Here is a 134,276-nt window from a genome sequence, read left to right as displayed (position 1 = left end):
TGAGGAGCTTAGGGATAATGGTAGGGTGACAAATGGGAGTGAGGATATGGAGGTAGATATTACCACATCCGAGGTAGAAGCCAAACTCGAACAGCTTAATGGGACTAAATTGGGGGGCCCAGATAATCTTCATCCAAAAATATTAAAGGAACTGGCACGTGAAATTGCAAGCCCGTTAGCAAGAATTTTTAATGAATCTGTAAACTCAGGGGTTGTACCGTATGACTGGAGAATTGCTAACATAGTTCCTATTTTTAAGAAAGGGAAAAAATGTGATCCTGGTAACTACAGGCGTGTTAGTTTGACATCTATAATATGCAAGGTCTTGGAAAAACTTTTGAAGAAGAATGTAGTTAAGGACATTGAGGTCAATGGTAATTGGGACAAAATACAACATGGTTTTACAAAAGGTAGATCCTGCCAAACTGACCTGATCTCCTTTGAGAAGGTAACAGATTTTTTAGACAAAGGAAATGCAGTGGATCTAATTTACCTCGATTTCAGTAAGGCATTTGATACAGTAATTATTAGCTAAATTGGAAAAGTTGGGGATCAATATGAAAATTGAAAGGTGGATAAGGAACTGGTTAAAGGGGAGACTACAACGGGTCATACTGAAAGGTGAACTGTCAGGCTGGAGGGAGGTTAGAGGGGGGAGGGATAGCTCAGTGGTTTGAGCATAGGCCTGCTAAACCCAGCGTTGTGAGTTCAATCCTTGAGGGGGCCACTTGGAGATCTGGGGCAAAATCAGTACTTGGTCCTGCTAGTGAAGGCAGGGGGCTGGACTCAATGACCTTTCAAGGTCCCTTCCAGCTCTAGGAGATGGGATATCTTGATTAATTATTATTACTAGTGGAGTTCCTCAGGGATCAGTTTTGGGACCAATCTTATTCAATCTTTTTATTATTGACCTTGGCACAAAAAGTGGGAATGTGCTAATAAAGTTTGCGGATGACACAAAGCTGAGAGGTATTGCCAATACAGAGAAGGACCGGGATATCATACAGGAAAATCTGGATGACCTTGTAAACTGGAGTAAAAGTAATAGGATGAAATTTAATAGTGAAAAGTGCAAGGTCATGCATTTAGGGATTAATAACAAGAATTTTGGTTATAAGCTGGGAACGCATCAGTTGGAAGTAACAAAGGAGGAGAAGGACCTTGGATTATTGGTTGATCACAGGATGACTATGAGTCGCCAATGTGATATGGCCGTGAAAAAAGCTAATGTGATCTTGGGATGCATCAGGCAAAGTATTTCCAGTAGAGATAAGGAGGTGTTAGTACCATTATACAAGGCATTGGTGAGACCTCATCTGGAATACTGTGTGCAGTTCTAGTCTCCCATGTTTAAGAAGGATGAATTCAAACTGGAACAGGTACAGAGAAGGGCTACTAGGATGATCCGAGGAATGGAAAACCTGTCTTATGAAAGGAGACTCAAAAAGCTCAGCTTGCTTAGCCTAACCAAAAGAAGGCTGAGGGGAGATATGATTGCCCTCTATAAATATATCAGAAGGATAAATACCAGTGTAGGAGCTGGATTTTATAATGTACTATGAGAATTAATGTTTGATTTGATTTCATCCTGTCGGTCACCCTTTTTGAATAGCAGAAAGGAATGACAGACCAGAACATCCTTATGACTAATTATGGTCATCCTTTTGTTTTAGAATAAGTTATAAAGCTACTATGGTTTCCTATATGTATTACAAATTAGGAAGTAAGAGACAGGATTCTCTATTGTGTCTATGTTAAGTAGCTTAGAGGAACATTGAAGGCCTGGGTCTCAATGTAAATTGGCTTGGTTATTGATTGTAAAACTTAGCAAGGTTTAAGTTGCAATGCCCTTTTGCTCAATATAAAATACTACTGTTTGTATTCTCAATCTGTTTGTGTGAATAAGGAATGTATGCATTAAAAAAAGATAAGGTGTAAAGGCCATTGTTATAGCCAGAGTCAAGGAAGAAAAAGTAAAAAAACTTAAAGGACATCAAAGAATCATCAACACGCATCCATAAGGAAGGGCAGATTGACAACCCTGAGGTAAAGGCTGGCACCCCTAAAGACAATTAATTAAATTGGAACAAAGAACAGGATGACCCTCTCGGAGGTGTATTGAAATGTTTACACCAATTAAAAAGTAACCGGTCACAAAGTGACACAGCAGAATCCATAGGCTTCAACAAAGAAAAAATCCTATAAGAACAGGGTGCTTTGCCATAGAATTTTGGGTTCGTCTTGCTACACTCCAGGAGCATCGGATCGCGACCGATAAAACCCCGCTCCCCTCTGTGACCAATCTGGCTGGCCACTAGATTGATCCAGACTCTGAACTGGTAACTATAAACATCACTGCAGGAGAGAGAGAGAGAGAGAGAGAGAGAGAGAGAGAGAGAGAGTGTGTGTGTGTGTGTGTGTGTGTGTGTGTGTGTGTGTGTGTGTGTGTGTGTGTGTGTGTGTGTGTGTGTCTAAAAAGCATATGCTAACTGTGGTATTTTCAATAAACACTGTGTATTTACCTTCCTCTATAAAAATCCCGTGTGCTTTGTATGAGCATAACATTTTTGGTGGAGAATTGCGAAAGGGGAAAGAGTATATGCGCTGTAATTATTGACAATACTGCTAAGTGATCAATCATTCAGGTGTGCACACCCCCGGTCATAGAGATACCGGGCAGTAAAAAGGGAACCAGGTGTGGTTAATATTGTATTCACTGTTGGTATTTTATGAATTGTAAATTTGTTATAATTAAAGGTATACACACCCTTGGTTGTAGCAGGGCTAAGAGACAGTAGAGAGGTTTAACATCCCTCTCTCCACCCCAAACTGCTGGGGGGAAATAATTGGAGGTGGGTATACCCCCGGTCGTAGAAGTGCCGGGCAATAGGGGAAGGATTAGAGTCCTCACTCCGACCCGTCTGTCGGGGAAAACTAGAAAAATAACTATAGGTGCATACACCCTCGGCCGTAGCATGACTGAGCATAAGGGAAAAACTTAGGGTTTCTCACCCTGCCCCTGGGAGGTGTTTTTATTTTTGGTGTATGAACCCTCGGTGGTAGAAGGCCGAGCAATACAGAGGGAAGCTTAGCGTCTCTCCCTCCGGCCCAGAGTGGGTTAAAATCATAAGTCCCGGCACTGGCACAGGCAACAGGGTAAAGAAAGGAATTTGTAAGCCCGGCACTGGCAAGGGCAAACTTAAGATACAAATCTTGTTCTGTTAAACCAAACTCTGAAGAATATAGGAGTTTGGGCAGCGTAGTCTTTTTTGTAAGTAATATTGTAGTAATTTCACAATTAAAAAAAAAAATGTTTAAGGAACGGGACCAGGAAGGGTGGGGGCTAGTTGAAAAGCCCACCCTTCTTGCTAAATTGGTAGTGGAACAAGGCTTGTGCCCATGAAAAGGAACTGTTTATTGAAAAAAGCAGGATCGGGCCCAGACAAGCAGGCAAGCAACAAATACAGAAACTAAAAAATAGGTTGGAAGCCCTAAGGGCAGAGTGGCAAAAAAGAGTAAGTACAGGCATGGGAAATTCAAATGCTGGAACAATACTTGGAATGGTAAAATCTGAGTTAATAAAGGTGTAATTTTGGAAGATAAACAAGTGATTTAAGAAAAAAAAGTAAAAAGTTAACTCTACAGAGGCTGAAAAAAATTATGCTGTTAAACTTTGTAAAAATGGTAAAAAGAAGCATGTTAAAAAAAAAAATTCTTGGTTTCTTTGCAGCCATTCTGAAGGAAAAATGGGCCCTTTTCCCAAAGGAATGTCTGTAAATAATCCAGGTAAAGAAACAATCTAATTAAAATAATTTGACTATGGACAATTTAGTCAAATTTGCTAAAAAAACATAAGGGGGTTCTATTGAAACTTAACTGACCCAAATGTATAAAGGGAATGTAATCTATGTACAGCTATGTAAAAACAGAGCAGTGTAGAAGGAATGTTAAGAAAAAGAAAATGTGTATGTATCTATAAAATATGTGAGGTTCTAAGAACCTAAATCAACATACCTGGTTTGTAAAACTCCTGTTTTGTAGGTTTAAGATAAATTGGTTTGGTTTTGTTTTTAATGCCACTAAAAATCCATTTGACTCTTTAATTCAAAGTTGCAAAACTGATAGACCTTTTTTGCCAGACACAGGTAATCAGTGTTCGTTGGCTTTGGGATTTGGTATTTAACCCTTAAGGGGTAACTTAATTCCTTACAAAATTTAAAATCTTTTAAAATAAAACGAAGTTGTGACTGCAGCAGGGCAGTAAAAATCAAAAGAATAGGAAAAAATTCTGAATTCTTTTTGTTTGGTTGTTTTTTGTAACAAAATAGCAAATAAGAGCTGTAGTAAAAAAAAACAGTGGCCCCTCTGAAGCAACAGCAGGGGTAAGGTGCACAAAACAAAAGCAATGTTAAAAACTCTGAGCCTTGAGATGGCTCTGTGTAATCAGACTGTCACTTTGATAAGGGTACATAAAAACTCTGTAAGAACAAAAGAAACAGTTACACCTTATGTAAAAATTAATATGGCTAATGTTTTAAAAGTTAAAGTATAAAAGAAATGTGCAAATATGTGCAGTGTATATTATAGAGGGGGTAAAAGAAATGCAAACAAAACATGTTTCTTAATTAAAATCCTATTAGGGCTCCAAAGGAGCCACAATAGATTGTGTTTTCTTTTTCAAATCTGTGTGTGTTTTGGAAGCAAGAGTTAAAAGTAATCAAAACTCTGGTAAAAGTTAATTATGTAGTCTCTGAGCTGCTGATGGCTTTGAATCCAAAAGCCAAGCCTGTGTTGATGCAAATTACCTAACTGATAAAGGAAGAAGAAAACTACCAGCACAAAAAAGTTGTAAATAAAAAAAACATACCTGGTCAGCAAACAAATTGTCTAAATAAAAGGCATGGTATAACAAGATACTTTTAATTGAAATAAATGTAATGTTAATAAGTACCCCGTAAAAATATATAGTGTGTATGATTTTTGAAAAAAATCCTTTATGGTAATGATGCTTCTCAGCTATTACCTGTGAACAAACGAAAAGCTTAACACAGCAGGAAAAACATTGTAAACTTGGTCTGCTGTAGAAAAGAAACTAAGGTACACCACCTCATGAATTTAAAGACTGAACAGTGGAATAATTTCCCCATAACTCTTAAAAAATAAAAGCCATTAAAACCTGGCCTGCCTATAAAACAAAAACACAGGAAAATATAAAGGTAATTCCTCTTGTTTTGCCTACAATCAGCAAGGGTATTTGTAAAAGAAAGAAATATTTTAAGCAATAATCAATGCCACCCCAAAAGGGGTAGAAAAATGTTATTTTTGTCTTTCAGAAAATCAGAAAAAGCTGATACCAGCTACAGGACAACCTAATACAGAAACAAATAACAGTAAAAAATCCATACTGCTATAGCTATGGAATGTACTAAAATGCAAATACTTGCTTGGTCCACCTTGGAACACAAAATGTTTTGGGTAATATTAGAAAACACTAAGGTTTTGATGCATCTGTTAAAGCAAATAAAAGATCTTTGTTTAATACTGCATCCATTCATGTTTCAGAGTAGCAGCCGTGTTAGTCTGTATCCGCAAAAAGAAGAACAGGAGTACTTGTGGCACCTTAGAGACTAACAAATTTATTAGAGCATAAGCTTTCGTGGACTACAGCCCACTTCTTCGGATGCATATAGAATGGAACATATATTGAGGAGATATATATACACACATACAGAGAGCATGAAAAGGTGGGAGTTGTCTTACCAACTCTGAGAGGCCAATTAATTAAGAGAAAAAAAACTTTTGAAGTGATAATCAAGCTAGCCCAGTACAGACAGTTTGATAAGAAGTGTGAGAATACTTACAAGGGGAGATAGATTCAATGTTTGTAATGGCTTAGCCATTCCCAGTCCTTATTCAAACCGGAGTTGATTGTGTCTAGTTTGCATATCAATTCTAGCTCAGCAGTCTCTCGTTGGAGTCTGTTTTTGAAGTTTTTCTGTTGTAATATAGCCACCCGCAGGTCTGTCACTGAATGACCAGACAGGTTAAAGTGTTCTCCCACTGGTTTTTGAGTATTTTGATTCCTGATGTCAGATTTGTGTCCATTAATTCTTTTGCGTAGAGACTGTCCGGTTTGGCCAATGTACATGGCAGAGGGGCATTGCTGGCACATGATGGCATATATCACATTGGTAGATGTGCAGGTGAACGAGCCCCTGATGGTATGGCTGATGTGATTAGGTCCTATGATGATGTCACTGGAATAGATATGTGGACAGAGTTGGCTAAATGGCTTGTCTAGTTTTTGTAAAGTCTATCCACGAGGAAGTTTGTGTGGAAGGTTGGTTTCTTATGAGAGTATCCAGTTCTGAGAGCTCATTCTTAATCTTTCCCTGTTTGCTGTATAGGATGCTGATCAGGTGGTTTCGCAGTTTCTTTGAGAGTGTGTGACACAGTCTCTCAGCATAGTCTGTGTGATATGTAGATTGTAATGGATTTTTTACCTTTAGTCCTTTTGGTATGATGTCCATCTGCTTGCATTTGGAAAGGAAGATGATGTCTGTCTGTATCTGTAAAATACTCAAAAACCAGTGGGAGAACACTTTAACCTGTCTGGTCATTCAGTGACAGACCTGCGGGTGGCTATATTACAACAGAAAAACTTCAAAAACAGACTCCAACGAGAAACTGCTGAGCTAGAATTGATATGCAAACTAGACACAATCAACTCCGGTTTGAATAAAGACTGGGAATGGCTGAGCCATTACAAACATTGAATCTATCTCCCCTTGTAAGTATTCTCACACTTGTTATCTAACTGTCTGTACTGAGCTAGCTTGATTATCACTTCAAAAGTTTGTTTTCTCTTAATTAATTGGCCTCTCAGAGGTGGTAAGACAACTCCCACCTGTTTATGCTCTCTGTCTGTGTGTATATATATCTCCTCAATATATGTTCCATTCTATATGCATCCGAAGAAGTGGGCTGTAGTCCACGAAAGCTTATGCTCTAATAAATTTGTTAGTCTCTAAGGTGCCACAAGTCCTCCTGTTCTTCTTTTTGCGGATACAGACTAACACGGCTGCTACTCTGAAACTTATGATTCTATGATTAATCTTTAATTAAAGATAATGTCATGTGATGAAACCTCCAGGAATTTGTCCAACCAAAGATGGTAATCCTATTCGTACACAAAGCTGTAGGTTGAGTTGAAGTCACAGGAAACTTGGTCCACTGTTATTGATTTCTTAATCCCCTACTGTTCCATTTAGTTATTCTTTATAAAATATTTGAACATATAAAGTTCTACATATGTGCTAAATATTATTATTCCTAAGAAATTTATTAGCTCTTCAAAACAAAACTGGAAAACAAAAGCTTCTCAGCTGAGCAGCCCAACAATAACAATTATTTCCAGTCATGGGTACATTCATAGATTCATAGATTCTAGGACTGGAAGGGACCTCGAGAGGTCATCAATACACGTGAATACACAATTTGCATTATTCCTCCATTTTGCCAGCTTGCTCCGTTCTCCAAAGCAAACAGAGTATTAATATTTACAAGAACCCTGTTCTCAAATATAAAGCTGACTATCCAAATATTAAGCCTAAAGACATAATAACAACTGAGTTGGTTGGAGAAACTTCAGCAGAACGATATTCTGTCAGAATATGCAGGTCTGTCTAAATCAAAATGCTTTGTGAAATTGACCTAATTTTGCTGGAATTTCATTTCAGAAGAAACAAACAAGAATAGTTCCAACAATGTTGAAACATTCCATTTTGACATTTTTGTGCATGAAATATTTTGATATTTTGTTTTGAAACAACTTTTCAAAATTTTTATCTTGTATATATAATATTATGTAAAAAAGTCAAACTCAAAATGAAACTTGTTAAAAAAAAACATTTTGTTTGACCCGAAACAAATTTCTTTTCCAGAATTTTCCTTCAGGAAATCTCAAAATTTGGGGTTTTCATTCCAATTCAGAACCAAGCCAGATTTCAAAATCTCAAAATCCATCATGAAATGGAATGTGCATCATCCACAGAGCTTTAGTAACTGTACAGCAGTGTTTCATCAGTTTAGCAATATATCCTGTGCAGTTGACAATTAGCTGTTTTAAGACACTATCAACACAAATATTTAAGGCCAAATTTTCAGCTATACCCTCATCTTTTCCCACTAAAAATATACACATTCATGTTTGCACCTAAAAACGACATACACAAACACAGGTACACATCCAATTTGGTGAACATAAATATTTAGAACATAAATGTATTTTTGTGATCTAAAAATTATGGGTCAGCTTGAGGTCAACTGAACTTGGCCCCACATATTTAAAATCTTGTAAGCACAAGAAATTTGCTTTAATGGGACCACTCAGTGCATAATGCTAAGCATGTACCTAAGTCTCTGTAAAATAGGAAACTTTGATTGTAAGTTCTTTGGAGGAGACTCTTCTTTTGTTAGGTGTGTGTAAAATGCTTGCTACAATGGATCCTCTAAGCACTATTGCAATACAAATAATAATACGATTAACCATTGATCTCTCACTATTATTGTGCATTATAATATGTAATAATGTTTGCTACTCTACATAACAAATAAAAGGCACCAATCCTGTAATTTACAACATGTGGGCGCAACAGTCCACCAACACATTGTAAATTAAAGGATTGGTGCCAAAGTTACTAGTTTGGAGCCATAGCAATCGTACTGGTCGTGTGCTCTAGCATTCTGGGCTAAGCAGATGCTTATCCAAAGTCTTACTAATGTGAGAAACAGCAAGCATTAATAGTTATACAATAGGCATCCAGTGCTGAGACACCACATAACTACTATACATAAACTTGAGGAGAGAGATTAATACTTTATTCCAATCGCCATACAAAAAGACTATTTTTGGGAGGAGGAGAGAGCATGGCTCATTCAGAACTGACAATCATCATAGAATTTGTTCTTGTCCACTGGCCAAGAAACAGAGAAAGAATAATAAAGGATAAAGGTCTCACGCTGCAAAAGCAGAAGTTTTGCAGAAACCTTCTGAAATTAAAAAGGTTCAATGTTTTCATAATCTCTTGCCCTTTTCATCAAGATTTGCATGTCAGTTATTATCACTGTGTCGTATACTCTTGACAAACTGATAGTATTAAAGACCTTAGCTGTTAACACTACAAAATCATTAGCTATGTATTACGCTGTATGTCTATAGATTAATCAGTTATGTAAAATCTCAATAATTTCCCTGGAATCTTTTGGGCCTAGCTACAATACTGAACCATGTTTGCTTCTGGAAGAACAGCCCTGTCTCCATACCAGTCAAAGAATAGGTCATCCATTTATACAGATATATCAATAAGATGTAATACAGCTTTTTTATAAGCATTCATCTCCTAAAATTTCAAGAACAATAATTTTCAAACTAATGCACAAAAGATTTACCAGTATTTCTCCTATTATTTATAGTGAAAATTTTACTTTGAAATGTCCCATACATTTATGGAAAAATATGTGAAATGTAGCATTGCTATGTATGCTAAAGTTCTAGTATTATTTTAACTATTATGTTACACACACACACACACACACCACAAAAAATAAGGCTTCCAGATCACATTCTTAATCTTTTATTCAATTATTATGCCTGAAATCTGCCAGTCAGATGCTGGAGGTGGGGGGGGGGCAGTGTCACTCCCTGTCACGGTGGCAGGGCAACTGTTGCGAGCCCAGGATGCAGCAACAGCTGTCAGTCAGCACCCCTCTGTGGGACCCCTTCCTCAGGGCTGAGAGCTGGGGCAGGGTGGGGGGGCGGGATCCGGCAGCTGTGGCTTGCAAGGGAATGGACCAATCAGATGCAGATGTAGGGGAGGGACCAATCAGGAAGCAGACCGATTGGGGCCAGCTTGTCAGGTCTGCAAAAACTCTGGACTTTGCCTGTTATTTTTAAAATCCCTCCCATACCCCCACCTCCACCCCCTGCCCTGGACAGAGAAAGGTGGCTACAAAAAGAGGCTGTGTCTGGGAAAACCCAGATGTATGATAACCCTATCTGTGACACAAGAATGCCAAGAATCACAGCAATTCAGGTTACTCATAATCCTAAGGACCAGTTACAAGTCAACTGTGTTTTAGTCTCACACCAAAGAGGACAGTGGTAGCCAATCCTATAGTAAATAACATGAAAACGTATTAAATAGGAAAAAGAAATTAAAGAGTTATTTATAAGGTTAAAGCGAGCAGACACACAAATAAATTACCGTCTTAGGGCATGTCTACACTGGCAGAGTTACAGCACCAGCAGTTACAGTGCCGCTCAGAAAGCCATGAAGGGAAACTGCTGTTATGTGTTCACACTTTCAGCTGCCTGTGCAATAGCGTGCTCACACTTCCAGCACTTGCAGCGGTATTCAGAGCGGTGCACTCTGGAGAGCTATCCCACAGAGCATTTCTTCCTCGTCCATAGTTGTGGGAAGACGGACGGGGGTCGCAGGGCATCCTGGGTCCTGTCCCAATGCCCCATGATGCATTGCTTTGCATCCCAGCAATTCCTGTGTGTCCATCCACATTTGGCGCCATCTTTCAACGGTTTGTGTTCTGCACACCCTGCCTCTTTGGGCTACAAGAATGGATCTTGAACTGTTGACCAGTATGCTGCTCACTCTGACCAACACTTCACGAGACATTGATCTCGCCACGCATAGTAGCTACGACACGAGGTTGCTTGTGGCATTCACAGAGGTGTTGACCACAGTGGAACGCTGCTTTTAGGCTCGGGAAACAAGCACTGAGTGGTGGGATCACATAGTGATGCACATCTGGGATGACGAGCAGTGGCTGCAGAACGTTTGGATCAGGAAAGCCACATTCATGGGACTGTGTGTTGAGCTCGCCCCAGCCCTGTGGCACAAGGACACGAGAATGAGAGCTACCCTGCCATTAGAGAAGCACATGGCGATTGCACTGTGGAAGCTGGCTACTCCAGACTGCTACCAATCAGTCACTAACCGTTGGACTCGTGTTGATGGAAGTGTGCAGGGCCATTAATCGCATCCTGTTCCGAAAGACCGTGACTCTGGGCATCATGCGTAACATTGTGGATGGCTTTGCACAAATGGGCATCCCTAACTGCGGAGGGGCGATAGATGGCATGCACATTCCAATTCTAGCACCAGACCACCTAGCCACCGAGTACATTAATCGGAAGGGGTATTTCGCTATGGTTCTCCAGGCACTTTTGGATCACCGTGGACATTTCACAGACATTAATGTAGGCTGATCCAGAAGGTGCATGACACATGCATTTTTTGGAACACTGGCCTGATCAGGAAGCTACAAGCAGGGACTTTCTTCCCGGACCAGAAGATCACCATAGGGGAAGTTAAAATGCCCATTGTGATCCTGGGAGACACCGCCTACCCCTTAATGCCGTCGCTTATGAAGCCATACATGGGGCAACTTGATAGCAGCAAGGAGCAGTTCAACAACAGGCTGTGCATGTGAAGAATGATTGTTGAGTGTGCTTTTGGCCATTTAAAGGCTCTATGGCGTTGCCTCTATGGGAAGCTGGACCTGGCCAATGACAATATTCCTATGCTTACAGCCGCGTGCTGTACGCTCCATAATATTTGTGAAGGGAAGGGTGAAAGCTTCACTCAGGGCTGGACCACAGAGGCTCAGCGCCTGGAGTCTGAGTTTGAACAGCCAGAGACCAGGGCTATTAGAGGGGCACAGTGCAGGGCCATAAGGATCAGGGATGTTTTGAGGCAGCCATTTGATGCTGAAAGCCACTAATATTTGTTGCTATTCTTGGGAGTGTAGTCCTTGTAATGCTAGGAGGTGATTGTGATTGGTGCAGACGATGCAATATGAAGGTTTAACATAATTGTCTGTTGCTTTAAAGGGCTCTGTTTGCTTTCAATTAGTAGAATAAAGATTGCTTTCAAACCCACACAATTCTTTTATTAAAAAACAACAACCGGAGGAGAGAGTCAAACAAAAACAAAAAAAAACAATCAGCAGTGAGGGGGATGGGGGAAGGGAATGTCCCAGGAGGAGGTGGGGTCCCGGGATGGCTAAAGATTTGTGTATGTCCAGGGATCATATCCAATCTTCTCCTTTGGAGTACAATGCAGCAGGTGCTGTACTTCAGCAGGGCCAAACTTCAGAGGGATGGGTGTTGAGTGTAGTGGGAGTCCACAGTGCTGGACTATGAGGGGGAGAAGTGGAATGCCTCAGGTATAGACTGGAGCCAGGAGGTTGATAAGAGTGTGTTGGTGGTGTCGGGGGGCGGGGGGAGGGGATGGGAAAGAGTTTTGGGACAGCAGCTGCAGGGGAGGGCGGGTGTGGAGCTGCTCGGTTTGCAGAGCTAGTATCACCTAGAGCATGTCTGCTTGGCACTCCATAACCTTTAAGAGCCACTCGTGGCTTCATTCTGGTGTGCCGCGTTCTCCTTTCGGTCCCTCTTCTCGCTGTCCTGCCACTTCTTCAATTCCTGTTTCTTGGCGGCGGAGTGCATCATAACATCACGCAGAAAGTCCTCCTTAGTTCTTCTTGGCCGCTTCCTAATTCTGCGCAGCCATTCAGCTGCTGATAAAGAGGGAGGCTGGGCTCCCAAGGTCATTTCTGTGAAGTTTAACACAACCTTTTTTCAGAAGCAGTATGTTTGCAACACAGAGAACAGTGATTCCGTGATTTAAAACACAGCCAGTACTCACACACCTGTCACTAACTGGCAGACCCCAGACAAGCACACATGAGCCACAAGCAAGGCCGGCTCCAGGGTTTTTGCTGCCCCAAGCAGCGCCTCCCCCCCCCCCCCCCCCCAAAAAGCCGCAATCGCGATCTGCGGCGGCAATTCGGTGGGAGGTCCTTCGCTCTGAGCGGGAGTTAGAGGAGTGAGAGTCCCTCCGCCGAATTGCCACCGAATAGCTGGACGTGCCGCCCCTTTCCGGATTGGCTGCCCAAAGCACCTGCTTGCCAAGCTGGTGCCTGGAGCCGGCCCTGGCCACAAGACCACTAAAATGGTGAGTAGCCGCAGGGGCAGGGAAAAATCACTCTTCCCAGACCCTACTGTACACTGGGCACGTGGCTGTTGGGGAGAACCAGCACTGTAGGGGCAGCCTAATAATCATTCCTGTCCCCACACTTTCCCCAGGATGTGATCATTATGGAAGATATCTCGCTGCTGAGGGTGATCAGTGAATCAAGGGAGGGTCTTCTCCAAGACTGCGGCTTCTGCCCTGGCCCCTATGCGGCTCGACCTTGTGTAGGGTTACCATACGTCCGGTTTTTCCCGGACATGTCCGGCTTTTTGGTAATCAAACCCCTGTCGGGGGGAATTGCCAAAAAGCCGAACATGTCTGGGAAAAATACCGGCCGGGCACTTCCTCTCCCGCGGCTGCTCTGCTCCTCCCGACTCTTCGGCTCTGTTTAAGAGCCAAGCTGCCCGAGCCAGCGCTACCAGCTTCAGACAGCCCCCATGCCTCCGGACCCCAGCCGCCGGCCAGGCACTTCCCCTCCCGGGATCCGGGGGGCGCAGGGTCCAGAGGCATGGGGGCCTCCCGAAGCCGGTAGCGGTCGGGCAGCTCGGCTCTTAAACAGAGCCGAAGAGTCAGGGGAGGAGCACAGCAGCCGGAGCCCAGGAGGGGAAGTGCCCGGCAGGGGGCGCAGGGTCCGGAGGCAAGGGGGCTGCCCGAAGCCCGAGCGCTACCGGCTTTACGGTTTGCCGGGCAGCCTCCAGACCCTGTGCCCCCGGCTGGGCGCTTCTCCTCCCGGGCTCCAGCTGCACTGGGGAAGCGCTGGCCGGGGGCGCAGAGTCTGGGGGCTGCCCGGCAAACCGTGAAGCCGGTAGCGCTCTGGCAGCCCTTTTCGTGTGGCTGGGAGAGAGGAGGGGGAGTTAGGGTGGGGACTTTGGGGAAGGGTCGGGGAACGGGCGGAGTTGGGCCGGGGCCGGAGGTGGGAAAGGGGCGGGGCCAGGGCCCGTGGAGTGTCCTCTTTTTTTATTTTTTAAATATGGTAACCCTAACCTTGTGCAGCAATGGTCCCCGCCCCCATGACAGCACAGTGAAGCAGGAAAGTCACCGTTAATGGGGCAAGAAACAAAGCAGCTCTGCCAAAGAACCTGCAGCAGCAGATTCTCCTGGAGATACTGGGCAGTTTCCTGGAGATCTCGGAGGGAGATTTCCATGAAGTGAGGGAATCAATCAACAGCTTGTTCCACTGCTCAGACTAGGTGTGCGGTGGGAGACAAGCCTGCTTTCTGCAACCCTCCTTCCCCCAACAACTCGCTTCAGCGATTCCCAAAATCAAATCCACTTACCAGAGGCCTTCTCTTCTTTTTGCGCTTCGCCAACATCCGACAGCTGGGACTGGCTAACCTCCTCTGGGGTAGAAAAGAGCTCCTGCTGCATGCATCTCTGACCTTTGAGTCATCCTCTGCCTCTGGGTTCCCCTCCCGCTCCACATCCTCGTCCAAGATTTCCTCTTCCTGGCTCGGTCCACTCTCGACTGGCATATGAGCCACTGGAGTATCCACAGCGGTCTTTGCAGTGGAGGTGGGGTCGCCGCCGAGTATTGCGTCCAGCTCTTTGTAGAACCGGCGGGCACAGCACCAGAGCGGCGGTTTGCCTCCCGTGCCTTGTGGTAGGCATTCCGCAGCGCCTTCACTTTGACCCTGCACTGCAGTGTGTCCCCGTCATGGCTCCTTTCTGTCATACATCGTTAAATCTGTCCGTAGATATCATAATTCCTACAGCTGGAGAGCAGCTGGGACTGGACAACCTCCTCTCCCCAAATGCTGATGAGGTCCAGCAATTCAGCATTGCTCCAAGCAGGGACTTGCCTGGTGCATGGAGCAGGCATGGCCACCTGGAAAGATGCGCTGACACCACTGCATGCATTACTGAGCAAACAGGAAGGGGACTTTCAAAATTCCAAAGGAATTTATGGGGTTGGGATGACGGTTGGTCACCTGAGGGCAGGGCAGTAGAGTTCAAACCAATGACCAGAAAGGCAAGAACTGGCATTGTGGGACACCTCCTGGAGGCCAATCACAGCACTGTAATGGACCATGGTGTCTACATTGGCACTGCAGTGCGGTAGCCCCGACGCAGAAAGCTGTACGCCTCTCATTGGGGTGGTTTTTTTAAAGCGTTGCAACTGCACATTTTCTCTGCACTAAGTGGCTTGGCAGTGTGTACACCTCGAGAGTTACAGTGCAGAAAGCTGCTTTACTGCGCAGAAACTTGCCAGTGTAGACAGGGCCGTAGGCTTCAAAAGGTAATATAACTTCTTTAATCAGACAGCTCTATTAAAGCAGCTGGGGACCTCTTGCTTATGCCTAGAAACACCTTGCCTCCCCCCACCCTGAGTCCAAGCAGCATAGAGATCCTTAGTTCCTTTGGTTTCAGGTTTTTATCCCCCTCCTGCCATTCATGTGCTCTCAGCTGACTGTAGGAGTCCACTTGCATGACTCATCTTCAGAGGGAGGAGAGCAGACCAACAATAAGTATCTTAATTCTTTTGTTGATGGTTTCTCAATCCAGATGTAGGGAGTTTCCAGTTGAAAGATCCAGCCATAGCCTGGTATGGATAGGTCTTTTCTTTCAGGGCGGGTGGGTGTGTGTGTAACAATTTCTGTAGAAGAGCAGCTCTTCACACTAATTAATCTCCCTCTCCTGTGTGGCAATTCATACAGTTGCAGAGGCTCACAATACAATCACTCAAATATTACATTACAATATGGAACACAGAAGTTACAAGTAAGATCAATGCATGCAATTCACAAGCATTCAGAGTCTCAACAATAAACACTTTCTTGTAATTCAAATACCTATTTTATCAATATTAACCCACAAGTTAGCCAGACAAACTCCAACTATGTGTCTGTTAGTGTCCAGCTGAGACATGGGGACCTTGGCATGAACTGGCACCTGGTCTGCCAGTGTCACAATTTTGAAGTGCTTTCTCCTCATTTAAATTGTCTCAATCATATCCAGGTTAAGAATGAGCCAGCTACTTTCCAGTTTATTGTCTATTACAGATATTGGGGCAATTGTGTCATGATATTGTCTGCTCCTGATGAGAAAGATATATATGGCTGGCAGGGCCGGTGCAACCATTACGGCAAAGTAGGCGGTTGCCTAGGGCGCCAAGATTTGGGGGTGCCAAAAAGCGGTGCCCCCAATTTTTATTTTTTTTTACAGCATTCCTACGCCCCCTCCCAGAGCGCGCGGTTGCCGCTCCACTTTTCCCGCCCCCCAGACTTGCAGCGCCAATCAGCTGTTTGGCTCCACAAGCCTGGGAGGGGAGGAGGATTAGAGCGGGGGTGGCGTGCTCGGGGAGGAGGCGGAGCAGAGGTGAGCTGGGGTGGGGAGCTACCATACAGCTCCCCGAGGGGGGAGTTGCCGGGGGGGGTGCCTCAGGGCAGAGGGGCGGGAGCTGTCGCGGGGGGGGCACCTCAGGGCGGGGGGGCGGGGAGCTGCCGCAGGTCTGGGGAGGGGGCACGAGGTGGAAGTTTCACCTAGGGCACGAAACTTCCTTGCACCGGCCCTGATGGCTGGACACCATTCATAGCCTATTGGCATTTGAGCTCATGATCTGATAGTTTCCCTTGCTAGTCTGTCTTGGATGTGAATAGCCAAAAAGCTATGTTTAGGCTTGGAAGGATTAGATTTTTAATCAGTAAATGTCAATTTCACTGTACACACACAAACTGATCAAAAATATTTCTATTGATGATCAACATTTACAGCTAAGCAAAGTAAGAAAAATGCTGCTTGAAAACTTAGCGTTTGATTTAAGGCTATTAACGTTGCATATTTTGACATATTATGACTATTTACTTAAATGGTTATAAAGCTTTAACTTTCTGAATCTCAGTATATACTGTAATTAAATAATTAGTCTGACCTCTTTCCATTATTTCCCACACCTGTCAAAATTTAAATTGATAATAAAAAATGCTTAAAACCCATAATTTTTCATAGTGAAAATTTAAATTGATAAAAATTGAAAAAATGCTTTAAAATCATCATCAAATTAACTGTCAAAATTATAAAAAAAATAATAAATGAATTCTGCCAAACCTGCCTACATTCAAGCCTTGTGGGACTCCACATGTAAGAACGTTCAAAGTGAAGAAGCAGCTGCCAGTCAAAGCCTTTGGGATTTGTCAAAAAGGAATAAACAGAATCAGTTTAACTTCATCCATCCCTGCCATATGGCACAGGGATTTGGTGGTGTTAAAAGAGGTTGAAAAGTCTAGCAATGTCACCATGAGATTTTGGTGAAGGGAGGGGTTGCCTTCCCTCCATGGCTTGAGTCATTGCTAGCACATATTCTGCATGGCACAATCTGTAAGAGCATCCAGCATAAGGAAATGATCAATGAGCTTTTCTGACCACTTTGCCATCTGAGATAAAGCTTGCATGCCCTTACCATTTATGAAATGGCTCTTGGATGTTGAGAGAGCTCCTGAAACATTATGGTCAAGTTGCAGCTGGTCCTTTGCTAGTGAACAAGTGTGGAAGAGGTCATCAGGGGTCCTCATGACCCTGTCCCTTGTGCTGGCACAGTTCAAGAATAAGAGGCAGTGTTAGTATTGCCAGATGCTCCAAAAGAGGTATGGGCATGGCCCCAACTTTTTCTACAATGGCTGATGGACTCAAGGGAAGGAGCACACGGTACTCTCAAAAAGTTGTAGGAGCAGCCTATTAGAACACTTTGGTGGAGGGCACAGTGGTGCATAAGAGTTACAGGGCTCCTCTGCATCTGCTATTTACATACTTGCTCACCAAAGAGTCTCATGTAAGGTCTTTATTGTAAGTCTGGGTTGCACTGGTCATTGTAATCTTTGCAAAATGTACATGCAGATAATATGTAAGGAGATTTTATATATATATATATATATAGGAAATTATGTTCTTAAATCCTTGAAGTTAAAGGCACGTCACCCAGCAGTTCCACCAGACAGGAGGAAGGAGACACTTATATATTATGTGTATAGTATGTATCTTAGAGTCGAAGTCTATTTGCATACTGAGTCAAATGCAAATGAAGAGATTGCGGGACTCCATGAGAATAAATTAACAGGAAGAGGAAAGAGGTGACCAGCCAGGACGGGAGGACGACAGTTTATAGGTGAAGAACAAAGAACTGGTCTAATATAGCTAGGGAGGTGCAGAGCAATGCCTTGGCTTCCTTCTTCTGGGGAGACAAGCTGCCAGTGGGCTTGGTTTTATGAAAGGATGGTCTCAGCCATCTTGCTGAAAACATTATGAGATGGCCTTTGTATAAGCAGTATTTTATTAGACAAAAGGGCATCTTGTTAGATAAGTTTAGATTCTAGAGTGCATGTTATGATTTTGTTTTATATGTAACCATTTGTTTCCAGTATTTCTACTTGCTATCACTAGTATCTCTGAACTTTGTTCAATAAACTTATTCTTGTTTTTGCTATAAACAAATCTAAGTGCTGTGTGTTAAGCGGAGCTCTGTCCTTTGGTGTAACTGGTAAGCTGTGGTGTACTGTTCCTTTGGGAACAGAGGATCTGGAAATTCTGAGTATCTAGTGCAACAGGGGCTGGGCACTTTAGGGAGACACTCAGAGAACTCAGGTGTTGGAGTGTGCCAATTGCTTAACTGCAGCGCTGCCTGGGCAGTGTTTGTGTTGCTTCTAGCTGATATAGTCAGGGAGCTGATCCCTGGCATGCAGACAAGGCTTTCTCATGCCAAGGGCAAGTGGTAGTGAGGTGCCTCTCAGTCCTGAGTATCCCTGGAAAGCATTACACACAAACACACATGCGCACACATCCCCCTGCTAGCAAAAATACTCTGCCTGTTCTCAGGAACTACCAGTAGTACAGTGGCTCTTCTACTGTCTTCCCCCCCAAGCAAAGTGGATTTCGGTTGATAGGAGCTTAATGTTGCTTAGGTCCTCCTTTTGTAGCTGTTACGTGTACAAAGTCCTCACTGAAGTCAACAAGAGTTCAATGTGTGTAACAGCTATAGGAACGGGCTCTACTTCCTGTAATATCTTGTATTATTTTTCCAGAATAGCAAACATGTAAGACACATGCTTCACTGCTTCTTGTTACAAGCCTGCAGTTCTTTTTCTTGAGATGATAACCTCTAGAATTGTTACTTATTTAATACAGTTCAAGATTTAAACATTCTTGCAATGAAAATAAATACATACTACTACTACTATCCAGCTGTTATGGCTCTTTTCATTAGTAGATCACAAAGTGCTTTACAAAGGAAGGAAGTATCATTATCCTAATTTTACAGTAAATTTTCAGTTCTTCTGAGAGGGACCTTCTTTGTGTTATAAATAATATACTAACCAGGTGGTTTTGGCTTCTGTGAAGAATTTAGAGGCATGTTTTAAATTAATTACTACAGTTTTCAGTACACAAGCCAGGAGAACATTTGGCCCATTTAAAAAAAAAAAAAATCTGTGTAACTAGCAGGACTCTGGTATGATAATATAGGCACTATACAAATAGAAAATGAATGGGAAGGTGGGAGTGTACTAATGAGAGTAAAGATATGAGGTGGCTAATATAATATGCTGAAGTGTTGACACAAGGATGGTTGTGATCAGATTAAAAAGCTTTGTAATGGAGCATTATGTGGATGAAAGAAGTCTTTTATCATGTTTGTGGAGCTTAATGAGAGAGACTGACACCCTCATCACTTTAGAATTTCAAGTAATCCATATGGATTTAGCAACAGAGGGTCCTGTGGCACCAACACCTATAAGATCTTCACCAAGCATTCTCAAAACTACGATACCCACACAAGGAAATAAAGAAACAAATCAACAGAGCCAGACGTGTACCCAGAAGACTCCTGCTACAAGACAAGAGAAACCAACAGAACTCCACTGGCCATCACCTACAGTCCTCAGCTTAAACCTCTCCAACGCATCATCAGTGATCTACAACCCATCCTGGACAATGATCCCTCACTTTCACAGACCTTGGGAGGCAGGCCAGTCCTCGCCCACAGACAACCTGCCAACCTTAAGCATATTCTCACCAGCAACCACGCATCGCACCATAACAACTCTAACTCAGGAACCAACCCATGCAACAAACCTCGATGCCAACTCTGCCCACATATCTACACCAGCAACACCATCACTGGACCTAACCAGATCAGCTACAACATCACCGGCTCATTCACCTGCACGTCCACCAATGTTATATATGCCATCATATGCCAGCAATGCCCCTCTGCTATGTACATTGGCCAAACTGGACAGTCACTACGCAAGAGGATAAATGGACACAAGTCAGATATCAGGAATGGCAATATACAAAAACCTGTAGGAGAACACTTCAACCTCCCTGGCCACACAATAGCAGATGTTAAGGTAGCCATTTTACAGCAAAAAAACTTCAGGACCAGACTCCAAAGAGAAACTGCTGAGCTTCAGTTCATCTGCAAATTTGACACCATCAGATCAGGATTAAACAAAGACTGTGAATGGCTATCCAACTACAGAAACAGTTTCTCCTCCCTTGGTGTTCACACCTCAACTGCTAGCAGAGCACCTCACCCTCCCTGATTGAACTAACCTCGTTATCTCCACACTGATATATACCTGCCTCTGGAGATTTCCATTACTTGCATCTGAAGAAGTGAGGTTCTGACCCACGAAAGCTTATGCTCCCAGTACTTCTGTTAGTCTCAAAGGTGCCACAGGACCCTCTGTTGCTTTTTACAGATTCAGACTAACACGGCTACCCCTCTGATACTTGACATATGGATTTAGTTTCATCTTGAAATTGCACAGTCTCTTCTAATCTTTTATTGTATTCTGCAATCTGTAGGTACAATTAACGCAGCACTTTTCTGTTTTGTTTTGTTTAGTTTTTTTAAATCAGGAGAGAATCTTGCTCAGATCATCTTTGGAATTTAATGAGACTACAATCAGGACATGAAAAACCTTGAGAACTACTATTAACAGTTGAAACTATCTTGCAGAATAGATAAAAGTTATGCTGTATGGTATGCAGAGTTTGATTGTGGGTTTGTAAGTTGTTTGGTGAGGTTTGAGTGGATCAGGTTTTTGAAAAGCCTGGGAAGCGTGTGTAAAACTGAATGATAGGACATGTAAAAATGTATTGTTGTATATGTGTTCCTAGAGAAGGAAATGGAAGGAGTGAATTAGGGTAGATTTCAATATGAAGAGAGAGTGATATTTTCTTGGGAGTATATGAGATACAGTAGAATCTCAGAGTTACAAACTGACCAGTCAACCGCACACCTCATTTGGAACTGGAAGTACACAATCAGGCAGCAGCAGAGATGACAAAAAACAAACAAACATATACAGTACAGTACTGTGTTGAACGTAAACGATTAAAAAAATAAAGGGAAAGCAGCATTTTTCTTCTGCATAGTAAAGTTTCAAAGCTGTATTAAGTTAATGTTCAGTTGTCAACTTTTGAAAGAACAACCATAACGTTTTGTTCAGCATTACAAACATTTCAGAGTTATGAATAGCCTCCATTCCCGAGGTGTTCATAACTCTGAGGTTCTACTGTAACAGCACAAGGCCTGGTATGCATAGTTCTGTATGCATTTATTTATACATAATTATACTTTTCCTTCAGACTGTCTCACAGAACACCTGCTTTAAAAATTTGCTGTGATCATGCAATGAGTTAAATGGAGGTTTTCTTCACATCTTAATGCAGTAAGAGAGAGGTCATTTGATTCTATATGGTTGTCTCTGCTGGTAAAAAGGACGAAATAATACCAACTGCTCCATTGCAGAGAGCCTGAAAGGGGCATGTATGGAACCTCACAAACTATTATTGCTTGGACAATGGAGAGTTTTTCTTTGCATTTCCCCATCGTAAATGATTATCCAAGGAAAGTGTATGCTGTGGAGGGACAGAAGGACAATTTCTACCTGAAGGCCTATTTACATCAAGGGGAGCAAAGTTAGGCCAATGCTGAGCCCTCTTTACAATCCCATCATACACATGCTGTGCCTTAAGATTGAAGTTTTTTTGAGGCAGGACCTATAAAACACAACAAGCATATTGTCTCAGGGTATGTCTACACTACTAGCGCTACAGCGGCACAACCACTGTAGTGTAGTGTAGACACTACAGTGACAATGTGTTTTTCCATTCTTGTAGTAAATGCACCCCTGCAAGAGGGGATAGCAAGGTCAACGGAAGATTTCTTCCATCACTCTAGCAGCATCTACAGTGGGAGTTCAGTCGATCCAACTACATCACACAGTGGGAGACATTTTTCACAGCCCTGAGTGATGTAGCTAAGTCAACCTGGGTTTTAGGTGTAGACCAGGTCTCAGTAATGTAAAGTATAAATCGTTTAAAAAATATAAAGTACTGCACATTAAGATCAAGATCAGTCCATATTAGGCAATAATGGACAGGGTTTTATCCCAGCAGTGTCTGGGTTCATTCTGGGACTCCTATTTTACAGATGGGGAGCTGAGGCACAGAGAGGCTCAGTCACACATGATGTCCCTGGTGGAGTAGAGAACTGAACCCAGGTCTCTCACATCCCCGTCTCTGGATCAGAGACCGATAATACCTTTCTCAAATTATTGCTCCCCTTGGCTAATTGTATTGAAATAACTTCCCATAACTTTTAACTTTCTTTTTTGCTACAAAACTATTCTAATGTCTTCTGTAGATTTTTGCTTTGGTATTGTTCACTTCCATTTACATCTGTAGTATTCCACTGGCCCATTTCTGCACTCCTTGAACACTGAAATGCCCACTGACGTCAATGAGAGTTTTGGAAGCAAAAGGAATGCCGGATTAGTAAAATGCTACCATCTATATCTAGGGTTATAAAACTTGACAGGAATAGATTAATCTCAGAGTTTATTTGAAGAACCCACACAGAAAAGTTTAAGCACCACCTCATGAAATTTCATTTGATGTCAAATTGTTTGTTTAGCTCTTGGATGCAGTAGTCTCCACCTCCTCTCAAAAATCCCTTTAGCCCCTGTAGAAAATTTATAACACACAGAGATGACAACAAAATACCATCACTCCTACCACAGAGTCTTTGTATTTCTATCATTCTCTAATATCAAGGATTCACTTTTCAGAACCAGAAGGATTTCCATTTGGATTAGAACTTTTTATGATTTGACACTTTACTTTTTTTTTTTTTACCTCTGAAAATCTAAAGAAAGAGATTCTCAACCACAGGTCTGGAATTGTTAAAAAAATACAAAAGGATCTCAAATCACCGTGAACTTTTTTTTTTTAATATATATTTTCAAATATGTCATAAATTAAAGGGCTGGGTAGGAGGTATTTCATATATAACATTTCCTCTTGGAACTAGATTATATTACTTGTAAAACAGGGCAAAAGGATGTTGTGTTTTGAATTCTGATACATTTTGTTAATTACTTCTAATTATTACCTAAATAAGAAATTCAGAACACCAATGTCTAGTGTAAGAAATCATCAAATGCTAAACAGGTTTTCTACAGTTAGTTGAATAAAGAAATGAGCACAGCTTCCTTTTTAAACTTTAACAATATTTCGCTGGCTGACTCTCCTGAGGATGATGGCAATTGGACTGCAAAGTTTACCCAGCCTGGATGGCAAATAGCCCTTTGGGCTATCACTTATTCTTTCGTAGTTACTGCATCAATTATTGGCAATGTGATTGTCAGCTGGATTATTGTAGCACACAAAAGAATGAGGACTGTTACCAATTATTTTATTGTTAATTTGGCTCTTTCTGATCTACTTATAGCTGCTTTCAATACACTTTTCAATTTTATTTATGCCAGCCACAACGTCTGGTATTTTGGCAAGGAGTTCTGCAGGTTTCAGAACTTTTTTCCTATAACTGCAATGTTTGTGAGTATTTATTCTATGACTGCGATTGCTGCTGACAGGTAAAAGATGCAATGGAAAGGTAAATAAAAAAATTAAAGATAAAGGAAGATTATTTTATTGCAAGACTTTGATTATGGAACAGTTTCACAACTGGCCACTTCAGTGGTTTATTAACAAAAAGGATTAATATCTACATATTTACTGAGGGATTGGATGGTTTAGGAGATTGGTAATGGGATATAGACCCTTTCACCTCTAGGTCACTGATCTGACTCAAACCTGGGTTAATGTAATGAATGAAAGTGGCTTGTACAGTATTTCTGAGTTTTGCTTTGTTTTAAATATTAAATATCACAGGAGGTTCCTAAATCTTCATGTAAATATAAATACTTTTTTCACCCCAGAAAGACCCATCATTTGTTTGGAGGTGGAATTTATATGATCTCTTACTGAAAATGTCATAATCCACAATGCTATTTCTGAATCAAGATGCAACTACAAAGAAAAGGCAAAGAAATGTACTTCAGATACAAGACTTACCATCCACAAATGGTTAGGATTTATTATTCAAGAACAAAACTTAGATTATATTCATTGTGATTTTGAATGTCTCTGATAAGTAAGAGGCAATTTAATATTTTCAAAATGCTCCATTAGATTTGCAAAATTTATTTCACAACAGAAGCAACTTGCAAGGTTTGGGTACATTTATGGTCCACATGCTAAATGAGTTAACGTTTTTCTTTACTAGGAAGTAGTCTAAATTCAATTGAAGTTATTTTTCATTGTCTGTAAGAAAGGAAAAGGAGTGAAAGCGGGCTAAACTGACTCCCAAACTCTCCAGTTCCTTCCAGGCCTTCTCCAGACCTATTTGATCTTCTCCATGATCCTTTTTCGATCAATCTTCTCCCCAATCTCCTCCATTCTCCACCAGGCACTAGAAACACCTTTAATCTTTCCCCTCCTACCTTCTCCGAGTCTCCGATCTTCCCCAAGTCATCTCACGGCAGTGACTCAGAATCCACAGTTCAGGAAATATCTGGGTTTCACTGATTCTTCTCAATGGAACTGCGATGTCTGACAGAATTTTTCTGCCTATCAAAGAAGGGCAACATATAAGTCTCCTGCCAACTGTCTCTGTCAGAAACATTGTTTATCTGCAAGGGTAAGACATGCTTCCCTCTGGAATCCTTCCAAAGGCATTAATTTAATTAATCACCAGGAGCTGCTTTTATAGCAGCTTCTGCTGTTAGCAGTCCTGTTCAGAAGTGAGAGTAACTGTTGTGACACACTCAGTCCCTGCCAACCTCGTGATAGAAAAATCAAGTTCAGGATAAACAGATTTGCTTGCATAATATCCTGCAAAATAAGTCAGTATGCCCTTGCAGAACATTAGACATGCAATGTATGCTGAAAATTATACTTGAAAATAGAAACATGTCCTGATTAAGAGTTACCAAATTTTAACACAGAATGGTGCTGTTGATAATTAGCCAGTAGTTAGTACAAATAGAAGTAAATATGATTTAAGAGGGAACAGTATTTTGATTTTAGAATTCAGATACAGGTTGCTTTTCTGGCTTTAAATCAAAGATTTTTGATAACTCTTATGTACATCCTTAGAACTTGTCAAAGAACATTTAAAAAAATCCATTCCACCTCAGCCCATTCTGATCTGTATCTACTTTTACTCCTTAGGGATTCTTGGTAAAAATATCTATAAAGCTAAAACCTTTTTAGTCATATGGTAAGGTTCAAAAACAAAACTTGGCAGCTCTGCCTAACCATGTTTAACTATCCTTTACTTGACCTTAAATAGATCCTGACACTGTCGCCTGGAAACTGAAAGATTCTGTTTCCGTTTATTGTTATATGTTAATGTCTGCTCAAGCTCAGTTGTCTCGCCTCAATGAAACACACTAATTTAAAACAGTTCATCCTAAAGTAGCAAGCTAAAAGTGGCATGTCTAAAAGTCATTTACCGTACTTTTAGTCATTACTATGGGGGAAGACGCCAGTCATTTTGCCTTTGTCACAATGATTAGCATTGAGCTGTTTCTTTCTTGCCAGCCAAAGGATCTGCTAATATTTCCAGCTGCACTGTATATTATAATACCTGTAGAACCTGCACAGTATCGCTAATGCAGACAAGCTACACGTAGGCCTCCAGGCAGAGGTGTATGAGTAGCTGGAGATTCAAATTCCAGATAACAAGCCCCTCCAGGCTCCCTTGGAAAAGTTCATAAGCACATAATGTTCATACTATAGTTTGTGCCATTGATCCAGTTGTTTTGTCTGAGTAGGGAGGAAGTCACATCGAGTGGGGCATGATGGAAGCCTGTAGGGAGTGAGGGAAGAGAAAGAGAAGGGAAGCTCAGGGACATAGCAAGGAGGGAGGGAGAAGAAATCTCTGGATTTGGATGAGTGTCCAAACTTGTTGGTGCTTATCTAAAACCATCATCTCACTAGTCTGCTCTGCATTGCTGTAATACCTTCCTTAGCTCCAACACTTGGTTCAATTTCAATTCCTCATTGACAGCTCAGTCAGTGCCATAATTGACAGTTATATTTCAGAGTTGCTTTTCATCATGAGAAATGGAATAGAACACAGATAGATTCATAAACTTCTGTAAGAAAACACTTAGGGGATTGTTTACTGTTTGACTCTTTCCTGGCCAGGTTTTAGCAAAGTATAACTTAATATACTGTAGACTAAAGAAACAAAGTATCACAGGAATTGTACATTTCTTCTCGCTAAATAAGGCTCTGACAGATATGCAATACTTATGGTGCTTGTGTTCATGTATTCTTTATCATGTCTATATTATATGAAGACCTGGACAGAATTCTCTTCAATAGCCACAGTCTTCCTTTGCTATGAAAACAAGGAAGTAATTGGAGTTTTCCACTGTAGCTGGACTTTGAAACAACCATGATAAAGAATAAGGCAGATATGAATAATTGATTATATAGTCTCTAGGATACAACTGCATTTTTTACACAGAGAAGTTAAAAACAAGGCATTGCTCTTCCGAGTAATTTTACAGTCAGCTAGATACCAGACCTGATTGTTCTGAACAGGTGTGGGAGAAAAGGATACAACTGCATTTTTTACACAAAGAAGTTAAAAACAAGGCATTGCTCTTCCAAGTAATTTTACAGTCAGCTAGATACCAGACATGATTGTTCTGAACAGGTGTGGGAGAAAAGGATCAACACTATACCACTTAAACTGCTAACACAAGTGATAGAGTGGTTACAGAAAGAGGAGGAGGGTGACACAAGGAGTTTCCAATGCTAAAATCAACAATTCAGATCCATGGCAAATGACTTGCAAGACCACGACCTGCGGTTGAGAAGAAAATAAGAGGCTTTGGTGGAGACCCTGCTTTAATTTAACCTTCCCCTGATAGCGGGAAATAGATTCCATGCAACAAAGCAGTATGTAACTCAAAGCTTTAATAGGAATAATATATATACACATCTGCTACTGAAAATATGAATGCAATTCATGCTACCAAGATTCAGACTGAATACATATCACAGTTTCAGTACTTTTTTCTGGCTTCAGTGAGAGACAGCTGCAACGATGTAGCAAATCATTCTTGTGGACTGAGCTGGCTTTGCAATTATTCAGCTGGGCCTAACATCAGTTCCACAACAGCAGCACATTCAGCTGTCTTCGTTATTTAAGGTGGACTGTGTTCATTCATGTACAATAGTTTGTGTTAGTCTTTGCAGAAAGTTTCATTTATCTTAGTTCATTCAAGCTTTCCAAATTAGTAAATTATAACATACAGTGAGGAAGCAGTAATTAAGATTAGAAGGAAGAAGGATCACTACAAACCTATTATGCATGTACTCTTACACAAAAGGATTGCTCTCTCTCTATGAATGTTATTGTACTAACTAAGACCCTGTTGATACAAGGTATAAGAAGTTTCACACACAATAGTGCATTCCCTTGGGATAAACTAGCAGTGACTTGTTATAAAATGTTTTAATTTTTCCTTCCAGTGGAAGATACTAAACCAAACCAAACCAAAACTAACAAACAAAAAAATCCTGCACCAATTGAAATATGTAGTTTTGGTTATTTATTGATAAATGATTTGGGATATTTTTGCCCTCATTATAATTTTTGACTAGTTTATTGGTACAACAATAAAAATGATGTTACCCCATTTTTCTCCTAGGTACATGGCTATAATTTATCCCTTTTAGCCCAAACTTTCTGCTGTGAGCACCAAAGTAATGAAAGGAATAATATGGTTGGTGGCTTTTGGACTTGCCTTCCCACAGTGCTTTTATGCTGAGATCATGATTGATAATGGAATGACTAAATGTATTGTTGCCTGGCCCGATGATGTTGACGGAAGCATCAGCTCACGTAAGAACTCCTCAATTGTATAAAATAGAAATGAGAACTCTATGCAGCATCACCTGAAAGTTTACTTAACATTTTTCTAATTTCAGTACCCTTGGTTACAAGAGCTATAAACAATGAGGAAGTAATATCCTTCTGACTCCATGAGGCGAAGGGGAGGACAACTGTAACCTTAAGTACCCCTTGTTAGCCAGAAATAAAACAGCATTGCAACCTAGGAGAAGGTTATTCATCTCCTTGATCAGAGAATTTGTGCTGTAACCCAGCTGATGTTGCAGAGGGAGACAATCAAGGGGATGGAAATGGGGGTTATATTGTGTGAATGTGATAAGAGAAAACTGAATGTAAAGTCTGATAAATAGACAATAAATCTTGGTTCCAGTGAATTCCCTGCACCCCCTACTTCAGGCAGGAAGAACCCAAGCATTTTTATAATCTGAGGACCATATAATTAGCTAAACATGTAACCTACTTTGATGTAGCAAATAAGTACATAATGTCATCATTCTGAGAAGACACACATACGTAGCCTTTTGTGGTTAATGCCAGAAGCATGTGGCAAAGGCTTCATGCATAATCCTCCTTTTACAGAGTTTATCTGAAAATGACATCTGCTGTAACTGAGTAAATCAGTTGTTCCCTCCCCATAAATGGTGGTTGCTTAAAATAATCATACCAAGCATAACATTTATATTTTCCTTACATGAGATGAAACTTGTTGGATAACTTTCAGAGTAGCAGCCGTGTTAGTCTGTATCCGCAAAAAGAAGAACAGGAGGACTTGTGGCACCTTAGAGACTAACAAATTTATTAGAGCATAAGCTTTCGTGGACTACAGCCCACTTCTTCGGATGCATATAGAATGGAACATATATTGAGGAGATATATATACACACATACAGAGAGCATAAACAGGTGGGAGTTGTCTTACCACCTCTGAGAGGCCAATTAATTAAGAGAAAAAAAACTTTTGAAGTGATAATCAAGCTAGCCTAGTACAGACAGACAGTTAGATAACAAGTGTGAGAATACTTACAAGGGGAGACAGATTCAATGTCTGTAATGGCTCAGCCATTCCCAGTCCTTATTTAAACCGGAGTTGATTGTGTCTAGTTTGCATATCAAACTGCTGAGCTAGAATTGATATGCAAACTAGACACAATCAACTCCGGTTTAAATAAGGACTGGGAATGGCTGAGCCATTACAGACATTGAATCTGTCTCCCCTTGTAAGTATTCTCACACTTGTTATCTAACTGTCTGTCTGTACTAGGCTAGCTTGATTATCACTTCAAAAGTTTTTTTTCTCTTAATTAATTGGCCTCTCAGAGGTGGTAAGACAACTCCCACCTGTTTATGCTCTCTGTATGTGTGTATATATATCTCCTCAATATATGTTCCATTCTATATGCATCCGAAGAAGTGGGCTGTAGTCCACGAAAGCTTATGCTCTAATAAATTTGTTAGTCTCTAAGGTGCCACAAGTCCTCCTGTTCTTCTTTTTGTTGGATAACATTAGTGTTCTCATATACAATTGAAGCAGATGCTATTGGTTTTGGTAGTAGCGACAGCTGGTAGCCTGCTTTGACAGTTGGTTTAAGTATTTATTTTTGTGTTTATAAATCAAAAAACAATATATATAATAATCTAAGTTTGAATGCCATTCACTTATCAAAACTTTACAAAGAAATATTCCTGGTTATCTTTCTTAAAAATCCAGCCACACTTGCTTCCAATACATTGAAATTTGAAGTACTTAATCCAACAAAATTCCCATTGACTTCAACAGGAGTTTGCAGGATTAAGAACCTCAGAATTCAGCCCAGTGTCCTTGTGTACTGGAAGATACTTTATGATTTTATAGCATTTTGATTTTATATCTTCCATAATTTGTGGCTAACTTTTTTATAGCCACAAATGCTATAAATCCCTCTGTCATGACCCAAGTAAGGCAGTGAACCCTGAACAAGATGACATGAAATCTAAGTCACTGTTAAAAAGATAAATAATGTTGTCCTTAAAAAGAGCCAAGACTTAAGATCACTAGAACATGAAAGAAATGCATTTTTACAGTTTGTGGAAGTTCCTTCCATCTGCATTGAGGCTTTAAAGTGAAATTCTGTTCTCAGATGCAGGTGCACAGCTCCCATTGAAATTAATGGAAACCATGCAGACACATCCACGGCAAGTATTTGACACTTGGACAAAAGCTCTTTGAGACACACATTAAATGTGAAGATGTATCTGTTTTTCTTTTTCAGGTATCAAATCATAGTGATTGCCTTGATTTACCTGCTGCCTTTAATAGTGATATTTGTCGCATATAGCATTATAGGAATTACCCTTTGGAGTAGTACAGTCCCCGGAGACCACACTAATAGGATCTATTATCACCGTCAAGTTACTGCCAAAAAAAGGTTAGAAGTGAAACTTAATAATTATCTTTTATCTTGCCAGTGGTTCTGACATATTAAGGATGTATGAAAAAGTGGCAAACTATTTTAGAAGGAGGGTGTGACGTTCCCCTCTGGTGTTATCTGCTAGGTCACTCCAATCCTTGACTCTGGGAGCCAGCCTTACCCTGCTCTGCTGTGAGAAGCCCCACTCCTGGGCTGTTCACGCACAGCCTCTGGCATGTAAGCTGCTCCTTGGATTTGCAACTGAATGACACTAGCCAATATCTTTGGTCCCAGACACAACCCTAGGAACCTCTGTTTTGCAGTGTCCAGTTATGCCTGCTGGATGCTGCAAACTTATATGAGCTCGTCAATTTAACAAAGAAAATAATATGTACCAGGCTTGTTATCCCAAAGGGAGTTTCTGACATGTTTCAAACCAAACGCACTGCTCCAGGTAGAATAAACAAACAGTTTTATTAACTATAAAGATAGATTTTAAGTGATTATAAGTCAAAACATAAGTCAAATTTGGTCAAATGAAATAAAAGCAAAATGTATTCTAAGCTGATCTTGATTGTAATGTCCTTACAAACTTAGATGCTTCTCACCACAGGCTGGCTGGTTGCTCTTCAGCCAGGCTCTCCCCTTTGATCAGCGCTTCAGTCGCTTGGTGTGGTGTCTGTAGATGTAGGTGGAAGAGAGAGGAAGAGCATGGCAAATGTCTCTACCTTTTATCATGTCCTTTCTTCCCTCTTGGCTTTGCCCCTCCCACCCTTCAGAGTCAGGTGAGCATTACCTCATCGCAGTCCCAAACTGACCAAAGGAAGGGGGGGTGACTCCCTCCAGAGTCTAACAGATCCTTTTGTTGCTGCCTAGGCCAGCATCCTTTGTTCCTGTGAGGCTGGGCTGGGTTTGTCCCATACCTGCCCTGATAAGGTGTGAACTGCCCCTCTGCTCCTGGAGAGTTTTTGCCTGCACTTGCTTTAAGCCATGAGGGTACATTTTCAGCCTCAGAACCATATACATGAAATTATAACCTATACAATTACTATAACATTACTGTAACAATTACTATAACAACCATGCTCAGTGCATCATGAACCTTCCGAAGACACCCAACATGACAAACTTTTCATTGGATACCACACGATCATTTTATAAAGATGAACATGGGGGTGTAGGGTGTTCCCCCGAGATACAGAGTGTCACAGAGGGGGTGAGGTGCTCTTTTCACAGACCTCCTAACGAGTGTGAAATGCAATAATTTGTCATAAGACAGTCTCTACAAGAGAGAACTTCCAATCAGGAGAATGTACTGATTTGCCCAAGGCTACATTGAGTGGAGGAGGTAGCGTCCAATGGATTCATGCTTCAAGGAATAGATCTATGCATGCTGCAGACAGGAAGAAATTTCTCTTCCCATTATACACCACCACCAGTTCAACTGATGGTCTCATTACCTACCTTTCCCTAATAATTCCAGTTTGACTGTAAACAATTCCGATGGAGCAGGCTACCTTCATATGCTAAAATGTATTAATGCAAAGAAACATATAAAATCTACAGTCACTATATGCCCTTGCACTTTCTGCGCTCAGAACGCCTATCAGCATCAATAGTGTAGGAGTTCTTCTCATTGATCTAAGGCATAATAAGGCCCCTAATATATGATAAATATATGCACTGACTTAATAATTCAGGAGGAAGAACAGTATTGTTTTAAATCAGTTAAACATGAAACTTCAGATAATTGCACAGAGACAATGAAGTAAAATATTCCTTTTATTTTTCTAGTTTGTGAGAACCATAGTCATTGTTGTGATAACTTTTGCTGTCTGTTGGTTACCTTATCACCTCTACTTCATCCTGGGGAGCTTCAGGGAAGAGATCTATCAGCAAAAGTATATTCAGCAAGTATATCTTGCAGTCTTTCTGCTTGCTATGAGTTCTACGATGTACAATCCAGTTATTTACTGCTACCTTAACCAAAGGTTAGTAGCAAAAAAAAAAAATATATCCCACCATCCTATAGACAACTGGCTAAATTCTCTAGCTGTGAATGGGAGGAATTCTATTGAACTCAATGGAGCTGTGCCCATTTAGACCCAGAGAGAATTTAGTCTGTTGTTCTCTGAACACGCTTTGCATGTTACTAGCCATTTTAAATCAGCTTTAAAACGTTTTGCCCTCGGGAAAGTTCAGCAAGTTACTATGTGATCAGAACTTGCATCCACTTCTGTGGTGCAGGATCATTCCATAATAGAGTAACAAAAGGCATTTGTATTATCTGCCTCTTGTTTGCCTACCTGATGCAGTAACACCTGACATTGGTGTGTCTAGCTATGGGCTGCCTACAGCATAAATCACAAACAATTAATTCTATAACAAAGCTCTTCACGTTTAAAATTAATTATTAGTTTCTTCTGACTAGCAAAAAAAGAAACCAGGCAAGGGCACAGAAGCAATAGTCATCCTGATTGCTTATTCAGGTATTCACGTAAGCAGGCTTGCAAAATAAAGACCTAATGAATTAATAACAACTCTTCTTTATTCAAAGCAGCTCCTCTAATGTACGGTCTCTAACTGGAATTTTCTTAATACAGCTCACGGTCATTTAGCATTTATTAAGAGTGACTATATTAAACACACAACGGACCTACATGAACATCCCATCTGTAAACGTCAGAATGAAAAACTAGCTAACAAGTACAATCTTGCCACAGCCCAAACTTGTTGGGGTTTTTAGGGGCTTCTGTGTCGGGTGGAGCACTCACTTTTACGCTCTGATAGTGCATTGCGTAAAATAGAAAGAGACCTCATCACTGCCTCATACTGCTTTGTCCATCTGAGCAGTGAAAGTGTCTCTCTCTTTTTATGCATTCAGTCCCCCAACTGCCAAATTCTTCCCTCAGACAAGTGCACAGGGCTCTCATTGACTTCAATGGAAGCCTTTCATATCCCCATGCTCATTCAAGGGTGGAACACACCCCATCTCCCTCTCTCTTTGCAGTTAGCATGATCATTGTAGCATTTAATTTCTTTTTTGTATTTGTGCACGTTTGCAGGTTTCGTTCTGGCTTCAGATTAGCTTTCCAATGGTGCCCATGTATAAAAGCAATGGAGGGAGACAAACAAACTTATTTACCCATCAACTTCACAGCTGATCTGCAACCAGACAGCCAAACAAAGCTAATTGAAAAACAGACACACTGAAATGAGAAACAGAAGACATCATTAACCTGCATGCATTTAACACTTGGATTTTTATTTTGATGCTCTGGAATATTGTTCAAAATATAGTCTCTAAAAGATAGTGTCGGTGATTTTTGAAGCCTGGGATCGATTCTTAATTGATTATTTTGTACCATGCTGTGCCAGGTGCCATCAACATTGAAAATAGGATAAGAGTAGTCGGTATTTATCGGTTTCAGAGGTGGACTTTTTCAGCCAACCCTTTCCTCCTCCTTCCCACCAAAAAATGCAGGTTTGAGTCAATCAAAACATATCAGAAATTTATGTGGCTTTTGTCAAATTGTTTGAGCTGAAACGAACAAAAAAATATGTTGGAAATGTCTAAATAGGTTGTTTCAGCAATAGTGAAACAGAGGGGATTTAGGCATCATTCACAAAATGGAGATGATGGCAGGGGCAATGGTACCCTTATACTCACTAGTTAGGGCACTCACCTGGGATGTGGGAGATCCCACATTTGAATCCCAGCTCTAGAGAAGGGATTTCAACCCAGGTCTCTCCCACCAACATGTGAGTAGCTACCAGGCTATACAATCATTCTCTTGTGTTCTCTCACTCTCTCTCTCTCTGGTTAGTCAAGTATTTCATACAAAGTGGGCAACCAATTGCCTGGTGTTTAGCTGGGAGAAAGCAAACCTGGGTTCAAGTCCCTGTTCCAGAGTAGGGATTCAAACCTGGTTCCCTAGGTAAGTGCCCTAGCCACCTCTTCCTCTCTTTTGTGAATCTAGCCTCTCGCTTTCTTTGCCTTTATCCAAATAAAATAAATAAATGGTTAAAATGTCTGAAATCAAAACGAAAATTTCATTTTGTGTCAAACAAAACATCTCCTTTGCCCCAAAACAATTTTTCTGACTTTTTCCATTCACCAAAAAATTCTAAAAAAATTCAGTCTTGGTTTGACCCAAACTGAATTTGTTTTTTATATTTTTAAACTCCCAGTGTTACTGAAAAATCCATTATTCACACAACTCTACTTGCACCATGATACAGTGTCTGTAAGCTGTACAGGCACGTATTTTCCAAATACCATCATCAACTTAAGAATTTATATCAGCCCATCCCAGGATTGAAAATCATAATAGGAAGAATTCAATTTAAAAAAAATGAAAAAAATAAATTGGGTTAACAAAAGGGTTAAATAAAAAAATCCTGATGGAAATGTCCTTCCTTCTTCTATTCTTTAAGAAACTTTTCTATGGAAAAGAACCAACCTACAGCTATCGGTCCCAGTTCCACAATCAGATCCATTCAGCGGGACCCTCACTCACACAGATCAGGAGTACACCCACACAGATGAGATTGCAGGATTGGGCCATAGGAGATATTTATAACTAAAACAAATTATAAACCATAAATTAGAGCTTGACCCAAGCTGCAAAGTTTAGCTTTGAACTTTTCCAGAGATCTGGGGTGTTTGGGCTTTTGTTCTGATATGGCCTTATAGTTTATCAATAAAAATTGGGAAGCCATTCCTTAAAGAATCTTTATTCGTGGAATTCTTATTTATAAGAAGTAGGACCAAAATCTCAGCATCATTTCTTTATAAACTTATCTCAGAAATTAAACCTTTAATAGACATTATTGCACAAGCAAAACATAAGTTACCAACATGGACATTAACACCCATGTTAACAGAATAAAATACTTGAGCCTCTGAGATCCTCTATAGATCTAAAAGCATTTTGCAAATGAAAATATAATTATCCCCAATTTACAGGTGAAGACATGGTGGCACAAGAAGGTTCTACCCACGGGCACACAGCAGGTTCAGTGGCAATGCTGGATACAGATCACAGATCTCCTAACCCCCTCTGTCCAGTGCCCTGTGTATTGGCCATGCTGTCTCCCATGCAAATGTCATATGGGCTTGTGCAGTACTTGTGCACTGAAGGAAGCAGATGAAGCTTGAGTGACATTGGCTGTTATCTTTCAGTTTAATACTTCTCAGGAGCACAATAGTTCTGTCGGAGGCCTTCACAACTAGAGGAAGAAACCTCTCTAAGCAGAATCTGTACAGTTAGATCATCTCCCTCCTTACTAGCAGTTATTTCAAATGTATTTCATCTGATTCATTGGCTGATAATTGCTTGTTAGTCTGATTAACAACATTTAGTAGGGATGGTATGTTCCCAGCCCATGCCTCAAGCTAACACAGACATGCAAATGCAACCACTGCTAGAAGCTAGGTTTAATATAAATGAATAGACCATGCAGAGAACTGTTTTAATCCTTCGAACCCAGCATGGCACTGTGACAGACTGACAGTTTTCTACAGTATCCTGAATGAACTTTATTAGGTTAAACCTTATTGAATTAGGGTTCATACCTTGGGAGTCCATTGAATTAAAAATACAATTGTGTATGTACTATTGTGGCATTGTATGTACATGCTCTAGTAGGAGGGGGAAACTAACCAGAGAAATTACATTTTGGCCCTTTAAAGCCAGCCCCCTGGAGAGATTTGCACATACACCTCTACCCCAATATAACGCGACCCAATATAACATGAATTCGGATATAACGCAGTAAAGCAGTGCTCGGGGGGGGGGGGGGGGGGGCTGTGCACTCCTGCGGATCAAAGCAAGTTTGATATAACACGGTTTCACTTATAACGCAGTAAGATTTTTTGACTCCCGAGGACAGCGTTATATCGGGGTAGAGGTGTACTAGTTTCAACTTGATTCTCCGGCGTCCAACAGACAGAGAAAGGATTTTTGGACGAATAGCCTGGTTTTAAACAGGCTAACAAGCTTTTTCCTGATCTACCCAATGGACAGCACCCCTATCCACAGAGATCCCCAATCCTTAGGGAAGGCGTGGCATGACTTGGCCAACTGAGGCCCCATTAGACTGTGTGCTTCTTCTGACCCCAAGCTGTAATGAACTTGGAACCACAAGGACACCCCTTGCGTGGGGAGTTGAAGGTCTGCTGCTGCCAGCGTCCGTGTTAGGGTTGGGGTGATCTCTGGTAAGCTTATTAGCATGTGTGTAGGTTCTTTTACTGTTTTTAACGTTTTCTCTAATCTTTTTACCTTAAGAATAAAGTAGGCTTGCATAGGAAGTGCTGTGTGGTAACTTGTAACTGTAGCAATTACACCTGTTAACTGTCTCTGAAGAGAAAGCAAGCAGTTCTATCTGTCTTTGCTGGGAATAACACAGTGAAGGCAGGGACCTGTGGGGCCTGGAAATATGCCAGTCAGAAGAGAGACGTGTATCTCTACCCAAGAAAGGCACAGCTGCAGGAGCAGGAAGCCTGAGAGTGGGTGCCCATGCTGGACCACTGAGGGGAAATGCATGTGTGGTTGCCCTGAATTGGCACAGCCACTTTGATCATCCAAGCTCCCTGACTGCCTAACTCATTTACTCCCACCCTTACACCCATCTCAGCTCCCTTCCCATGTTAGTTATCCACACCATTTCTCCTCCCCCATATTAAAAATAAAAGCAAGGGTGAATAGGGGAATGATGCTGTGTTAACAGTTTGAGAAATTAAGCACAATAAATTGAAGACATACAAACATGGTGAGTGACTGATAAGGGTTTAGAATAGACGCACCTTCTCCATCATAAGCAGAGTGTTCTATAATATTAAAGAGCCTTACCGTGACTGTAGATGGAACACCTGGTGAGACTTAGCTCCTTCTTTTCTATTACACCCTCCATTTTGTCAGTCATTTGGAAATATTCCACCTTTGCTCTAAGAGCTTGGTAGCTATGAAGTGTTGGCCTGGATGGGGATTAGAGGACTAGCACCTCCCCTTCCTCCTCTGCTCAATTGGAGCAATGGGAAGAGAGAAAGGAGGAGAAAGAAAGAAAACTTCAAGGCTTAGTGCAACTGAAAATATGAAGATATATTTCCTGAGGCCCCTATAAGCAGTGGAAATAGGACACATACCTAGCTGGAGTCCCTGAATGTGTGGGGAGCAAAGAAAAGATTTCTGATGTACTGCCAGGTCCCCAACATTCACAGTGACAAAAGGTGACATCAGAGATGCTCGCTTGCAAGCAGTGTTTGAAGAACAGTTTGAAAACAAGGTAGTTCCAGGAGGAGGGTTGAAAATCCACACCCACAAACAGTAGGCTAGTGAAATACTTAGACTTCACTATACATTTCTTCAGACACTACATTAATCTGTAGTTTGATTGCCTGTTTATAAAAGTCAATATATGCAACTGTCTTGAATAATGTTCAGATTTTCAGTTACTTGTCCAATCACCATTTTAGAAATTTGGTGAAATATCAAACATTTGAACAAATGACTAAATGTTTCAATCATTTAATCAAAAAACTAGTTTGAGAGTGAATGTTATACAGATATATATTGTTTATATTTATATAGACACACCCAGTTACATGCATGATATTTTTGGGGTGTTTGTTTCGGTTTGCTTATATTATGTGCAATGAATGGATGGATGTTAACTTTGGGAAATAAAAAATAAGAAAGGGGAAAAGCAATCTCATTTGCTATTTTAATTTGTGTTACCTCCAAGTTTTACCAATCCCTTCATTCGGCAAAAACAGAATTACTAAGGCCTCATCCAAAACCCATTTGAGTCAATGGGATTTCTTTCTATTGACTTTAGTGGGCTATAATCAGGCCCATGAATGAATAAAGAGTAATAAAGCCATGTTTGTAAATAAAATTGAAAGAGTAGACAGGGACAATTTTCCTTCCCAGTTTTGTTTTAGGCAGGGGAATGGATGGTACCTCTTCAATATCTGCCTAATAATCCCATTTATGCACCCTGTAGAAAATTCTGCTCAAAATTACACTGGTGTGACCCCATAGTTCTGTGGGTTCCCATCACTGTAACTGCAGTTTGGCACTGTCTCTTTCATCTTTCAAAGGTTCAGCTTTGTTTTTAAAGATTTCAAAAAATTACCAAAAGCTGTTCCTAGTCCTGACACTAGTCAACTATTCCTTGACTGTACAGCTTGATTTTTCCAGAGACAGCATTTCTCATCCACATGTGGCAGTCAGGGCTATTTCTGGTGGCACTAATTCCCAGAAGACTGTAGCACATGATGGGTAACTGCAGTCAGGAACAGGGTTTTTAAACAGTACAGTACCATTCAGATGTTTAATCTGGACATTATTTAGCTGGTTTTGGGGGGCATGCAAGGGTTTACCATTATTTTAAGAAAATGAATGGGAGTTAGAAAAAGAAACCTCCTATAGTGATGCTACTAAATATAGTACAACAGATAAAAAAATGAAAGCTCATTTTCTCTTACACACACACACACCTTGATAAGCAGTCTCTGAAAGAAACTGAAATGAAGACAGCTTTGTTTAATAAGAACCACCATGATTCCTTCTGCTACAGGAAATAAAAGCACTTCAGGAGAGATTCTCTGCTAAAGAAATTTGTCAAGTGTTCCTAGTCACTATAAGCCTGAGTTACACATCATTATGGGTCTATCCCTAGATGATGCAAAAAGGTGCTTTTTTCAACTAAGTTAGATTAACACTACTGGAAAGCCCCATTAACACCCTATAACCCCTTTACAATTGTGTTATAGTTGTCCATTCCTCAGCTACAATATGACCCAGCTAATTTAACTGTAATGATGTTAAAGTGTCTACACGGATGTTAAGGACAGCTTAACCTGAATTGATAAAAGCAACTAAACAGAGAGCACTAGTTCACTTACTGTGTCTGCCAACCATTTCAGATTCCAAGGCCAGAAGGGACCATTGCAATCCAAAATAATTCCTAGAATGTATCTTTTAGAAAAACATCCAATCTTGATTTTAAAATGGTCAGCGATGGAGAATCCACCATGACCTGTGTCCATTCTTCCAGAAAGCTAGTTCATCTTCCATCTCTTCTTGACATATAACCAGATTGTTTGAACTTTGGTGACTACCTTGAGTTTTCCTCCCACTAAACAGCTCTACAATACCCTAGTAAGGAACTGAAGGGTTGCTGTATTGAGGGAGTGGGATATAGATTACCCTTCTGGGCATCAGGTTGTTCTTTTTCTTGAAGGGTTGGGATAGCATGTTGCAGAGCTAGCATCACCATCCTTCCTTGAACTGTATGGCTATGAAGGTTGCAACTATTTTCTGATGGATCAGATCACTGATGTTTTTTGTTAGCCTGTTTCTGGTTCATATTCGGAGAATGTCTTCTAAAACTGAAGAAATCATCGCTAAATTTCTATGCAGGAATCAGAATATGATCTCTGATAAGATCTGTCATGTCACTGATGCAGTGGTTGAAAGTGGAGACTCTTTCCCCATCGTTCAGTCGGCACAGCAAAAGACAGTGGAGTGGAAGGCAGGTTGCATTATTTATAGCAATTCATGAGGTAACAAGAAGATGGCTCTCCATAATAATAAATAAAATCCTTCATAATATATAGATATAGAAATGATTAAATATTAAACTGCAGTTAAAATATCCAGTTACTGAGAACTGCCATCTACAGTTATTTTTGTTTTTAAATACCAAAAAAAGGAGTCCCTTGTATTCATTAAGGAAAAATTGTCTGAAGAATCTCATCATTCCAACAAAAAGAAGAAACAAAAAGCACAAAATAGTTTCAGAAATTAGGAAACTCTTTATTTTTACCTTCTGCTAATTTAAAATGAACAAAAATTGCTTGTTTTAAAACATTAAAATGCCGATGAGACCGTTGTAAGAGAAACACTAAAGGACCCTCAAATCAGCATGAGCAGATGACAGCATAACATGGGTATGTAAATGACACTTTTCCCATGAAATAAGGTTTATATGATCATTTTTAAATAACAAACATCTTACAAAGTAAGGATCATAGTTTTATTCTTCAAGCCACAAACCTTTAAATAATGCACTGTAAGACATCTCAATTACTGCTTGGTCAACATGGAATTTAAGACATTTTTAAAAATACAATCAAGACTTGCACTTCACTCTTAACACACTTCTTATGGGTAAGAAGCAGTTTAGAGATTAAAGTCCTGCATACATCTATCTTCTGCTTAGAAAAGAACTAGGGCTTCTCATCTCACATCAACTATCCTCCATGACAGCGAAAGTTCCACTGTTATAAACACAAAGCCACCTCCATGCTTATTGTCATCTCCTTTTTATTTATTATATATTATGAAGATTGGCCCAACCAAACATCCACATATCCAAGCACCTCCAAATTTAGTGGGAAGAGGTTTCACAATCTAAACTTTGAATAGCAGCAAAATTCAAATCTGGATCAGTCTCTCTATACTGAACCAAATTCTCAGATTCAAACAAATTCAAATTTACTAGTGCTCAAAAGTCAGATCCAAATTTTATGGCTCAAGCCATCTCCAAAAGATTGCTGACATCATAAATAAGATTCATGCAATTAAAATGATAGAAAATGTAACTTACACTAACAAGCAAACAAAAACCTTGTTCAGCATAGCAAGCTTCTCACTTTATTTTGTCTATCATTTTGGATTATAGATGCATATCTGGGTCTTGGCAGGCTGACAGCAGAGATTATGAGTTGTAGTTTCAACTAGAGGCACAATTGGCACACCTGCGAGAGCACAACATTTGTGCACACAAACTGACATTTCAAAATACAAATCGGGTAACTGCATATGCAAACCAGTGGATATGTGTAGTTACCCGACATATGTGGGTGTACAAATGTCAGATGGTGCACACAAACAAACAAGGCGGTTGTGGACTCCATAAGAGTATGTGCAGCTTTGCAGAGGTGCATCTATCATATTCTGGACTGAACAGCTGGCCAAATGTATTTCTAAGCAGGTTTGCTTTAGTACAATAGGCCAAGTCATTGTCATGCCTGTGGACTCCTCCTTAGTAATAGAGTACATAGGAATATAAAACCCCCTGACATTGCTGCGATTAGGTTTTATACCTTTATAAAACAGAAGAGCTTTGCAAAGTACCAAGCCATCATCCAACAGAGCCTCTTCCAGAAAGAATCACGGGACACCAGTTAACACACATCAAAAAAAGTTTAATATTTTCACAAATATCACTTAACACTAGTATAACTATTACTAGTGTGCAAAGTAAAAAGACTTTCTACCTTTGCAAAACCAGTTAGGCATGCAATTCTTCAGGTAGACACACACACACTTAAAGCTGCAAGTACTGTTTGTGACTCACATGTTACCTTACAACATTCAATCACAGTGCATCATAATGCATACTGAAATGTTATCAATAACTAGGGCAATCCAAATCTTGGGAGTGACACAAGAAGAGGGAAGAGTAAGCTGCATATCCAGATTTTCTGCAGGAAAAAACCATGCAGAGACCTCAATTCATTTCTGGTAGAAAAGGAGGAATTAACTACAAAGGATGCTCCTTTTTTTGCAGGAAAAAAAGTGTGACATGCAAAAGTTATTTAATGTAGACTGGCTTAACTTGCTTCTTGGTTTAAAAAAAATAGATGTGCTAAATACTTACACTGACAGAATCGATTCAACATAGGAAGGGATACTCAGTATGTATATCATCTTTGTCGTTGTTGTTTTAGTCCATGGAATAACTGGGCCTGGCATTGTTTTTGTGGTTTATGTTTTACGCACCTGGGTCCTTAACGTCCAAACCAAAGTCAGACCCTGGTATTTCCTTAGGATCATTAACTTTAGCTGGGTGTTTGTGTTTTGAGAAGGTGTTTAAACATTAAAACTTCTTTGAAGTGCAAAAAAAAAAAAACACCTCTAAGTAAGAGGGGGAATTTAACACTTCTGTATGATACTGTTTCAGTCTGTTTAGCTACAGACTCAGCAAAACAGCAGTGTGCTGATTTATTTAGTTAAAAAAAGGATAGAAAACTTTTACAAGAAATCTTAGACTCTGAAAAATACAGCAAAATCTGCTAAAGACCACAGATTTCCCATGTCCAGAGATTTGGATTACCCCAATCAATCACTTGATTTTACTAGTAAAGATTTTCCTCTTTAAACAATACATATTGTAGTTGGTAACACAACACTATTCACGGAAGCAATGGGAAATGCCAGTGATACCAGATTTGTGGGACAGAGCCATTTACTTTTACTGTAATAAAACATGAACTGAGGAAGCAAATAAGTCATATTCTAAGTCCCACTATAGAGTTACATGAGCACCCAGTGCTGACACACTGTAATATTTCCAGAGTCATTTTAAGTGAAACAACATTAGACAGAAATGCAGGAGGGAATTATTACTTCTGCTTCTATAAGCATAAACACCTTGATTTTATGTTCAGCATAACAGTGGTGCATTTAACATGGACGTAGTATCTGCTGGAGAGAATACATTTCATACAAACTAACAGTAGCTCTCATTAATGTATATCGTTTGGCTGTAATTTTATCTCAAAGAATAACTTATTTTGAAAGCTGCATAAATAATAAACTGATTTTCATGACCTAGAGATGGGGAATGTATGTACCAACCAGGTGGAAAAGAAACATGCAGATTGGGGGTCCAGAGATGGGTGATATTATCAACAGCACACACTCTATTTTGTATCCTATTTTTTATGTCATTAGTTGTATTTTTCAATAAAGCAGTGAATTCTGGTCTTCTACCAGTTCAGACTACAGAGTCGCAGCTTTATAAGAAAGTGCTCGAAAGGCAGAATTAAAGCCAGTGTTCTGGAGTTTAGTTTTGCTCAGCATCACGCAGTCTACATCCCACAGCAGTAATGAGAGCTGCTCCTTTCCCACTGCCATCTTCCGAAAGGAGGAATGTCACATTGCATTTTGGTGCGAGATCCTTTACTGTTTGGTGCATGATCCTTGAAAAGCTACAAAACAAACAGATAGGGATGTAAGTGTAATCCAGCAGCATCGCTACAGGATTCTGCCATGAGGAACATAGTCCCAACAAAATTCTGAACACTGGCTAGGCACATAAAGAGAGATGAAGAACATTGCTGGAGAGTGCAGATGATTGGGAGACAATATAACAATGGTTGTTATGAAAGGAAAAAGCTGTTTAAATGATAACTATTTAGTTCTACCCCTTAGCTGTAGGCGCATGGTTGCCTGAACCTATGCTACCTCTGCCCTTCCCTCCTACCATCATTAATGCGAGACAGACTCAGGAGTTTATCCTATCTCTCCACACACTCACTGGCTCTGGGAAGTCTATGGGGAAGCTCCCTTAAGCCCCACAGCTGATGAAGAGTTGTCTTTACCACCTGGGCTGCTTGCTCCTGCCTCCCACCACTGCTGCTACGAGGTAACTGTACCAAATGCACCCCTGCAGTCACACCCTACACACGACTATAATAAGCTTTGTACAAAATATGCCTTGTGAGGTATTATTTGAAAACTTATAACTCACTGGTCATTAATATCATGATGAAATATGTGTAGTAACATTATGTGCAAAGTTATAAACAGAAGCCGAAATTAGGTCTGAAATGTGTTTACCAGACAAGTCTGAGTAAACCAGTCTCTCAAAAAGAGAAAGAACAAGCTGACATCTCTAGCCAGGTGTCATCCAAGTTGATGAGCAATCACCTATCAAGTGGCCATTTTTTGGCAAGGAGGGGAGTTCAGGAACAAATGGATCCGCATGAAACCTCTTACCACAATACTCCATGACTTCAACCTCACAGCGGGAATGAGCTTTATCTAGGGGTAACCCTTGGAAAAATGCATTTCAAAGGAGGACTGGACTATAAAAGGGGGAGGAGGGGGACACCCCAAGGTATCTCTCCCTATCCATCTCTCTCTCTTTCACCTAAGGCGACAAAACAAACAGCCACTGGACTTTGGGAGCAGGTCCTGGCCTGAGAGTTTTGTCAGCAACGTTACTGGAAATATGTGGTATTAGACTTCACCTTGAAACCAAGTCTAGTTTGTTAAGTTTTAGTCCTAGGAAGAGTGTTCTCTATTTCTTTGGTAAGCATTTCTGAATTTAATGCCTTACACTTGTACTACCTTAAAATCTCTCTCTTTGTAGTTAAATAAACTTATTTTATTCTTTAATCAAAACGAATCCACTGTTGTGACCTGTGTGGGTAACTCCATTTAGGGAGACAAACTGTTGTATATGGATCCCCTTAGAGAGGCAATGAACCGAATATGTCTGGACTGTCGAGGAGAGGGCTGGACAGTGCAGAACACACATTTTGGGGGAAAACCCGGACTGGGAGTATGTTCGGGTCACCCTGCAAGTGGTAACCAAGGCTGGTGGAAGCCAGAGTGTGACTGATGTGTGGCTGGCAGGCTGCAGCTATACACACTCAGGGTGTTACCTGCATGCTGGAAGGCTGTTTGTGGACAGCTCAGTTGGGAGCTACAAAGCACTGTGAGGCACCCAAGTTTGCAGGGCAGGGGTGACAGCCGCTCATTGGTCTGGACTGCACCCCGGAATGTCACAGTAATCCTAGGAGCTCTCCTCTCTGATGTCACAGCAGGGAGTGGGGTGATGGAAGCAGGGGATTTGGGAAACCCATAAATGTATATATATATTTTCAAAAGTATACAAGTTATGGGAAATATATGACCTAGACCAGGGGTAGGCAACCTCTGGCACGCGTGCCAAAGGCGGCACGGGAGCTGATTTTCAATGGCACTCACACTGCCCGGGTCCTGGCCACCGGTCCGGGGGGCTCTGCATTTTAATTTAATTTTAAATGAAGCTTCTTAAAATTTTTTAAAACCTTATTTACTTTACATACAACAATAGTTTAGTTATATATTACAGACTCATAGAGAGAGACCTTCTAAAAACGTTAAAATGTATTCCTGGCACGCGAAACCTTAAATTAGAGTGAATAAATGAAGACTCGGCACACCACTTTTGAAAGGTTGCCAATCCCTGACCTAGACCCTAAACTACATGTTTACACAAAACATGGGTTGAGAATCACTAGCATTTTACTAATTTATTATCTACCCCCACTATTAGATACTTCACATGATAATCTGTCAGGCCCACATTTGACTGTCGAGGTATACTGAATCTACTGGTTCCTCACAGCCCTGCAAAAGTCATGACATTTTCCAACACAATTTATCTTTCACAAATCCACAGTGACTTACACACTGTATTATCTCTAAACCATTTCCTAATATATACATTAGACTTGCAATGTGCAATGTTTAGCTTCTTTTAAATAGTGGAACTATATTTACCATTTTCCAGTCACCTGGAATATTCTCAATATCAAATGATTACTTAAAAGGCTCTTTGGAGCAGGGACCGTCTCTTCATTCCATGTGTGTGGACAATGCCTAGCACAATGGTGTTCCAAACCCTGACTGGGGCATCTAGACACAACTGCAACACCATTATTAACTTAGCAGCAGTTAATGGTTGAGCTTTGATAGCTTATGCCATATCTTTCATGGAAGTAACCTGATTAGTATTCCTTTATTTTTGCCTACCACTGTTTCATTAATGTCAGTCTCTACAGTTCTTCCTCACTACTACACACAAACACCCTCCAAAGTTGCAATATCAAACTCTGATGCAAAGAAACCATTTAATTCTTCTGTCATTTCTTTTTCAGGAAGCAATAATTCTTTGCTTTTCTCCCCTATTTAATGGCCCTATTGCTCTCGCCTGTATTTCTGACCTCCAACTTATTTAATGAGTTTCATTACTTTTTATTTGGCATTGTAGCGGGGTGGTTACCTGCTCCTGCCCTGAGGGGTTTAAAGACAGCCCTGAGCGAGGGCTGTAGGAAGGGAAAAAGCTGCTAGGCTGATTGGGGAAGTAGCCGCAGCTGGGCCACGCCCCAATCAGGCCTCAGCTGGGCCTATATAAGAGGCTGGGAGCCAGGAGTGTAACAGTCTCTCTCTGTTTGTAGAGGGAGATGGGCCAGGGTGAGGGAGCTAGAGACAGGGTACCTGAGTGGAGCAGGGCTGGAGAAAGACAGAGGAGCCGGGGAGCTCCAGCCTGGAAAGCCCCAGGCTGCGGCCTACCAAAAGGCAAATAGGTACTGGGGGTTGCAGAGGGCAGCCCAGGGGTAGGCAAAGGCAGCAGGTCCAAACCCAACCTTGCCGATGACGAGTGGCTTATACTGCAGTCTGCCCCAGGGAGCGGGGGCTAGTTGGTGACTGGCAGTGGCCTTATTCTGAGGCGAGGTGGCGATAGTGGGTGGGGGTTCCCCGGGGAGGGGAGACCCAAAGAGAAAGGGGTTACTGCCAAGGGGCAGCCCCCCAGATAAAGGGGCACCAGGTCCTGGGAGGGACACGGGGGCCAAGAGGCAGTGGGACACCGGCCTGCAGAGGGCGCTCCGGAGCTGGGATGAGCTAATTCCCATGGATGACCAGCAGGAGGCACTGCAGAGGTGAGTCTGTACCCTTACAGGCATACTACTGCTAACTATTTGTGCTTTATTATTCCTTTTACAGTCTCTTATTCCCCTTATAAAGCTCCAACCATAATTGTTTTTCAAGCTCTGTTTTTGCTTGCTATTAATTTAAATGACTATTCTTCCCCTAACAGAGACCAGTATCTGACACTTCAGAGAAAGGCCAAACCTACAGCAATGTAGCACTCATTACAAACAAATGCAGAAAAAAATAATACTTACTGTGGATGTAGTTTATACAGCGTCCCATCTACACCAACTGTTATATCCAGGTGGTCTAATCCTCTGTTCTCTCTTATTTTATCTACAACAGCAGCCATTCCAGCTCCACAGACCTGAGCTCCTCTTCTCGATACTGCTCCACAAACCATCTTTACAATTATACTGTCATCACAGGTACCGTTCAAGCCCAGCTGCTGGAGGATTGTTCGTACCTGAAGCAATGCTAACCTGTCACTGAAAAGAAAGGAGAACAAGATGTTTGACCAGGTCACTGAATGAAGCCTTTAACAATATTCAGTATTTATACCACAATTAATACCTAATAAATTCTCACAACCCCTCTGTGAGGCACAGTGAGCTTAGGAGCCCATGAATGCCAACGGGCAGAGGGCACACCATACCATGACTTACATTAGGCCTGACACACTCATTGCCCCAACACACTATTGTCATAATCTGTATCTAAAAGATGTTGGGGAAAGTATCATATGCAAACTGGTGACACATTGGTCCCAAAACCACTGTGTGATGTATGTATGGGGTGAGTACAATGAGTTATAAATGTAGGATAAAACTATGTCCTTAAAATGTGTTTGACAGGAAGCCCATAAATCCCAGCCTGCCCTAAACAAAGGAACATGTATTTACTTGTCTGACCCGCTTGATCGCAGAGGACAATGAAAAGAACATTTACATGTAAGGTAAACAAAGCCACCAAACTCGAAAGTGGGGGAGATGACAATAGGAGATAGAGTCCATACACCCAGGAAGCCTTCCTGGCTCTTGAAACAGAGACAAGGAACTTTGGGGTAATATAAGGGGGGGGGGGGAATATTTGAATAATCCATCACCTGAGAGAACAAAGAAGCCAGTGCTTTGTATCTATAAAAGCTAGATCCTCCTGTTAAAACAGGTCTGAGAATGCTGGCAGTTTGGAGTGAGCAGGAAACTACATAAGGCAGCGATATTTCTTGCTAGAATTAAGTGTTATTTTTGTTTTGTTTATAACCCTTTGCTATCTTTTGCTCTTACTTGAAATCACTTAAATCCATGTTCTTTGTTAATAAACTTATTCTCAGTTTTACTACAAGCTATCTCAGTGTGTGTATAAACCCAGCTCGGCTAACAAGCTGTTGTGTATACTGGCTCTTCAGAGGCTGCAAACTTTGTGTTATCTTTGTGAGCACCCAGTAAGAGGGACAGGACACTGCAGGGGAGACAGTTTTGGGGAGACTCAGGACCAGAAGAATTGTTGGTGTCACTCTGCAAAGAGTAACTGGGCCAGTGGAAGCCAGGATGAGACCACTGTGTTATGGGCATGCTGCTGGTGTCAAGGCTCTGAATCATAGCTGCATTAATACAGAGGTACCCACGGTTACAGAGCAGGCGATGACAGAGCCTCTTATTGGTCTGGGTGAACCTCCAAATCATCATAGGCACATCTAGCAAATATTTGCTGTTGGAGCCAGGTTAGGACTCACGAGAGTGTCTCACAATCTTGAGCTCATTTCTCCACCCTATGCTGCTGCATTCAAGCATCAATCATCATATAAAGAGTCACGGCAAACACTGAAACATGTTCTATTTAGAAGTAATATTGGTTCAACAGACTGGATTTTTTTTGCATGTCTCTTCCCTCATCATTTGTTCTAAAGGATATTTCCATGAGAAAAGTATTTATAAGTCTCTATTATATTAGGCATTTCCTTGAAACATCAAATGGCCTTTAAATTACTTTACAATATACTATCTTGGTACTAACAGTACAATACAAATAATCAATGAGTAGCTATTGCTAGTATAGCTTAATAATTATCTCTCTACTACTACATACTACTGTATGTATTCAATAAGAACAAGGAAATTGTTTGTTTTTGTTTTTAAACATACAAACAATAAAATGAAACAGCAAAAACATCTTTGATTACTATCACTATGACTCAGGCTATGTCTACACTAGAGAGCTTCCAGCGGCAGCTGTACCGAAGCTGTTGTACCACTGTAAGATCTCTCGTGTAGCCATACTATGCCGACTAGAGAGCACTCCCATCAACATAGTAACAGCATCTCCTACGAGCAGCAATAGCTATATCAGCGAGAGAAGTTCTCCTGGGCCGACGTAGCGCTGTGCACACTACCATTTATGCTGGCGTAACTTACATCGCTCAGGACGGTGTTTTTTTCACACCCCTGAGCAACATATGTTTTGCCGACATAAGAGGTAGTTGGAAATACTCCTATGAACTGAGAAGACATTCTAAAGAATTCTTCTTGCAGCCTTGATAGGCCTTCAGTACAGATAAAAACATAATATTTTCCCTTGTATTTACAGAAGTATTTGAGCACAAAATCATTTTTCTGTTTCCTGATTTGTGATCCCATTATTTCCCTACGTAAGTCATATAGTTCTAAGTGAACTTCTCATTTCATTATTGTGCTCTATAAATAGTTTTGCTAATCTGGCATGAATCTTTCTTTTCCTTCCGGGTTATCATATGCACATTCAGTTGGAGAGGTAAAACTACTGTATGACACTTAAAAAGGAAAATGTTGCATTTTATAAATGTTAGAATTCCTAAATTGCTAGAGGATCTTACTTTCAGAAAAGGTAAAAAGCCAAAACACATGATTAAGCTTTAAACATATGTTATAAGGGCAAGTTAAACAGTTTAAAATTCTGTGAGCTGAGGCAATTAGCCTGAATCTCACTAGAGTACAAAAAAGGAAAATAGTAACATCTACCTTACATAAATATACACAAAAGATATATGTCAAATATGTAAGGCTATCCATGACCACTGACATTTGTGCCATTTAACAGTTACCAATGTGTATAAGTTTTGACATCAAAGAATCTGAGAGCTACACAATTTAGGCTTTGATCCTGCAAATACTTGCCTAGGGGTCAATTTTACTCATGCAAGATGGGATACTGAATTCAGTAAGGCTACTCAAATAAAATGAAACACACACGTGAATGTTTGCAAAAGCAGGGCCTTACAGTTTACAAACCAGTGTGTGCTTCAATAAGAATTGAATGCCAAGCAGTTGCTCAGATTTAGTTAATGAGGACACGTGTTGTATAATCTATATCAGTTTAATTCTAGAAAAATTCCATCTGCTGATATTCATCGCTCTTTAATGAAGATCATGGTACAGGTACCTTCCAATGACAAGCAGAGTTGAACTGCACTCCTAGATGTTTCCTCCCCTCAAACACCAGTATTAAATTAAACATGCACTATTTCAACTGGAGCAATTCTACCGGGCGTCAATCTTACCTCTCAATCTGTGAAAGGAACTTGGTTTCAAAGATACCTCTGGTCTTCAGCGACTCTGAAATCTGACCTCTAAACAGGAATCCCCTTTTAGTGAAGTCAATCAGAATATTGCGAACGATTTCTCCCAGGTACATTCCACTAATCATTTTCTCATACCTGGAATTAAAGACAATGGTACAGTTCAGAAGGAATATTATTTATAAATAATCCAGCTTGTTTACATGGATATGCCAAACAGTAGTGAAGAGTTTGGTCACGGTCTCATAACTGGAGTCTTAGAACATTAAATGGAGCTGCCTCGGTGTTGGTAGGTTACACAGACAATGTGCGTTTGGAGCTGAGTTTCAGTCCCTGGAGCTTGACCTTTTTTCATAGAGGAGTTCTACAAAGAGCAGAAACTACTGGGTAACACACTGAAAAAAGTAAGTGCGTGAACAGTGGTAAAAGTAATATTACGTGTTCATAAGTATTTCCTGGAGTATAGCTTACTTACCATTACTTATTGGTTTCATTTTGGATGAATTCATCAGTACAGAGAGTAGGGCTATTTATATTGTATCATTGAAGATTTTATTTCAATGTCTTGCTGCACTTAATCTGTTGCACGTGTCCAGATGTAGAAGCAACAGTAAATGTGCCAAAATGCATAACAAATCATTGAGTTAAAAGAAACCCAACACATCTTGATCCAAACATTGCATGTTGGGACTTGCAATTTCTCAAGGACATGCCTCTATTCTAGAGATTATGGAAAATGCAATGTGTTCCATTTATCTTTGCCTCCTTAGAATTCCAACCAAGTTGCTAAGATCATGCTCAACTGGGCAGAGTTTGAGCATCTCTGTCCTAAACTAGCTCTTTAATTATATCTTAGCTGTTTACAATAAACAGTTGTGACAGACCTTGAAAAGGAATAACTGAATTCTCTGAGGAAACTTTTGTATTAAATTTGATCCCCCTTTCTTTGGATATACACGCAGCCAGAGCAGTATTTAATTTATCCTCATTCTTCACATGGGTGTTGTGAAGTGTAATTAGGTGTACTCAAATCATGTTAGGTTCTTGAGATGAAAGGTGTTATACAAACTCAAATACTGTATACTATTGGAATCTATGCTTACCAACCCTCTTTGCCCAGCTCCTGTAACTAGCTGTCAATTTTGCCCCCGACGTGAGTACGACAATTCCTGTTAGCTCTCCTAGCTATTGTTGAATTGCTAACATGATTCTCAAACGTTTAATGTATTTGACAATTACTAATGTTAGAATTTTGCTAATTCACACTTTGTTCATATACAAACACAGAAGTCAGTGGTCAATTCCCATTTCTCAGCAGTAATACAGTAACAGAGACAATGGAGTACTGAGGTCCCATATTAATAAACTTTTCTTTTAAAATGCAGGGGATCTGATATACATCTCTCGATTTGTAACATCATTTTTATTGCTATCAGGTGCTCAGTGACGGACATTGATAAAATTTCTAAATGAACATTTACTGGTTTAGGATGAAGTATTATTTTAATAATTAAAACTAAACATAGGAACACAGGACATAGCACTGGATGGGACCTCCTGGAAGGCCACTCCCATGCTATCTCATCATATAATCCCATTCATAAATTTATCAAGCTCTGCCCCAAAATTAGTTATGTTATTTGCCCACACTAGTCCTATTGGGAGGCTGTTCCAGAACCTCATTCTACTCATAGTTAGAAACCATCTTCAAATTTCCAGTCTACATTTGTTCATGGCCAATTTATACCCATTTGTTTTTGTGCCAACATTGGTCTTTAACTTAAATAGCTCTTCTCCCTCCTTGGTGTTTACCCCCTACCCCTTGTTTATTTATAGAGAGCAATCACATCCTCTCTCTCAGCCTTTGTTGTACTTGGCTAAACAAGCCAACCTCTTACAGGGTAAGTCTACACAGCAAACAAAGGTGTGATGGGGTGTGAGTACACTCACGCTACCTTTACTCCAGCTATTATCAGTAACAACAGCAGTGAAGCCATGGCAGCACAGGCCTCAGCATGGGTTAGCTACCACAGCACCAGTGCACTGGGGACCCTGGGTATGTACTCCGGTTGCTAGCCCATGCAGAAGCCTGTGCCACCAAGTCTTCACTATGATTGTTTCCCATGCTAGCTAGCTTAGCATTGGTATATTTACTTGTGCTACAATCACACTTTCATTTGCTTTGTAAACATACTGCCCAGTCTCCTCTTGTAGAATACTCTCCATTCCCATGATCATCCTAGCAGCCCTTCTTTGCAGCTGTTCTAGTCTGAATTTATCTTTCTTTAACATGGGTGACCAGAATTATACACAGTACTCCAGGCTCCACATCTGTTAATTCACTGCAAGGTACATTTCGCTTTTTTTTTTGTTTAATCAATAATTCACTACATTACAATGTCTTTCGCAGTCCTTTGTGCAAATCTGAGATTTTACTGGCTCCTCTATCCAACCTAGGTACAAAGTAACATTTCACATTGGAAGGGGGCCGTATAGTCCAATTAGGTCCATGAACAGTCTTGTATCCTATAAATGGCCTCTCTCCTAAGTGCCTAACTCTCTCTGAATTATATACTCCTTTGGAAGTTCATTCCATGCTCACTTTGCTGTCATTGCAAAAAAGCGTCTCCCAGCTTCCTCAGTGCCTGATCCTTTATGGACTTCAAATTGTACCCTCACATTTTGGAGCTTCCCAAGCAGTCTGCCACCTTCTCTGTATTCCTCATGTGTTTTTACACTTCAATCATTATTTTTATAAATATATTTATATGATGGCTTGTGTACACAGCAAGTTAAATGTGCAGCAAGCTGCAGCGTGAATCGCAAGCACACTAGCTTGCCACGTGTTAACTCATTGTGCAGACTCTGCTACCATGCACTAACAGTTTCAAAGCCTACTCCCCCTTCCAAGTTCTCACCAAAACCTTTAATTTAAACTGGTCACAAATAAGAGGCCAGTACAGCATTCTGAGCTGATGTTCTGGACACGTAACAGCTCACCGCACTTAAAAAGCAGACAGCTGCATTCTCAGGTAGCTGAAATTTCCAGATGATCGTGAGAAGGTAGTCCCAAGCAAAGTGCGGTGCAGTTTAACAGCTTGGAGGTGACAAAAACAAGGATGACCACCACAGAGTAGACATTAGAGAAAAGACTCCAACCACTTGACCTGTCAGAGATGGAGAAAGTCATCCATCTGGGAAATCCCCCAACAGGGGACAGTGATGGTGTAAACTATTATGTCCTCTTAATCCCTCCATTTTCCGTAAATGGAGATCTAATTACACCACTTTTAAAATCAGCTGAAGGCAATTATCACTTATTCCTAGCACATCAGTATTCCATAAATTTTGCATCAGATTTCTTGCTAGATGTCAGTATTAAATACCTTTGTTTTCCAGCATTTAACGAATAATCATCAACAGCTTTGTCATAAATTGTCCTGATGTCATCCAGGCATCCATTGTCTCCAAACGCACCCCATTCCATGTTCACACACATTCGTCCTTGATCTCCCTCTACCATCTCTACATTTCTCATTTCCTCCATGTAACATGCATTGCTGCCAGTGCCTAAAACAAGTGAATAAACAGATTTAAAAAACAACAACAACAACAACAAAAAACAAGCATTAGAACCCCTTATGGGCTTTTTCACCTGTTTTTTCATATTTATAAAATAATTTCATATTGTAATGATAAATCTTCAGTACTTATAAAGAGATGGAACTAAATAATCCCCTTGCTGGTACAGTGAGGTGCAGGGATATTACCCATGCAGTGCCTCCTCTGCAAGAAGTCTCCGGCTGGCCAGGGCTGAATTGCAGATGGGAAGGCGGAGAGGAGCATGCTTTGTGCAGTACAGGGCACAGGTAGCAGCAGATGAACCTGGGCTCTTCAATTCCAACTGGGCTAGTGCTTCCTAAGAATTTTTAATACAAGAGGGAAGCAGCACAATATCTGACAGAAGATTAACATGCAACTCTAATTAATGTGCATCTGAAACCAAAATCGCAATCCTGAAGTTATTAGTTAGCTTTGACTTACTAAGCCAAAACTCCCACTGGGTTCAGTAAGAATCTTGCCTGAATAAGTATTCGGCCTAATATTAGAATATTTTTCCAAAGTTTTGACATCCATCTAAATTTAAAAACAAAAGAAAACAACATTGGCAGGTGTACAATCCCGGTAAATGGCTAACTGTTGAATTATTCTGTAGCTGCAATTCTATTGCTGTCCAATTCTAATTTGAGAAAGAAGAGAAAAAGCCATATTTTCAGAAAAAGCCCACTGCTCAGCAAAACAAAAAAGAAACCCATTTCACCCGTGGTAGTGTTTTACTGATGTTCATAAAATACAATATGCCATAAATATAAGAATATGCCATAAATCCTATAGAAGAGAACACCATGTGTTAATGTTTCCATTTTCTCTCTAGTTAGCCTGCCAAAATCACAATACTAAACTTGACCTGCATAACTCTAAATATATTAATAATTTGTCTCTGATTCATCTAAACAATCTTTCTATGGGTCTGCATGACCCACTGAGACTTTATAGTTCTCCTAGCTTCATTGCACTCTTTTATTGTGTGAATCATCTTTTTTTTCCCTCTATCATATTACTGACCATTTCTTGATTTTGCTTTTTTTAAAGAAAACAATCGTAGTTCCACCCTATTCTCCCATAAAGCTCCACTCTCCAAAAGCTTCCACCTGCAAACAGTATCTATCCTGTGATTAGCAACAGAGGGTCCTGTGGCACCTTTGAGACTAACAGAAGTATTGGGAGCATAAGCTTTCGTGGGTAAGAACCTCACTTCTTCAGATGCAAGTCCTGTGATTGCAACCCATATTAGTTTCCATATTAAACAATCAATCAAACTGGCAACACCAGACATATATGGAAGCTCAAAAAGTCATATCAATATTGAAAGAAACCTGCCCTACAGGTCTGTCCATTTCTAGTTCTGGAAACCACACATTTTACTATACATTCAACCACATATTTTACTATACATTACAGAATGACTTGACAGAGGAAGTAACCTGATTGGCAGATGGGACTGTATTAACACAGATGGAATGAGTTAATTACATTATGCTGCCCCATAGTCCAACCAACACTGAAGAAACCCATCCTGGATACTAATTCTAATCAGTTCTAGCCTACTAATGTCCAGTATCAAACCTCCCCTTCCTGAGCAAGCTAATAGAGATGCTAGATAAAGGCCAAATGCAAGCCCATCTAACTTAATCTGATATTTTAGACCTGGCACAATCTGGATTCACACAAGGATATAGGCCTGAAACCATTTAGTGGCATTTAGGGGAAAAGGCGGGGGACGGGGAAGACAGCTGGTGAGTGTGTGTGGGGGTTATTAGTGGGTTATAGATTGTCGTTATAAACCATAATTCCAGTGTCTTTATTCAGTCCATGATTTTTAGTGTCTAGCAAAGTTGTGAATTTAAGCTCCCAGGCTCATCTTTTGAAAGTGTTGTGCAGGTTTCATTTGGTGTGCTTTGCTTTACAAGTCTGCCTTAGGCAGACCACATGATCAAGGCAAGATGTGGGTCATCATACTAGTGAATTAGGAATACATATTACAGAATAAACTAATGGGTAACCACATACTGGCAACTTTATTTGCTCACTTTTGCATTAATTCTGTGAAACAGATTGATTTTCAAGTTAAAATATTCAGTATTGGTTCATATTTATTAGACAATATTTCTAGAGAACAAAAAAGAACTAATACATTTGTTGATTTTTTTTTTCACCTAACTGACTTAAATAGATGGCTCTGGGGAATGTCTATTAGTCAAACGCTATATTTCACTTGTGTATTCTCTGTACCAAAACAAAACTGGCAAAAATAGTAATGGGGGAAGCAGCACATTTCTCCTGTTAATAATATATATCCAGGTCTAGGTTTTAAAACTATTGGATGGATTCAGATTACACTTTTCAAGGAAACTATTATCCTATTCATCATAAGAAGAAACGGTAAATCAGGTTTGAAGAAACTCCACAAACATCCCAGATACAGGTTTAGTTAACAATAGGAATTAGAGGAAACACATCCGATCATGTGTCCTAATAGTCTTATTTGAACAAATTTATTTGTTTATAAGGATAGTAGACGATGTTTTTACCCCTCGGCTCACAAAAAGCCGAGCTGAAATAAAATAAAAAGTAATTAATACCTACCAACAATGAGTCCTATTTCACAATTTGGATCTTCATATGCACAAGTCATCATAGTGCCAACTGTATCATTCACCACTGCCACAACATCTAAGTCAAATTCCTTTGAAGAAAAAAATATATTTCTATAGAAAAAGTATTTCTTTGTTTGCAATATATCAAACCAACTCTTGCAATGTTTGTTAGACTGCAAGGAATTAACCAATTGTCTAAAATGTGTTGAGTCCAAATGAATAAAAATATAAACTTAATATTCAAGAATTAAAAAAAAATTTCTTTTAAAACAAGAAGTAATATAATTTGCATGCAGGTATCGTGACTTACTGGTCTACTGTGCTGGAGCTGTACAGTATACTACTTTATTGCAGTGCAAATACCAATTTAGGTTAGGACATTTTTAATACTAACTTCTTATATAGGGATAACACTCACTATTCACACACACACACACACACACACACACACACACTCACTCTATAGGCAGTCATATAGTGAATGTTGCTCAAGGCTTTTCATTACAAGACCCTCTTTTCAGTTGTTTGTAACTGTGTCAAGCTTAAACCATGCAGGCTGAAACTTTCCATGCCTGCTGGTTGTCTCAGGCTGAATTGTTCTGGAAAATTTTGCCTAGAAAAGTTCTGCCATTTCCAAGAATACAATAGGGAAAAATATGTTGTTTTGCCTATTAAAAAAAACCAAAACCTCTTACAAGCATTTTGTTGAGAAACTCTAGTATCTCCATTCTTTGGAGCAGGGACCTGAAATTTGACAGGGGTATTGCCTTGGTGTCAGGGATGTGCCTTTTATCATCCCAAAGAAAACTCACCTAAATTTGGCCAAATTACAAGCCTCTGAAAAATGTCAGTTCACACATTCTCAGTAGAGATGTGTTAAAGTTTGACAAATTCCCTGACGATTCCATCTGCGCTGAGCATGCTCCATCCCCTCATAGCTCCTACATACCAACTGGACTCCACATACGCTATCCCCACAAAGCAACCAAGCATGGAGAAACAAGTGGTTTTGTTTGGCAAGAATCTTTCTTTTGTGTATTTCCTAGCCCCTTTGTAAGATGTGTACCATTTTTGTAAATACAAAAGCAAAGTGCATCCAAATTCATCAATGATAGAATGCCAGAGGCATAAGAATTCTATCACACACAATCAAGTTAACAAATACATTCAAGAAAATAATGAAATACTAAAATGTCACCTCTCTCCTTCTAATTCCTTCCCTAAGCAAATACACGACATCCTCTCCTTCACAATCTGTTGTTTTAAAGCCTTTGGTCCAGTTGAGGAGGATACCCTAAAAAGAAGAGATTTTCATTACTAAGTTTCTGAGTATGTCTTTCATTAGAACATAAGAGTTTTTAAAAAAACATTCTGAAATACGTACACAGGTTTAAAAGACTGAATACATACACACACATAAAAGCACATACATATCTGTTTCAAACTGCAGTTAAACCCATGGCTCAAAACAACAGTGTTCCACTGTGAGAGGTTGTACATTCTAACCCTGATGCCACATTATATGCAGATGGCAGTGGTGACCTCACAGCCATGACCATGACTCTTACAGATTGGAACCCAGTTGTTGGATTGTACACCTGTGAACCACAGATATGGAGTGCTGAAACAATGAAAAGCATCTCCAGCGTTCTCTGGGAAAATACAACACAAGTATAGGAATGTACCACAACCCTCTACTGAACAGCATATACTGTGTATTTCAGTCATGCTCAGGTTCCCTCTCCTGGCTGGCACAGCTCTTTTAACTCATTTGGTAAAAGGACCATTTTTCAAGCTGAAGGTGATTAATTCTATTTCCTGATACTGTAGGTGGTTCACCCTCAAGCATAGTTTCTGGACAGAGCTCACCATGTTATGGTTTTGTTTTTAATGTTAAAAATGCCTACCTGACATAGACAAATACTCACTTTACATACTGTAAAATATGCACTTTAGAGTGAAAAAAAGTCTCAAAGATTCAAAAGGAGTCATGGGGCACCTATTATTGATGCACTCCTTCACATATGAATATTACTCTTATTTTCAATAGGAATGTTATATATATTTTCTACTTACTCCAAATTTCAAATATTTTACTGTGAAGCTACATTTAGAGAGAAGGTCTCTTTGCGTCTTCAAAATTTGCATCAGCTTTTTAATTTGGACTAAAGCAACGAATTCTAATTGAATGACAAAATCTCCAGAATTAAAAAGCAAATCTGCTAATTAAATCATTCCATATTCTGCTCAACTCTGAAAATGCAAGACAAAAGTGAAATAGGGGGTGCCATTGTCCCAGATAAAGGACACTTTGAAGATGCTACAATCTTAGCCAAAGAAAAATCACATTACAGGGAAAGAATGCTACTGCCCAGAATGTAACCACAAGCGGTAGATGTTGAATTCTAGATGAAAATGTGGTAGAGAAAGCCATCTTTCTAAAACAGTGTTGAATAGAATAAGGTTACCCTACTATAGAAGTCAATGTTACATTTGAGGCACATAATTCTGCAACTCTTTCCACAGACTTACTCACACAACCTTTAATAGAACTACTCATGTGAGTAAGTATTATGTAGTCTGTGTGAGGGTGGAGAATCAGGCCCAGAAGAAGCACTAAAGGACAGATTCAAAAGATACAAGATATTATAAAAAACTTACAGCATCTAAACTGGTCTGCTTGCAAGGGAAGGAAAACGTAAAGCCAAGGGGAAGTCGTGCGCCTTTTATTCCCATGTAATCCAGGAAGTCTGAGATACAGCTAACAATGTGATCAAACAGCTTAAAAAAGAAATATATCAACATTATTACAATTAGTCATATTTATTTAAATATATATTTATACATTCTTTGAAAATAAGTGATAATGCTAAAAATAAATAGAAATGCTCACTTCTTCTCCAGTACCCTGCATGACCTCTATAGGAATAGCATATATTTTATTGTGCATTTCAACTGTTCTCCTTTTACCACTACGGATCTTCACAAGCAAAACTCTGAAGTTTGTTCCTCCCAGATCGAGAGCCAGAAAATCTCCATTCTCTGTAACAAAATAATTATACATTTTAGGAACACAGAAACAAAGCATAGGCAGATGTCCATTTTTCAAGCAGGCATTTTGGCATAATACTCTGAAAGTTCTCTCTATCATCTGAAGGCTTTAAAGATTTTTCATGTTCATTCTAAGCCTTCTCCCTGCTTATTGAAAAGAACAGAAGAAATACATTGCCACATAGCAGCCGCTCCTTCAAAAGACAACAACGACTGGGTGGTCTTTGCCACTGCACATGCTCAACTCAACTACACATTCTCTAAAAAGGGAAGAATTCTCCAGGAAGCCAGCAGATGGTGCTATGTTCCTGGTTCAGCAACTGCAGAGTGTGGTCTTAAGCAGTACATGTGCTTGAGACAGGCATTGGGAGGTGAGGGAAGAAGAAAAGGGAGTGGCCATTCTCTCTCTGCTGCATATGGAAGACAAGAGAAAGCATGAGGCTGCCTCTACTGGTTGAGGTATCTATTCCTATATATAGGGTGACCAGATGTCCTGTTTTTAGAGGGACAGTCCCGTTTTTGGGGACTTTTTCTTATATAGATGCCTATTCCCCCTCAACCCCAGTCCTGTTTTTTCACAGTTACTATCTGGTTAGGGTTACCATATCTAACAAATAAAAAAAGAGGACCCTCCACAGGCCCTGGCCCCGCCCATTTCCCCACCCCCAGCCCGCCCCAACTCCGCCCCTTCCCGCCCTAACTCCACCCCCTCCTCCCTCCCATTCCCAGCCACGCGGAAAGGGCTGCCCAAGCGCTACTGGCTTCACGGTTTGCCGGGCAGCCCCCAGACCCTGTGCCCCCGGCCGGCGCTTCCCCAGCGCAGCTGGAGCCCGGGGGGGAAGCGCCCAGCCGGGGGCGCAGGGTCTGGAGGCTGCCCGGCAAACCGTGAAGCCGGTAGCGCTTGGGCTTAGGGCAGCCCCCTTGCCTCCGGACCCTGTGCCCCCGGCTGGGCACTTCCCCTCCCGGGCTCCGGAGGCGCAGGGTCCGGAGGTATGGGAGCTGCCCAAAGCCCGTAGCGCTCGGCTCTTAAACAGAGCCGAAGAGTCAGGGAGGAGCAGAGCCGCCGCGGCCGGAGGCTCTGCTCCTCCCCTGACTCTTCGGCTCTGTTTAAGAGCCGAGCTGCCCCAGCGCAACCGGGTTCGGGCAGCCCCCATGCCTCCGAACCCTGCGCCGCCGGAGCCCCGGAGGGGAAGTGCCCGGTCGGCGGCTGGGGTCCGGAGGCAAGGGGGCTGCCTGAAGCCCATAGCGCTCGGGCAGCTCGGCTCTTAAACAGAGCCGAAGAGTCAGGGGAGGAGCAGAGCTGCCGCGGGAGGGGAAGTGCCTGGGCGGCATTTTCCCGGACATGTTCGGCTTTTTGGCAATTCCCCCCGGACGGGGGTTTGAGTGCCGAAAAGCCGGACATGTCCGGGAAAAAGAGGACGTATCTGGTAACCCTACCTATACAGGAGCGATGAGAATGGAACCAGCCACTTTTCATGGACTGGATTCAAAGCTCTCTGAAACACTCCCACTGACTTACAGATTTTGCACCAAGTACTAGATGAGGCAAAGGTACCTGTAAGCTCTCAACTAGTGGAAAGCAGTGGGGCAGAGAGCTGCATTTATATTTATGTATAGACTCACAACTGCCACTCTAATTTACAGAAGATGTGTTAAAAGAGGAATTATAGCCTTGACTCAGAATTTCCTCTTTTTGGTGGTTTAAGAGTTTTGTAGTGAACACACACTTTACTCCAGACACAAATCCATTAGCTGGATCCAATTCATTAAATTACAAACTAGCATCTCAGCTCCAAGTTTATATTTTTTATTTTCTTGCACCACAGCGTCCTGCTTGGCTGGAAGTACAGTCTGCTATGTAGGGCTTTACTAGGGCTGTCAAGCGATTAAAAAAAATTAATTATGTGATTAATTGCACTGTTCAATAATAATAGAATACCATTTATTTAAATAGTTTTGGCTATTTTCTACATTTTCAAATATATTGATTTCAATTATAACAGAATACAGCGTACAGTGCTCACTTTATATTTATTTTTTACTATAAATATTTGCACTGTAAAAACCAAAAGAAATAGTATTTTTCAATTCACCTAATACAAGTACTGTAGTGCAATCTCTTTATTATGAAAGTTGAACTTACAAGTGTAGAATTATGTACAAAAAAAAACTTCATTCAAAAATAAAGCAATGTAAAACTTTAGAGCCTACACGTTCACTCAGTCCTATTTCTTGTTCAGCCAATTGCTCAGACAAACAAGTTTGTTTACATGTGCAGGTGATAATGCTGCCCGCTTCTTGTTTGCAATGTCACCTGAAAGTGAGAACAGGTATTCGCATGGCACTGTTGTAGCAGGTGTTGCAAGATATTTATGTGCCAGATGCACTACAGATTCATATGTCTCTTCGTGCTTCAACCACCATTCCAGAGGACATGCATCCATGCTGATAACGGGTTCTGCTCGATAACCATTCAAAGCAGTGCAGACCGACGCATGTTTATTTTCATCATCTGATTCAGATGCCACCAGCAGAAGGCTGATTTTCTTTTTTGGTGGTTCGGGTTCTGTAATTTCCGCCTCAGTGTGTTGCTCTTTTAAGACTTCTGAAAGCATGCTCTGCACCTCATCCCTCTCAGATTTTGGATGGCACTTCAGATTCTAAAACCTTGGGTCGAGTGATGTAGCTATCTTTAGAAATCTCGCATTGGTACCTTCTTTGTGTTTTGTCAAATCTGCAAAGTGTTCTTAAAACGAACAATATGTGCTGGGTCATCATCCGAGACTGCTATAACATGAAATATATGGCAGAATGCAGGTAAAACAGAGGAGAAGACATACAATTCTCCCCCAAGGAGTTCAGTCACAAATTTAATTAACGCATTATTCTTTTAACGAGCGACATCAGCATGGAAGCATGTCCTCTGGAATGGTGGCCGAAGCATGAAGGGGCATACGAATGTTTAGCATATCTGGCACGTAAATACCTTGCAATGCCGGCTACAAAAGTGCCATGCGAACACCTGTTCTCACTGTCAGGTGACATGTAAACAAGAAGCTGGCAACAATCTCTCCCGTAAACGTAAACAAACTTGTTTGTCTTAGCGACTGGCTGAACAAGAAGTAGGACTGAGTGGACTTGTAGACTCTAATGGTACGTCTATACCCAGCCGCTAGTTCGGCGGCTGGCAATCGAACTTCTGGGTTCAACTTATCGCATCTTGTCTGGACGCGAAAGTGCGGAAGTGCTCGCCATCGACTGCGGTACTCCAGCTCGGCGAGAGGAGTACCGCGGAGTCGACGGGGGAGCCTGCCTGCCGCGTGTGGACCGAAGTAAGTTCGAACTAAGGTACTTCGAACTTCAGCTACGTTATTCACGTAGCTGAAGTTGCGTACCTTAGTTCGATTTGGGGGTTTAGTGTAGACCAAGCCTAAAGTTTTACATTGTTTTGTTTTTGAGTGCAGTTATGTAACAAAAAAAACCCCTACATTTGTAAGTTGCACTTTCATGATAAAGAGATTGCACTACAGTACTTGTATGAGGTGAACTGAAAAATACTATCTTTTGTTTGCCATTTTTACAATGCAAACATTTGTAATAAAAATAATAATATAAAGTGAGCACTGTCAACTTTGTATATTGTGGTCTAACTGAAATCAATATATTTAAAAATGTAGAAAAACATCAAAAACATGTAATACATTTCAAATGGTATTCTACTGTTTATTTTCTTAAATCGTGATTAATTTTTGTGAGTTAACTGCAATTAATCAACAGCCCTAGTATTTGCCATGCTGCTTTTGCATCAATTATAATGAAACTACCTGTTCCATCTGGTGTGCTGCGAACAAAGGTAGGCAGCATTTTTACTTTTGCATTTTCATGAGTTTTCTTCCTCAGCCCAGCTTCTATTTCTGATCGCATCCTTTTTTTAATCTGCAACAGCTGCTCATGAGTAAGCTTGAATTCAGCCAGAGTCTCATCTATCAGCCTGTGCTGCTCAGACAACCTGTATGCTACTGCTGTGACCATTGCAGCACCCTTTCCACTGCCACTCTCAGACAGAAGGAATCGCACGTCAGAGTCAGGAACTAATCGCCTCGTTGTTTTCTGTAAGCGTCTGGCATATCTGTAAGAGAAAATTGTAAAACTGTAATCTCTCTCTGGTCAGCTCAAAAATCTGCACTGGTCATCACTGGCTATAAAACATGAAAGGAGCATGGGAAATAGGTTAGCTTCTCTGTCTTTGAAATTTTCCAGTCCCTGTTTTCTGCTGCACAATGAGTTTTTCCTTGCAAGTTTCCTAACCAAGCATGCACCAGCCCCAAACCTCCTTGGGCAGTGCTTTCCTCATATCACACAAGCTGAAGTATGTCTTCCCTTGTAAAAGGAATCATCATGACGAAAGGGTAGAGTGGAAAAGTATTCATCTGATAGACAGATTTTTTCCCTGAATTCAGATAAAATCCTAGCAAAAGCCATGGAAAAAAACCTCTCAGAATATCATCCTCTTAAGAGGACATATCAGGGTCAAACTGGATCACCCTATGGTGTGAGCCACTATGGCATCTCTTATGTTATTGCAGATTCCTTTTAGCTGGAATCACAATATTCTGGATTTTTCTTTTTAATACTTAAGGGGAAACGTATAAAAATTTAAAAGCTCAAAATATCAGCTTATAAATTAAAAACAACAGAATAAACAAACAGCATGCACTAGATACCTGATATCTAGTAGAGGTGATAAAAATAATGGTGTTTTTCCCATAAACATTTTCAGGGAATATTTTCATTTTGAACAAAAAAAAATTAAAAAAATATTCACCAAAATACCAGAAAATTTCCACAAAAAGATTTAAGAAATGCAAACATTTATGTTTCTTCCAAAAATATTCCACACAAAATATTTATTCTTCTCCTTTATGTTCCATCTACAATATATCTATATTATATGCTCCACCCCCAAACCAGTATCAAAATATTTTAACTAACTTTTCCAACTAGATACTGTTCATTAGAGGTAGTACACGCTTCCAGCTTTTGTGTACACCAAAATTCTGATGTGTGACAACAATGGTACTACAGAGTCGAGTAAAACCATTTGTTAGGACTAATTCTAAATTAATTTATGAAACAGATCACCTCATTATGAAAAACATTCTAGCCTCTGCACATGAAGGATACTAAAATCATGCCTGTACCCTTGTTATTTCTGTCAGTTTTGTGGTTTTGGTGCTGATCCTGCAAACACTTATGCACATGCTTAACTCTAACCCAATGACTTCACAGGTAAGTGTCTGCAGGACCAAAGCCTTTGGTCATTGGTTTAATTGTTAGAACTAGAATATCTTCAAGTGACTGTAAACAAGCTACATGGTAACTTTGATACACATTAAAAAAACAAGACTGCCTCCTCTATGAAGTTTACATCAATCTGAACTAGTACATTATAAAAATGCAGCTTAGAAACAGAGAAACAAATAAGCTGCTTTTATAAGGACAAGGAAAGGCAGACACTATTTTTTCCTTCTAACTTCCAAGTATAAGCAAGGGAAGACTGGAGAAATGGGGTTATCAAAATCATTTTCAAAACAATTCAGTTTAAACGGGTAATAAGGAATAACATTCTATTACTGGGGTTTCCTCCTCAGAGCCCAGTCCATAGGCACAAAAGTACAGTCTTTGGATATTTAACTGTATTGTTAATCAAATAAATTGTCGTTTACAGCTGGGACTTTCAAAGGCACATAAGGGAGTCAGGCATCCAAACCACAATTACTTTCAATGAGAGTTGGTTACCTACTTCCCTTAGGCGCCTTTGAATTACCAACGTAGTCCTACAGTTAAAGGCAACAACATTTCTCCATATAGATTTTTACTTCTCAATATACATATGCGCGCACACAACTTCTGTTTCCTTATCTCATTCGTGACTGCATGTCAAGATGCTGGCCTCATATTACATGTCTGACCTTTGCAAAAGATGAATCCTAACAGATGCCAAATATTAATTATAGAAACAGCAGGACTTACTGTGGATGCATCTTGTAAAGGGAACCATCCACACCCACCGTGGTGCGCAGCCTGGTTACGCCTTTATTATCACGCAATTGATTCAGAATCGCGCCCAGAGTACTAGCCACCAGATTAGCAGAACGGAATGAAACAATTGTACAGACGTGCTGGACAGCAATGCAGTCTTCATGGGATGGTTCTACCCCAAGACGTGTCAAAATTTCTTTGGCTTTATTCAGACCTTCTTTGCTTCTACAGACAGGAATTTAAACAGTGAACTCTTTAATATTAAATTATAAAATGCATAATTAAGTAACATGATCTGATGTCAGGTGCTTTGCCACATGACAATGTTCTGAGAGTCTGAGAAGGGTCTTAGAAAAAGCAGTTGAGGGCAATATCAGCCCATGTCAATCTCTCTATTAACTGGACTACAAAATCACAAAGTACAAAACAAGGGAGAGTAAAGCCAAAATAATGTTTGCTAAGAATATAGAGCTTTTCAGTAAAGCCCAATGGAAATATATAGTCTATGAAATCATTTCTATCAGTGGTACAATGTAGTTTCAACAATTCTGTTAGCACCAGTTCTGTCAGTACTATTCTACTCATAAATATATATATGTGAGTAATCCAGCATTTTAAATATATATATATATATATATATATATATATATTTAATATATATATTATATATATATATTTAAAATGCTGGATTACTCACGTATATATATTTAAAATGCTGTTCATCACCTCAAAATTTGTTTGCCATTGGGCATCAAGTAAATTTTTTGACAAAGTGCATCACGTCTTAATTAAGATGAGTTTATAAGATTCACCTCCAACAGGGAGCAATTTTGTTCACTGTGCCAGATTGTCTGAGCAAATCTACTTTCTAGTGACTTTGCCATAATTCAAACACGTGTGAAGCCAAACCAAAACTGCGGACAATAATATTTATATTGCTATTGCTAAGTGTTACCTGATAACATGGCATGTACATGTAAGAGAAGAATGGTAAAAAGACATGGAGAAGCCTGTGGAAGCCAGTCATTTGTCACCTCCAAAGCAAAAAAAGAGAGCAGCAATGCCATTAAAGTTCCTTTGGTTAATTGCCCCAGGGAACTAGTAAGCATCTCAGCTGTACACCCCTACATGCCTGGAGAAATTAAATTTCTTTATGCCTTGTTGTCTTTTTTTAAATTATAATAAACTAATTCACAATTTTGAATGATAAGCAGAGGCCACCATTCAGCAAGCTACTTAAGCATGTGCCTAACTTTGAACACACAAGTAATTCCATACTCACATGCTTTAAATGTCACCTGAATTAGGGCCAGGGTATACAGAGATGGCTATAAGCTAAGGGTGTCTAAGCATTTTTCATTCTAAAGCATGTTTTTCAGATTTTTATAACATTGTCAAACTTTTACCTTTTTCGCTGAAATTTTCTACAGTGGTTCTTCTCACTGATGGTTTTTAAACACCACAATACCTTAATTCTCTTCACTCACCTTTCTATTGACTATACATGCATGTGAATGTAAGTTGGATCCATTTTCACTTTTAATGTGGAGTTGCTTATGGAATAGGATGTAGGGAGGTGTGTAGGGAAAGAGGGTTGGCTCCACAGAAGTTGCAGAAATTACTGACTGTTCCCACAATATTGCACCAAAAATTGTAGACCCAAAAATCAGAAACAGATTTTTAAAAATTTGGCTCAAGGAGAGTATTATACAGTAATACAAATTTTAAAAATCAGTAGTGAAAGCCGTAAGTATCGACTGAAAAGGTGCTGACATTGTCACATTCAACACCTCATATTTTACAGGTCAGTGTAATATTTATTGTTGTTTACTGGATGGGATGCTCTGTATACTTTTCACATTTATTTATTTTCTACATGACAGTAATATGGAGATGGGAGAGGGTGTTACAGAAACATTTACTGGTATGCACTAAGCAACACTTTTAACAGGTTTAATTACGTGGTAGGAGAATATGTTTCTGGTACACCACGGTGGAATACATGGTAGTTGCAACGTTCTAGATAGTAGAGATAGGTTTCAGTAGAAACACCAATCACCTGCCAGGACTTGATAGCACTTCAAAAATATTCACACCTCCACAGGCATGCCAACAGACCATGCGTCACTATCATTCCTACCCCAGAAAGCACAGTGGTTTAGAATGGCAAAGTGCATTAGCACATCGGTATTTCTAGTTTCTATTTTTGACCTCTCATTCCTGAAAGGATGACAGTAAGCAAACTGCCAGAAATACTGTCAAAAATGCACGATGCCAACACAAACAAGAGGAGGCGCTGGTAGCAAACCACTCACTTGGGTAGTCAGGTCTGGGAAAAGGCTCTGTTTGGAAATAGAGGAGTGCACCAGGCAACAATGGCTATTGATGGCAGTGGTGCTTGAACTCCCAATGAGATTAATAAATGCCCTTTGAGTTAACAAAGTACGTTAGTAAACTGGAGCTCCCATATTAAGTTGGTGAACAGATTTGAAGTCTGATTCTCATTTACACTAAAGTCACCTTTACACGATTCTGGCAACGTAAATGGATTTTAAAGTGGATGCGAATGTAATTACCTTTAAACCAACTTTAAGGTCCCTTCACACTGCCCAGAGTGGTGTAAAGGGGGCCCTCGTATAAATAAGAATCAGGTCCTGGATCTAATTTTATACTTAAGTTTTAGGTTCATTTGAAATCAATGTCCCAGCTTCACTTTACACATTTGGCAATTGCGCCCAGAACTCTGTAAGTGTAGGAACATTAGCCAATAGGTTGGGGGATGCAAGACTAAGTACATTTATAGTCCACTGCTATTGGACACACTACTTGTTCACACTGCAGTCTGAAAGCGGCCGTTTGCAACGGGCCATCTAAGAGCCCGCCCTGAAACTCCCTGTTCACACAGCAGCCACCAAGATTATTTTATCCCACTTTCCTAGCCACTGCCAAATAAGAAAGGGGCAGCAAAGAATTAAAAAAGGAAGAGGTGGCCACAAAACTGCACATGTGCTGATGCCTTTACAAATCACAGAAAGAAAGAAAAAAAGAGAAAGAAAGCAAGAAATGAGTTGCTCACTTTTCTATGGCAGACACATGTTTCGTTTCAAATTTTCCTTTGGTTAAAAGCTCTGGAGTGATTCGCCCCTCAAACAGTAGTCCCTCTTTGGCCATCTTTACAAGGATAAGCCTGACCAGCTCACCCATGTACTGTCCGCTGACCATCTTCTCGAACCTGTAACAAACAACAACAACAAAACCACACAAGTTAAAAGTTTTCACAGTGAACTCTCAGATTTAGACTTTTTATCTAAAGTTCAGAAGTAAGTCACCGTGGATGCTTTTCGACCTCCCATCTTTTCTACTAAGAGGGGAAACCATATTCTGCTATTTGCTACAACTCTGGCAATATCATTTATTGAATTAACATCATTCAAATATGCAACAGACACAGGATCAGGGTTATGAGTGGAAAGTGCCCTCATTATACAGAGAAACCTCAGAGAGGCCAAAAACGCATCTGCAAATAATGGTGGGTGAAATTCTGTCACTTAGATGTCACTAAGTACAGTACCTGATTTGCATCTGTAAGTCACCTACTTGATTTATAATGCTTAGTGGTATGGTCTGCACCTGCAAATACATGCAAGAGTAGAACTGGTCTTGCTAGAAGAGAAGCTGGGCTAAGGCCATATGACAATGAGAATTTCGGAGTCATCAACTAATAGTTCTCAAAATAGCACTAATCATGTCACTGGAGAACATTCAAAAAGGAAACTCAATAATTTCTTACATACAAATATTAGTTTCAGGCTTTTATCCACTTGTCTGCTCTGCAACAGACCAAGTAGGAAAAGCCAAAAGACTGACAGTGCTGCCTAACATACTAGTTTCTTTCCTTTTCAAATAAGAATGCCACTTTTCAAGAAAAGTGACAAGTGCCACTGCTATACAGAGGTTGCAGCAGCCGTCAGGGCAAAGTAATAAATGTAACCAAATACCCCATTTTACATATAAATGTAATCTCCCCTTCTTACTGAAATGCACAAAAACAGTTCAGAATGTAAATCTGAAGATGCTTCGGTAACATGACATGTTGACTGTGAACTTTCCACTGTGCTCTGGTATTTATGCTAGTCTATGGAAGGGACATGTCCCCCACCACAACTTGGTAAAATCTTACTGACGCCCAACTCAGTGCACTCGTGCATACTCGTCACCTGATCCCACCTAACTTTTGGATGCAGTTGCATATATGATCCAGTGTGTGTACACTGTACAAGACAAAAAATGTCAAGCACCACCGAGAGCAGAAGTTCCAAAGGCAACATCCGAACACATCAGCAGAACAGACAAGGACTGGATTCAGGATAGGCAGTGCTGGCTAACTATGGACTCTAAATGCAGGAAATAATACTAAATTAGAGTTGACAAGAAACAGTCAGCACAGCATGGTAACATCTAATGATATTGAGGATAAGAAGCACTGGAAGCAAAGCTGCGACAAAAGCAAGTGTAGGATTCAGACAAGATTCAGGTTAAAGTAGCAGCAGTGGGTGCTAACAGAACCTCACAAAATCATCATGAAAAGGTACCTGCTCAGGCATAGTGTCTACTCATCCACCCTTACCAGCATGATAATTAAGATAATGAACAAGCTAATATGATTTTATTTTAAATTAGCTGCCTCAGACAAGATGGGGCAAATAGAATTTCACAAGGTTGTGATACAGGCTGAATGCAGGAAATTAGACTGAACTGAAACAGACAAGTAAATTCAACATCAGCAACAATGATATCCATAACTCATGCTATGTCTCCACTTCAAACGCTACAGCTGCACTGCTGCAGCTGCGCCACTGAAGTGCTTCAGTGTAGATGCTTACTCCAGTGACGGGAGGAGTTCTCCTGCTGCTGCAAGTAATCCACCTCCTCGAGAGGCGGCAGAATTCTTCCACTGACCTAGCGCCATTTACACTGGGGGTTACGTTGACTTAACTACATCTCTCAGGGGTGTGGATTTTTCACAGCCATGAGAGATGTAACTGTGCCGATGTAACTTTGCAGAGCAGACCAGCCCTCAGACAAAATCCTGCACCTCAGACTCACTGGGAAGTTATCCTTTTCAATGGCCTACAGGATAGTTTTGAAGTAAAGAGAAAACTAACTGGGTTTTATGTGATCCAGTTCAAATACTGATCTGAGTAGCTTTAAACAAAATGACAGAGGCAGAATTTACTGAACTGTCACTGTACTCTTCTAGCAAAGAGACAAGTGCTTCTTCATTCCCCTTTTTAACTGTTGTTTAAACCCTTCCAAGTGCATGGCAGTATGCAAAATGTTTCTCTAACCTCTTAAGCCTAGACTAAGTGCCAACTATCAAAAAGAAATTATAAATATCATTCTTCCATATTAAACCAAATAACTTAGGAGTCATTCTGGTTAACTTTAGCACATTAGCCAGCGTTCTATACCAAGTATTGTACTGTAATAGGGCTGTTTAATACTGTAAAAGGGACTCCTTCAGTGATCACTGAGACAAGCCTGGAAAATGAACATGCCAAAACAGAAATAAAGTACTATAACCATTACTATTTATCAAGGACCAACCCTGACAATATTGCTATTACCAAGGTGGTAGTAAAATGAATGAATAGTCTATTCCAGTAATAAACTCTCGAACAATCAGGCTGGATGGGGTGCTGTAACCACACCCAGCCCGTCTAGTAAAGCTACTTGGGTGGGTGTACGCACGCTTGTTTACAAGGAAAAATCTCAAGCAATAGGATTCTATCTGGACCAAACCATGATCAGTACTGAGAACCAAAAGACTTAGAGACCATACAGTAATGAAAGGGAGGAAAGGCATGGCTTTGTGGTAGGGGGTTTCCAGGCTACAGTACAGGGAAATCAGAGATATTCCTGACTAAAAATGATGCTGAATACAATGGTGTCTCGGGCAGTGATTTCACAAGTGCTAACAAAACTTCAGTGGATGGAGTGTCCCCTCCTCCTTTTCTATGGTTCACAAACATGCAGTGCTAAACCTCCCTTCGCCCCCCTACTCAATGGGTATATTATCAGCATAGATAGCTCCAGTGCCTCCACCTACTGCAGTCCCCATCTTAACAAATTAATTACCAGGTAGTAAAACAGAGCTATCTTGCTTCCCTCTGCCCAGTTCAGACAGCCCACATTTGTTTTACGAACCATGACCCAAATCCTCTGCTGCACCCAGTCTCTCCTGGCAGTCATAACCAGCTGGGCAAGTTTAGAGCAGCCAGCAGGAAGCAATAAATTCCAGCAGGAAAGCTGTAAATCCAGCCCGAAGATCAGAGAGAATCAAAAGCTAAAAGACCTTAGAGCCAGACAAAGTACAACTCGATTTGTTCTCCTTCACCAACCTTAGACTCACCGAAATTCTCACATCCTGCTGCAGAGAGGTGATTTACATGGGACAAAGGTCCAAGAGCCTGCTGAAGGTGCAGGAAGTTTGAAAGGGAAAAAACAGTTATATGGGATAAGACATACACCTGAGAGTAGAGAGGTGGTGTGGGGGATGGAGAAGAAGAAAAAAAAAAATCACTGATTTCACTGAGATCTCACAGTACACGATATTTAAATTCATTGGAGTCAAAGCACAGCAGCAAGTGCCTGAGTTTTTGGGCCTGTAAACCAAACTTTAACAGGTTAAGGGTGTGGTGAGGTGGGAATTTGGGCCTATTGAAGCATTAAGGGAAGAAAGGAGTCAAGACCTGTTGGAAGTTCACAGTGAGGGAAGAGGAAAAAAGGGGAATTTGCTTGGAAACTTCTGGACTGGAAAAGAATGAGGCCCAATCTTACTGAAGACCTGTGATGGTGGGGACAGCCAGTGTCACAGCAGAACTTTAGAATAAAAAGGCTTTGGATCAATTCACTTGAGCCACGGGCAAGAGTCCAGGGGTGGGGTGGGGTGGGGGTTATATTTCATTTTGTCCATCCATCAGTAAGATCTCAAAGCTTCCCCTGGCCTCTGGTTTGTAGACTACAAGGTGGAATTGTTTTAAATGTGACAGACTTCACAGGGCTGCTTCCTATAATTGCCTCACTAAATTGCCTAATCCTGAGATTGCTCTACTATGAGTTTATAGATTAATCTCAATCATTTTGTGCCACTAAATAAGCAAATGAAAGTCTCACTTACAGTTGTTTTCCAGGATTGAGGGATCCACGGTCAATCTCCTTGTCAAACTCAGTTCTGATGTCTTCTAGTGACCCATCATCTCCAAAGGCTCCCCACTCAGTGTTAATGCACATCCTCCCCTCATCACCTTCCACCAGATCAATATGCCTCAATTCTTCCATGTAGCAGGCATTCGTGCCAGTACCTTTAGGAACAGATACCAGCAGATATTAACAAAACAAGCCAACAAAAAACAAAATGCAATATGTCCACTGTAGCAGAGGAATGAATGTCACCTATAATCAAGCCAACTTCACAACGCTGGTCATCAAACCCACAGGTCATCATTGTTCCTACTGTGTCATTTACAACAGCCATGATGTCTGCATCATAGTCCTGAAGGACAAAACAGAATTTTACTTATATCACACACTTTCCTTAAAAAAAAATTAATATCAATACGTCAATGTAAAATGTCACTGACCATAGAACTTTGAAAAACATTATATTTAAAGACAACTCTGCTTATACCAATCAATTTCTCTATTACTACAGATACAGTATTTGCTTGTAAACAGGAATTTTGTTCTTAAGAAATCACCCCTACTCTTCCTATTGTCCATCTGAAGTCACAATCTTGCGTTGGCAATAAAGTTTATTTGGAGAACATTGCAAGAGCGCTAGAAGCAGATTAATGTTCCAGGTGAAGAATAAGTAACAGTAACAGAGTAATTCCTAAGGAATAAAGATTCTGTCTTTATATAAAGTCTCCAGTAACAGAAAAGCAGAGATCAAATTGTCTTACAATAGAATGTTTTGCTAAGTTTTTCTTGAGGAGTCCATGAGTCTCCAAGTGTCCTTTTGAATGTCTGATGTAAAGATTTCTTTAATTAATATTAATTGAAAACTTTGAGTAAAGATTTTAATGTATGCATGTAATCGGTAAATAATAAAATAAAAAGAATTTACCAAAATTACATAAAAATCAAAGCATTTCCATTAATCAGTTAATTTGGTGTGTTATTTATCTTTCCCAAAGTCTGAAAAAGTAACTGATTACATACTGGCATGTCTTGGTGAAGATAAAATCAGCTTATCAAAGGTTTTCCTGCTGCTGAAATAGAACAAAAAGTGTCCAGTTTCAACAGAGAGTTCTATTTTCAGACCAAGTCACACTTTATGACATCAACAGGCTCACCTGATTGTAATAGTCATATGATTTGTAAGTAGTTGCTCAGGAAGAGAATTTACTGAGCTACAGGGGGACATTGCTAGAGAACTAGCACGGCGATACACAATTTCACATTTAATGAGAATGATAAAATTGCTTGAGCTTTCAGGTTAACTATTGTGAGACACAGTAACTTAATTTTGCTTCATGGGACAAATGGTGTTCTGATGAGATGTGTAATTTTATTAAAAAGTTGTTGTAAATTTTCACATAGTAACTATGAAATTATTCTGTTTCCCCACTGCATATCACATTATGGGCTCTAAACAATGTGTGTGTTGGGGGGGGGGGGCGGGGGGGGAGGAGGAGGGGAAGAGAGAGAGAGAGAGAGAGAGAGAGAGAGAGAGAGAGAGAGAGAGAGAGATTTTTCTAGAGCCCATAATGTGATATGCATATGTGCATGTGTGTGTGTGTGTGTGTGCGCACATATGTATGTACTTATGTATGTAAAAGACTAAACAAATTTACCCCACGTTTCTTGATTGCCTTGTTGAGCAGCTTTACTACATCTGCTCCCTCAACTCCGCTTGCTTTGAAGCGTTTTGTCCAGGTTATCAGAATACCCTAATAAAAAAGGAGAGTAACATTAAGTACAATATTAAACCAAAAAGATTATCTTTTTCTCTAAAACAAAACATTAGCACTCCAAATGAATCTACAAATCCCTGGGTTTGGATGGTCAATCTTTTCCCCCACAATGCCATCTTAATCTGACGTGACTGGCAGTCTTTGTTTCTTACTATAGCTGGTTGAAAAAATGGGGAAAGTTTTCATCAAAGATTTTGTGTGAGAGAAAGAGTGAGAGAGCTTGGCTGAAGTTTCAAATTTTCTATAAGCTCCACTGATTATTATTGTTCCTGAATGGTTTCCTTCTCTAAGACCCATTCCAGTTTCCCATTTCTCCCATTAAGGAACTGGGACCCTGCAGTTCCCAGAGGGGTTTCACCATGCAGACATGACTGAAAGAGGAATGACAGTAAACTCATGTGGAGGGAAAGAAAAAGACTTGATCAGTGGAGATGGTGCCAGGAATCAGACTGGTCTGCATCCGTCATCACTGATTCGCATCAGGAGGGAGAGAGGAGGATGGGCATCTTGCAACAGTAAAGAAAATGTTCTTCAAGGGTTGAAATAAACTGAAATATTAGAAATGTGGCAAGGGTTAAAAACAATTTTTAAAAAGGTAATGGGCTAAAATAGTTTCAGAAAGCTAAGTATGCAAGGATCAATTATAAATTTTTTTTAAAAATCACAAATGACTATGCTAAAAAAATCATTTAGAAACATAACATGCAAGGATTAATTAGAAAGAAAAGCCTTAAAACAAATAGGGTTAAAATAATTTACACACTGAAAAGGAATGGACTCAAGAGGAATAAAAAAAATAAGAAAAAAGGCAAGGGTTAAAATAAATAAAATATTAAACAGAATTAAGCAAAAATAATGTATAAAATAAATAGATACATTCGAATAAATGTTAGGGTTAAATTACTTAATGTACAATTGTCTAGGCTCACTAATAATCAAGACGGTGATGGCTAAGTATGGGATAAAGTAACAAAAGTGGGAATGAAGCAAGGATCAAATAGTAATAATAATAATAATAATAATAAAAATAAAATAAATAAATAAATAAATAACCCCTCCCTTGTATTGCATTCCATAACCCATCACCTTGTCTGCAATTGCGTTCGACTGTAAGCTCTCCTGGGTAAGAACCATGTCTAATTTTTTGCATCTGCATGGCGCCTAGCTCACTTTGGGGCATTCAATGAATAAATAATAAATAATAATGAAAGGAAGGAAGGAGACAAGAGCTGCTGATCAACAAAAGAGAAAAGATACAAACTAGCACCATTTATTTTCTCTCTCTCTCACACACACACACACACACACACACACACACACACGCTACCCACCCAGCCAGGCTTTTATAACAGCACTCACCACAGCAGAGTCTGAGTGCCTTCCAAAGAGTTAAAATACAAATCTACAAATGGCTTCTGATCTAATACTCCTCCATGTCTGCAAGGTTCTCCTCTTAAAAGCTGGCTACCACTTCTGCCTATAAATTCTTTCAGAAGGTTAATTTTTCTCCCCTCAGAATTGGACAGTATTTATTTCAGTGGATACAGGAGAAAGGTTTGTCATGGCGGCTCTGCTTACATCAGTGCTCTTTTCACAGAAAGATGTATAAAGTCTGTCTCTAACTCCTAAATAATTGCTCTTGCCCACAAGTCATTAAGGAACCTGTGTGCCAACAGGCAGAGGGCACAGGGATGCATAAGGGTTACAGGGATCAGTAGCGAGGTGTCTCAGAACCCTAAGAAGCATCACAATCTGTGACAAAATCCCCCAGAACCGAAGTCAATAGGCCTCCATGTGAGTGCAGGGGTCCAGCCTTGCATATTCCAATGCAAGACCACAGCCTGCAAGTATGCGATCTTCAGTACAGGTACTCTGTTCTTGGACTAGTCCATTTTGCCTGTTATACAGCACCATGTACATGTATGACACTATGTAAAAATAATTTCACCATCCTCTGCCCTTGTGTTGTGTCTCATGGGTTATACATTCCTACTATCCATTTTATTCAGTCTCTTCCCGGGGGAAGCACTGATATACAGTTGACATTTCTGAAGCTCAGATACTATCGATGGGACTCTTCAGTCACATGCCTGCTTCTAATTCTCATTTGATGATTGACATAGGATACAGCTTGATGCAGTTGCTTCTTTTATTGACGGGCTTCCAGCTGCTGTTTGAACTCTATAAACGCCCTGAAGACTGCTCTCATTACAAGGACATTATCTGGTAAAGTATATTCTTTCTGAACCTTCTAATTATACCTAAACTCAGAGACTAAATGATCCTCTGCCTGCAAGCACAGGCCCCATTCTGCGATGTGAAATGCACTATGAATATTAAAAGTAGATGCCTTACACTGCTAGGGCAACTTCCATCCAAAGATCTCTTAAAAACATTAGTGAATAACCTTCACAACAGCTCTGAGAAATAAATATTATCCCCATTTTACAGATGGGGACATACACAGGAAGGGTAAATTACTTGCCTAAGGTCACACATTGAGACCAGGTCTACACTACAAACTTCTGCTGGAACCTCTACGTCCATGAGGGATATGACAAGGTGTGTGATTTGTTGTATTCTCCATAACATTTAGCCCCTTAGAACTAGTACTGATGTCATGTTTGGAATATTGAAGGCCTATCAATATGTGCACTCTCACTGCTTCTAAGTACATCAGCATTAGTACACTGTTTCTATAGCAATACTGTATTAGCAAGTCACTGAGTCATTCTACTTATCTGAAGTAAAAGATGGGAAATAATGCAGAAATACAATACTGCAGAGCACTCTGTGGTTCAGGGAATCACATAACAATCATTATGCATTCAGAGTAACAACACAGCCAGACAGATTTCATTTTGTAGCCATGTTTGTTTTCAAACCATCTCAAATATGTTTTTTTTTCAATCTAGTGGTCTGATTCTAGGCGGTGCTGAGCACCTTACACTCCAGTTTTTGCTCAATGAGAGCTAAGGGTGCTCACTACCTCTCAAGATTAGGTCCTAAATTAGAACCAGTTTCTGCAATTTTTACTCACAATGAGTAAGTGCTAGTCAGTATGAGCAAGCATTGGTGAATTGGGCCCTCAAAATTATAACCTGTATACTATACTATACTTTAAATTAAAACATCATCATTCAACCAAAATGTTAACACAAAATAGTAGAAACTGTTCATTTGTTAAAAAGCATTTTTAAATAATTTTGAGATGAAGTACTACAATGAAATAGGCAATAATTGATTCTTACACTGAAAGTCAGGCCAGCTGGAATACTGCTTGTTTGCTGACACGGAGGAGAGGAGGGAAGGGTTAATAGCACAGTGTCTCTGCTGTACATTAATAAAATTCTGAAATATTCTTACCTCATCTAGCTTGGATTGTCTACATGGGAAAGAAAATGTAAACCCAACTGGCAATTTCTTGTCCTTGATTTGTTGCTTCTCCATGAAATCTCCCAGGCATTCAGCAACATGATCAAAGAGCTGTAAGAAAAAGAGGAACATAAAATGACAATAGTCAGAAAGACAGTTTTAAGAAAAAAATATGCCTTGACCCTCACAGGAAACACTGGAAAGAATTAAAGTGACTATTATAAACAACCAATTCCAAATTTAGAGAGACATTTTCCATGTGTCATTTAGAATTGATAACACGTTAAAATTAAGAAAACATAGATAAATACTTCAATATTTAATAAGGAAAACATTGTTCTTTTAGCAAATTCTACTTAACTTTTTTTTCACCGCTCTTTAAAAAAATGCAAAACCTAAAATGATGGTAAGTGCCACTTTAGTATATTATAACACATCTATTAATAATTTGATGAGACAAAAAATCTGTTTCTTTTAAGAGATTATTAATAATATATTTATTATGTAAATGCAGCTACCTGAAAGAGCTTATATTTGGCGTTTGATCATACAAGAAGCTGATCCAGCAAATCAACACAAGCTTAACTTTAAGCAGGTAAAATAACCGTATTAGTCAATTAAACTATTCGTATTCCTTGAAGCGTTGCTAGATTGAGATCATGAAGAGAAGAACCTTGCAGGATTGAACCCTCGAGTAACATCATCTCATTTAAAAAAAAGAAAAACAAAAAAACCCCCATGAAAAATCAGATTTTTAAAATACTGCACATGCTCCAAGGGACAAAGGGCAGGGTACATTCTGTGAACTGATTACATCTCCAGTACTGTAGCATCTTAGATGTGATGAGCACTACAGCATTACTGCAGACCAAAGAGAAAAGCCAGGACAGCACAGCAAGACAAGATGGCCAGGGCAGGCAACACTAGAAAACCTCTCTTCCCCCCTTAGTGGGGTTCTTACTCTGGTAGTTCAACTCTCCAATCTCAAACCAGGTAACAGCCAAAGCACTTCATAGCCTTTTCAAAATAAAAAGCACTGGAGCTCCAGTCTGGTTTGAGCATACCCATACACCCACTCCCTGTGCTGCAAATCAGTCCAGTGACTGATGCTCCATCTTTTAACAGATCTCTCCTTTTCAGATGACACCTAACAAGAAAGCCCAGAACACTATCGGTGGCCAAACTCAATCTGCATGCTGAAATGATTGGCCAATCGTATCAGTGGTCAGTCAGTTACAAAGAGGGTATTATGAACTTTATTGGTTTGAGTGTCATTTTCGGCAGCAGCAATGATATCAACAAACAAATCTACATCTAATTGGCTTAGCTGCTAAAATGACAGTCATTTGGGGCTGCTAGTCAGGATGCAGGACACCATAAAGGAACATTCAGGTTTGTTTGTCCCAGAAAAAGCCAGAAAAATAGGAGTAGATGGGCTGAGAGGTCAGCTAAGAGGTGTAGCATTAATGAAAGTGGCTCTGGAAGCTTTAATTTACAGTGGGCTTTTTTGAGGGGATAGTAGGAGACACTTGCCGTTGCCATCTCCATCCCCCCCTTGGCTTTACCCACTCATTCTTGTGGCTATTCACTTCTGGGTTTGCTGACCTCAGAGAGGTGTGTGTGTGTGTGTGTGTGTGATTAATTACTATGAAACCTCCAGTTATATCGTCAAATACACAGTCTACTAAGGACAATGCACCAGCCACAGTGATAACTATATAGCAATACACAAAGCACACCATAGGGCTGATTTAGGCCCCTTGGATTGAAATGTTGTAAAAAACACACACAATATTCGTATCTACCAGTACAAAAGGCTGCCTGTGCCTCAAATTGACCTATTACAAATCTCTCTCCTTGTACCAGACGATTATATTTCTTTCACATTGTGACTCAAACATTGTGACACAAACCTGGAAAAATACCAGCATTCTAGGGCTACTGACTAAAACTACAAAATAGCCTTTTTATCACCCGTAGGTTGCCATGTATTTACCTAGCTCTAATCAAAATAATTTACAAGACCCACAATGATAGAGGAAATACTATAGACAGCAGCAAATACGAAACTTAAAAGGGTTGGGTTTTTGTTTTTTTTACAAGACTATTCTGTTCACAACTAAAAAGTGGTTTACATGACATTTCTACTTACTAGACTATATTAAACCCATAACTAAAATAAGAGCTAATCTGATTAAGCATTACTATGGTAATTTCAGAGAGGAAACTGCAATTTATAGTCTTTTGCAATTGAGAACACCAGTACCCTCATACACAACCAGAAAGCGAAGGAAATGAAAGAGGCTTCACTTTTGTAACATCATGCTCAGCTGTCCAAATGAGAGATTAAAAGAGTTATAGAAAGAGGAATTATAATTAAACAAAAAAGTATGACAGTTCATATAAAATGAGTTGTTACAGTAATAATACATTATACATCTATATAGTGTCTTCCAAGTGGAAGTACTTTGCAAACTACACATACCATCACTAAAATGTTGCCCCCACTAGGGTTAAAGGTGACAGCCAGGTGAAAAACAAACAGAGAATCCATTAAATTACAGTCCAGGAAGAGGAAACGTTAGCCAAGGACACTGGTGCAAACTTAGGGTGACCAGGTGTCTGGTTTTCGACCAGAACACCCTGTTGAAAAGGGATCCTGGCAGCTCTGGTCAGCACCGCTGACCAGGCCATTGATTGTCCGGTCGGAGGTGCCACGCAGCCGGCATGTCCCCTCTCTGGGAAGCAGCCGGCATATCCCCCCTCCAGCATGTCCCCCCTCTGGCTCCTACCCGTAGGAGCAGCCGGGGGGATCTGCACGCTGCCCCCACCCCAAGTGCCACCCCCGCAGCTTGCATTGGCCGGGAACCGCAGCCAATGGGAGCTGCGGGGGCAGCGCCTGCGGACAGGGCAGTGCACAGAGCCGCCTGGCCATGCCTCCACTTAGGAGCCGGAGCGGGGACATGCTGCTGCTGCTTCCGGGAGCTGCTTGAGGTAAGCACTGCCTGAACCCTGCACTCCTGAGCTCCCCCTTCCCCCTGTGCCCCAACCCCCTGTCCCAGCCCTGATCCCCCTCCTGCCCTCTAACCCCCTTGATCCCAGTCCAGAGCGCCAGAAGCGTAGCTGGGGGGGGAGCAGGGGGAAACGGCCGCTCCCCCCGAGCACATTTTCTAAAAGCGGCGCCTTTCCGCGCAGCCAGCACTGGGCTCCGGACTCGGAGTCCGGAGCCAGGTTTTGTATGCGGCCCCAGCTGGCTCTGGGCTCCGCACCGCCCTCCTCCCCCATCCCCAGCCCGGCTTGCTCATTTCAGGCGGTGTCGGCTGGTTGCCTGGCTCCCCCCCGCCCGCAGCTGCCTGGCTTGCTAAGCCGAGCCTCGCTTGGTGCACGCTGCCCAGGCAGGGGTGGGCTCTGCCAGGAGGGGAAGGGGCAGCAGCGCAGCCCCCCAGCGCGGCGGGGGGGGGGGGAACGCGCTGAGGAGCAGCAGCCCCGTTGCAGTGAGCCCTGAGCCCTTTAAATCCCGGCCGGCCAGCCCCAGTCCTGTTTTAAATAATTTTTTTATTAGCGTTTTAAATAATGTTTTTAATAGTGTTTTAAATAATTTTTTTCAGTCCAGAGGAAATTCGTCACTTATCTTTTTTAACTTTATAAAGTGCTGTGCACAGCTATAGCAGTATAAAAGTATAAAACAAGGAAACCAATTATTTTCAGGTGTGATTAATAATTCAAAGGCTTACAGTCAATGCAGATCACCAGATATATACAGGCGAATGTATCTGATTGCTCACAAACCAACTATGGGTATTTTTGTGATCTAGCGGAGACCCCAACAGGTATCAAATACTTAGTTACATTTGTAGCTTGGTATATATTTTCCCTTTCTCTCTCTCTCTCTCTCTCTCTCTTTCAGGGATGCTATTTTAATTTTGTCGTCTTCTTTTTCTATTGCCAACTATAGTTACCACACAAGAGACCAGTACAACTAGTAAGTCTTTTCTCACTCTTGCCTTACGGAATGTTCTTTTCAATGTGTGATCCATGTTTACGTGCCTATTGAAGGGTAGCCCTTAAATTCACAGTGGATTTCTTGAATTCTCACTTCCATTTGTATACATACACACCTGTATTCTCATGGACATAGCAGATATCTGCAGAAGCAAATGCAATATTTCTTAATCTGGCTTTCTTTTCTCTTAAAGAGAAAATTATTCTGGGAGCAACTCCGTTTCAGATTTTTTTAACTCATTTTCTTGTCCCCCAACAAATAATGGTGTGAACACAGCTGTGTATGGCCTTGTATATAGTATCCATGGTACCTTCCCTACCAGATTTAATAATTTTATATTAAGCTGAATTTATGCGTCCATAAAATCCTATTTGCTCTGCAGGGTTTGGAGTTGACCTCTGGTTCTTTTGCAAGGCGGAATTAAAGGGCAAGAAATGAAGAGGAAACTTGTGGTACTTTCGCCCTTCCAGACCCCTTCACAATGTTTTCCCTACAGCAGCAAGTGATCTAGCTTACTGCAATAGCACGTCAGATGTAATTCTACTTTATTTTTGCCAGTAATTCAAAGTTTATTGAAATATCTCTTTCATAAAGTATTTAATTTAGGCTTTTTATTTAATTTGTTTATTTACCAATTCCTCCATCTACTACCCAGGAGCCCATTACTACATGTAAGTTTGGATTCCAGTTTAATGAGTGGCCTGTGATTTCACAGGGCATGTACTAGATTCCTGTCTCCACTGCTTTACAGAAATATACCTGCATCCAATGGAAAGAACAGATAGTTGCAGAAGTAAAGCCATTTTCTTCTTCTGTGGCTTACTTACTATTTTGACAGTAGGAAATTATTCCATAGGTGGCTCCTTTTTCCATCCTCCTAAGCCCTTGTCTACACTGGAGGGGGGTTTGCACTGATGTGCCACTATGTAAGCAACTACAGGTGAACATTCCTAGTTTAGATGAGCTGCACCAATGCAACACCAAGAAATAAGGGAACCATTGGCTGGAAACCAAGCGTGCAGCACTACAATAGGCACCTGTTACTTGGAAGTTAACACGGCTTCCAAGCTTTCAGTTTTCTCACAGCAGGACATCCAAGGAGACCTTGACAGAACAGCACAACAGCCACAATCTGGTGCCAAAGGAGGAGGTGGAGAAGGAAGGAAAAGGGGAGAAGGGGGAGGATTTTTTTTTTCTCGTGGTCTCTCTTCAGCGGCATCTTTTCTCCGTGAGCAGCGGCAGCCCGGGGAATGACTCTGCCGCAGCCGAGCCGCCGCTCTGCTCCAAGGGCGAGGGGTGACAATTACAAACTACTGTATTTTGTGATTTACTTTCTAGAATCTAAAGTATATCTAAGTATAATCTAAAGTTCTCCTGTGAAATGCCGGCTGTGCAAGCCCTTCCGTGGCTGGATCATTCTTGTGTTTTTATTTTAAGTACAAATAAATATGTATAATTAATTTAAAAGTATGTAATTAGTAATTTGATATGTCAGGTGGCGCCTTTTTTTGTGGGTTCGCTCCCCCTGATGTTAGAACCTGGGCTACGCCACTGCAGAGCACCCTCCTTCACCCCAGTTTAACAAAGACAAATGCAAAGTGCTCCACTTAGGAAGGAACAATCAGTTTCACACATACAGAATGGGAAAAGACTGTCTCGGAAAGAGTACGGCAGAAAGGGATCTAGGGTTTATAGTGGCCCACAAGCTAAATATGAGTCAACAGTGTGATGCTGTTGCAAAAAAAAAGCAAACATAATTTTGGGATGCATTAACAGGTGTGTTGTGAGCAAGACACGAGAAGTCATTCTTCCGCTCTACTCTGCCCTGGTTAGAGCTAAACTGGAGTATTGTGTCCAGTTCTGGGCACTGCATTTCAAGAAAGATGTGGAGAAATTGGAGAGGGTCCAGAGAAGAGCAACAAGAAAGATTAAAGGTCTTGAGAACATGACCTATGAAGGAAGGCTGAAAGAATTGGGTTTGTTTAGTTTGGATAAGAGAAGACAGAGGGGACATGATAGCAGTTTTCAGGTATCTAAAAGGGTGTCATAAGGAGGAGGGAGAAAACTTGTTCACCTTAGCCTCTAAGGATAGAACAAGCAGTGGGCTTAAACTGCAGCAAGGGAGGTTTAGGTTGGACATTAGGAAAAACTTCCTAACTGTCAGGGTGGTTAAACACTGGAATAAACTGTCTAGGGAGGTTGTGGAATCTCCATCTCTGAAGATATTTAAGAGTAGGTTAGATAAATGTCTAACCGGGATGGTCTAGACAGTATTTGGTCCTGCCATGAGGACAGGGGACTGGACTCGATGACCTCTTGAGGTCCCTTCCAGTTCTAGAATCTATGAAACCCCTCATACCCAGCCCCACCCCAGATCCCGCACCCCCAGCAGGAGCCCTCACACACCCCCGCACCCCAACCCCCTGCCCAGAGCCTCCTCCCACACTCTGAACCCCTCAGCCCCAGCCCAGAGCCCCCTCCCACACCGCAGCCCCTGAAGCCAGCCCGGTGAAAATGAGTGAGTGAGGGAGGGTGGGGAGAACGAGCGACAAAGGGAGGGGGGATGGAGTGAGAAGGGGCGGGGCCTCAGAGGAGGGGTAGGGCAGGGAAAGGGTATTCAGTTTTGTGCAAGTAGAAAGTTGGCAATCCTATGCAAACTCCTGCTCTCAGGCAAACAGCCAGGGCCACCAGGAAGAGACAGGCCCTGTTTTTTAAATTTTAATTAAAAAAAGATCCCCTATTGTACACAGTGAGTTTTGTGGAACTCTGTGCATTGTCTTGGAGAAGATGAAGGGCAACCTGACAGGATTTAAACCTGTGGTTCCAAGAAGTATAGATATATTGTATATGAAGGTTAGACTGCTAAACTATCCACCCTCACTTAATACCTGAATGAGCTGAAACCACAAAATGTGTACCAATGACTCAGGGCACATCTTTACAGCATAAGAGGTATTTTAATATATAAAAACTAGACAGGCAAATCAAGTGAATTAACTAGCTATTAGCTATGTTTTTATGAGTATGATAGCACAGTTAGGAGTGTCTTTAATTTATATAGTACAGGATTACTGTACCAGATTAAAAAAACAAAACTCAACTAACAAACTATAGAAGAGAGAAATGGATTGTTAGGCAGACTAACGAAGCGAGAGATACATGCTTACAATTTTTGCTACCATCTTTATTTACTACTGGTTTTATGATTTTTTTCAAAGTGTCACTGTGACTCATACACAAGTCCTCCTAAGGATTCATTTGGCTGGAAGTTTGCAAATTGATATTTTTTTTAAGGGTTAATGTCTAATTGGAAGGAATTTACAGATCTGATAGAGTCAGGGGGCTAGAGTAAACTTCAGGAGGAAGGAATCCAGCAGAAAAACAGTTAAATGTACATTGCTCAGACTCAAAAACTATTTCAATAGAATGTAGAGTACAAAGATTAATGTAGAAATCAGGTTTTAAATTAGCTCTAGCTCTTTAGACTGACTTGGAAGAGTCTCTAGAAACTTTGGGCCTGATATTGCACAACTATAGTAAATGGGGGTTTTGCCCTTGACTTTAACGGGAGAAGAAATGGACTTATATAAAAGTGAAATATGTTTGTATCTGACAGATGGGGGAGGATAAAAGTCTGAATACACCAACATGGAAAATCTCAAAATAAACTCTGCCAGCTAGACACAGAGTCATAATTCACAATTCCTCCACTGATCTGAATGGGATTTAAGAGGATAAATCTTTGAGGTTAACGAGTGTTAGTAACCAATCCTGTTCAGAAGGTCAATGGAACAGCTATTCAGGTAATTGTGACAACTGGTTCACAAATTTAAAAGGAACCACTAGCATAAGAATCAGTCAAAAGCATTTAATCATTAACCACCTGAGTACCTATCAACTTCCTCAGGTGTCCTTGTAGAAGAACAGCATGAATTCTGCCACTACCATACCACCATAGAAAATTTTAGTCATGTTTACATTGTCATACAAGAACTAAGGAAATGGATCTAATTCTGATGATGATCTTTCCAGCTTATTTCTCTATTTATCAGTATCTAGATACTAGAGGGTATCTAGTCATTACAGAGTACAATTGTAGCTACCGTTCCTACCTCTCTTCCCAGTTTAAAGCCCTCTTGACAATTCCTTTTAGTTTTGAGCCCAGGCAGCTGGTCTCTTAATATATGTAGGGACTTCTAATATTTACCTTGTTTATCTTATGATAATTATTTAACTGGCCTGAACCATCTAACCGTGTACACCGCTAACCCAAGTAATAAGAATACACATGTAGTATTTCCTTTGCCCTCTGTCCCCTATTTCTTCCCATTGTTTGCAGCACCTGCTTGTAGAATCTTGCCTTAAATTAGACTTCATTCCCTTCGGGGCAGGAACAGCCTTTCACTATGTGTTTGTACAGCATCTAGCACAATGGGTCTCAATCCTCATTGAGTTCTCTAAGGGTATGTCTACACATACCCTTAGAGCCGCAGGTGCAAATTCCACATCATGGAGACATCTGATCAAGCTAGCTCACTAAAAGCAGAGAGCAGCCGCAGAGGAGTGACGGGCAGGAGGAGCTAGTCACCCCAAGTATGTACCCACACAAGATGCAAAGCATGTACTTGAGCAGTGTGACCCTCCTGTCATTCATGACGCTGTGGCTACACCCTACTTTTAGTGTGTGCTAGTTCGATCAGCATCATTAAGTGATAGAGTGATTCCCAAATCCTTCCTCTCATCTCTCTTCGTCCAATGGTTCCTCTCCACAGGATTCTAAAAGGGCAACAAATGTAAATGTCACCTCCGGCATCCCAGAAACGCTTAGAGTCCCACAAGACCAGAAAGCCATGTGGTAGTCACTGTGACCACAGGGAGAAGAATCAGGCTCTGGCCAGTCTCTCATTTGCCTCTGAGTAAGGGGCAGAAAGGGAAGCAGCAGAGGATGCTGGAGAGCAGAAGATGAGCAGTCTTGTGAAAAGCTGGCAATTGCCCAACTCCTCCACAGAAGCTCCTCCTTCTGCTGCCATGGGGCCAGGAAAGCAGCTGATAGATTACATGAAGCCGCCCAAATCCCCAACTTCTGTAGCACATCCTGGAGCAATAGGGTACCCCGATAGCAAGTATGAAAAATCAGGACGGGGGTGGAGGGTGATAGGCACCTATATAAGACAAAGCCCCAAATATCGGTAGAGCCCTAGCGGATACAAAAATGTGGATCCACATCCGCCAGAATCAACCTGCGATCCGACCTGCAATCCGCTAGCCGTCTTTTGTGTGTATCCGCACCCACAGCGGCAAGCTTTCTCACAAGGACTAGTGATGGGGGGGGCGGGGGAGAGAGCAGAGAGGAGCAAGCAGGGGAGTGTGTGTCTTGCAGGGAAGAGCCGGTGTGGGGGGAAGGGGCATCGCATCACGTGCTGCTCCTGGGGCTCGCAAGTGACGGCAGCAGCAGTGCCTGTTGCATCACAGCAGGGCAGAAGGGTGGGGTGCCAGGGCCCACCTGCTCCAATCCCCATGGCTGGGGGTGGGCCCCGCTGCGCAGGAGCCGGCAGGCCGGGAGCGCAGCCAGTGCTGCCAGGCCGGGCCATGGTGGGGATGCTGGCGCTGCCAAGGGGCCCGAGCTGCTGGATGGGAAGCGGTGCAGCAAGTGGGTGCTGGACAGCCCCAACTTCAGCCTGCTGCCCAGCCCCAGCCACTGGCCCTGAGCGCGCTGTGCCCCCCAAGCTGGACACCGCAGGCCAGGCGCCGCTGATGAGCGGAGCCCTGCATGATTGTATCCGCATCCGATCCACTATCCGCAAAAATGGTCGGCAGACAGCCGCATCTGAGGATATCCACCGATATGAAGTGGATATCCGCAGATTTGCAGGGCTTAGGGTGACCAAATGAGAGGAAGAAAATATCAGGACACATGGGGGGAGCGGGTCCGCCGAGTGCTGCAAAAAAAAAAAAAAAAAAACACACCAAACAGTGCTGACAGCGGAGCGAAATATCAGGACAAATTGCGTCCCGACCAAAGATCGGGGGACAAACACCTAAATGTCGGGACATCTGGTCATCCTAGCAGGGCTCTAAATAGCGGGACTGTCCCTGTAAAATTGGAATATCTGGTCACCCTATCAAGCAACACATTTGGAAAGCCACCCAACTGATCACACAGGAAGTAACAGGTAGCAGCATTACTTTTTAGCTTTTTTTTATTTGTCACTGTTTTGTTAAAAAACAACAACACAGCCACCGGTGTAATGTGGGGCTGGGGTCAGGAGAATGGCAGAGCCATCATCAAACTTGAGGAAAGTGTTAAGGAGAAAGTAACGTTGTGTGTGTTAAATGTATACTGCAGACTGTCCATGGGACCACCCATTTCTCTTGGTACTTTTCCACCTGAAACCTCCCATCAGTTTTAACCCCACCTCTGCACAAAATTGTAACAAAAATCAATTTACAATTTAAAAATGTACATGAACATTAATGTATGCTTTTAGATAAATCCCGACCTGTTCAATCTAGCCAAAGTAATAAAATCCACAACTTTTTAAATCTTTGTAATATTAGTATAGATCAAATATCACTGCAACTGTTATATAAATTAATCCCAGTAATTTGAGTGATTATCAGATGATACTGTATATCATAACTATGTAGCAATTGTCATCAGATCTGAAAAAATTAAGGATGAAAATCCCTTTGCAACCATTTCTTCAACTTTTTAAAAATGGACTTTGAATTTTCTGAATGGCAATCTTTACATTCTTCAATGGCTCCTCATTCTTATCAAGAAATAAAAGAGAAGTGTCAAAAACTGTATTTGCCCAAGGATGAAAATCCCATAACGTATGCTACACTTGAGCAGAATATTTATATATGTAAAATATTCTCTGTAATCCCATTTCCTGACCATATACTAAATGTTTCTCCATAGGCAAATTTGTATTCCAGGAACACAGGAGACTGAAAAAATTACAACTACCTGGTTTCAAACAGCATTCACCACCAAGTCAGATTTATGTGGTGGTAAAACGCTTTGCCACCTACAGTATAATTAAAAACAAAAACAAACAAAAAAACAAAAAACAACACTACAGTCCTCATACTCTTTCATGCAAGAGTCTTCTTGTAGGGGAATGAATACTTGGTCTGGTCACCAATCTTCATCTGTTTCTAGGCACAGCCCTACATTTCAATTGCAAGCTAGACTGAATTAATCCATTACAAAGTCTGGGAGGATTTTCAACCCTCCGTTCCCATACATGGAAAGTGATTTTTAGAACATGATAAGACAGAGAAATTGGTTTAGAACTGTAAATTCAAACTCAGCAGGAAGTGACTTGTGCAGTGAAGGCTGCATTCTAGTTCCCTTGGCTAATTACCAAGACTGCTTATTTATTCTTAATATCAATAAGAATTATAGATTTCAGAGTGGTAGCCGAAGGAGGAGTCTTTGTGGCACCTTAGAGACTAACAAATTTATTTGGGCATAAACTTTTGTGGGCTAGAACCTTACTTCATCAGATGCATGGAGTGGAAAATACAGGAACAGGGATAAATACCTGAAAAGATGGGCGTTGCCTTACCAAGTGTGAGGTCAGTCTAACAAGACAATTCAATTAACAGTAGGATACCAAGGGAGGAAAAATAACTTTTGTAGTGGTAATGAAAGTGGCCCATTTCAAACAGTTGACAAGAAGGTGTGAGTAACAGTAGGGGGAAATTAGGTTTAGGCTTTGTAATGACCCAACCACTCCCAGTCTTTATTCAGGCCTATTTTGATGGTGTCCAGTTTGCAAATTAATTCAAGTTCTGCAGTTTCACGGTGGAGTCTGTTTTTGAAGTTTTTTTGTTGAAGAATTGACACTTTTAGGTCTGTTATTGAGTGATCAGGGAGTTGAAGTGTTCTCCTACTGGTTTTTGAATGTAATAATTCCTGATGTCAGATTTGTGTCCATTTATTCTTTTGCGTAGACACTGTCCAGTTTGGCCAATGTACATGGCAGAGGGGCACTGCTGGCACATGATGGCTTGTGTCATTACAAAACCTAAACCTAATTTCCCCCTACTGTTACTCACCACCTTCTTGTCAACTGTTTGAAATGGGCCACTCTCATTACCACTACAAAAGTTATTTTTCCTCCTTTGGTATCCTACTGTTAATTGAATTGTCTCGTTAGACTGACCTCACACTTGGTAAGGCAACTCCCATCTTTTCATGTATTTATCCCTGCTCCTGTATTTTCTACTCCATCAGTGCCGGCTCCAACTTTTTTGCTGCCCCAAGTGGCGAAGAAAAAAAAAAAAAGAACCCGATCGAGCTGCCGCCGAAGTGCTGCCAAAGAGGAAGACAGCGAGTGAAGGACCCGCCGCCGATCTGGAGCGGGCCGATTGAGCTGCCGCTGAAGTGCCGGTGCCACCAATCTGGACGTGCCGCCCTGACAAGGCACGCACTGCTGCCTCTTTCTATTGGCCACCCCAGGCACCTGCTTCCTTCGCTGGTGCCTGGAGCCGGCCCTGCACTCCATGCATCTAATTAAGTGGGTTCTAGCCCACGAAAGCTTATGCCCAAATAAATGTGTTGGTCTCTAAGGTGCCACAAAGAATTATAGAGTTCAGTAGATAGTTTTGAATATTAAAGCATTAATAAGAATTTTCTTTCTACACTTTAAAATGATAATGTAAAACTTCTAATATTTAGATAAGTATCTCTGAGAAAAGAAACCTACCCGGGTTCCAGTGCCATGCATGATATCTTCTGGTGTGTCATAAATCTCAGTTTCCATTTGTACTGTCTGCTTTTTCTCATGAGAGACCTTCACTCGCAGAATTCGAAAATAAGATCCACCAAGATCCAATGCAATGAAATCTCCTTTCTCTATTTGGGAGACAAGATTCAAGTAATCAAAATTGTTAAATGGCTCTGACCTATGAAACAGCGATCTATGTATAAAGCATAAATACATGTACTGTGCTTATAGCAAGTAAGTTCTATCTACTGCATGCCTATACACAGTATGTCAAGCTAATTCACTGTAATTCAACCTAAGATTAGTGCTATAGCAACACTGAACATCAGTGATGTAAAGTAAATAATAGTGTGGCTTATCCAGAGAGAGGGCAGTGGAGTAGTGGTCAACAATCAGGGTTCAGGCATCATGACTAAGCTGGAAGAAGATCTGAAGAGCAAGCTGCAAACATTGTAAATCTGGATGGAATGGAATCATGGTGTGTGGGAAATTAAAGAGTGTTTCTCTGGGGGAGGGCACAGACTGAGAGGAAGAGTCTTTCCAGGGGGACCTAACGTATTTCTGGGAGAACTCTGAAGTTTTGATGGATCTGGATACAATTTAGCCTTAAATCACCCCAATTTACACGGGGACACAGTTAACTATAAACCAAGAGTTTTATTCATGGGAGCTAAATTTCAGTGAAAACTACAATAATGCAATAGATGTCAGACAGAGAGAAGTCATACTAAAAACTGTCTCGACAAACCAATAGCTGTCACAACAGACGAGTTCAAAATTTGTGACTTCTGCTGAATCTGAAACAGATATAGCTGCCTAAAACAATTTCCTCCTGCGAACCAGAGAAAATATTAGGTCATTTCCGTCTCTATCTCAAGGGAGAGGAGATGGGTTTCAAAACTTTGAAGCCAATTCAATTGATCATCTATCTCAAGAGCAGTACAAAAAGCCTTAAGGATGTGACCCAGTCATGCTACAGAGACTGGCATATATCTGAAAAGCAACACTTTCAGTGCTTGTTTTACTGCTAAGTAAATATACTTGACTGATCCAGGTGATGACACTTGTGCTGTCTTGTCTTATCAGACAATGGAACAAATAAGGACAGTGATCATTAACGGTTTGAAGAAGAGATAACGATGGAAACACTTACACAATCTTTATAACAATGAGCTACAGGCCTGTGTGCGCAATACATGAACACTGAAGCCCTTGAGCCCCTCTCCTCCTCTCTACCCACACACATAGAGAAGCCAGTGGATTTTAGAAGGCTGATCGCAGCTTAGCAGCACAGTTAGGGTAACACTGCACTTTCTAGTGTTCTCCCAAATTCCATCTCTTCACTGATTTGTCACTTTGGTTAAACTTCAGAAACTACACATATACTGGGTGAAATCCTGGCTCTGTTGAAGTCAATGGGAGTTTTGCCACTGACTTCTGTTGGACCAGGATTCTTTGCCACATATTATACCATTCATTGCGGTTAGCACAGAACCAATTGTACCACTTGTCCTCATTACTATGATGCCCCACGGGATTCAATCTTTGATCCACAGAAATATCTATCTCACCTTCCTTTTGAATTCAACCTCTTGTATAATTCCTATGAAGGAAATTCCCAACTCTCTTGACATTGTTTGTCTAAAATCATACTGATGCACTTTTAACTGCTAAGTTTCATCCCCAAAACTTCATTATCTCCAGCTTCTCTTCAACTCAAATCTCACATCCATCTGTATAGTCAAGAATCTAGTTTGACTGACCCCAAATCTTCGTCCTACGACTCTTGGGTCTGTAATTTGCCTACTGCTACCTTCAAACCAGAACTTGCATCTGACATTTTGACCACTCCTCTGCAAAAAACTAGTATAGCCTTATTTATACTTCCACCTCTCCTCATCTGTCCCTCTTTAATGTTATGTGCACAGAGTCTTCCAGGATATTGTCCTGCCTAGTAAGCTTCCACGGGCAGTGTAACTTTCAAGAAGGAATGATCCCACTGTGCTAAAGTGGGATATGACTGCATCAAAGGGCACATCTTCACTGGCAACATTAAAGTACTGCCATGGCAGTGCTTTATCGTGGCTTGTGTAGTCGCAGCAGAAAGCTCTCCCAGCGCTCTAAAAAAAAAAAAAAAAAACCTCCACGAGGGGCGTAGCTCCCAGTGCTGGGAGTGCGGCTCCAAGTGCTGGTGCGCTGTCTACACTGGCACATTACAGCGCTGAAACTTGCAGCGCTCAGGGGTCTGTTTTTTCACACCCCTGAGCGAGAAAGTTGCAGCGCTATAAAGTGCCAGTGTAAACAAACCCAAATTGTGAAATCTGTTTTGTACCTGTGTTGATATATTGGCACTGTAGCTGCATTCGTTCAGACTTGTCCAGGGGCAGCCTACTCTGCTGCATTCCAGGCAGGTGCTCTGCCTAGGAAAAGCATTTGACACCTTTATGACCAGGACCACCACTGAAAGTCATCGAGGCTATAACCTGGGGCTGTTGACTTGTACTCCCCACTACTGGTCCACCCTCATGGAACAATGGTCTTTCCACAGAGGCTGCAGTGGGTGGGCAAGCACGACTGGTGAATACAGAACCTCACAGTTTAAGCGTACCGCACAGAAACAAGGCCCTATGTAAAGTGGGATTCTGCTCTGTGGGGGTTGACCATCACCACACATAAGGAGGACTTGCAGGAGAGAGAGGGCAGGAGGAACTCTGCCCCGTCTGAAACACTGAGCCCTGGTCTACATTATAAATTTATGTCAGTATAACTACGCCGCTCAGGGGTATTGAAAATGCACATCTCTGTATAACTGTGTTGCTCCAACCAAACTCCTGGTGTAGACAGCGCTATGTCAACAGGTGTGCTTCTCCTGGGGAGGTGGAGCTCTTCCATCAGCATAGGTTGCATCTTCACTGAAGCACTACAGCAGCATAGCAGTGTAGACAAGCCCTGATGAACCACAGACTCACATGAAGGATGAGCGCAAACTAGGAGAGCAGGCATGTCAGGACTTGTTATTTTCAAAGATCTTAATGGCTTGTCTACACTGATTGTTAGTCCACGGCAACATGGGTATAAAGCTACAGCACACTAGCATGCTGTGCGCTAACTGGCTATGTGGACCCTGCTACCACACACATTGTCCTTCTAGACAAGGCCTCAAATGACTGTTATTAAGCAATTCCGCTGCTACGCTTGGGTTCCTTGCTTTTCTGCCACACTGTCTCTCAAGGGGTTAAGGGGGGGGGAGCATGTGTAAGTGACTCGGGGAGGTCAGGAGGTCTCACATACAGGTTTCAGCATCTAGGGTGGTTGGATAGCAGTGTTCCATATCTCAAGGAAGGATGTCAGACAAGAGGGCTGACCCTAGGAGCTCTCTAGAGTCCCAGAGCTAGAAATAGTGACTAGATTCTACCCAGACCCAGTTGACTTGGAAATGACTGGGTCCCAATGACTGGATCCACTTGCAACAGACTGGTGACTGTACAGGAGTTACTGGGCCAGTCTAAGACACCTACCAGCTGTCAATTTCCATCCTGGAAATTAGGAACTACTAAAGGGGGAAATAAGTTCCCTACAGAAGTTGTTATAGGTCTCCCAAGTTGCAGCATATAGCAGCAAGCAAACCACCATATACGAGACACCAAAAACAACTCATGCATAAAAAAATAAACTATAACTGGTAAAGTTGAATATTAAAGACCAAACTTAGATTATAAGTCTCTTCTTATACTTTTACCACATAACTTTAAGCTCTCTTTTTCTGCTGCCTCAAACATTGGGCTGATCCTGTTTCGTTTACTGGAGGAAAGCTCCCTTAGTACTTTCATATGTATTTTAAAACTACACAGTTTTAGTAATTATTTTTTAAGTTGTGCAAATGAACATAATTTAAAATCTGAACATATCCTAAAAGAAGCTACATGCAGAATTCTGATCATATTTAACACAGTAAACAGGGTTTTCATAGCTCTCTCCATTGTCACAGAATCTGAAGTTAAAATGTTCATCCCGGTCACCTCATTAAATGAAATACCTGAATAAGCCATAACATAAGAGAACATCATTTGTCCAGTACAAGCCATTACCTTCAATAAATAATGATAAACAAACACTAGAACAGATGGTCCTTTTTCAAGCTTAAATGCACCCTGGAATATACTTCAAACAAATACTGCACTTCAGAAACGTCTATTCTGGCAATAGGTAACAAATTAACACATTTGTTTGCAAATATATTTGGCTCTCCTTACAAACCAAAAGTTTAATGAGAAATTCATGCTTTTCACTTAAAAACAAAAATCAACAAAACAAAACCTAAAACGTTCCATGAGTATATTAATGTTTCAGATTTAGATTATTTCATGATTTAAACAAATCTAAGTAAAAGTGTTTAATCTAAGTTTTGTAACACAATGATGCAATTAAGCATACCAGAAGTTAATTCAGAAAGATCTTTTTGTAAATCATTTTAAATAGCTTCAGATGCTTTCCTGACCATTATGGCCAAGAAAATTTCTGTATTCTCAAATTAATGACTTCAGAATTTTAAAAAATAATAATAATTCTAAGAACAACATCTCCACAGTCTTTAAACGATATTACTCAAAAGGTTATCTGTTAACAGTACAGAAATGTAGATTACTAACTAAAAAACAGTATTTCTTCAGAATATTCAGCTTTCATTCATCCTTCATGATTTAGGATTTACAGCTAATTCATGCACTGAAATTATTGTCACTAAATTATTTTCACAGTTGTTACAAGATAGCAAGATTGTTCCCACAGGACTCCATTCTGATCTTAGGGCTTGTCTTCATTACTGGGGAGATTGACGCTACTGCAATCAGTGCAACAGAGCAGGGCCGTCCTTACCCATACTCAAAGTGCGCAGCTGCGTAGGGCACCAGGAAATTTGGAGCACCAAATTTCCTGGTGTCCTGCGCGGCCGCGTGCTGCTCCAGCCCCTGCTGCGGCTCTTCCTCAGGGCCCCCGCCTCTGCTCTGCCCCGCCTCTTCCCCGTCCCCACTCCTGAGGGCTCCAGAAGCAGTCAGGCCTGCACTCACCAGTAAGTAGAACGACCCAGCCCCAGCCTGCTCCGCTCCCTTGGCTCCCAGTCACGCCGCCGGCGAGTGCTGGGGGGCGGTTCCTCCCTCCCCCCAAGCTTGGGAGCCAGGGGAACAGAGCAGGCTGGGGCCAGGTCACTCCACTTCCCGCTGGAAGTGGCCAGCCGCCCTCCCCTCCGTCCCCAACCGAGGCCTGGGGCCAGCCCCCCCGTGCTGCCCCCCACGGAGGCCTGGGGCTGGGTGGGGCCCTACACAGCCCCCCCGCGGAGGGGCTGTGTAGGGCACCAAAATAGCTAGGGACAGCCCTGCAGCAGAGTGTGTCAATTTAGCGGGTCTAGTGAAGACCTGCTAAATCAACGGCAGAGCGCTCTCATGTTGACTCCAATACTCCAGCTCCCCGAGGGGAGTATGGGAGGTCGACGGGAGAGCATCTCCCATTGACGCAGCGCAGTGAAGACACTGCGGTAAGTCAACCTAAGCTACGTCGACTCCAGTTACATTATTCACGTGGCTGGAATAGTGTAACTTATGTCAATTTACCCCAGTAGTGTAGACAAGGCCTTAGATACATGTGTCTCTGGTCTGAGTCCATTAGCTTCTAGGCCCCAGAAATCTATGAACTGGTCAATATTTTCCTACTTGTAGTTTCACCTGGTATCGCTTTTTATTGGCTCATACAATGGGTGAGTTCTTATGTCCAGCATCTTTTACTAGAGTCTAAACAGCCACTTTTCAATGACTGTGGTAAAGGATTTTGTACAGAAGAGAAAGGGCAAAAATCTTCATACAGCATTGTATCGTTAAAAATGAAAGGGGCACTCTAGTCTCATTAGTTCAATACTGGATTTTTCATTTGTAGGGAACGTGAGACACGTGACGAACAATGTATTTGCAATTTCAGGAACCCAGATGCCAACAGTTACGTACAGAAAATATTGTATTTTTCATATTTTAAGTCAGACATGCATTTATACAAATATTGTGCAGCATAATCATTTAGTTTTTCAATTATTATCCAAAGATAGATACTAAAAACCTGCACTGCTTCAAGAGTGCACAGTCTCCTTCTGTGTCTGAACTGGATATAGACTACAAGCTCCTTGGAGAAGGCTGGTGTCATCTTCTATGTTTGTACAGGAACACACATACTATCACCACTTGCTTTGTGCACCAATGAAGTCAATGGGAGTTTTATCACCAATTAAAATGGGAACAGAATTAAGCCATAAAAGCACTCCATGAATAATATTCGCTGTTTCTTTTTGTAAGTCATGTAACATTTATGATGAAACTGATATTTTAATTCATTTGTACTCCTGATGAGGGGAGACACTAAATATGACATTTTTCCTGTCTCGGCTCTGCCTAAGGATTGGATTTTGATGTCACTATTTTACTGTATTTTATTTCTTATTGTGAGTCAAGCTACTGTTTATGAAAGTGAGACGCTAACAGCACTGCCTGGAACCAGGCTTATTGCACCAGGTCCAACCCCGATGGTTTTCAAGTCTTGACGCCCAATACCTCCCACCTATTCCAGGCCTAAGCCATCCTGCAGCATGCTGCATTGTGCCTAAAGGTCTCCTGGTTCTGTATTTACGTCTTTTAATAATTCATAATGTTATTTGTTTTACTTACTCAGTGTGCTAGCGACTGAGTGCTGGTGGGATAGGGGATATATTTGTGCTTGACTAGAAGAAGTGAAGATGCAGGAAAATCTGAAGCTCAGGGTCAGCAAAAATGTTAGAACTGCCATTGGGCACCAGGAACATACATTCTCTGCACCAACAAACAGGAGAACAGAATGCACGGCCAGTCAAAGCCATGTCATTGCTTCCTTCTTAGGCCAACATACAACCCAACATGTGCATACAGTGAAATTCACTCCCTCTGTAGAAAGTCTAAGTATTTGGCTTCAGTATGGTAGTGTGCAGACGGAGTGGAAAAATGAAATCCATTCCATCCCTTTCATAACCAGAGTGCGGAACTACTGAATCACCCCTCTATGGCAGCCATGTACTCTCCATATCCATTGCATGTGGCATTGGGGCTACTGAATCCACATAAACATGGACCCCCAATCCAGGATCACTCCCACTACCCTGGCAAAACCCATTCCCATAGCAACCATGCATGGTCACCTCACCAAGGGTCTGCCACAGCAGCTTCTATGCATGGCTTAAACAGATAAATGGCTTTGGGCTGGCAATCCGCACACTAGTAAATTTCATCATAGTAGCCAACAGCACACAAGTGGAGGACTTGAAAAATATGCTTAACACAGTTCTCTAATTTCAAGCATAAAAAATTAGTATTAAGCTACAAGAAGCGAGAGCAGAGCAGAACCATAAAAGATTTCCACTCACAATACAGACTAGCGTTTCACTACCTAATATTAACTTGTTGGTTTTAACCCAACCGGTTCTCCCAACAGGACTGCACCACTATGCTGCAAACAGAGATTTAAAACAACTGCAGAAATGCAATGTAATTACTAACTCATGTATATTAAATAACGCAGAGATTGAAAATGAATCACTGGTAGAATCAAAATAAGGGCAAAATTTGCTATCAAATACTAACACACCATCTCTTTGGGTTGTGAAGGATGTGTGGTATTTTTATAAGACTCTCACTCATATGTCCACTTTTAAAACCCCTAGTCCACTATAGACCACTGCTAATCATTAAAAAAAAAAATCTGTAATTTTACCAACAAGAATTCTGTAATGAAAACAAGGTTTTCAATCCAATTAACATTGTGGGAGTGTTGATGGATAGAATACCTAGAAAGAAGTGAAAAAAAAAAATCTCTTTTCCAGCTTTAATGTGACCCATTTTGCATAGGTCTGTAAAGAAATTACACAAATTAGTTCCATGCATTGGAATGAATACATGCATATGAGACTCTCAAGAAAGTAAAATGCTTTGTTTGGTTTCAGTAGTATTTAAAAAGACATTTTCATGCAGTGTGTTACATTAACACATCACACAATATTCTAATCCTTACCTGAGCCATCAGGAATTGACCTTACAAATGTAGGAAGCATTTTTACTGTGGCTGTTGGATTGAAGTCTCTAGAAAGACCATTGTGCATCTCTCTCTTGAAGCGAGACATGATATCCAGTAGTGTTTCATCAGAGAGCCGCATGGAATAAAGATATTTATCAATCTAGAAAAAAAGAAAAGAAAAGAAAAGTTAAAATCCTGCATTTGCTTGTGTGAATGCAGATACTCTTTTTTCTTTAACTGGACTTTTCCAGCAGATTAAATGTTTATATACTGAACATGTGACTCTTCTAGTTTGATTCTGGGATTCTCCAGTCAAATGAGAAATACAACCAATACCAACAAGTTTTCTATTCTTTTAACTCAAAAAGAAAAAGAAAAGAACACAGTAACTGACATACCAAATTAGAGCAGAGGCACTTCTAGCCCTGCATCCTTCTTCAGGTTTAAAACTAGGTGAAACCCCCCTCCCCCCCTCCCCCCCCCAAGCAAATAAATAAATAAATAAATAAAAGTTAATGCACTTGGTTGTAGTGTACAATATTATATGTTTGTGGGGAGAAGAGAAATTCCTTCCTTTCCTTCCTCTCTGAAGGTAATCAGCTTATGCCCTGAAGCATGGAACTTGTTTATCATCACCATTAGCCTAGCTTAAGGACAAGGAGTAGTTTACATTAAAGAGGCTCTAATTTCATTATGAAAAGGTTTCACTGCAATTTAGGCCCCATAAATACTGGGCTGGGTAAACAATGGGGACCAAAGGAGAAAGACCTGTGAAAAAGAAAATTAATGTGTGGAAAATACTTTGAAATCCTTGGATAGGGGGCTGTGACCCTGAGGCTATTTCTACACTACGCACCGTTTAGCAACACAGCTGTGCTGCTACAGCCATGCTGCTAAAAGGTGCGCAGTGTAGCCGCTGTTTGACAAGAAACTTCCACCCCCAATGAGCAGCGGTAGCTTTGTCATCAGGAGAGCTCTCCTGCCAACAAAGCGCTGTTCACACTTTTCGTCGGTAAAACTTTTGTTGTTCAAGTGGGATGTGTTTTTTTCACACCCCTGAACAACAAAAGTTCAGGTTCCAGTGTAGATAAAGCCTAAGAGCACCTTTTGTGCCCACTGGCAACATACAGTTGATTTAGTGCCTTGTAAGGTGTCATAAGAACTGGTGACATGCTGGTCATGAATTTCATTGCCTGATGTATGTACGGGTTGTGTATAAAGAATTATGTATGTGTACTGGAAATAAATTCTTAAAATATGTTTTAGAGGCAGTGGATAAACAAGCCTACCTTAGACAAGAGAATGCGGATTTATTTGTCTGCATGGCTTGACTACAAGCTAAGGACAAGTAAAATTACACATAAGGTAAACAAAGCAATCAAGCTAACAAGCAGCAAAGCAAACAGCTTGATGAGCACGGGGGAGGGAGGGAGGGAAGACACCAGATTCTGAATTTTCAGGAGGTTTTCCTGGCTCTTGAGACAAAGACAATGGATTTTCAGAAATATAAGGGGAGTGAAAAGACATTCAAGTTATCCAGCACCTGCGGGGGGGGGGGGGGAAAGGAGGCAGCACCCTCTGATTCTGTGAACACTAGATCCTCTTGCCTGGAGGGCTAGAGATGCAAGTAGCTTGATGCAAGTGAGAAATCATTTTAGGCAAAGACATAGCTTTCTAAAATTAAGTTGTAGGCACCAGAAAGTGTGTTATTTTTGTATTGTTTGTAATCCTTTCCTATCTTCTTAATTCTTCCTTGGTATCACTTAAATCTGTTTCTTTATTAATAAGCTTATTCTTGTTTTATTACAAAGCCAGCCCAGTGCAGGGATTTCAGCCAAACTAACAGACTGGTGTGTGCTCTGGCTCTTTGGAGGTAGCAAACAATTTCTGTGAGTGCTCAGTGAGATGGAGTGGACACAGCAGAGAGACATCCCTGGAAAACTCAGGAATTGGGGCTCACTTATGAAAGGCACAATTAGGAATGGCAGAGTCTCAAGGTATTTGTTGGTGAGGCAGACAGACTGGTCTGTCTCCAGCAAAGCGCTCTTATTAAGGTAGTGAGGTAACACAGTGGCTTGCAGATCTGGGATCCCAGAGGAGAGTATCACAAAGGCATTTAAATACGTTATGTAGTAGCAGCAGTTCCAAAAACCTTTGGAATCTGAATTCTTCATAATTTCGTGGAGCATAGCTCAGAATGAATCAAGGGTACGGAATACACTACTCTCCAATTCACCAGAGTATCTACCCAGAAGCCACAGGACCGTAGACTCTATTATACACATTTTGCAGAAAGTTGACCTGATGTAGCAGGGTTGTCTACAGCAGGCTCTTAACAAGGTTAGAAGGCTCAAACAGATCATTACTGATTTGGTTAACATTCACAAAAACAACATGGAGAAAATCTTGCAAGATCACTGATCACATCCAAACTATAACCATAGTATATGTCCAGTCTGGTTTTGAATCCAGAATGGAACCAAAACCACTGGGACACATTTAGAACTATGGAAACAAACCCAATACCAAAGAGATACAGAGATTTGAATTCAAGATTCCAGATTTGGATCATTTCTAGATTCAGGTATGCACTTCTCTGAATACAGATATCAGTGTTTTAAATTATTCTGCACAGAAATGTTAATGAATAACTCTCTCTGCTTTGCTGCTTCTTTTTAAAAGCTTTTCCCTCGACCAAAAAAGCACCTGCCCCAAAGACATGAAATAAATCCCCAACAGGCTTCAAATTAATTCTTTTACAATTCAGCGATTACAATATTTATTCAGCTGAGCAAGAAAATAATCAAAAGAACTATTCAATAGCTTATTTGATTAGAAAATATCCAGTGAGCAGAGTCCTCGTTTCTCTGATTCTCTCCCAAGAAAAAAATTAAGTAGTGCAGTAAACTACAGTAGCATTCAAGGCAGTGATAACTTTGACAGAGACAGAGTCACAATTTTTGCATATCCACACAATAAGGAATACTAACATTTCAACATAATAGACCCAATTTTGCCCTCAGTCTACGACAGCTGCACATACAACTGCTGGAAGGATTGAGTCCACTGTCCAGCATGCAGCACTATATGGGCTTCTGCTCCCATCTGGTATGCCAAAGATATTATTTGTACAAACATTCCCCAGAGCAAGAGATGTCAGGAGACAACAGCAACCAAGACAGCTAGACAAACTGTCAGCATTTGCCATGTGATCCCAAGACAAAATGTGTGTAGCATCAAAGAGCAACACATTCAGACTTCTATGGGAACCACAAAGGAGTCAGTCTGGCTAAGCTTCATCCACCCTGCAAGACTCAGGGTTACAAAACTTCCTGGCCACAACTGCACACAGCTACTAGCTGGCATTGCCAAACAGCAACAGAAACATCTGTAATTATTAATGAAACCACCTGGATTAATCTGAAGAGGCAAGGAAAGCTCATTCCCAAGCTATTTAACTCTTTGGACTGTTGATGAACTGAAAGTTTAGGATAAAAGTCTCCCTTTTTAACATCTATTCTCATCTCAGTGGATGGGGGGATTTATTTCCTGTATATATTATCCTCTCATATTTAATGCCTTTCATCACAAAGGATCCAAAAATGTTTTATAAACACATTTATTGTATACTATATAAAAGCATAAGAACACATCTAATATGTGGAGGCAATATGATCAATTAATTTCATGAATCTGCAGCTTATCACGCACCCTCTGACTGACTCATCTGCCCTTGCTCACTAATCCACGTCTCCAGAATTTATTCGAGCATTCTAACCCCTGAGCAACTTCAAAGAGCCACATCCCCACACACCCCTCTAAAATTACCCCAGCCCAAGGCCGGGGGTAACTCAGCCCGGGGTCATTGCCAGCTTTTCGGTACACAACAATGTCAGTTTTACAGTTCATTGTTTCACAACCCTACATAGTTAGAAATAGGAAATTATACCACTGGAAAGAGGCAAGAGTTCCAGCTTCCCCTGATGCCCAGCACTGTTTTGTTCACAATATTACACAAATCCTCTTCATCTTCAAAGAGGATAACAGCAGCAGTGATGCTTCAGAGAAACAATTCAACCTTCAGAGATCTGGTTAAAAGACATCGGTGTCCCATTCCTGTTTACCATCAGCTTCTAGTCTAGCCCAGTTTACTGTCTGGCTTGTAAATATTGGCCTAGAAATTCATCAGCCCGAAGCAACATTTTCCACATCACATGGCCTCTTTTACTCTCTGTACTAAGAACAGCTTACTATATGGTCCAGAGCATTAAAATGCAACCCATGTACCTGACAACCAATGTGCCTGCAGTGGCAAACACGTCAGATACATGAGGTTCCTTTATCAAGACCCTCTCCTTTAATCTTGTATATAATTAGGTAATATTAATATCTATCGTTCAAAAACACAACTTTGATTACCACACCAGCACCATAATGTACTCTCACACATCATATATACATATGAACAGACACCCACACACTAAACAACAGTTTAAGGCAGAAGTGACGAAGAATACTCTACTATTCTCCAGCTTAAAGAGAATATAGCTAGTCAGAATGTAATTAGGGCCCAAAATGCAATTTGGCCAGGAAACCAGTCCCAATGCAATTACTCTTGCAAAAAGTATTTCAATCACAAGTGATCAAAATCTCAGTTTGACATCCCAACTGCAGATGGCACATGACAGAACAAGGCACCCTAACATAATGACCAAGCATTCATGTACCAGTGCTCTGAACTACTGAACCACCAAAAACACTCCCTGCAACACCTTACATTTCTCTTGCACTGAGCAGGTCTAACCATATTTAGCTTGTCAGATCTCACTTGGTCTCATCTTAAATTGATAGGGCTGCATCCTAATCCCTCTGCGTCAAAGTTAGGTTGAACCTTTTTTATTATCAATCCTTGAATATGTTGTAAAGCATTTAATATGAAGCTTATCAGAAGAAAAGTGGAAAGTTATCCAAAAATAAATTGGAAAAAAAATTAGACACAGCAATTACAAGAATTAATATCATACACTAGCCCATAAATGGCAGATTATATTAATTTAACCAGGGTTCTACCTAAACACTAGCCATCTGATCTTGAAATCATCTGTCTGAATCCAACCCAGATCAGTAATGGGTGGATGCTGTTATAATCTCACGTTCAGAACGTTGGAATGAGTTGGTGCTCAGTCCCGCTCCTAGTGGAGGAGTATCCTCATCACAGAAACCACCACAGATGATGCTCTTGTGGGCAGTTTCAATAAACAGACCAAGAACTCAGTGATTCTGGAGACTGCTCAAGGCTGTCTCTCCAGAACACCTGAGACATAATGGTGAAAGGGTGAGGAGCCCTGCACTGCTGCTACCCATGCCACAGGTTTTCTGGGAATAAACAGAAGGCATCTGTCTCCAGCACTCAGCCATATGCAAGAGGCCTGATGTACTGTCTTTTTAAAATGGGAGGGGGGACACTAATTAAGGCTGCACTGTCATTCTGAATCTTGACTGTCCATAATGTCCTTGCTCATGTAATGGTCTAATTGGCTGTTACATGCTTTATAATATCTTGTCATGCATCTAAAATAAACTCTGTAGACGCTCCACCTCCTGCCTCCCATTTACAATAATGTGTTGAAGGCTAAAGAAGTGATCCACCGATACTGTTTGCATGAACTTTAGTGAGGGTGTTCGAAGAAAGGAAATCAAGATCGAACTAGCCTGAGCTGACCACCTCTGGGACAATGTACATAAAGCTAAACAAACACCATGTACAGTAAAAGGTGGATATTTTTCTCATTCTGAAAAACCAATGGCAACTTTTCCTGCAGTTACACAATTAGGGTAGGGATCTTGGGGGTACACAGAGATGCACACTGAGATCCATGGAAAATCTCACTTCAAAACAGATCGCTCCAATGCATTCCACTTCTAACAAACCAGCCAGCTCTCTTTGTTGAAGGAAAATGATTGCAGTCCTTCTACCAAGTATAAGGGTGTGGCGGGAGGGGAAGGAGATGGACACTGCTTTCTTGAATTCATTCCCCTTATGGAGCTACTAATTAAGCAGGAACTACAAGAAAAATCACTACAAATAATACATACTCTCCTTTTTCTGGTTAAGTATCAAACATAGCTCATGCACAATATCCAGTTAAGGGACACTTTGGAAAATGTTTTCTGAGAGGCCACAATTAGGAAAGTGCCACTTTACTGAATAGGAGGTTTAATAAGGTGTTCCCAACCAGAGCTCATCTGGAAACTATTTAGACCTTCTCTAGACTGGCGATGAAGCAACCTGTGTGGAATTAGGAGGCAGGAGCACAGGCAGGGCCAGTGGCAGACACAAACATTAAGGGTGGCGCCAAATCAACACCTGGGGAGGTGCTGGTCTGATTTTGGTTTGTTTGGGTTGAGAGTTTTTTGTTGGCTTTTTGGGTTTTGTAGCTCAGCTGTTGGGGGAAACACCAAAAATGTTTTCCGCCCTGAGTTGCAAAACACTGAGGACCAGCCTTGAGCTCAGGTTGCAGAAGAGTTTGGAGGAGGCATCGGCAAGTCAGTCTGTATGCACATGGCTTGACAGCTAACTGAAGCTGCAGCATCTCTGTAAATAGTTCTCTCATTAAAGAGCCTGTTTAGTTTTACAAGCGCGGCATCCTCTCATTATTGCCCAACATACAATACTTGAAAGAGGATTTCCCCAGATTACACACTCATTGGTGCAGCTGCCTGGCACAATCCCTAGTGAAGACAGGCAAAGCCCGTACTTGCACCAGTGGAGCTTATCCAGATTTCAAGCAGGGAGAAGACCTTCTGTGAAGATCTGGCTGCTGCCTGGGCACATTGGGAGATGGTCCTGAGAAACTTATATGGAAGGGAAGGGAAGTAGCCTTCCAAAGGTTTAGCAGAGTACATCTGAAGTTTTGAAGTGAATGGCTGCACTGATGCAAAACAGCAGAATTTGTCCCTTTACCAACAGCTGGCACGTCCTGAGAAATGCCATAATTCATGATAGTGGAAGCATGGAGCCCTACAAAAGGATTAATAGTTTCCATTTGATTTTAAAAGTATATTAACTATTTTTTTAAATGGAGAGTGCTATAAACAAAATAGTAGACATGTAATTTTTCTTGACTAAAACATGTAATGCGGATTCATTTTCATACATTAGAAAAGACTTCTTGAATTCCAAGAACTGCAGGAATCATGCAGTGGATTTGTAGATAAATATAACTAATTGTACAGTATGCGCTCACATTTCTACGTAAACACCTACTCAGCTACTAAGGACCAATAACTGGCCTTAGATGCATGTCTAGTTTGCACTGACACCAATGGAAGTCTCATGCATACCCACGGACAGAGAGAGGCCTCCTTCTTATAAAGATTTCCAAAAATCATTAGCACCTATTTTAGTCACACAGTCCTTATAGGGAAGTCATTAACTTATGCATACACTCCTACCATACAGTTGTTCATGCAGCATGCTCATTTAAATGTGAGGAATATTCATCAGGAGTAAAAAATGCATTAATAAAAATAGTTTAAACATTGCAAGACCTTTCCCTTTTCAATTACATATTGCTTCAGTTTGTAACTCCTATACAGCACTGATTCTGGGTAGTTAATTCTATTAATTTTATTATATCCAAACTATTGCCATTTACATCACATTTCCTGCATTTTTAAGAAACAAAATGCTTTTCAGAGTTTTTTCTTTTTTATTTCATTATCTATTTTGAGATTTTGTCAGGCACCCAATGAGTAAAAATAGAAAATTGGCAAAATCTTAAACTTCACACATAGATTTACAAATGCAATGGTACGCTAATAGAAAACAAAAGTACTCAGCCTTTTGAAGACCAGGCCCTGATCCTGCAAAGACTTATACACCTGCTCAACTTTATGTACTGTGAGCTGTTACACTAAAGTCAATGAGAAGGATCACATAAAGTTGTTTGCAGTGTTGTTGTGGCCCCAGGATATTACAGAGACAAGATGGATGAGGTAATATCTTTTATTGGACTTAGGGTTGCCAACTTTCTAATTGCACAAAACCGAACAGACCTGCCCCGCCCCTTCCCCAAGGCTCCGCCCCTACCCTGCCCCATCTCTGAGGCCCCGCCCCCACTCATTCCAGCCCCTCTCCCTCTATCGCTCGTTTTCCCTCACCCACTTCACTGGGTTGGGGTAGGGGGTGAGGGCTCCAGCCGGGCAGCGCTTACTTCAGGCAGCTCCCGGTCGGCAGCGCAGCAGCGCTAAGGCAGGCTTCCTGCCTGCCCTTGCTCCGCGCTTCTCCCAAAAGTGGTCAGCATGTCCGGCCCCTAGGCAGAGACGTGGGCAGGCGGCTCTGCACAGTGCGCGCTGCCCACACCCACTGGCGCCGCTCCCGCAGCTCCCACTGGCCACGGTTCCTGGCCAATGGGAGCTTCAGAGCCGGCGCTCGGGGCGGGGCCAGCGCGCGGAGCCTCCCTGGCCCCTGTGCCTGGGGGCTTCAGGGACATGTCGCCGCTTCCGGGAGCTGTGCACAGCCAGGGCAGGCAGGGAGCCTGCATTAGCCGGGCTGTGCTACCAACTGGACTTTTAACAGCCTGGTCAGCGGTGCTGACCGGAACCGCCAGGGTCCCTTTTTGACCGGGCATTCCAGTCGAAAACTGGACGTCTGGCAACCCTAATTGGACTGCCTGCTGTTGGTGAAAGAGAGATGCTTTTGAGTGACACTCTCTCCACACTTTCATCAACAGAATGTGGTCCAATAAAATATATTACTTCACCCCCCTGCTCTCACAGTACATAAGAACCTAAGAACGGCTATACTGGGTCAGACCAAGGGTCCATCAAGCCCAGTACCCTGTCCTCTGACAATGGCGAATAACAGGTGCCCCAAAGGGAATGAACAGACAGGTTATCATCAAGTGATCCGTGCCCTGTCACTCAATCCCAGCTTCTGGCAAACAGAGGCTAGGGACACCATTCCTGCCCATCCTGGCTAATAGCCATTGATGGACCTATCGTCCATGAATCTATCTAGCTCCCTTTTGAACCCTGTTATTGTATTGGCCTTCACAACAACTTCTGGCAAGGAGTTCCAGAGGCTGCGTTGTGTGAAAAAATACTTTCTTGTGTTTGTTTTAAGCCTATTAATTTCATTTGGTGGCCCCTTGTTCTTGTATTATGAGCAAGAGTAAATAATACTTCCTTATTTACCTTCTCTCTACCACTCATGATTTTATAGACCTCTATCATATCCCCCCTTAGTCACCTCTTTTCCAAGCTGGAAAGTCCCAGTCTTATTAATCTCTCCTCATACAGAAACTGTTCTATACCCCTAATCATTTTTGTTGACCTTTTCTGAACCTTTTATGCTTAATTCTTTGCAGGATCAGGTTTTAATCAGCATATGTGCACAGAGACAAACTTGCCATACGTATCCTAAAATTTTGCCCTAGAACTGCCACCAGAGCTGCTATCAGCAAAAGGCTCGCCAATACCAATTATAAGGAAAAAGTGAGTTTTCAAATTCATTTCACAGTTTATCCCACATGGAACAAAACTATATGCATCTTATATACCTATTAATGCTCCTGTACACTTTTAGCTTGGTTTACATATTGCACTTGCATGAGATCATATATTGACACATGATTTTATATGGAAGTGGCTCCTTTTTCATATATTACAGCCCCACAAATTTTGTTCACTTATAACATACTATTTCTGCCCATGAAACACACACTATCTTCTTTCCACATCATGGTGATTCCTGCCTTTAAAATTTTCCAGACACTGTACTAATCAAAATTAGTGGATACCTCCTTCAAGAGCCTGTCTTAAACAAAGAAAAACAAATTTTATATCTATATTCAAGTTAAGCTGGAGGCAGTATTCTTAACTCATTATACCTAGTTTCAGAGTAGCAGCCGTGTTAGTCTGTATCCGCAAAAAGAAGAACAGGACTACTTGTGGCACCTTAGAGACTAACAAATTTATTAGAGCATAAGCTTTCGTGGACTACAGCCCACTTCTTCATCCGAAGAAGTGGGCTGTAGTCCACGAAAGCTTATGCTCTAATAAATTTGTTAGTCTCTAAGGTGCCACAAGTAGTCCTGTTCTTCATTATACCTAGGTACTCCACATGTCTCAGAACCATATCATCTCCATAATATATCTAGCCACAATAAATCGCACTATGCAAAGGTAACTGCTATAGTACAGATCCTTAAAGTTACTGTCTCTGAGGAAACTGGTTAACTAACAGGTGAATGACACTAGAGTACAGCCTGTATTACATGACCACAAAGATTCTGTGGAGGAGGGAAAATTTCTAGTCACTGGGATACAGAGCAACATGGGACTCAGGCTGAACAAGTTCCAGCTTACCTTGTCTTTTCTTTGCTGATAATCCTTCCTTATCCCCCATGCCCTATGGTGGCATTCTCAGTGTGACTCACCACCTGCACTACCAGCTGTCACCTAAACCTCAGGCCAAGAACCAGTGCAAGGGAGACTAAGATTAACAGTTCAGGCCTGCATTCAGGGTTAGAACTAAATGGATGTGGAGCAGTACGAAGTTATAGGGGAGGCAAGTAATAGAGGGGTGGTCAGTGAGGGGTGGAAACAAATCAGTCTGTAGTGGAATAAAAGAGACCTCCCCCTTTTGAGGAGGAGGAAGCACAGCTAGGAGGGAGCTGAAAATGAGAACTGAAGACAAGTATTCTTCTGTGCAATATACTGAGGATAAGTACATTTGTACCACTATCATGGATCAACATGAGTCACCTTCCAGTATTTTGAGGGTCAGAACAGGACTAGAATTCTGATCCAACCAGCCCCCTCATAAACCTTCCAACACTGATTTTTTATTAATTTATCATTATTTTTTTTAAAGGAGGCCGGGAGGAAGGGGGGGTTGTTCTTAGCTTCAATATCAATAGATTCTGATTAGGGTGCACATATAGAAATATTTTACTTATATGCTTAGATTTGTGTGCAATCTAAATGGGATTTTAATTTATACAATAGCTATCTATATTTCTAAAATACCCCATCACAATGGTTTCTAGTACAGTCAAATAAAATTATGTTTCTCACTGTAACAAAATTTACAAACACACTGTCTATATTTTTATAACAATATCTGTGAGACAACACCACAGAACTTCCCCTTTTTCAGATGCAGTAAATGTAAAGTTTGTGACATCTTGTGTATGAACCACCTCCGCTGTGGTTGTGATTTTTTGTTTATTTTGAATTGTTAAATATAACAACAATAAAACAGATTATGCTTTACATTGGTTTATAAATCTGGAGCAGTAAGTGGCGTGTAAAACTGTTTCAAGAAAATATACATGTTGCACAGATTCAGATAATAGAAAAATTCAGTGAGAAGGCAGTTTTAGGATCTTCCTCCAGACTAAACAGTTATTCCTAATCCTCTACCTCCTACAGGGATTTTTGATAGGGAAAATCCAATGGAATAAACAAGAGGCCTAAAGCTGCAAGAAGCAACTTTTAAAAATAAAGCACATTCTTAGGCCCCATCTAACTGGGTTTTCTGTTCAAGTTTGGAGTTTTTGTTGGTGGTTTTTTTATTTTATTTTATTTTATTGTGGGGAGAGGGGAAATAGCTTTTTGAGGGTTTTGTTTTTTGCTCACTAGTGTAGTTACCAGTGCCCTCATGTAACTACACAGGAGAAAACCCCAGCATGGATGTGATACACCAGTGTAAGATGTGGTATGCACCAACGTGACTCATCTTTGCTAGTTGCACAAATGCAGTGCATCTATGCTGAACATTTACACCAACACCAATGTAGCAACATCAATCTAGTCACACAGGTGCAAATTTCCCTAGACTAGGCAGACAAGCTCAGATATTACTACAAAAATGCACATTTGTAACATTAACAGAAAAGGACACGGCCACATTATTCAGAGTTTTACAAAAATCTTATATGCTCCTTTAATAATATTCCTCTCTCCTTCTCCCCATTTCTCCCCTCAAATCCACATAATATGGACAAATGTGGCACAGAAAGGGTCAGCAGAATCTTCCAGGTTATGGCACCTGTTTGTGAAAAGCCACTGAGCTTCTTCAGAAAGTCAAACTTTTTTTTTTGGCCTAGTACCAAAATCTCCAGCATTGCTAGCTATTCAACTAAACTACTGTGCTTTTCCTTTTCATGTTAAACCACCACACCCAGGCAACTAGTAGTACTCAGAAATAAGGTAATACTGTTTTACAATCTATTTACACAGAACTCCACACCCATTTTGTACTATGCTGTTAAACAGCAACACCATGCAACTAACTGGCACACAACAATATTCCCCCTTAACTGCTTAAAAATCAAGCTTTTTAACACAAAGTCCAGCCTCTGTCAATTCACTATAAAAACATTACTGTTGCCCCATACATTCATAAGTCACAACAACATAAAATCCAAAATTGTTTGTGACTTGAATTTGTTTTTAACTCACATTCTTGTAATACATGTCTGTGCAAGCACTAATAAAAAAGGAGTGATCGCCTCTATATATGCTGTTGTTTACAAAGAGCAAGAAATAAAAAGAAACATATTGAAGTGATGTACGTGGAAGTGATTTCCTGACGTGGAGATGACTTCTTGATAATTAGAGCTCTTTTTGTTTTTAAATTCTGCTGCAGTAACACAATGACAACAAAACTACATCAAATGTAGTTAAAATACCTTACAGTCATTACAAATTCTGCAGCATAAGGAAACTTTTATATTTTTTCTTTAATATTTCTGCAAAGTCTGTGTTTATAGCCTACACCCACAGTGGCGCTACACCTAGTATAATGAAATGTTGGGCCTCCTCCCGTAAGAGGCCTAAGGACATTATTCTGATGATACTAAAAACAGAATATTTCATCTCTATATAGAGGCCCATCTCAATAAGGGACCACCTACGAGTCATGAGGACACAGCATAACTGTAAAATAACCTTAGGGGAAACTAGTGTGACCCCTATTTGGCACTTTAATAAGAATATAAATAAATTGCTTCAAATTTGTGAATAAATTATCAGACTACATTTTAAATGTTACATTCAACTCAGTTCTTTCACTCAATTGCTAGCTAAAAAGATTACTTTAATTAACAGCAAGAAATAAGCAGATTTTTTGGGTAGGACTCTACTTTAAAAATAAATAAATTACAGTTAAGGTAACTTAATTTTTAAATAATAATTGGCTTGGGCCTTGGATTCCCCGTGTAATAAAACATATTTGCTGTTCATTCAGTTACATATTATGAGACTGACAGACTGTATTAGTGTATTTTAGACTATTCTACAAAGGCCCTGGAGGGACTCTCAGTGGAGAAATGACATCTACATCTTTCTTTCAAGGACACTGCAGCATATTACTCAGCTTTTCAGGGGTTATACCCTTCAAATATTACAAACTCAAGGCTCCACTGCTTTTCTAAAACACCCCACACGCACCAGACAAGATAATTCATTTTATTAGAGCAAATATTTCCGATTTTGCTAGGTTCAGTTTTTCTAACAAATATTTTCATCAACTGGAAGCACACGTCGGACACTGACAACACAAAGACATCTTTATGAAAAATAAATTGGCCATTGGGGTGCAAATATTCGGTTTCTGACTTACCTTTTTGACCTGATCATCCTTCAATTCGGTGAAGAAATAGGCCAGAAGCTGGGCAGCTATCATCCTGTCTGATTAAGTAAAATAATTAAAGGGTTTTGCTGAACACCAGAGCAGTCAGGACACAAACACAACTCTCACAGGAACGATTTAAAGGCTCTGTTTTTTTTTTTTTTCCTTCCTTGCACGAAAAGCTTCTAAACTGCAGAAAGGCTGCTTCCTCCTCCTCTCCCCCCACCACGCAAAAAAAGATGCAGAGGCTTTTTCCATACAGGGGATAATGACAGAGTAAAACCTGCCCACTTCCTGCGCTGGGATTGGCTGTTACAGGAGGGCTCTGCAGCATTAGGGAAGAAACAAACAGTCTCCTAGGCACCGTGATGGACAGTCTGTGTGCAGAAAAAGAAGGTGGGTTTTCCATCGCCCCCAAAATGATACATCACTGCACGTTCCCCACGTACGTTACTTATTTCAAGTGCGCTGGAAACCCGTTTGTTTGGTAGCAAGGGGAGATGCAGCGAAAGTTACCGAGCCCGCTGCCATCACTTCCTGCAAAGGGCCCGGCCTGGAGAGCGAGAGCCCGCAGCGCCAGAGAGATTCCTGCACTTGAAGATCGAGCGGTTCCTGCTATTCCTCGCACATAAGTAGCCGGGACTGAGGGGAAGGGTGTATGGACACACACACACACACTGTATTAGCGTTCGGGTTACAGGGCTGCTTAAACCCCAGAAAGAGCCGATTGTTCCGCATCCCCGTGGAGTGTTTACACTGTTAATGTTTTAACACGCCTGCTTCTCCCAAGGCACGTTGCAAACGCAGGTACATGGGGCTCAATGGGGGGGAGGGGACTTGTCTTTTGCAGTTAGCGGAAAAGAAAACTGCAGCCCCGCTAACGCCCCTCGCCGCCTCCTTCGCGGCTCGCACAGGCTGCGCCACTCACTGGCACGTGACCCGCTGACGGTGCAGCATCCCCTCCCCCCTCTCTCTCGGCCTGGACGTAGGGAATCATTTGCATCACTACTAGGCCATATGCTACTTTGTATGGGCCGTGGTGATCACGTGCCCTCACTATAGGATTAGCGCTGCTGGGTGTGTTAGGAGATATTAAATGGGATTAGTATGATACAAGTGTAATCAAATAGCAGTAAAGTCCCTAACATGGATGTTTACCTTCCTGTGGGGTCCCTAGGCATCACACTCCAGCTCTCAATTTCAGGGCTGTCTTCCGGCAGCCATGTAAATAATTACAGAAAAGACATAAATACATAAACCATTCAAAATAAAACTATTACTGATAATATTTCACACTACAAAACCATCATCACAAAAGTGAAGTTTATTAGAAACTGCATGAAAATTACTCCAAAAGAAGGATTCTTCCTAGCCAGTGAATGAATCTTGGCAGGTTTGCAACCATAGTTAGTCACACTTGATAGCTCCTGCAAGTCATTTGGCTAATTCTGAATAGTTGCTAAACCACATTCCTTTGCTCCCTCATTTATCAAGGCCTTGTATTCAATTCAGAGGGCAGCTACCTTCTTATGCTGGACACATTTTACAATCAAGGAGAAGAATAATTACAGTCTTTGTCCTAACTAGCAGTGTTAAAAATCTAGCTGATACTGTGAAACATGTAACTAAAACCTCACACTGTCTGCTAGCTCCTAATGAGTGCAGCCTTCTAGCCTCTAGTCAGAAATAATTTGTCAAAGATTATTTTGGGTATTTGTTCAGATAGTATTTATAAATAGCACAGAGCAGGCCAGCTAATGTAACCAACAAAAATCAGATATAAAGATGGCTTATGTCCTCAGGATATTCCCAATTAACTGGAGAACACTGCAATGCAATTTCTAGAAAATTTAAGAGATGACATTTGCATGTCTACAATAACTTTATTTTCAAAACACAGCCAACTCTAAGGTAGAGAGAAGCAAGCAACCAGCGTAAGAGTTTGATGTAAGAGGGAGTTTTGGCCAAGGACAGCAGGACAAATCTGTATGGACCACAGAAAGCAGACAAAACTTGGATTTGTAATGCCTCATATGACCACCACACAGTAAAATAGCACTCTAGTGGCCAGATTATTCACCAGTATGCTCCAGTTTTGCACCAATCCAGTGACACAAACCAACCCTAAACTCAATTTAACCAGATAGACTGGATTTATGGCTGCTTAGGCCAGTTCTTTCCTGTTAACTTTTGCTAGCACAGCTGTGTTGGTCAGAGATGTGATGAGGTGTGACGTGACCAACATAACTGTGCCAGCAAAAATGCACTTTTCCAGAATAGTTTATTTAACTCGGAAGGCTGGAAAAAGCTGCACTGCCAAATGACAGTTTGGAGCAATTTGCCAGTATAGTGTACTGATACAGCTATCCCAGCAAATCTTTCCACACATACACCTGGCCAGCTGTAGAGCCACTAGAATAGTGCAGAGCAGCAAGAGTGCACAAGCAAGGCTTGCCCAGTGAACCTAGCTCCAAGGATGTAGGGCTGGGATATGAAGCTGAAGCTCTTGAGAGTCTAGGTATATCAAACTTCTTGTTCAGACCTGTGTCCCAGTCCTTCAGATGTTATCAATATTTTTACAACAGCACAGAAGAGGGTAATCTGCTTTGGGTTTTTTAATAAAATTTGCCTCGACATCAGAAGAGTAAAAGTACATGTTAAAAATGAACAGTCAGAGCTATTTTTAGAAGACCTTCTTCACTTCAAAATCTTTGAAGGAGATAGCAGAGTTTCAGTCAGTTGGAGATTGTGCTAGAGGAAAAATAGCCACTAGAGTTAATTTTATACTCCACTGTGTTTTGACAGTTTGCTTTTCACCTGCACACAAGGCAACATAGTAGAGGCTGCTACCATGAAGGAGTTAATGACAAAGAGTGAAAGTTGCCAAGCTGGTGGCCTAATGCCAGTGCTCTGCTCCTCATGGTGATTGATTCCTAGGGCCAACTTCTTCCCTGGATTAAAGTAGCACTATTCTAAAAATCACTGGAAGTTGTGCCCACTTACTTAAGAGCCCTTCATTACTGACCCTTGTTCTGGCAGGGACTAGGGAAGCTGCAGAATTGGAAGCTCAACTTTGTTGGGAGCAGGCTGCTTGTATTCTTCATCAATGACCAATAAACCAATTTAAGAACAGCGGAGACAGACTGAAGAGAATCTTGTAGACTAGAGTCATCAGTCAGAGACACACTGGCTGCAACACAAAGATCTGAAGATAAGGAAGCTTAAAATGAGCTGGGGGAGACTTGAGGAATATATAGCCAGGACTTCACCAAGGAAATGAACAACTGCCCTCCCATCCTGCAGGAAAGAGTGATCCTTATCCAAAAATATAATCTAAAAGGTGATTTTCAGATGTACAAATGGAAGCTAAATATCTAATCCTCCTCCTACTCCCCTACACTGAAAGTCAATAAGAGTTAGGCATCTAACTGTCATTTATGCTTTTTAAATATCTCCCCCTAAGTTATTAGAATGGTTGCAGCAACATTTAGCAAGCATATAAAGAAAGGTCACTAAGCCTCCATTACACATGCATGCTCAGAAACAAGCATTTAAATGGGTGACAACTGATACCTGATTTTGTACTCAGAGATCTTACTACATATGGAAATGAGAAGCTCACTTAAATTTATCTTACAGCAACAGCATATCTGGCCTTGTGGCTTGCTAGCAGTATGTTGCCCAGCATGAGACAAAGATTTGGGAGCAACACTGTGACTTCTGCTATGGCTGGGGGAATTGCTGGTGCATTACAGAGGCAATGTATTCTAGTCCAAGGAAAAGAGTTGAAACTGTATCCCGCTTCATCACTATCTGCAGGTTGATTTTCCAAAGCAGTATTGCTAGTCGGGTCCTGCTCTGCTAGGCAAAGCAGAGCTGCCTTTGGTGGCCTAGATGCCACCATTGACCAGACAGGAAAGGAAATGAGAAGAAAACAAACTTATTTCTCATTGTTCACTATCTAGAGGAGGTCATTATGTAAATAACCCAAAATACTGGCCATTGATAGAACAGCAAAATGAAATGAAAGGGCTATAGGAGGGGCATAATCCCAAGCTCATTTCAAATTTTGTGAGGCTTAAAATGTAAGCAATCAATGTTTACAAAGTCTTTTGAGATCTAAAAGCACTATATAAGCTACATTAATTACTAGCTAACTAGGTTCTTATAAGCTCCTATCACCACAGTATCTGAATAATTCATATGTTATCCATACTGAGGAGGAAAAGGTTTCAAACACAGCAAAAGTCACCAATTTACCTATTAATAGATGCTTCAGTCATAATTACTTAGATTGTGAGCTCTTTGGGGCAGAGACTATATTTTGGTCTGTGTTTGTACAGCACCTAACACAATGAGGTCCCGGTCCATGACTGGGGCTCCTAGGTGCTACAGTAATACACATAATAATTGTGATTTGAAAAACATTTTTAGAAAGAGTTATGTTGGAGAGTCAGAGCCTTTTTACATGCTGAAGGGCAAATTCACTCTCCAGTGTGCATGCACAGCTCCCACTGACTTTAAACTAGAACAGCCTCCAGTCACTGAAGCCAGAGTGGGTGCACTGAATTGACTGCTACAAGAGGCAGAAGGAGATTCCCTGCAATTAACAACATAGGGACATTCACTGAATACATTAGATGTTATTGAGAAAGCCTGTAGTTCCCTAAAGACAGCCTTGACATTGAAACACTGCCTTGACAATGTTTGCATTGAAGTCAGTTACTGCAGCCAAGTAATTAAATATTTGGCCTGCAGGTGCTGGCTTCCTTTTCAGAGCTGTTCTGGTGAAATCAGTTGTTTGCATTAACCAATATTCTCAGGCTCCTTTGCAAGGCTTATCTTCCTTTATCTTGGGCAAATCAGCCTCAATGAGTGGGATGCCATTCCCTAGATTTCTGTATTTATTTAAGCTCAGTTCTTGACATTTCCATCAAGATTTCACTGATCCTCATGTTATTCCTTTCTCTTTTGTTTGGAGGGGGTGGGGCAAGCATCCTTGATTTCCCCTAAGCATGCCTAGTCCCTGCCCAGTCTGCAGCTGTACAGTATTACTGAGCAGCCAGCAGCAATCTTGTGTTTAAGGAACAGGGGATTCGTCTTTTATTCACCAGAGCTTTCTTGTTCCTACTTGCTTACATGGACTTGTAGAGTCTCCCCAACTCTAGAGCAGTTCCTCTCCCAAAGACTCCGCTCTAGCTCAGAATTTAGTGCCAGATAATCAGATTTCTAAATTTGCAAAAGGAAGTGATCTTTCCCCTTCTGCCCACCCATTTTGTTGCTGCATTTATATGTTCCAGTAGAGAGAATATAATGAGCTGCTTCACGTGTGACAAAATGTTTAAGAGTGGCTAGCTGAATTAATCCTTCTCTGTTCAGATAACAAGACTGGCACATTCACTATCAGCCCATTTCCCTCCCCCTTTTTTGAGTTTGATAAGTAAGGACTCCAGGCAACCTCAACAACAATAACAGCGAGACAAGAGCTCTGTGTGGCTCAAAAGCTTGTTCTCTCACAAACAGAAGTGGTCCAATTAAAGATAGCATCGGGGGTAGCTGTGTTAGTCTGTATCCACAAAAACAACAAGGAGTCCGGTGGCACCTTAAAGACTAACAGATTTATTTGGACATAAGCTTTCATGAGTTAAAAAACCCACTTCTTCAGATGCATAAATAAAATAAATAAAAGATATTACCTCATCCACCTTGTGTCTCTAATACCCTGGGACCAACATAGCTACAACTACACTGCATGCAATAATAATAATAATAATGATAGCACTTAACAGGTTATTTTCCTCTTTAAATTATACTCAACACCAGGTGAGATAGGTGCTGGAACAAGAGGACTGGTTTCTGGATCACCTACACAGCATTCAGCACTGTTTCTGGAACCGGGAAACCAGCATGGACTGGTGGGAGAGGATTGGTCTGCAAAGCTGGGAAGACCAGGTGAAGCAAGAGAACTTCAGAATGGGGAAGGCTACCTTTTTTGAGATCTGTGCAGAACTGACCCTGAAGCTTCAGTGACAGACTACCAATATGTGGTGTCCTATACCCATAGAGAAACAGATTGCCATCGTCATCTGGAAGCTGGCCACCTTAGAATGTTACTGGTCTGTAGCCAACCAATTCTGGGCAGGGAGATCAACTGCTGGGACCATTCTGATGCAGGTCTGCTATGGCATTGATAAGGTGCTGTCTAACTGAGATATTGAGGCTGGGTAATGCTCAGGAGATTACTTATGTCTTTGCACACATGGCTTCCTAAACTCTTGTGGGGCAATTGATGGAACCCATGTGCCTATCATTCCCTAGCCCACAATGCTAGGATCCTTCAGAATTCAGTACTATTTAAATTAGAATCATAGAATATCAGGGTTGGAAGGGATCTCAGGAGGTCATCTAGTCCAACCCCCTGCTCAAAGCAGGGCCAATCGCCAGACAGATTTTTTGCCCCAGATCCCTAAATGGCCCCTCAAGAATTGAACTCACAACCCTGGGTTTAGCAGGCCAATGCTCAAACCACAGAGCTATCCCTCCCCCCTTAGTGGAGAAAGGACTGTTTGCCCAGAGTTGCAATGTGGACATTAATGGTGTGAAGGTGGGTCCAGTTATTCTGGGAGGCCCAATTTATTCCCCTGATGCCTTGGCTAATTTGAAGCCACATACAGGCTGCTTGGACAGAAGGAAGGAACATTTTAACTATTGCCTGAGTAGCTGCAGCATGGTAGTCAAGTGTGCACTTGGCCATTTGAAAAGCAGATGGCGCTGATAATGGAATAGGTTGGAAGTAGCAGGGGGAAAAATGTTCCACTGCATGTTGTGTTTTACACAATAATTATGAGAGTAAGGAGGAAAGCCTTGCCAATGGCTGAGGTGCAAAGACTTGCTCGGAGGTTTGAGAAGCCAGCAATGCATCCCACAGAGACAAAAACCAGTGGGAGAACACTTTAACCTGTCTGGTCATTCAATGACAGACCTGCGGGTGGCTATCTTACAACAGAAAAACTTCAAAAACAGACTCCAACGAGAGACTGCTGAGCTGGAATTGATATGCAAACTAGATACAATCAACTCAGGATTGAATAAGGACTGGGAATGGCTGAGCCATTACAAACATTGAATCTATCTCCCCTTGTAAGTATTCTCTCACTTCTTATCAAACTGTCTGTACTGGGCTATCTTGATTATCACTTCAAAAGTTTTTTTCCTCTTACTTAATTGGCCTCTCAGAGTTGGTAAGACAACTCCTACCTGTTTATGCTCTCTGTAGGTGTGTATATATATCTCCTCAATATTTATTCCACTCTATATGCATCCGAAGAATTGAGCTGTAGTCCACGAAAGCTTATGCTCTAATAAATTTGTTAGTCTCTAAGGTGCCACAAGTACTCCTGTTCTTTTTGCAAACACCAGGGGGAACTCTGTCAGGGATGCCTACTGTTCATATTTTGAGTCTCCTGCATAAACCTGTCAGCCAATAGTGGGTGTGTTGGGATGCAGACATTGGGTGCACTGTGGTATTGTGTTTAAACTTCCCTGTGTGCTTTTGTAAAACCCTCTGAATTATTTCAGCTTTATTTAAAGGTTTTTCTGTGTTAAGTGCAAAGACGACTCATAGTGGATGTACTGTAAATAGTTTTATTATGAAAGAACAATACAAAATAACATTTTAATGACACCAGTGGAAGAATATATCTTTGTATTTGGAAATATATTTAATCAATTGTCTTCAGTCACCAACTATATGCAAACCTTTAATTTCTGCAACAGTGCAAACAAAACTCAGAGTACAACAGTGAGAACATTTCAAAAACAACAATTGATGGGATAGGGCATCTCTAAAGTTAACAGTGAGTACACACCTTGCCTCTGGCACTTCTCGTCTGCATGCGTTCTGGGGTTGAGTGCCGTGGCTCAAAAGAGTTGGACTCCCAGGTGCTGGTGTTGTCGGTGCCCAGAGGTTGGATCTGAGAGGTGAATGGGAGCCTCTGAGAGCACTGTTGTAGGGGTACAGAGGTTACAAGTGCTGCTGGTCCCAGTAGCTAGCATTGTCTGGAGGCTGAAGAGCATGACAGGGTCCCAAATTACAGGTCTGCAGAGCCACTGGCCTAGCAGCAGCATATTTGCAGGAGAGTGTTTTGCAGGAGGGTATTTTGGCTTATGAGTTACCTCTGCATCTCTCTGCCTTTTTCCATGTTCTCTTTCACCATAGTGATGCTGTCCTTAGCCACAGCCACGCTTTCCCCGGTCACTGCAACTCCGTCTTTGGCCACTGCCAGGATCTCCTGGGGGAGGTGCATTTCTTTCTCCTGGGTCCTCATGTACAGCCTTCAAACTCTGAGCCAGCCTGGTTTGCTTCTGACTCTGCCATGAGTTCTGCCAACACTTCATCCAGTCTTCCTTTTTCTCTCCTTCAGGTTGGCCAGTCTGTCAGCAATAGATAGAGGTTCTGTCCTTGACGGCTTGGCTGTTGCAGGTGCTGTGGCTACGGCAGTAGGGGGGGAAATAGTTTATGGTTCATATCCCAAACAAGTCATGATAGCTTTTTTTGGTATGTATATGTGACTTTACCTTTGAGACTCTTCCCATTCTTTGGAGAACCCAGAGATAAGTGGTCTATGTGTACAGAGGGTGCTGGGTGCATTGGGATTTCAGTCTATTGTACCTGTTTTCCTGCTGTTAGGGGTGGGGTGATTGGACCTATGTTCCAAGTTTGGTTTTGCAGCTTTATTTATGCACAGGAGGTGCTACTATGGCCTCAGAGGCATAAAGGGGGGAGATTATGGGGAGCAAGCTGGACAGTAATCCTCTCTACATCTCCTTTAAGCTGTTCTGACACTCGATGTTACGCTGAGGCATGTAACTAGGAGACAGAAGATGGTCTTATTTAAAAGGCAGACCACCAAGATATGCTGTGAAGTTATTCACCAGGATTGTCGCCCAGAAGTGCTGCAGGAGTGGGAGTGGCTTGCAAGCTATACTGGGGACATGGCGGGGAGGGGCTATTCCCTATAACGTGCAAAACAAAACCAAGCTGTTTCTCAGTGTTAAAAGTTTTGCTATATCTCCCCTGCAGACACAGAGAAAGTGCAGAGGAAAATAGATAGGGCCCTATAATGACTGTCAACTATAGTGTGTGTTACAGGGCATTTGTACCCATGGGAAGCAGCATTGTCTGTGCCTTGACCAGCTGTGCAATGTGCACTGAGACCTCATGTAAACTATGAAAATTAACCACATTTCTTTCCCTGTAAGCTCTGCCTCCATAAACTGTTGAATTTTGCACAAATGAATGCTTTGTTATTGAAATCTGCCACAGGGCGGAGCAGGAGGAGGGGCCACAGATTGTGCCTGTGCCATGCTGCGGGAAGCCATTTTGAAGCAGCAAAAAGGGGGAAGGAAGGTGGGACTCCTAGTTCACATCTGCCAATAATAATAATAATAGGTACTTACATGCCCAAGTTCACTCCATGGGATCTGATTCTTCAGTCCCCGCCTGGGTTTCTGGCTGGAATTCGGGATCAGTTGATGCAGGACAGGAATCAGAGTCTGTTGTAACAGGGCAGGACTGGGGCTGCCTCTCCACTTGGCCATCAACAGGTTCCTGAGTCCCAAAAAGATCCTGGCTCTCAGAAGGTAGCTCCTTTCCCACTGAGAAACTCACCCCAGTATAGCCAATAGCCCAGTTGTTTGGGCTCTCCTCCAGATAGGGGAAACCTGGACTCAAGTCTCTGTTCCAATTAAGGCAGAGTGGGCATCTGCAAATAGGTGAGTGCTCTAGTCCTGGGTTATTGGCTATAACTGGGGGTGGGATGTGTGTGTGGGGGGGTCTTTCTGTCTTCTTGAGGAAGAGCTGACCTGGTTTAGGTGCCTAACTCCTAGAGAGGGTTCACAGCTGTGATTACCCAAGACGATATGGGTGCCCAACTACCTTGGTGGGATAGGGCTTAGGGCAGGCCATATCCTTCTCTCCTCAGCATCTCCTACTGGCTAGCTTTGGCAGCTCCCCACTCAGCCTGCTGGTTGGCTTCTGAGAGTCCCTTATGTCTTGTTATAGCTCCCCTGCAGTCCCATGTGGTCTAGTGGTTAGGATTCCTGGTTTTCACCTATGTGGCCTGGGTTCAATTCCCAGTGTGGGAATAGTGCAGTGCTTTCAACAAACTAAGGATAGCTCAGTGGTTTAAGCATTGGCCTGCTAAACCCAGGGTTGTGAGCTCAATCCTTGAGGGGGCCACTTAGAGATCTGGGGCAAAATCAGTACTTGGTCCTGCTAGTGAAGGCAGGGGGCTGGACTTGATGACCTTTTAAGGTCCCTTCCAGTTCTAGGAGATAGGATATCTCCATTAATTTAGTTTTCCTCATAGATTCCAAAGCCAGAAGGAACTATTGTGATCATCTAGTTTGACCTCCAATATAACTCAGGCCATAGAACTTCTCCAAAATAATTCCTAGAGTAGATCTTTGAGAAAAACATCCAACCTTGATTTAAAACTTGTTAGTGATGGAGAATCCACTACAATCTATAGTAAATTGTTCCAATGGTTAATGATCCTCACTGTTAAAAATTTACACTTTATTTCTTGTCTGAATTTGTGTAGCTTCAACTTCCAACCATTGGATTGTGTTACACCTTTCTCTGCTAGATTGAAGAGCCCATTATTCAATATTTGTTCCCCATGTAGATACTTATAGACTGTAATCAAATCACCCCACTTTGATGTTCTCTTTGTTAAATTAACTAGATTAAGTTCTTTGAGTCTATCACTATGAGGCATGTTTTCTAATCCTTTCATTAGTCTCGTGGCTCTTCTCGGAACCCTCTCCAATTTATCAACATCCTTCTTGAATTGTGAGCACCAGAACTGGAGACAGTATTCCAACAGCAACCACACCAGTGCAAAATACAGAGGTAAAGTAACTTTTCTGCTCCTATTCGAGATTCCCTGTTTATACATCCCAGGATCACATTAGCTCTTTTGGCCACATCATCAAAATGGGGTCTAATATTCAGCTGATTATCCACCACAACCCCCAAGTCTTTTTCAAAGTCACTGCTTCCAAGGATAGAGGGTTAGGCACCCTATGCATTGTACAGGAACCTGAAAGTTACATGTTGCAACACTGAGCATTGTACATCTAAATCCTGGTGTGGATCTAGACCTAAAAGACCTGCAACACCTATCTCACTTCTTCAAGCCCTCGCATTCTGATTAGAAAGGGGGGGGGGAACAAAACTCACTCCCTGAAATAAAATTGTGTGCAACAATTACAGCTTCCATACTGTACAGCAAAATTATGCTATATGGGTTCACAGAGGAGGGTACTAATCATTCTGGAGGGCCTGATGGTAACCTCAGGCCAATACTCAAATGTCTAACAGTTTTCGTACTGGCTGTTTTTACAAAATGTCTACCATCTTCAGATTAAGTCAAGAAAGTCAATTCATTTAAGACACTACTAAATGTCACAGACCTGATGATACATTATACGTTTTCCAGACATGAACAATTTCACTGTTTGTGCACAAGCCTCCCCTGCTGGTCAAACATAAAACAGCATCGGAGAATCATTTGCCAACTTTCTACAGAAAGAAAAAAGCTATTGCAGAGCAGCTAAATGTAGAAGAGGTAAGGGAGGAATTACATTAATCATATTTTTCAGTGGAGATAGCCTTAAGTAAAATATCCAACTCATGAGCAGTCCTTTTAGAAGAATTGTGTCTACTGCAAAATATACAGGTTGTGCACAAATAGTGAGTTCGCAGAATATTTTAAATCAATTGTACATTTAAAAAGAATTAGATGGGATATGTAAGGTGATTCCTGGGTCAGCATTACTGATTTAGTGACATTGGAGTAAGGTATGCAGCAAAACTGATAATTAAGTTAAAATTAAATCACAACAATCCTCACATATTTAAAATTTTCTGTTAAGCCAAAAATGAGGGCAATTGTTTGGTCACTCCCTAGTCCACATAAATAAGACATTATTTTCTAACACTGCTAATCAAACCCCTTTCTCCAGAATTTATTCACTAGGTATATGTATATTTAAAAGGAACATTGAACCTGAAAGATTGGTCAGTAATGACCTGGTGCAGACAGCAACAACAACAAAAATCACATACCAGATTCCCTGATGCATCCAGCTTACATGGGTCACTCTCAGGGGTCTAGTTATAGTTCCCTGACTCTCTGCTTGGTCCCATGTGCAGGTTAGAGCAGCTCCCATACCCCGAAGGGATCATCTGCCAGCTAGGGATAACCAGAGTATACCACACGCTGGCCATGCACATCCTCTACACTGTAGGCTGCAATGAGGATGGTGTAGGAACCATCTGTGTCGGCTGGGGATGACAACCTCTTCCCTGGCCCTCCCAAGCCCCCATATAAAGGGACCAAAGCGGGAGTTAGAATCTGACCCCCATATCTCACATGTTAGTCAAAGATCATACCATTCCATTGACCAGAACTCCATCCATTCATGTTCACCTCTCGCAAAGAGGTCAGTTTGTAAAAGTGAACAGCAACAACAGCTTTTATTAAAGCTGCATGCATGGCAATAAAATGAAAGTTTTGTCAGTCTAAATAGCATGTTGCACTCAAAAACATGCCCTTTATTGCATGGATACATGCATATACCACAGGCCCCTTTCATAACTTGGATAAATAAGTTCCATTCAGTTTATTCTGGTTATCATGGCCTTCAAAAAAATTGAAAGAAGTCTCAACCCACAACCCAGAAATCTGCCAATTCAAAAGATGATACCAAAGGAAACAACATGTGTATGTCTGAGTTTTTTAATGCTGAGAGGTGCTTATCTTTCAAAAATGTCAGCATGCTCATCTGATCAATGTGTACAGTTTTTTTAAAGTTCATATTACATGACATGTGAGAATAGGATTACCCCAGCCCCAAAATGTCAAACAATTTTGACTGGAATCAAAATCCTCCAGGGAACATCCCAAAACTTCATACCGTTACTGCGTACTAACGTTTGTCTGGAAATGGAGGTTACTTACCTGTAACTGATAGCTCTTCAAGATGTGTGGTCCCTATCTGTAATCCACACATGGGGACACATGCGCACCATGTGCCCAAGTCCAGAAATTCTAACAAGCAGTGTCCATTGAGCTGCACATGTACAGTAGCATTCCTTGTGCTCCCAACCAAGGGCAAACAAGGCAGTGTGGGCCAGTGACTCTCCAGTTCCTCTTCTTACTATGAATGCAACAAAATCCAAAGCCTAGGGGACAGAGAGCAGGTAGTGGAATACAGATAGGGACAATACATCTGCAAGAGCTTCCAGTTACAGGTAAGTAACCTCTAGTTCTTCAAGTGCTGGTCGCTATGTGTATTCCACACATGGGTGATTTACAAGCAGTGCTCAGGCTGGAGAGGGGTACAAGGAAGCCAGCAGCAAAGATGATTGCAGTATTGCAGTTCCCACTGCTGCATCTGTAGCAGAAGCCTGAACTAGCAAACGTGTGGATGGAGCTCCAGGTGGCCACTCTGCATTTGTCTAGTATTGCAGCGTCCTGCAGGGATGCTTGTGCCCTAGTGGAATGTGCCTTCAGGAGGAGGTGCGTGTTCTAACCTGTAGCACTCGCTGATGCACCCAGAAACCCACATAGAGATACTCAGAGGATCTTGCTTGACCTCACAATCTTTCTACTATGGCAAGAAAAAGTGTGTGATTTTCTGATAGGTTTGGTCCTTTGCAGAACACCAGGGCAGGTCTGATGTCAAGGGAATGAAGTCTTCTCTTCAGCAGAAGCATGGGGTTTCAGAAAAAGGACACGTAAGTGGATACTTCGGTTGACATGGAATTCATAAATAACCGTGGGGAGGAACTTAGGATGGAGGCAAAAGAATAAAGGGGTCTGCCATGAAGGCTCCCAAACTCACTCACCCTCCTGGCTAAAGTAATAGCAATTAAAAATGCAACTTTCATAGACAGGTGAGACATGTAGCATGTCACCAAAGGTTCAAACAGTGGTCTGGTGAGTATTGACAGGATGCAATTGAGGTCCCATTGAGGTGTAGGTTTGACCCCGGGTGGAAAGGTCCTGACTAGGCCCCTCATGAATCTTGTTGTAGCTGGGTGGGTGAAAACAGAACATCATTCTACTGGAGGAAGGAAGGCACTAATTCCTCTGAGATGGACTCACAGTGAGCTAATGGAAAGGCCCAAATTTCTTTTAGAGACAGGAGATAATCTAAAATGACCAGAATATTTACAGTGCCTGGAGAAGGTTGATGATGATGCCTCCAGGTAGAGAAACACCTCCATTTAGCTAGGTAGCAGGTCCTAATTGGCTCTTTCCTACTTTGGGTAAGGATATAATGGACAGGTGTTGAATAGGAGCATTCTATTTTCCAATACCCATCCAAACACCAGGCCATGAGATGGAGCAAGTCTGGACTGGGGTGTCTGATTCTGCCCCACCCCTACCCCCCCATGCCGTTATGGGGTCCAGGAAGAAGTAGATCCTGATTGGGGGAGGGCTGACATTTTCAGGAACTCTGGGAACCAAACTGGGTGCTAGAAGAATGACTCTGGCCCTGTCATGACAGATCTTTCTCAGGACCTGTGGTAGTAGGGGAATGGGAGGAAAGTAATATCTGAGATCATTTGTCCATGACATCAGGACAGTATCACCCTGGATGCCATAGCCCATAGCTCTTTTGGAGCAGTCAGGGAAATTTTCCTGTTTGGGACATAAAGCGATCCCATTGAGGTGAACCCCACTGAGCAAATATTTTGCTCAGGACAGAGTTGTGAATCTCCCACTCGTGGGCTGCAAAGAAGCACCTGCTCAGGTTGGCTACTGAAGTGTTCTGAGCACCTAGGAGGTATGCAGCTTGATTAGTGATGCTGTTTCTGATGCACCACTTCCAAAGCCTGACTGCTTCCAGGCAAAGGGGAAGAGATCTGGCTGCACCCAGTTTGTTTATGTAAATGACTGTGGTGATACTGTCTGACACAACTTGCAACCCTGTCTGCAACCCTGGCAAACTGCTCTCAGTTCTAATATACTGCTGTGCAGTCTGGCCTTCCGTGTAGTCCAGGTACCTTGTTCGGAGGAACACCCCAACCCAGAAGGGAAGCATCTGTTAGGATGGTGGCATTAGGGGTGGGAGTGTTGAAGGCAAAACTCACTCTCACTTTCTCTGGGTTCAGCCACCGGATGAGGGAGACGATGACTCTGCTGGGAATAGTCACTCTAGAATTGATGGGATCTTTGTCTGGTGAGTAGCCAGCCAGAACCAGGCCTGTAGACATCATAGATGAAGCATGATGTATGGCATCACATAAGTGCACAAGGTCATATGGCCTAAAAGCAAGAGGCACAATCTGACTGTAGTTCTTGGTCTACGAGTAATCTGTGCTATCAGGCTGCTCATTAACTGAAATCTTTCTGTGGGAAGAAAAATTCTCACAGAAACAGTCCAGTGTCGTTCTGACGAAGTTTATCATCCGTGTGGATGATAAAATGGACTTTTCTTTGTTTATTCAGAAATCCAGGGCTGCTAGAAAATGGAGCAGAAACTCCGTCACCAACTTGACCTCTCAGCAGGAGCAACTTACCAGGAGCCAATCGTTCAGATATGAGACAACTGTGTAACATTAACATTTCATTTGGGCTGCCACCACAGAGAAAACTTTTGTAAACACTCTGGATGCTATTGCTAGCCAAAGAGAAGAACTCTTAACTGGAATTGTTCTTGGCCCACCATAAATTGCAGGAACTTTCTGTGAGTGGGATGAATTTCTACATGAAAGTAAAAAGCAACAGAGGGTCCTGTGGCACCTTTAAGACTAACAGAAGTATTGGGAGCATAAGCTTTCGTGGGTAAGAACCTCACTTCTTCAGATGCAAACTGAAGAACATGAAAGTATGCATCCTTCATATCGAGAGCCACAAATCAGATTGGATAATCAATGCTAATGTAACCATCCTGAATTTCAACTTTCAAATAAAGATGTTTAGTTGCAGAAGGTTCAGAATGGGTGTCCACCCTCTGTCTTTTCTGGGGACTAGGAAATATGGGAAATAGAACCCTCTCCCTTAATACTGAGGAGAGACATGCTCTAGCACCCCACATTGTAGGAGGGAGTCTGCCTCTTAATGAAGAATCACCTCATGAGAGTAGCCCCTGAACAGGGACTGGGAAGGGGACTTAGGAGGGGGGAGGGAGAGGAACTCAATAGAGTATGCTTGATGGATCTTTTCCAAGTTCCAGCTGACTATAATGATTCAAGTGCCAATTAAGGGTGAAGAGTGGGAAACGGACCTCCGAAATAATGGGGAAAGAGGTAAGTGGCATCCGTGTTGGTAGACAGGTCTCAAGCAAGACGTCAATAGTAGCCCTTTGCAGGTGGCTGGGAACTGGTAGAGGTCATCTTTGTAAAGGGGGCCAAGAAGTGAGGCCTCTGAACCCTCTGATGTTTCCACAGAGGTTCGGCGGGACACTGGTGGTAGAACACTTGAGGAGGGGGTGACCGTGGCCTATAGGCTCGTCTCTGGTGTTTTTTCCTTGGGACCAGAATGTAAATGCCCAGGGAGTGTTGAGTCAATCTTGAGTCCTTCTATGAGTGTATGGACTCATCCGTTCTCTGACTGAAGAGATTCGACTCATCAAAGGGAAGGTCCTGCATGGTATTTCTGTGCCTCCATGGGGAAATCTAAAGACTGTAGCCAAGAAACCCTCCTCTGACTATACCAGTGGCCATATGCCCCATCTGCTGCATCCACTGCAGTCTGAAGGGATGATCTTGCCATTAATTTACCATCCTCTATGAAAAACTGAAATTTGGCTCTGGCCTCGGGAGAAGCTTGTCTTCAAAGTCCGTCAGTCTGGAATAGTTGTTAAAATAGTGTCTCTCAGCTCTTCTATGGGTGGGGGTGCGGGATGCTGCAGTATGCCAAACCCATATGGCTAGTATCCATGATGGCCTCGTTAACTGGAAGTGCTACCTTACTTTGGCCTGCAAGTTGCAAAATATCCAGGAGCTGGTATTGTGCATCCTGAACCTCCTCCAGTGGTATCTGGAAGTCATGGGCAATCTTCTGCAGTAGCTCCTGGTACTGCCTATGATTATCCAGTGGCGATGGAGAGGAAGGAGTGACTGCTTCATCCAGAGATGAGGATAAGATTCCCATCAGTACCTGAGGATCCAGGTCAATAGCCTCCTCCTCCAACAGCTCCGGTGGGTTCAGAAAAGGAGACGTGTGGTAAAATTCCTGGATCAGTCATGAGCATCTGCCATAGGGATCCCTGGGCCCCAATAAGGCCAGAAAGGGGGGGTCAGCTTTTTGTGGGGGGACCCCATAGTATCGGGTACAAGCAGTCCCTGGGGAAGTCATATCTGGAGGGATAGCATCCAGATCTCCTGGACTGCCTGTCAGGGCACGGCTCTCTCCAAAAGATGGAGGAGCAGCCGGAACATCTGACGAGTCCAAATCTGAAACTGCTTCCCTTCCAATGGTGGGGCGGTTGGTACTAGGGCACTCCTGCCTGATGGTTGGAGATGAGACAGCTCCAGAAACACTGAAATAATATCATCCTCTGGCATAGTAACGTCCCTAAGGAGGGCCAGGCTGGAGAGGATGAGATACTGTGGATAATGGAGAAAGATATCCGCCAGTGTTTTATATGTCTCCAGACATCCCAGTGTCTAGGGGCTCCAATGGTCAGAACTGATAGTTCTGCAGTCCTTGGACAAGTGAGCTGGTACCAACAACAGGTGGTACCAAGTCCAGAACCACACTCCTAAACAGTGGTTTTCAACCTTTTTCATTTGTAGATCACTAAAAAATTGCAAATGGAGGTATGGACCCTTTTGGAAATCTTAGAAATAGTCTGCAGACTCCCAGGGGAATGCAGACCACAGGTTGAAAACCACTGTCCTAGACTGAACCAGCTAGGATGACAGTCCTTGTGTTTTGTAGCTGGGGTCACCAAGAGATCTTTCTTCTGTCACAATTTCACAAACCCTCCAGCCTGGGGGTTTTCAGAGAAGGATCAAGGGCAGGAGATACAATTCTTGAAGCCCAGAATTCTGAGTGTAGTCCCAGACAATGGGAAAGGAGTCCCTAGTACTGGGGAGAACAAGCTATCCTAACTATACTAATATAAAAGCTACGAAGTATAAAGACTATTTACATATCTATTTACAGGTTCTATCAAGAGAAAAAAGCTGGAGAAATCTGTGAACACAAGGTTTCTGACTCAGGCCATCCAGCAGTAAGAAGGAACTAGAGTGGCATGGGCCCACGCTGTCTCTTATGCGCTCAGTCAGGAGCACCAGGAGCTATTATGCATGTGTGCACCAACAGACACTGATAGAATTTCTGGACACTGGTGCATGGTTCGCATGCATACCCATGTGTGGAATACACATAGGGACCAGCAATCAAAGAAGAATCTTTATGTAAGCATATACCTGTGTAGATAGGCCTATATTCAGCTATTTGCCTAGCAGCTCACCTAAGGATGCTGCTGCATATCACTTGTTCCACTAGCCTCCATTTTTTCTGGTATCAGAGTAGGAAGATCTTGGTTAAGGTTGTTTTGCCTCCTTTTTGGTCAATCTCAGGGAGAAAAAAACAACGGACACTTTTAAAACACAAACTGTCCTTGTCTACATGAGGTTCTAGTCACATTTAATATCATCCAAGTTCAAATGTGTTAATCAACACTGACAGGTTGGACCCCCTCATCCGGGATGCCACCTGATGTACAGGGATTTCACTGAGCCACTCCTGCTCCACCAGCCTGGATTTTCTCTCTGTTTTGCTGAATTAGGCTCTCCAGCCTCTTGCCCCCCCCCCCACACACACACACGTAGGGCCACAACCAGCTGCAGACACAGACTGAAATCAGCTCTGTGTGAGAGGACTCACCCAGCATTCACCCTAAATAATACTGTCTTGCGCTGTATAGAAAGACCTGCACAGCGCAAGCTCATAAAAATTCACCCTCTCCCTCAATGTGGAGAAAGGTATGCACAGCTTCTTGCCCTGCCAGATATGAATTGCACAAACTGGGTTATGTTATAAACAAGAAATAAGTTTATTAAACTACAAAAGGTAAACTTTAAGTGATTATAAGGGATAGCAAACAGATCAAAGCAGATTACCTTAGTAAATAAACAAAAAACGTAAACTGAGCTTAACACACTAGATAGGTAAGATATAAATTAGCAAATTCTCACCCTGAGTAATAAACAAGCTGGCAGATTCTTAAGGCACAAGTTGCCTTGGCTTTTCCAGGTTTCCATATACACAGGCTAAAAATCCTTCTAGCCTGGGACCATCACTTCTCACAGTTCAGTCTTTGTTCCTCAGGTGTTTCCAGATGTGTTGTTGTAGGGAGAGTGAGGTTCCCCCCATAATGTCATTTCCCCCTTTTATATCTTCTCCCCACTTGCTGGAAAGCTCTTTTGCTGTGACCTGGGTCAAACAGTTCTCATTGTGTAATGTTATCTCTGAGAGGTTTCTATTGTACACAGTTCCTGGGGTAATCCTTATGCTTGGGTGCATTTCCTTGATAAGCCATTAACATTGTGTGGCCTTTTTACTATTGTATCTGAAAGGCTGCTTGTGGGTGTTTTCAACCTCAGGAAATGTTTCAGCAACACATACATATCCAAACTTCATAACTTCACACATGACGAAAGCACATACAATCCAACGAGATATTACTGTCTAGCAGAGCAAGACTTTTAGAACACCTCACAAGGCATACTTTGTATAAGACGTATCCTAATTACAAGACAGTGGTGAATATTGGGGTGTCAGGGTGTAACAAACACATTTTCTAACTTGATGGATTTTCAGAACAACTCACATACAAGAATGTTACACTACTTTGTATTTTGTCATCCAAGTTCTTTAACTGATTCCTTCATTTATACATTAAAAATGCACTATGAATAAATTTTACCCGGAGTTGGTTTCTTATTCTGCTCATGTTAGCCATTCGTCATGAGTACTCATTGCAACCGTCTTTGCTGTCAACAGAACTGCAAAGCCATTTTAAGTCACCCCAAAGGAAAGCTCTAACTATTCTAAGCTTTCTATTTCAGATGGATGTCCTGTATTAATAGAACATTTGTCCCTTTAGATAAAAACTATTGTGTCAAGTAACTTCCTTCTTTGGTGCTCTGGTAATTAGTAATTACTGCAAGCCACATACATTTTGCTCACAGAGAAGCATATTGACAATTTTTTTTAAATTGACTTATCACCATAGCAACAGAAACCCAGGATTAATAGCTCATCTTTCCTGACCAAAATTCAACAAAACATTTTACATTTTATAAACATCTGTTGATTTCAGAGAAACAGGAAACAGATTTAAGCAAAGATCTCTTACTACCCATAAAGAAAAAAAACTGTGGGCTGTATGGGCATAAATGCAGCATGAAAATTGCCATGGAATCTCGTAATACAGGAAGAAAGTTTAAATTTTTTACTCAAATCTTCATTCTTGAGAGAGGCAGCGCAATAGGAAATAAAAAACTTTTTCACAGACAGTAATGCACCTAACTGAGGAGGCAATTACATATTCAGATTTTCAAAAGACAAGAATGTAAACTACTTTAAACTTTTTTTAAAATTCTCCCAAGTTCACTTGAACGCCTTACACATTTTAAATATAGTTTGTCAATATATACCTCTAAAATACCCTTCTTTGGTAAGAGTTAAAAACACCTGGCCCTTTGTCCTCAAACCCAATTGGCTGGGGAAAAAAGTAAACACACTTTAGTTCCTCTGTTTTACAACATATGTGACAAATGCCACAAAACTGCAACATTTTAATGCATCTTGCACATCTTCATCCTGCACATAATATTTGAGTAAAGTAATGCTGGTCCTGGTGATGTGCAACTTGTGCAATGGCAGCCCAGGACCAGTCACGTGGATAGTGGACCCTGAAGCCTCACCCTATTCCAGGGTCAACAGCAGCACCGGTAGAATAGAGCAGAAAGTGCATACGTGCATCTGGGCTCTAAGAGTAGCTCTATCTGAGGCCAAAGGTAGTACAGCCTGCACATCTCTTGTCCAGCCCTCTCCGTGCCTCCTGAGGCAAAGAATAAACAGGTATTTTATGCATTTTGGAATACATATTTTCCTAAAACACAGCACAGCACCTGATATGATGAAAATATTTGAGATCTTTAACTTTAATATACAGGCAAACTGGCTGCACTCTCACATACTTTTGCAGTACTATTAAATATATTTAATATGATTTTGGAACTCTCAAAATAATTATCTGAATATCTTTTTGATTAGTGATTCATGTGGATGAAGTAGAGTCTTATCTACAGTATCATACACGACACATTACATGGAAATGAGTAAATATTTCATATGTTCCATTTTTGTTTTGTTAAAATTATCAATGCCACTTCTTTTACCCA

The 134,276-nt window shown here is 41.3% G+C and overlaps 2 protein-coding genes, 2 long non-coding RNA genes and 1 other non-coding gene across 6 annotated transcripts; 3 read left to right on the top strand and 2 right to left on the bottom strand.

The window, feature by feature from the left end:
• Positions 1 to 23,471: 23,471 nt before the first annotated feature.
• On the top strand, positions 23,472 to 33,997 carry TACR2 (tachykinin receptor 2). Its single transcript, XM_065553500.1, is given in 6 exon segments — positions 23,472 to 23,923; positions 28,061 to 28,242; positions 29,066 to 29,078; positions 30,513 to 30,675; positions 32,445 to 32,641; positions 33,716 to 33,997. Coding segments are annotated over 6 exon segments (1,101 nt in total). The 5' UTR covers positions 23,472 to 23,525; the 3' UTR covers positions 33,864 to 33,997.
• LOC135972898 (uncharacterized) lies at positions 24,387 to 26,202 on the bottom strand. The gene is made up of 2 exons (XR_010589498.1): positions 25,981 to 26,202; positions 24,387 to 24,959 (listed from the first exon to the last, which is right to left on the bottom strand). It is a non-coding gene; the product is annotated as an uncharacterized LOC135972898 (long non-coding RNA).
• A 7,850-nt stretch (positions 33,998 to 41,847) lies between the features above and the next one.
• Positions 41,848 to 113,792, bottom strand: HK1 (hexokinase 1). 2 transcript variants are annotated; one of them, XM_005281896.5, is made up of 18 exons: positions 112,826 to 113,792; positions 99,190 to 99,352; positions 91,093 to 91,241; positions 78,361 to 78,480; positions 74,875 to 74,970; positions 73,472 to 73,571; positions 73,197 to 73,380; positions 69,093 to 69,248; positions 66,008 to 66,241; positions 63,799 to 64,103; positions 59,817 to 59,965; positions 59,585 to 59,704; positions 58,122 to 58,217; positions 56,913 to 57,012; positions 54,092 to 54,275; positions 50,688 to 50,843; positions 47,407 to 47,640; positions 41,848 to 43,656 (listed from the first exon to the last, which is right to left on the bottom strand). In XM_005281896.5, exons 1-18 carry the CDS (start codon positions 112,886 to 112,888, stop codon positions 43,512 to 43,514), a joined length of 2,754 nt encoding a protein of 917 aa, XP_005281953.2. In that variant the 5' UTR covers positions 112,889 to 113,792; the 3' UTR covers positions 41,848 to 43,511. The 2 variants fall into 2 exon arrangements, with proteins under 2 accessions (XP_005281953.2, XP_065409567.1); XM_065553495.1 differs by lacking the exon at positions 91,093 to 91,241 and having other exon boundaries at positions 112,826 to 113,439.
• Positions 113,509 to 128,500, top strand: LOC112060091 (uncharacterized). Its single transcript, XR_010589499.1, has 4 exons — positions 113,509 to 113,641; positions 123,637 to 123,749; positions 126,565 to 126,641; positions 128,362 to 128,500. It is a non-coding gene; the product is annotated as an uncharacterized LOC112060091 (long non-coding RNA).
• TRNAE-UUC (transfer RNA glutamic acid (anticodon UUC)) lies at positions 122,909 to 122,980 on the top strand. Its single transcript has one exon. It is a non-coding gene; the product is annotated as a tRNA-Glu (tRNA).
• Positions 128,501 to 134,276: the final 5,776 nt, after the last annotated feature.

Source organism: Chrysemys picta, chromosome 7 (genome assembly GCF_011386835.1).
Source record: "Chrysemys picta bellii isolate R12L10 chromosome 7, ASM1138683v2, whole genome shotgun sequence".
Taxonomy (NCBI): domain Eukaryota; kingdom Metazoa; phylum Chordata; order Testudines; family Emydidae; genus Chrysemys; species Chrysemys picta.
This window is presented reverse-complemented; position numbering and strand designations above follow the sequence as displayed.

Excerpts from the sequence above, each read along its gene's own strand:
- HK1 (XM_005281896.5), bottom strand. The coding sequence starts at position 112,888 with ATGATAGCTGCCCAGCTTCTGGCCTATTTCTTCACCGAATTGAAGGAT. Across the intron at positions 66,242-69,092 it reads CATGTGTCTGCCATAGAAAA|AAGCAAAGAAGGTCTGAATA; the intron begins GTGAGCAACTCA and ends TCCTGTCTGTAG. Across the intron at positions 59,966-63,798 it reads CAGCACACCAGATGGAACAG|AGAATGGAGATTTTCTGGCT; the intron begins GTAGTTTCATTA and ends ATTTTGTTACAG.